The sequence below is a fragment of the Lepidochelys kempii genome, chromosome 3, assembly GCF_965140265.1.
Source record: "Lepidochelys kempii isolate rLepKem1 chromosome 3, rLepKem1.hap2, whole genome shotgun sequence".
NCBI lineage: Eukaryota > Metazoa > Chordata > Testudines > Cheloniidae > Lepidochelys > Lepidochelys kempii.
In genome coordinates, this window is record NC_133258.1 from 2,826,859 (window position 1) to 2,953,088 (window position 126,230).

Sequence of the window (126,230 nt, forward strand, 5' to 3'; positions counted from 1 at the left end):
ACGGCTTCTTGGAGCAGCTGGTCCTGGAACCCACAAGAGGAGAGGCAATTCTTGATTTGGTCCTAAGTGGAGCACAGGATCTAGTCCAAGAAGTGAATATGGCTGAACTGCTCAGTAACAGAAACCATAATATAATTACATTTAACATCCCTGCAGGGGGGGGAATACTAAAGAGACCCATCACAGTAGCATTTAACTTCAAAAAGGGGAACTACACGAAAAGGAGGCGGCTAGTTAAATGGAAATGAAAAGGAACAGTCACAGAATGAAACGCCTGCAAGCTGCATGGACACTTTTTAAAAACAGTAGGATGTTTTTAAACCAGGCATAGTGACAGAGGATGTGGAAAAAGCTGAAGTACTCAATGCTTTTTTTGCTTCGGTCTTCACAGACTAGGCCAGCTCCGAGACTGCTGCACTGGGCAGCACAGTGTGGGGAGGAGGTGACCAGCCCTCAGTGGTGAAAGAACATGTTAAGGACTATTTAGAAAAGCTGGACATGCACAAGTCCATGGGCCCAGATCTAATGCGTCCGAGGGTGCTGAGGGAATTGGCGGATGTGACTGCAGAGTCATTGGCTATTATCTTTGAAAATTTGTGGCGATCGGGGGAAGTCCCGGGTGATTTGAAAAAGGCAAATATTGCACTCATATTTTAAAAAGGGAAGAAAGAACCCAGGGAACTACAGATCAGTCAGCCTCACTCCAGTCCCTGGCAAAATCATGGAGCAGGTCCTCAAGGAATCGATTTTGGAGGAGAGGAAGGTGATCAGGAACAGTCAGCATGGATTCACCCAGGGCAAGTCATGCCTGACCAACCTGATTGCCTTCTAGGATGAGATAACTGGCTCCATGGATATGGGGAAAGCAGCGGATGTGATATAACTTGACTTTAGCAAAGCTTTTGATACGGTCTCCGGCAGTATTCTTGCCAGCAAGTTAAAGAAGTATGGGCTGGATGAATGGACTATAAGGTGGATAGAAAGCTGGCCAGATTGTCAGGCTCAACGGGTAGTGATCAACATCTCGATGTCTAGCTGGCAGCTGGTATCAAGCGGAGTGCCCCAGGGGTCGTGCCCCAGGGGTCGGTCCTGGGGCTGGTTTTGTTCAACATCTTTATTAAAGATCCGGATGATGGGATAGATTGCACCCTCAGCAAGTTCACAGATGACACTAAGCTGCAGGGAGAGGTAGATATGCTGGAGGGTAGGGGTAGGGTCCAGAGTGACCTAGACAAATTGGAGGATTGGGATAAAAGAAATCTGATGAGGTTCAACAAGGACAAGTGCAGAGTCCTGCACTTAGGACGGAAGAATCCCATGCATGGCTACAGACTAGGGACCGAATGGCTTGGCAGCAGTTCTGCAGAAAAGGACCTGGGGGTTACAGTGGACGAGAAGCTGGATATGAGTCAGCAGTGTGCCCTTGTTGCCAAGAAGGCCAATGCCCTATTGGCCTGTATAAGTAGGAGCATTGCCAGCAGATTGAGGGACGTGATCATCCCCCTCTATTGAGCACTGGTGAGGCCTCATCTGGAGTATTGAGTCCAGTTTTGGGTCCCCCACTACAGAAAGGATGTGGACAAATTGGAAAGAGTCCAGCGAAGGGCAACGAAAATTATCAGGGTCTGGGGCACATGATTTATGAGGAGAGGCTGAGGGAACTGGGGATGTTTAGTCTTCAGAAGAGAAGAATGAGGGGGGATTTGATAGCTGCTTTCAACTACCTGAAAGGGAGTTCCAAAGAGGATGGATCTAGACTGTTCTCAGTGGTAGCTGATGACAGAACAAAAGGAGTAATGGTCTCAAGTTGCAGTGGGGGAGGTCTAGGTTGGATATTAGGAAACACTATTTCACTAGGAGGGTGGTGAAGCACTGGAATGGGTTACCTAGGGAGGGGGTGGAATCTCCCTCCTTCGAAGTTTTTAAGGCCCGGCTTCACAAAGCCCTGGCTGGGATGATTTAGTTGGCGATCTGTCCTGCTTTGAGCAGGGGGTGGGACTAGGTGACCTCCTGAGGTCTCTTCCAACCCTGATCTTCTATGCTTCTTTGATGACCAAAAAAATGCCATCGCAGCTAAAGAGAATAAAAGAGGCAGTTCGAGATAAAAAGGCATCTTTTAAAAATTGAAACTCAAATCCTGCCGGGGACACAGAAAGGATAAACTCCGGCAAGCCTCGTGTAAAAGTATAACTAAGGAGGCCAAAAAAGAATTTGAAGCGCACGTAGCAAAAGACAGAAAAACTAACAGCGATTTTTTACAGTACATCAGAAGCAGGAAGCGGCCAGACAACCCGGGGGGCCACTGGATGATGGAGGCGCTAAAGGGGCACCCAGGGAGCCATTGTGGAGAACGCGCTGTGCCTCCGTCCCTGGTTGCCAGGCCAGTGGCAGAGGCTGCTCTGGCTCCTGCACCAAGCCAGGGAGTGTGCCCTGGGCTGGCGGGAGCCCCCGACCCCCTCTCTTCCCCCGGCTAGGGCTCAGTCCCGCGGGCCCGCGCGTCCCCGGTTTGTGACCCCTCAGCCAGCAGGGGCTGGGGTGGGTGTCCCGGTCCGGGTACCAGGCTGGGCTGGCCCAGAGGGCAGAGCTGAGCCTGCAGCAGAGCAAGGAGAGGATTGGAGAGTGCCCAGGCGTGGTGGGGGGGGGACAGGGGCTGGGTTGGGGGGGAGAATCCCCAGACGGGGTGGACCGGGGTGGGTTGGGAAGAGGAGATGGGCAGGGCTGGGGGCTGTGGGGGGGGCGGGTGAGTCCTTGGGCGGGGGCTGGAGGGGCGCGGGGGGGGAATACTCTCGGGGGGGGGACAGGGGCTGTGTTGGGGGGAGAATCCCCAGACGGGGTGGACAGGGTTGGGTTGGGAAGAGGAGATGAGCAGGGCTGGGGGCTGTAGGGGGGGGCGGGGGAGTCCTTGGGCGGGGGCTGGAGGGGTCCGAGGGGGATACCCTCGGGGGGGGACAGGGGCTGTGTTGGGGGGGAGAATCCCCAGATGGGGTGGACAGGGTTGGGTTGGGAAGAGGAGATGGGCAGGGCTGGGGGCTGTACGGGGGGCGGGGGAGTCCTTGGGTGGGGACTGGAGGCTGGAGGGGTGCGGGGGGGCAATACTCTCGGGGGGGGACAGGGGCTGTGCTGGGGGGAGAATCCCCAGACGGGGTGGACAGGGGTGGTTTGGGAAGAGGAGATGGGCAGGGCTGGGGGCTGTAGGGGGGGGGCGGGGGCAGGGGAGTCCTTGGGCAGCGGCTGGAGGGGTTCGAGGGGGATACCCTCGGGGGGGGACAGGGGCTGTGTTGGGGGGAGAATCCCCAGACGGGGTGGACAGGGGTGGGTTGGGAAGAGGAGATGGGCAGGGCTGGGGGTTGTAGGGGGGGGCGGGGGAGTCCTTGGGCGGGGACTGGAGGCTGGAGGGGTGCGGGGGGGCAATACTCTCGGTGGGGGGGACAGGGGCTGTGTTGGGGGGGAGAATCCCCAGACGGGGTGGACAGGGGTGGGTTGGGAAGAGGAGATGGGCAGGGCTGGGGGCTGTAGGGGGGGGCGGGGGAGTCCTTGGGCGGGGACTGGAGGCTGGAGGGGTGCGGGGGGGCAATACTCTCGGTGGGGGGGACAGGGGCTGTGTTGGGGGGGAGAATCCCCAGACGGGGTGGACAGGGGTGGGTTGGGAAGAGGAGATGGGCAGGGCTGGGGGCTGTAGGGGGGGCGGGGGAGTCCTTGGGCAGGGGCTGGAGGCTGGAGGGGTGCGGGGGGGGAATACTCTCGGTGGGGGGGACAGGGGCTGTGTTGGGGGGAGAATCCCCAGACGGGGTGGACAGGGGTGGGTTGGGAAGAGGAGATGGGCAGGGCTGGGGGCTGTAGGGGGGGGCGGGGGAGTCCTTGGGCGGGGACTGGAGGCTGGAGGGGTGCGGGGGGGCAATACTCTCGGGGGGGGGGACAGGGGCTGTGTTGGGGGGGAGAATCCCCAGACGGGGTGGACAGGGGTGGGTTGGGAAGAGGAGATGGGCAGGGCTGGGGGCTGTAGGGGGGGCGGGGGAGTCCTTGGGCAGGGGCTGGAGGCTGGAGGGGTGCGGGGGGGGAATACTCTCGGTGGGGGGGACAGGGGCTGTGTTGGGGGGAGAATCCCCAGACGGGGTGGACAGGGGTGGGTTGGGAAGAGGAGATGGGCAGGGCTGGGGGCTGTGGGGGGGCGGGGGCGGGGGAGTCCTTGGGCGGGGGCTGGAGAGGCGCGGGGGGGGCAGGGGAGTCCTCGGGCTGGGGGCGGAGCCCGGGGGGGATGGGGGGCGGGCCGGGGGGCGGGCCGCTCCCGCTGGGGTTGCAGCCGGAGCCCGGACCCCGCGCGGTGAGGGCGGGAGCCGCGGCCCCGGAGCCCCCCCCCCCCCCGCCGCCCTGGTGCTGATGCTGCGCCCGGCTGGGCTGCTGCCGCCGGCGCCCAGCCCGGCCGCCCCCCGGGGCCCCCGCGCCTGAGCCCGGCCAGGGGCGATGCGGCTGCCGGAGAGCGATGGAGAAACTGGCCGCCGGGCTCGCCCAGGTCAGCTGGAGCTCGGGGGCGCTGCCCCTGGATGTGATCGTCAGCAAGTGCCGCCTGCCCACGCTGGTGCGCCTGGGGCCAGGTGAGGGGCGGGCCGGGGCCCGGGGGCCGGATCGGGGCCAGGCGAGGGGCGGGCCGGGGCTCGGGGGCCGGAGCGGGGCCAGGCGAGGGGCGGGCCGGGGCTCGGGGGCCGGATCGGGGCCAGGCGAGGGGCGGGCCGGGGCTCGGGGGCCGGATCGGGGCCAGGCGAGGGGCGGGCCGGGGCTCGGGGGCCGGAGCGGGGCCAGGCGAGGGGCGGGCCGGGGCTCGGGGGCCGGATCGGGGCCAGGCGAGGGGCGGGCCGGGGCTCGGGGGCCGGATCGGGGCCAGGCGAGGGGCGGGCCGGGGCCCGGGGGCCGGATCGGGGCCAGCGTCGCGGCAAAGTTTCTAGGAGATTTCACTGGGGAAATTTACAAAGAAGAAGAACTCCCCCCGCCCCCTGCCATCTTCTCCCACCCCCCAGCCCTCTCTCCTGACCCCGACCCCCCTGACCGTCCCCGCCCCGCTCCATGGGAAGCGCTGGGGGTCGTTGCTGCGCCCCCCGCCCGGCTCCTGGGGGCCGGGGTGGGGGGCAGCCCGGGCGGGGGCCGTGGCTGGCTGCCCGGCGGGGGTGCTGCGGGCGGGCCGGGAGAAGCGGGCTGTGCCAGCAGCAGGCGCTGCCCTGAATGCTAATGGCAGCGGCCGGTCCTGCCCGTGTGAATGGGGCCGGGGCTCTGCCCGGGGAAGCGAAAGACTCTGGCCCCGGAGCGCAGACACCTCGCCCCCCAGCTTCCCGGGGCCCCGGAGCAGCCGGGCATGGCCGGCCCCAGTCCTGCCTGCAGGGCTCCCCCAGAGCAGCTCGGAGCTCAGAGCACCAGAGGGTGCTCTCCTGGGGGGAGGGGACATCTGGAAACGGGGGGCTCTGGGAACTCCCCTTGTCTGGGCGGAGGGGAGTCCCCATCCCGCCCCCAGCAATGCAGGACCTACAGGGTTATTATTTACTTGCATTGCCCCAGCCACTAGGAGCCCTAGCCCTGGACAGGGCTGGCTGGGTCCCTCGGCTGGCTTGTCCCATGTTCCTCCGCCAAAGAGCCCAAACCCATCCTGTGGCCGCAGCTTTGTAGGCTGTGTGAGTTGCCAGGGTGGCTGCGGGGCTCTGGCGTGGGTGTGTGCCCCCGGCCACGCGTGTGTCCCCGTGTGTTCTGCATGTGTGTCCGTGTACAGAACTAGCCCCAGGACGGTGCAGCTCGGAGGAGCTCGGCTCAGACTGGCTCGTGTAGAGACCTTCGAGAAATGTACGGAGCAGATAAAGTTTCATACAAGGCAGCATCGCTGACAATAATGGGCAGGAGTTTTCCAAGCCCCTTTCTTTGCCAGCCCGGGGAGGGGCTGCTGAGGGGCAGAGCGGGCGGTGGGGCTGTTGGGTTTCTCCTCTGTAGAGCACTTGGCTGCCAGGTTTTCTTTTTCCTTGTGACTGACTTGCCTCTAAAGCCAGCTCCGGATAATGGCTTATGTCCCTTTTGTCTGAGAACCTCGGGAGAGCCTAGGGGGCGGGCACAGATGCCAGTCAGTAATAAACAATCCCCACCAGTCTATGGGGCAGAGGAGGGACGGCCAGCCGGCTCTGAGGGATTGGAGCTAGGAGAATGGAGAAGGAAATAAGCCAAGGGGATTTCAGGCTGGAGCCCAGGAATGATCTCCTATGGAACGGAGTGTCCAGCGACATGGTGCAAGCCCCCTCGCTCCATCACTTAAAGCTTAATTGAGCTGAGCCCTGGAGAAGAGACTCATAGGAGCAATGTGACCTGCTTGAGCGGGAGCCGGATGGGCTGGATGGTCCAGTGGGGCTTTTCCAGCTCCTAAATTCTCAGCGTTAGCCCCCGTCTCCCACTCCCAGGGGACGTCACTTGGCTGGAGCAATGGAAGTTGGAGACAGGTGAATCCAGCATGTCCCTGCTGAGCTTTGAGGCTTGTCTAGGGTTTTCTTCCCTGTGCTCTGGCCCAGGCCCCACCCCCACTGGTCCTAGTTTCACGGCTATACATGTTTTCATCCCAGAGCTCAAGTCTGCATGAGATTTAGTTACAGTGAAAGTCCCTGGGCTGGGATGTTCCTCACTAGGCCCAGTGGCTGCCTGGGATCACAGCTGTGCCGCTGAGCTCTGGGGAATTGTCCTGTCTGGCATAGCATGCTTGAGTGGGAGTTGAGGCAGCTTGCCCTCTTCTCTAGTCCACATAAGGGGAATCCAGTCCCCCGAGGCTTACCAGAACCATGGCTGAACTTAGGCAAACTTTCAGCTGAGCCTCCCCCTCAAAGAGCCGGGATTATAGTGCCCATGTCTCTCGCTGATGAGTTAGACGCCGGGTACCAGAACTCTGTTGTTTGGCTGGAATTTTATTAACTGCCAAATTCAAACTCAGCTGGACAAAAGCCTGGAGTTCTTACATGTGACATGTGCTCCTCTGAAAGTGACCCGGCAACGGTGCTGTGGGGCTGCACGCTTCGTGTCAGACGCGCTCGGGTTACAAGTAAGAAGCTGTGGGTGTTTCTTCCTGGCGCCAGGCCTACAAACCCCACCTGGAATCTGAGACAAGAGCAGGGCTTGTTCCTTCCCGTTTGTAAGTGCCTGTAATAAAGGTTCTGCAAGCAGAGCTGTAGAATCCTAGAAGTGTGGGACTGGAAGGGACCTCGAGAGGTCGTCTAGTCCAGCCCCCGTGCTGAGGCAGGGCCAAGTAAACCTAGACCAGCCCAGACAGGCGTTTGTCCAACCTGTTCTTAAACACCTCCAGTGACGGGGATCCCACAACCTCCCTGGGAAGAGGATGCCAGGGCTTAGCTAACTTTATACTTAGAAAGTTTTTTCTGCTATCTAACGAAAATCTCCCTTGCTTCAGATTAAGCTAATTTCTTCTTGTCCTTCCTTCAGTGGACATGGAGAACAATTGATTGTCATCCTTTTTATATCAGGGGGTAGCCGTGTTAGTCTGTATCCACAAAAACAACGTGGAGTCCAGTGGCACCTTAAAGACTAACAGATTTATTTGGGCATAAGCTTTCATGGATAAAAAAACACTTCGTCAGATGCTTTTTATGACAGCCCTTAACATATCTGAAGACTTATCAGGATCCCCCTTAGACTTCCTTTCTCAGCACTACACATGCCCCATTTTTTAAACCTTTCCTCAGGGGGCAGGTTTTCTAGAGCTTTTGTTAGTTTTGTTTCTCTTCTCCGGACTCGCTCCAATTTGTCCACATCTTTCCTAATGTGCAGGGCCCACAACTGGACATAGGGCTCCAGCTGAGGCCTCCCCAGTGCTGAGTAGAGCAGGACAAATTATCTCCCGTGTCTTACATACGCCACTCCTGATAATACACCCCAGAATGCTATTAGGCTTTATTGCAACTGCATCACATTGCTGGCTCATATTCAATTTGTGATCCACTGTAATCCCCAGATCCTGTTCAGCGGTGTTACTGCCTAGCCAGTTGTTCCCCATTTTGTTTTGATTTTTCCTTCCTAAGTGTAGTACTTTGCATTTGTCTTTATTGAATTTCATCAGGTTGATTTCAGACCAATGGTCCAGTTTGTCGAGGTCATTTCGAATTCTAACCCTGTCCTCCAGAGTGCTTGCATCCCCTCCCAACTTGGCGTCATCTGCAAATTTGATGTGTGTGCTCTGCACTCCATTGTCCAGTCATTAATGAAAATATTGACCAGTGCTGAGCCCAGGACTGACCCCTGTGGAACCCCACTAGATACGATCTCCCAGGTGGACAGGGAACCAAGTGTCCAGGGGCCCGGGCAATTTAAAAGGGCCCGGGGGTCCCCAGCTGCTGCTGCCAGCAGTGCAGTGGGGTTACGGCAGGCTTCTTGTCCGCCCGCGCTCCGTGCCACTCCTGGAAGCGGCTGGCACGTCCTGCGGCCAATGGGAGCTGCAGGGGCAGTGTCTGCAGCCAGCAGCGTGTGGAGACCCTTTGGGCCCCCCGCCTGGGAGCCGCTGCCGGAGGGGTGAGCCAGTCGCTTTCAGGAGCCGCACGAGTTAAGCACCTACCCCCGATCCCCTCCTGCACCCCAAACCCCTGCCCCAGATCTAGAGCCTGCTCCCAAACTCCCTCCCAGAGCCCGACCCCTTACCCCCCGCCCCAGCCTGGGGAAAGTGAGTGAGAGTGAGCAACGGAGGGAAGGGGGATGGCATGAGCAGGGGGCGGGGCCTCAGAGAAGGGGCAGGGGCGTGGTTTCAGGGAAGGGGCAGGGCAATAAGCGAGGCAAGGGTCTTTGGATTTGTGCGATTAGACAGTTGGCACCCTACCGAGCGGGCATGTGGAAGCCCTGGCTGTGCCGGAAGAGCGCGCCCAGCACCGCCCAAATGTCAGCATCTGTGCACGGGGGCCCATTGACTGTTCTGCCCTGGGGCCCAGAATTTCTGTCAACGGGCCTGGAACCAGTGATAACTACTCTTTGAGTCCGGTCAACCAGTTGTGCACCCACCTTACAGTAATATCATCTAGCCCACGTTTCCCTAGTTTGCTCATGAGAATGTCATGTGGGACAGTGTGAAAAGCCTCACTAAAATCAAGATCTATCACATCTACTGCTTCCCCCAGCCACTAGGCCAGTAACCCTGTCAAAGAAGGAAATTAGGTTGATTTGGCATGATTTGTACTTGGCAAATCCATGATGGATGTTCCTTATCACCCAGTTATCGTCCAGGTGCTTACAAACGGATTGTTTAAAATTTGTTCCAGTATCTTTCCAGGTATAGGAGTTAGGCTGCCTGGTCTGTAATTCCCCAGATCCTCTTTGTTCCTGTTTTTAAAGACAGGTCCTGTGTTTGCCCTTCTCCAGTTCTCTGGGACCTCACCCGTCCTTCAGCAGTTCTCAAAGATAATTGCAAATGGTTCCGAGATTGCTTCAGCTACTTTCTTTAGTACCCTGGGATGAATTTCATCAGGCCCTGCTGACTTGAATCCATTGACTGTATCTACATCTCCTTTAACCTGATCTTTCCCTAGTTTAGCTTCCTTCCTTCCCCTCTCACAAATCTTGGGAGACAGGCCAGTCCTTGCCTACAGACAGCCCCCCAACCTGAAGCAAATACTCACCAACAACCACATACCACACAACAGAACCACTAACCCAGGAACCTATCCTTGCAACAAAGCCCGTTGCCAACTGTGCCCACAGATCTATTCAGGGGACACCATCAAAGGGCCTAATAACATCAGCCACACTATCAGAGGCTCGTTCACCTGCACATCCACCAATGTGATATATGCCATCATGTGCCAGCAATGCCCCTCTGCTATGTACATTGGTCAAACTGGACAGTCTCTACGTAAAAGAATAAATGGACACAAATCAGATGTCAAGAATTATAACATTCATAAACCAGTCGGAGAACATTTCAATCTCTCTGGTCACGCAATCACAGACATGAAAGTCACTATCTTAAAACAAAAAAACTTCAAATCCAGACTCCAGCGAGAAACTGCTGAATTGGAATTCATTTGCAAATTGGATACTATTAATTTAGGCTTAAATAGAGACTGGGAGTGGCTAAGTCATTATGCAAGGTAGCCTATTTCCCCTTGTTTTTTCCTACCCCCCCCCCCCCGGGACGTTCTGGTTAAACTTGGATTTATGCTGGAAATGGCCCACCTTGATTATCATACACATTGTAAGGAGAGTGGTCACTTTGGATGAGCTATTACCAGCAGGAGAGTGAGTTTGTGTGTGTGGTTTTTGGGGAAAAAAAAAAAGTGTGGGGGGGTGAGAAAACCTGGATTTGTGCTGGAAATGGCCCACCTTGATTATCATACACATTGTAAAGAGAGTGGTCACTTTGGATGGGCTATTAGCAGGAGAGTGAGTTTGTGTGTGAGGGGGTGGAGGGTGAGAAAACCTGGATTTGTGCTGGAAATGGCCCAACTTGATGATCACTTTAGATAAGCTATTACCAGCAGGAGAGTGGGGTGGGAGGAGGTATTGTTTCATGGTCTCTGTGTATATAATGTCTTCTGCAGTTTCCACGATATGCATCTGATGAAGTGAGCTGTAGCTCATGAAAGCTTATGCTCAAATAAATTGGTTAGTCTCTAAGGTGCCACAAGTCCTCCTCTTCCTTCCCCTTGTCATTAATATTAATTGTGTTGAATATTTGGTCACCATCAACCTTTGAGTGAAGACTAAAGGCATGAAACACCTCGGCCTTCTTGATGTTAGGACCCAGCCTACACTTAACATTTACACTGACATCGCTCCATTGCTGAGGGGTATGTCCTCAGGGACCTGCTTTGCCCCCATTGGCCTCCTGCTCCTTCACACGCTGTGGAACGGGCTAGCCTGCCTCTTTAAGGGCCAGGAGCTCTGGGGCTTGCCAGCTCTGTTTGCTCAGCCCCACCTGGGCCATAATTAGCTTTCTCTCAGCGGGAGAGGCGGAAGCCCCCGAAAAGTGTGCGGGGAGTGCCACGGGTGCCCATGCCCGCACCATGCTGTGCTGCACTGTCCCTCGAGACCCCGCCCCTGCACCGCCCTTTTCCCCAAGACCCCGCCCCACCTCTTCCCACCAAGCCCCTCCCCACTCGTTCCCCTCCTCCCCTCCCTCCATCACTCGCCCTTACGGCCGGCCGGTAAAAAGTGGGAGGGTAAAGCCCCCCCGTTCCAGCGCCCCTGTCTCCCAGCCTAAGGGGGCTGGACTAACTGGGGTCCGGTGGCAGCCTGAAAACTGGGGCCTCCCAAACCGGCTGTGAAGACTCAGGCCATGCGTATGCTACGGGTGTGCCGAGGCTCCGCTGCTCTGGCACCGTTGTGTGGAAGTTTCCGACCGCGCCGGCAGGCTGTTTCCATCCCTGTAAGTAACCCAGCAGCTAAGAGGCAGTAGCTTGATCGGCAGAAGTGTTCGTCCACTGACCAAGCCCTGTCTACCCTGGGGGTGAGGGCGGCATCGCGGGGTGCGGGTTTCATACCCCTGAGCCCTGCAGCCACATCGATCTCCACTGGCAGAGTGGCCCAGGCCTCGGTGTGGGAGGGGCCCGGCGCAGAGCAAGCGGGGCTGGCAGAAGGCGGGCACGCCCAGGAAGTCAGCTGGGAGTCAGCGCTCTGCCCCCAAGTGGGGAGAGTTAAAGGGTGCCCGGGAGGCGGGCTAAAGAGGAGCCCAAGGGGGCAAACAAACTCTTGGTTTGTTTGGACTTCTGTTATCCTGGAAAGGGTTAAATGTTAGTTATTGACTTGGCTGGGGGGGGCTAAGTGCTGGCACAGACTCCACCCTGTGTGGGGAAGCCTGGGGGGGGGAGGGGTCTCCCACCTCAGAGGAGGAAGTTGAGGCAGGGAGGGCCTGCAGCACCATGACAGGGCAGCCCTGTCCCCTTCCCTCTCGACTCCCTGGGCAGCCTGGCTGTCTCTGGAGGGTTTCCACAGGCGCGGCTGACTGGAACTCACTCCAAATGCTGGCCCGCAATCGGGCACGGAGGGGCAAGGCCAGAGTTCCCTTTTTTTGGATCCTTTGGGGGCACTCGGCACTGGGACGGGCTGGGCCCAAAGGGCCTGCTCCGTAGTTCACTGGAAAGCCCCCCATTGAGGCCAGTCAGCTTTTGATCAGGCCCCACGAGGGGGAAGGTAGGTGGGTTTTACAGGGTTCTTGTCCCCAGCACCATTAACCTTTAGATGTAAACCCCGCTGGGGTCATACCCAAGTAACTCGTACGCGGGTGACGGTATTGCCCTCTAGTGGCTGCAGCCCGCAGGCAGGACAAAGGCTGTACCACGGTAGAGCGAGGGGCGTGCGCTCTTTGCAGTAGACCGGGGTGGCCAACCTGCGGCTCCGGAGCCCCATGCGGCTCTTCAGACGTTAACAGGCGGCTCCTTGTACAGGCACCGACTCCGGGGCTGGAGCGACAGGTGCCAACTTCCCAGTGTGCCGGGGGGTGCTCACGGCTGAACCCCCGGCTCTGCCCCAGGCCCTGCCCCCACTCCACCCCTTCCCGGCCCTCCCCTGAGCCGGCCGTGCCCTCGCTCCTCCCCCCTCCCCCCCAGAGCCTCCTGCACACTGCAAAACAGCTGATTAGTTGGTGCAGGGAGGGAGGGGGAGGCGTTGATCAGCGGGGCTGCCGGTGGGCGGGAGGCGCTGGGGGCTGGGGGGGAGGAGCGGATGTGGGGGGGCTGCTGATGTATTACTGGGGCTCTTTGGCAAAGTACATTGGTAAATTCTGGCTCCTTCTCAGGCCCAGGTTGGCCACCCCTGCAGTAGAAGGATGGGGTTGTATCCCTCCCCTTTCCAGGCTGGCTGTCGGCCACTCGACAGGAATTCCTGCGGGCCCCAGGTGCTCAGGGATGAGCTAATTATGGAGGCTCTGCCTGTGCTACAAACTGTCATGTTACCAGTTTATTGCTGGATCGATTTCCACTTCCTCTTGGAAGGCGGGGGCTGGGGCTGCTGCGGTCCAGCTTCTCGGAGCAGCACCAGGGAGGGGAGGTGGCCTGAAGTGTCCCGGCTCCGGAGCTGGGAGCCTGCCTACGGAAAGGCTTCGCACCCAGTAACAGATCAATATCCTTAGATGTACTGAGGAGGCAGCTTTGGGGGATTTGCTTTAAAATCTAGGACTATCTGTAAGGCAGTCCTGGACTAGGAGCAGTGCTGCTTGGGGTCCTGGGTGAACCAGTCTGGACCGAGTAACTCAGCTTCATCCCACTACACCTGCCCCTTTCCCACCTGTGTAGCACCCGAAGTATCCCCCTCGCTCCGGGGTGCTGCACCCTCCAAATACGTGCAGGCTCCTAGCAGGCCACTAAGGTCTCTTCCCCCAATTAGCCATTCTCCCTCCCCAGGACGCAGCCCCTCCAGCCCCGGGTCTTTCCTGTAGCTCTTCCTGGTCTCCCTCAACTTCTCAGGAGCTGTCTGCTTGCAAGGCACCTAGAACGTGAGCCTCGACGTCCCCGTCGCCCCTGGGCTGCGTGTCCTTGAGCGGGCTGGGCCGTGTGAGCCCCGGCACCCACCGCGCACAGCCAGCCAGAGCACACAGTTGCGATGGCTTTCCGTGTGCGATCTCTCTCCCGGCAGCAGCAGCAGCCACACAAAGGGGCTGTCTTTGCGGCCCAGGCCCGCTTGCCAGCAGCTGCCAGAAGGGGCCGGTTGGATTTCAAGTCCTTGGACCTTTGCAGCTTTTCCCTAGTAACTGTTGCTGAGGTTCGCAGAACAACATTCGGGGAGGGCTCCCTGCCGGCCGGCCGCCCCTGGCACAGGCTGCTTGGAGAGCCGCGGCCCTGGCATCCCAGACGCTGGTCCCAACGGGCTCTTTGGGAGGCCATGGACCAGACAGCCAAGGGCTCAGAGCAGAGCAGCGGATGGGAAGGTGGGGAGAAAAGGGGGGTGGGTGGAGCCCTGGGTGAACGACGCTGAGTTCTGCCCCTTTGTTCCCAAATGAGTTGCCTGCTGAGGTTTTAAACCAGACCAGCGTCAGTGCGGGAAAAGGCGACGTGGGGACGAGTCTCCCAGCGTCGATCGCCTCCGGTGTGTCACTCGTGACCGGGGGAAAGACGGATTCCTGACCCCGAGTGTGTCCCAGCCACTCCCCAGAGAGCACAACTCGGGTGTTGGTGCAGTTGGTATATTGAGAGCAGGAAGACAGCAGGCTGGACGGACACACAGACGCTTGAGATGCCTTAGTCCTTCGGGAGAGGAAGACCTATTAGGTCCCATCTAGTCCATCTGCCCCAGGGTCGGGGCAGGGGGATTTTTTGCTTACTGTTAAGGTGCCCCCTCATTCCAGCAGTGGCAGGATGGTCCCAACATCCCTGGTGGGGGGAGGCATGGGCTGTGTTTTCCCAGGCGGGGGGCAGCGGGAGGGCAGGCTCATTCCCAGATGTCTTTGTTAGTAACTGGGTCTCTTCCAGTCAGGGTTACCTGAGCTGCTCCAGAAGTGCAGTGATTAGGGTCTGCACTGAGGACACCAGAGACCTGCTTCAAGTCCCTTCTCTGGCACAGGCTTCCTGTAGGACCTTGGTCACGTCACTTACTCTCCCTGGGCTTCCATTCAGTATCTGCACCACCCTGCTTCACAGGGTGGGAGATAAATATGGTAACGATTGGGAGGTCCTGAGGGGACGGGGCCCAGCTAAGGACCTTGGAGAGGATGGAGAGAAAACTTAGCTCAGCTTTGGGCCCAGTGAATGGGGGTGGCCCTGACAACATTGTATCATGATAGCGGCATTATCTGCACCAACTGCGAGCTGCACAGCGGAGCCTGCATGCTTTTCAAGAGGTGCCGCTGACGTCCCCGGCTTCACCTCGCACTTGCTGTGTGTGTGTTTGTGTGTGTTTGTGTTTGTGCGTACACACAAAGCCGCAGGGACACATTTTCTCAGGCCTGCTTGATTTCTCACCCCTTTTCCGAGCCCCTGCTTCAGGCTGTGGGCTCTTCCACCCAACTGGGCTTGAGATCTGGGTCGCGTCAGCCCTGGGGCTGGACAAACCTGACTCCGCAGAAAATGCCGGCAGTGCGAGTGAGAGTGCAGTCTCCTCTCGGCGTAGATACAGAACCAATGCCCCAGTGCGGAGCGAGGGGGCGCTGTGCTGCAATGGGGGGGATGGCTCAGTAGGGGGCGCTCTCCCCCCGGTGTCGGTGCTGAGCCCCATGCCCCAGTGCGGGGCGAGGGGGCGCTGTGCTGCAATGGGGGGGATGGCTCAGTAGGGGGCGCTCTCCCCCCGGTGTCGGTGCTGAGCCCCATGCCCCAGTGCGGCACGAGGGGGCTCCGCAGGGGGGCGCTCTCCCCAGTACCCCAGCACGGCACACGGGGGCGCTGTGCGGCTGCAGCTGCTCTAACCGAACCAAGCCCGTGACTCCGAGTCGCGCCGTGGGCCGCGCCGTGGGAGTCGGCGGCTCTGCCCCCCCTGGCCCCAGCTCTGCTTTCCCGGCGGAGCTGTGGAAGCGCTCGGCGGCGGGGTTTGGTATCAATAAAGTTGTCGCTCCAGCTGGGCTATTTAATCTGAACAAAGAGGCGTTGCCAGGGCAACTTGCCACTCTTGGCAGCGGAGACCTGCTCATCCGCCGAGATTGGCGGGGGGAATATTCCCCGAAACGGCCTCGCCGAAGGGGCAGGTCCAGGCAGGTCTGCGGGAAGGGAGGACTCGCTCTCCCTGCTCCGGCATCCCCGAATAGCCTGTCACGGAGTCCCTGGGCGATGCTCTGGAACTGCTCCCCATGAAGCCAGTCAGGACTCTGGGGCAGTCGCCTTCCTGTGAGCAGCCTGTCTGCAGGACACACAGCTCACACAGCTTCCACCTTCCTGGGTCTGACCTCGGAGCATTCAGCATCCTCTGCCCCTCCGTCCGCTTCCCCCAGCCAGTCCGCTCAGGCGGGGTTCCTGGGGAAGCCAGAGGGTCCGGCACCCCAACTTCACAGTCAGACGGGACTCTCAGCCAGCCAGTAAAACAGAGGTTTATTAGACAACAGGAACATGGTCTAACACAGAGCTTGCAGGTGCAGAGAACGGGACCCCTCAGCTGGGTCCATTTTGGGGCCAGTGAGCCAGACAACCACGTCTGCCCTTCACTCCATGTCCCAGCCAGCCCCAAAACTGAAACTCCCTCCAGCCCCTCCTCCTCTGGGCTTTGTTCCTTTCCTGGGCCAGGTGGTCACCTGATTCCTTTGTTCTCCAACCCTTCAGCTTTCACCTTGCAGGGGGGGAAGGGCCCAGGCCATCAGTTGCCAGGAAACAGGGTGTCGGCCATTCTCTGTGTCCAGACCCCTGCACACACCTGCCCTCTAGGGCTCTGCAATGATCATACACCCTTACCCCACCCCCTAGATACTTAAGAACTGCATAGGGGAAACTGAGGCACCCCCACAATATTCAGAGGAAACATTAAGAACAGGCCCACTTCGTCACATCTCTCCCCCCTTCGAGATCGAACTGAGCGGGGTCACTTTACCCGGTGACCTGGGGAAGTTCGAAGCCACCAATGTTCCCATGGATGCCCCAGCATCTCTCCCATTCCTTGGTAGGAGTTACACCAGGTCCTTCCAGTTTCACGCCCTCCCTTAGGTCGGGGGTGGTCGATAGCACTAGCAGGCTGCATGTGGGAAGGTTTCTGCAGCCCATGCCCTTTGGCCACCCCAAAACCCCAGGGGGTCAAACTGGGATTGGGTTTTCTCCAAGAGCTCCAGTCTGGAGGGCTGCAATTCGGGCTCTCTTGGTTAAGGGCCCCCATCTTGACCTGGGCCACATACTGTTCACTTACAGAACTAGCATGGAGACATCCCTTTCTCCACAACCTTGGCTCCCCAACAAGCTGGCCAAACACAGCCACTTGGTTATAGGACGGTATACCTTTCTTAACAGCTTTCACTCCATCTGAGACCTTCTCAAAGCTATCCACACTGGATCTTTCAACAGGAAAGTCAGTGGATCCATTCACAACAGAAAATTTCTGGCTGTTAGGAACTGAAACTTTCTTGATTAAATCACTTTCACACCCTTCAGTTGCAGTAAACTGCTTGCAAAGACTCCATGAGGATTCCTTTCCCAAGGGCTTTTCTATGCAACAATTCACCCCTCACAGAAATTCTGCTCTTACCCTCTTTACCTAGGGCTTGCTCTAGGGGAACACTTTCCTGAGCAACAACAGACTCTTTCTGGGTCTCCCTTACATCCAGAATCACCTCTGGCCCATCAGGCGGATTCCTACACAATCCCCTTTCAGGCAAACTTACAGACTTCCTAGATAAAAGGTTAGAAGCATTCTCCTTCCCTTTGCCACACACAAGTTCAGGAATCTTTTCCTCCTTGCTACAGGTTTCCACACCCTCAGTAGGTAACACAATCAAATCACCTTTCTGCTCTCCTTGTGCCCTGGCTAGGATCTCACCCTGATTAGACAGAGTTGCTCCACCCTTTCCAACAACACACTAGCAACAGGCAAAATACAAGCACCAGAATTGTCTGGTCTCTGGGATTTTACATAGACCCTAACTGGATGCGACCTAGTTACAGGGCCATTCTCCCGAGCAGACAGAAACTTAGGACCCTTCCCTTCCTGGGCTTTAGCTGAGTCCAGAACCAGCTCTGAGACAACTGCAGGACCCTCAACCATCACAGGCTGAAAGGCCCCTTCTGTCTGCTCCACAGACCAAGAAGAGCCGGACACACTTTCTCCTTTACCAGACACACAGGTTGGGATCTCATTCCCTTTGTCCCAGCACACAAGGCTGGTCACAGACAACTGCTTGGAGACCAGGGTAGCTCCCTCCATAGGCAAGTCAATACCCCTGACAGACAGAGATCCATTTCCTTCACTGTCCCAATTCTCCACCCAGCTAACAGGTAAGGTCCCGGGACTCTCATCTTCCACTCTCCTCGCCTTCCCACCCTGCTGACTGGACACAGCCATCAGATCACAAGGCTGCCTAGGCTCATCCAAACTTTCCTTACCAAGCACCTTGCCACTCCCCACAGATCCCCTGCCCTGCCTGTGTCTCCCCCCACTCAGCTGGGGTCTCAGCTCAGCACTGCCCTTGCTGTCCCAGTGGGGGCAGGCCACTGCTTTCCTCAATGCATCAGAGCCAGCGAGAGTCCCCACTCTTGTGTGCAAGGGGGCAGGGAGCATCTCTCTGTCCCACCCAGCCCCAGGGGTCTGGTTACAGGCAGGCAGGTAGCCTGAGCCTAACGGCTCCTCCCTGCTGCCAGCCAGGTCATCTGCATTTTCACTGACCATTTCCCTCTCCGCCGATTGGTTCCCTGGATTCAAATTCAAGCCCTTGGCAGTTACAGGAACAGGGCCTGGATCCTGTCCCAAAGAGACACAGTCACCCCACAACAGGGTCTCGCAGCTGGTGTCCTGGGGCACCCCAACGACCAGCCAGCCCCACTCCTCCTGGGTCTGCACAGGGATCTGGGCCATAGGGAAGGCGAGGGGCTTCGTCCCTGGGACCCTCACCCAGCTCACAGCGCCCCTCAGCATCTGAGGCTGCACCACCCAGGGTCTGACACCAGTTCTCTCTGTCCCAGGATCTCGCCACCCCAGGAATGTCTCCCCATTGACCATCACCTTCCGCTCCCACTGGGGGTCCGAGGGGCCTGGCCCCAGGAAACTCCACACAGACATATAGGTTGGGGTCAGGAGTGGGAGCCTGTCCACCTCCCCACCCATCTGGCTGATGGAGTCTGTGGCCTTGGGACCCAGCAAGGGAGCTAGACACCGGGGCTTTTCCGCAGGGTCCCCTTGGTTCAAATCGCCAGCCTGCTCAAAGGCAGTGAGGTGGGCATCCACCCCGCCCCCCTTAACTAGGGGCAGCAATTTAGTCTCGAGGTTCCCTGCGGAACTGGCCCCCCGGGATCTATCCCCACTCACCCCGGGGAGGTCCCCTAGGCCTCTCCGCTCCCCCACCGCCAGTTCATGCTGCTGCTGCTTCTGCAGCTCTTTCTCGGGCTCTCGCTGTCTCTCACAGTCCTCTTGCTCTCTCGGACTCAGCTCCAATCCCGTCCGTCTCGATCCCCCGATGGGGAACCCGATCATGAAGACCCCCGTCTGGTCGGGGACAGGAGTCTTGGCGATGCCTGGCTCCCACTCCAGCTGCTCCCAGATCCTGCTATAGCCCCATTTGGGGTCAGGAATCTGTCCCTTAGAGCGGTCATCCTCCTCCAGCTGCACGGTTAACTCTGCTTTGGTGAACTTTCCAACGCTCAACCCTCTCTTTCTGCACAGGGTTACAATGTCCTTCTTAAGGAGACGGGGACAGGCCGTCACTCCGCTCTTCCCAAGTTGTTGTGGACTCAGAGGCCCGTGTGTTCTCAGCTCCCCACGGTTTCCAGGGAGAACCCCTAGTGTGCCAGCCCTTCTCGAGGTCACCACCTCTTTGCCAGGGTCGAGCTGCAGACTCCTCCGCCCCTTGGACTGGTCGCTGCAATCCCCAGGGGAACCCTGTTACTGCAAAAGTCCTTCTCTCTCCCCGCGCCAAGCTGCAGGCTCCTCCGCCCCTGAGACTGCTCACTGCAGTCCCCAGGGGGACCCCATTACTGCACAGTCCTTCTCGCTGGTCACACACTCCCAGGGGTTAACCGCCCCCCGAAACCGCTCCTCTCTGAGCCTTCAGCAGGCCTGGTCCTCGGCGATCCCCCTTCGTGTTACTGCTCCCCAGTCACTTACTGCAGGAAGCGCCATCCACGGGGTGCAGTACATCCCACCGCTGCCACCAGTTGTCACGGAGTCCCTGGGCGATGCTCTGGAACTGCTCCCCATGAAGCCAGTCAGGACTCTGGGGCAGTCGCCTTTCTGTGAGCAGCCTGTCTTCAGGACACACAGCTCACACAGCTTCCACCTTCCTGGGCCTGACCTCGGAGCATTCAGCATCCTCTGCCCCTCCGTCCGCTTCCCCCAGCCAGTCCGCTCAGGCGGGGCTCCTGAGGAAGCCAGAGGGTCCGGCACCCCAACTTCACAGTCAGACGGGACTCTCAGCCAGCCAGTAAAACAGAAGGTTTGTTAGACGACAGGAACATGGTCTAAAACAGAGCTTGCAGGTGCAGAGAACGGGACCCCTCAGCTGGGTCCATTTTGGGGCCAGTGAGCCAGACAACCACGTCTGCCCTTCACTCCATGTCCCAGCCAGCCCCAAAACTGAAACTCCCTCCAGCCCCTCCTCCTCTGGGCTTTGTTCCTTTCCTGGGCCAGGTGGTCACCTGATTCCTTTGTTCTCCAACCCTTCAGCTTTCACCTTGCAGGGGGGGAAGGGCCCAGGCCATCAGTTGCCAGGAAACAGGGTGTCAGCCATTCTCTGTGTCCAGACCCCTGCACACACCTGCCCTCTAGGGCTGTGCAATGATCATACACCCTTACCCCACCACCTAGATACTTAAGAACTGCATAGGGGAAACTGAGGCACCCCCACAATATTCGGAGGAAACATTAAGAACAGGCCCACTTCGTCACATAGCCCCAGTTCACCTGCGATCGATGGACGGAGAGAGAGGCCCGCGAGCCACGCGCCTGCACCGGTCCCCGGGTGCAACACACGGCCCACGCCGCAGCCGCAATCAGGAGTTACAGGGGTCTGAGCTGAGTGGGAAATTTGTCTGGGCAAAAATGGCTTTTGGGCTGGGTGTTTGAGATCCCGTCTGCCTCCCCTGTTCAGTGTCGGGGAATCATATTTCTCCCTCCCTGGGGAGTGAGTATTTGGGACCAGCCCTGGGGTTTTCACCATCCCGCCTGCCCCCCTTTTAAAGGTGGCATTGGGCTTCTCCTGGCAGCTGACGGAACGATTGCGTTGAAATCACCAGTTCACGCACAACGTTCTGGTTTGAAGAGCAGTGTAAAGGGGACCCCCCATCCCCATCCCCAGGCCCGGCAGCTGGTGACCCAGGGGGCTGCTCGCTTTGCAGTCACCAGGCTGCTCATGCTGTCGTCCATGTGGAAGAGTTTGCAGCCTCCGGCCAGGCTGGTGAAAGTGACAAACTGTAAATAAAAGTGACAATTTTCATAAAAGAGCCGGTGACCAAACAACAATTTAGCTTAAATGAGAAGCAGTAACGCGGCAGAGATCCTGGAAGGCCCAGGCCAGAGAACAGTGCTCAGGCGCAGAGAGGTGATGGGGGGGATCAGGCTGGCCGGGGTGCTCGGGGCTGGCTGCGTAGGAGGCGCAGGGTGCTGGGGGCAGGTGATGGGGGGGATCAGGCTGGCCGGGGTGCTCGGGGCTGGCTGCGTAGGAGGTGCAGGGTGCTGGGGCAGGTGCTGGGGGGGATCAGGCTGGCCGGGGTGCTCGGGGCTGGCTGCGTAGGAGGCGCAGGGTGCTGGGGGAGGTGAGGGGGGGGGGATCAGGCTGGCCGGGGTGCTCGGGGCTGGCTGCGTAGGAGGCGCAGGGTGCTGGGGCAGGTGCTGGGGGGGAGGGATCAGGCTGGCCGGGGTGCTCGGGGCTGGCTGCGTAGGAGGCGCAGGGTGCTGGGGGAGGTGAGGGGGGGGGATCAGGCTGGCCGGGGTGCTCGGGGCTGGCTGCGTAGGAGGTGCAGGGTGCTGGGGGCAGGTGATGGGGGGGGGGGATCAGGCTGGCCGGGGTGCTCGGGGCTGGCTGCGTAGGAGGTGCAGGGTGCTGGGGCAGGTGCTGGGGGGGAGGGATCAGGCTGGCCGGGGTGCTCGGGGCTGGCTGCGTAGGAGGTGCAGGGTGCTGGGGCAGGTGATGGGGGGGATCAGGCTGGCCGGGGTGCTCGGGGCTGGCTGCGTAGGAGGCGCAGGGTGCTGGGGGCAGGTGATGGGGGGGATCAGGCTGGCCGGGGTGCTCGGGGCTGGCTGCGTAGGAGGCGCAGGGTGCTGGGGCAGGTGCTGGGGGGGGGGATCAGGCTGGCCGGGGTGCTCGGGGCTGGCTGCGTAGGAGGTGCAGGGTGCTGGGGCAGGTGCTGGGGGGGAGGGATCAGGCTGGCCGGGGTGCTCAGGGCTGGCTGCGTAGGAGGTGCAGGGTGCTGGGGGAGGTGATGGGGGGGATCAGGCTGGCCGGGGTGCTCGGGGCTGGCTGCGTAGGAGGTGCAGGGTGCTGGGGCAGGTGATGGGGGGGATCAGGCTGGCCGGGGTGCTCGGGGCTGGCTGCGTAGGAGGTGCAGGGTGCTGGGGCAGGTGATGGGGGGGATCAGGCTGGCCGGGGTGCTCGGGGCTGGCTGCGTAGGAGGTGCAGGGTGCTGGGGCAGGTGCTGGGGGGGGGGATCAGGGTGGCCGGGGTGCTCGGGGCTGGCTGCGTAGGAGGTGCAGGGTGCTGGGGGAGGTGATGGGGGGAGGGATCAGGCTGGCCGGGGTGCTCGGGGCTGGCTGCGTAGGAGGTGCAGGGTGCTGGGGGAGGTGAGGGGGGGGATCAGGCTGGCCGGGGTGCTCGGGGCTGGCTGCGTAGGAGGTGCAGGGTGCTGGGGGAGGTGATGGGGGGGATCAGGCTGGCCGGGGTGCTCGGGGCTGGCTGCGTAGGAGGTGCAGGGTGCTGGGGGAGGTGATGGGGGGGATCAGGCTGGCCGGGGTGCTCGGGGCTGGCTGCGTAGGAGGTGCAGGGTGCTGGGGGAGGTGATGGGGGGAGGGATCAGGCTGGCCCGGTGCTCAGGGCTCTCTGTCCCCACTGCAGGAGAGTACGTGGAGGGGGTGAGTGACCAGGACGTGCTCCTCATTCACTCCTGCCGCCAGTGGACCACGGTGACGGCTCACAGCCTGGAGGAGGGGCACTACGTCATCGGGCCCAAGATCGACATCCCGCTGCAGTACCCAGGTACCGGGGCCATCGTGGGGAGGGGCTGGGGCCTCTCTCCCAGGCGGTGTCCGAGCTCCGTGGGGCAGCCCAGAAGACAGTGCTCAGCCAGCCCAGCGCCCCTGCTTCTGTGGGGCAAAGGACCCTGCGGTTTCCCAGAGGCGTGCTGGGGCAGTGCCCAGCCACTGGGGGCGGGGGGAGGTGGCACATGGCATCTGGCTGTTGGGCATGGTGGCGTCTCTGGGGGTCGGGATCGTGGCACCATCTCTAGGAGTTCAGCAGGGGCGCGGCGGCATTGCTGGGAGCTAGGGAGGGACATGCCGGTGACTCCAGGGGCTCAGGTGATGTGTCGGCATCAGGGGCTCAGGGACGTGGCAGTGGCTCCGGGGGCTCAGGGACGTGGCGGTGGCTCCGGGGGCTCAGGGACGTCGCGGTGGCTCCGGGGGCTCAGGGACGTGGTGGTGGCTCCGGGGGCTCAGGGACGTGGTGGTGGCTCTGGGGGCTCAGGGATGTCGCGGTGGCTCCGGGGGCTCCGGGACGTGGTGGTGGCTCCGGGGGCTCACGGACGTGGCGGTGGCTCCAGGGGCTCAGGGACGTGGTGGTGGCTCTGGGGGCTCAGGGACATCGCGGTGGCTCCGGGGGCTCCAGGACGTGGTGGTGGCTCTGGGGGCTCCGGGACGTGGCGGTGGCTCCAGGGGCTCAGGGACGTCACGGTGGCTCCGGGGGCTCCGGGACGTGCTGGTGGCTCTGGGGACTCAGGGACGTCACGGTGGCTCCGGGGGCTCCGGGACGTGCTGGTGGCTCTGGGGACTCAGGGACGTCACGGTGGCTCCGGGGGCTCCAGGACGTGCTGGTGGCTCTGGGGACTCAGGGACGTCACGGTGGCTCCGGGGGCTCCGGGACGTGCTGGTGGCTCTGGGGACTCAGGGACGTCACGGTGGCTCCGGGGGCTCCGGGACGTGGTGGTGGCGGCTCCGGGGGCTCCAGGACATGGCGGTGGCTCTGGGGGCTCAGGGACATGGCAGTGGCTCCGGGGGCTCCGGGACAGGATCTGATGGCATCTCGTTCTCACCACTGCTGGAGGATGACCACAGCTATGTTTGCTCTGGGATCCCTTTAACATCCCACGGCCACATTTCTCTGCCCTCATCTCTCTCTCCTGGCTTCCTCCCTTATGGGGCGCAGCTGGGAACGCTCAGGTTTGACCCCAGCTTGGGGCTCCCGGGCGAGGGTCCCAGCTCAACTGGCCCCTCCATGTCCCTGGGAGTTGCGCTCGAGCAGGTGGGCTTTGGTGTAATGCCCTGGGCACAACCTGGCACATCCCTGGCTGCTGGGATGCTCCCGCACCCCCAGAACAACAGACGTTCTGGTACTCTGGGAACAGCGAGACCCTGCCCCCGCTGGCGTGACCTTGCATGCACCGTACGGGCAGGGTGGGCACTCTTCAAAGTGGGGTCCCCTGCCCCATACTGGACAGAACCATGTCCACTTTTGTCTTGGTACCGGCCAAGCGGAACGGTCGGGCGCACGTGGACAATTGGCCAGCCCAAGGTGCGGCATGACAGAGATGGGGCGGGACCAAGCTAGAGGGGAGCAAGGACTGCTGGGTTCCTGGAGTGATCTTACCCTGTCTTTGCCTCAGTTTGCCCAGCTGTGAGCTGCAGCTGTGAGCTCGCCCGTGAAACCAGGGCAGGGGATTGGGGACCTCCACCCCGCTTGGTTCTTCAGTCTCTTTCTCCCCTTCCATTGTTTCCCTCCTGTGCTGTCCTAGTATTAACCCTGAACGTCCCTTCATCTCCGGGGCAGGCTCCAGGACTAGCTGGACTTGGCTCTCCCGCCTGAGTCCTTCGAGCCGGCTCCCCATTCCAAGCGAGGGGCTGCAGCTCCCTTTCTCCTGCGTGCAGCCTTCCCTGCTTCCGCCGGGGCTGAGTGTGGCCCCTCAGGGAGTGGCAGCACCCCAGGGGCTGAGCCCATCACAAGCCGAGCGGTGGCTGCAGCCCTGGGGGCTTCGCATGGGTCGGTGGAGCCCCGGGACTTCCCAGAGGGGACCTGTGGAGCTCAGAGAGGAACCAGTGGCACCGTGATGGGTGAAGGGGAACCTGGGGGGGAGCCCAGGTGAGTCAGAGGTCAGGGGTCGTACAGGAAAGTCGGCGCCATGCCGGTGCACGGCTCCGCTCCTTGGCCAGATGGTGTGGGGGGGGCATGCTTCGGTGCTGAGATCACTGCAGCCGCCGTGGCGAGCGCCCTAATGCCCGCACTAAGTGCATCCCCCTTGGTAATGAGTCCTGCTGATAAATAAATAATGGGACATGGAGGCGGGGGGCGGGGGTGGGGGAGGGGTAATCACCGGTTCCAGCAGGAGACGTGGGGAGGGGGAGCCCGAGAAACGTGTTAACCGGCTTTACTGGGCTCATTCGTGGGACAACGTCAGCGGCTCCAAACTGGGCCCAGCCGCAGCCCAGGGGCCCGCGGCGCCTCCTGGGGGAGCCCCACGGGGCTGGGCTCCTGCACCCTGCAAAGGCTGATGGGATTGTTTGTCTGGTCAGGTTACGTGTTTGTGACGGTCACTAGCTTGGGCCAGGCCGAGTGGGAGTGGGTGACCCCCCCACCCTGACAGAACTAACGCCCCTCAGTCCCGACCTGCAGCCCCCCAGCTAGCTCAACCCTGGGGTCCCCCCAGCTCTGCTGGTACCCCTCAGTCCCGACCTGCAGCCCCCCAGCTAGCCCAACCCTGGGGTCCACAACAGTTCTGCTGGTGCCCCTCAGTCCCGACCTGCAGCCCCCTGGCTATCCCAGCCCTGGGCTCCCCCCAGCTCTGCCGGTGCCCCTCAGTCCCAACCCAACCTCTCTCCCCACTACCCCAGCCCTGGGCTCCCCCACAGCTCTTCCGGTGCCCCTCAGTCCTAACCCGCAGCCCCTGCTAGCCCAGCCTGGGGTTCCCCGCATCAACTCCCAGCTCAGCTTATGCCCCTCACTGCTGCCTCCTGCTATCCCAATCATGGGCTCCCCCAGGTCTATTTATGCCCCTGATGCACATCCCTCTGCTACTTCCCCAGCCCTCCAGAGGTCAGCCGATGCCCCTCCTGACCCACAGCTTCCCCCCTGCTAGTCCAGTCTTGGGCTGTCCCAATAGCCCTCCCCATAACTGGCTGCATCTCTGCCGTTCCAGTCCTGGACATCCCCCCAACTCTGCTGGCACCCCTTATTTCAAACCTGCAGCCTCCCTCATCACTTCAGTACTAGCCAACCGCCTGCACTGGTCCAGTGCTCCCCAGTCTCCTTCGCCACTCCCCGGGCAGCTAAAATCCCGAGACACGTCACTCTCTGCCTTCCCTCAGTGAACGTAATTACTGCGTGCCAGGCTGTGGCCCCGCCCGTGTCACCGTACCTGGTGAGCTAACAGCGCTGGCGACGGCCACACCCACTGCAGAACTCGGGGAAGTGGGGCAGCGTCACCGACATTAGAGGACACTGCTCTGAGTCTGGGCCCCTGAGGGAGCCTTGGGGACACATGCTGCCCCCCAGGTGCCCCGACCAGGCACGTGGTCCCTGAGCCGATCTCTCCAGGGCTGAGTAAAAGTCGACAGCAAGCGATGCTCCTGGGGCATGGCTGGGGGCGGGAGAGAGCAGCCGTGGGCGGGGCTAGACCCAGATGTGGGAGGAGCCCCCTCACTGTCCCCCTTCACACCTCACCTGAGGCCTCTCCTTTGCCAATGAGGTCTACAGAGCATGGCATGATGGGCGGGGCAGGCAGTGAGCCGAGACCACGACGCCTCCGTCCGGCCCGCGTTGTCCCGCCTTGGTCTGTAACAACTTGTCACTTGTCTTCGCTTGCCAGCGCTTTGCGGGTGGCAACCAGCGTTTTGTCCCATGTCTGTGCAGCGCCCAGTCCTCAGCGGGGGCCACTCAGCACAACTCTGCACCCTGGAGGGTGACACTGATTGACCCCAGCTGCCCAGCTGGTCCTAGGGGGCCAAGCTCCAGGGATGGAGCGGGAGGCTCTGGGGCACCACATGTGCTGGGGTGTTGGCGGGGCCTTGGCCCGTAGGTCTGCAATGCTTCTGCCTGCAGGGCAGCGGGCCCGTTACTCTGCGCCGGTGGGTGGGAGTGGGAAAAAGGAAAAAGGCCGCCCCTTGCTCTCTCCCATTCCCTTGCATGGAGCGTGGCTCGGACCTCGGCAGGCGTCCCCCGGTCCAGGCACTTGGAGCCGCTCTCCTTTGGAAGAGATCTGAGTCTCACACACCCCGGGGCGGGGGTGACACCCAGAGGGCAGGCCATGGTGCCGTTACGGAGCCGACCGCTGATCTCCGCCACTCTGGGGTGAAACTGGAGAGTCCAGGGAGCTCCTGGGTTTATGCCAAACGCAGCGATAGCAGGATCCAGGCTCCAGGGATGCCAGCTCAGCCCCATCAGATGCTGCACGTCTCCGGGAAGCTACGTTACCGAGCCGCACGTGCCGCACAAGAGCAGGGCTGAGGGTTTCAGTCCAGACGCTCTCTCTGCACTGCAATCTTCCCCGAGGCAGCACGCACCGTGGGTGGGACTCTAGGGTGGGTTCCGTTCCACGCCTTGCCGGGAACTCACCGGCTGATGCTGGGCAGGGGTCTGCTCCCCTGTGTGCGAGGTGGGGCCCGGCGAGTCGTGTGCTCTGTAACTGCTGAGAACTCGGGACCCCCAGACTCTTGGATGAACCGTTGCCCTGTGTCACAGGGTCTCCAGGCGATGCTCTGGAACTGCTCCCTACGAAGTCAGTCAGGACTCTGGGAGTGGATGGGTCATTACACAAAGTAAAACTATTTCCCCATGTTTATAACTCCCCCCCCCGCCCAATCATGTGCCAGCATGTGCAGGGCAAACAGCTCACACGGCTTCCGCCTTCCTGGGTCTGACCTCGGAGCATTCAGCCTCCTCTGCCCCTCCGTGCGCTTCCCCCAGCGAGTCCGCCCAGGCGGGGCCCTGGGGAAGCCAGAGGGTCCTGCCCCCAACTCCGCAGTCAGACGGGACTCTCAGCCAGCCAGTAAAACAGAGGTTTATTAGACGACAGGAACATGGTCTAAACCAGAGCTTGTAAATGCAGAGAACAGGACCCCTCAGAAGGGTCCATTTTGGGGGCAGTGAGCCAGACAACCACGTCTGCACTTCACTCCTCATCCCCAGCCAGCCCCAAACAAACTCCCTCCAGCCCCTCCTCCTCTGGGCTTTGTCCCTTTCCTGGGCCAGGAGGTCACCTGATTCCTTTGTTCTCCAACCCTTTAGCTCTCACCTTGCAGGGGGGAAGGGCCCAGGCCATCAGTTGCCAGGAAACGGGGTGTTGGCCATTCTCTGTGTCCAGACCCCTGCACACACCTGCCCTCTAGGGCTCTGCAATGATCATACACCCTCACCCCACCCCCTAGATACTTAAGAACTGCCTAGGGGAAACTGAGGCACTCCACACACTATTCAGAGAGAACATTAAGAACAGTCCCACTTCGTCACACCCTGCCGTGATGGTTTCAGAGAACTATCCCCAATGACTCCAAGATCTCTTTCATGAGTGGTAACAGCTAATTTAGACCCCATCATTTTATATGTATAGTTGAGATTATGTTTTCCAATGTGCGTTACTTTGCATTTATCAACATTGAATTTCGTCTGCCATTTTGTTGCCCAGTCAGTTTTGTGAGATTTTTTTGTGGCTCTTCACAGTCTGCCTGGGACTTAACTATCTTGGGTAGTTTTGTATCATCTGCAAATTTTGCCACCTCACTGTTTACCCCTTTTTCCAGATCATTTGTGAATATGTGGAATAGGACTGGTCCCAGAACAGACCCCTGGGGGACACCACTATTTACCTCTCTCCAGTCTGAAAACTGACCATTTATTCCTACCCTTTGTTTCCTATCTTTGGTTAGTCTCTAAGGTGCCACAAGTCCTCCTTTTCTTTTTGCGAATACAGACTAACACGGCTGTTACTCTGAAACCTATCTTTTAACCAGTTACCAATCCATGAGAAGACCTTCTCTCTTATCCCATGACAGCTTACTTAGAATCATAGAATATCAGGGTTGGAAGGGACCTCAGGAGGTCATCTAGTCCCACCCCCTGCTCAAAGCAGGACCAAGCCCCAATTTTTGCCCTGATCCCAAAGGGCCCCCTCAAGGGTTGAACTCACAACCCTGGGTTTAACAGGCCAATGCTCAAACCACTGAGCTATCCCACTTTGCTTTAGAGCCTTTGGTGAGGGACCTTGTCAGAGGTTTTCTGAAAGTCCAAGTACCCTGTATTCACTGGTGACACATGCACGCACCATCCAGCTGGCCACTTCTGTGCACAGCTCAAGGGGCCAAAGCACAAGGGAACAGGGTTCTTTGCAGGTGTGAAAAGGACACCCCTTGGTGCACCTGGGACCACTCCCATCCCATTGTGCACATGGGACATGCTCGCCTTCCATCTGCACGCACGAGAGCAGGGGTGGGGGCGTTTGTGCTTCCAGCTACGGCCCGGCCTCCAGCCCCTTCTCACTAACGTCCGTCTTTATTGATCTGATTGATTTGCTCAGTGCCTGGGAAGCACTTCTCACAGCCTCGCAGCGTGGGTCTCATCATTCAAACGCATTGACCGGTGCTCGCTGCTGTCAGCCAACGGGAGCGCAGAAAGAGCCGGCGGTCACAGTGCCCGGCCGAGCTGACAGGCTGCACTTGGGGCCTGGCAGATCAAGGCAAGGGGATTCCAGAGAGACGAGTCCCGGCCTGCCCACCCCACAGCAACCCCAGATGTACCCCCAGGTCAGCCCCAGCAATGCTGCTGAGCCCCGCTGTCAGGATGGAACTTGGGCAGAAAAAAGCATTCCCATTGTCACGGAGTGTGGGGGAGTCTAGGCCCTGCACCCCTCTTCCTGGGATTCACTGAGACTCTCAGCCAGCCAGTAAAACAGAAGGTTTATTGGACAACAGGAACACAGTCCACAACAGAGCTTGTGGGTACACCCAGGACCCCTCAATCACGTCCTTCTGGGGGAGCAGGGAGCTTAGACCCCAGCCCTGGGGTTCCCTGCGTTCCTCTCCCCAGCCCCAAACTGAAACTAAACCTACCCAGCAGGTTCCCTGCTGCAGCCTCCGTCCACATTACTGGGTAGAGGTGTCACCTCCCCCTCCCCCTCCTGGCTCAGGTGACAGGCTCTCAGGTCTCCCATCCCCAGGGCACATTCCCAGGTCAACACTCCCCCCTCCCTGCTGAGTCACACCCTCACATCCTTCCCCTGCATTTAAACCACGTGGCTTGCAACCAGGAGGAGGCTGATTAGCCAGTGCGAGGAGACCGAACTGTTACCCCTTTTCAGGGTGCATCGTAGCACAGAGGGGTTTGCCCTCTCCAGCCCCTTCACTGACATGTGGTTCTGGCTCTGTCCCTCGGGAGGCCGGCCAGTCAGTATCATTCCCCCGATTTACAGAAGGAGAAACTGAGGCTGAATTGGAGCCTTGTCCAAGGTCACCCAGCGAGTTGGTGTCAGAGCAGGGATTAGACCTGAGGTGCTTCTGACTGCCCATCCTTTGCCCTTACGAGGGCTCCTCACGTGGGTCAGCAGAAGGGTTTGAACCTGGGACCTTCAGTGCTAAAGGCAGGCCTGTCAACTGCTTGAACTCCAGGGCTGGCTTGGTAGCAGAAGCTTGTCTTCCTGCGTGGTCCAGGTGCTAGAGGAGTAGGTGACGAGGTGCATCAGACCTCGCCGGGCCTTGGAACGTGAACCTCGCCTCTGGAGGGTTCTTCTCTTCAGTCCCTCAGATTCCTTTGGGCTCGTGGTGTTCTCCTCTGTCAGATGTGTAATCTCGACTGCACGTGCTCCTCCAAGTCTGAACGCTCACCCTTTGCTAGTGAACTCAGTCTAGCCAGGTAAAAACCTCACCTGTCCCTCTTCTTCCTTTCAGGACAGAGGAGAAAATCCTGGGGGATCACTGGTCATTTTATAGGCAGATTTGACAGCTCTTTTCTATTGACTTGGGGTTGTGGGCGATACATGAAAGGGGTCTCTTCTCAGAGAAGTTATTGGGGCTTGTAAGGGGGTTGGTGTAACATGGTGTTTGTAGGATTGGGGCAACTTTATAACATTTAGGACAGCTCAGTTTGACCTTTTCTCTTCTCTTCCCCACCCTGTTGTGGGGATTCTTTTCGCGGTGGAGCTCCTGGCGTGACACTCTGCTGCAAAGCATGCTGGGAAAGCAACAACAATGAAAACGTTCGCTAATCAAATGCATCCCAGAGGGGCTTGGTTTGTAGGCAAAGGAGAGTAAAGCAGCCGGAGGAGCTCGTCAATAATTCATCATTCCTCAAACGTGCAAATCCAGCGCCTGAGTTTCTGAGCGCTTTCCACCCTTGGCTATGAGGAAAATGCCGGTGTTCCTTCCCATAGGTGGCCGCTCCCACTCCCCAAAAGGCCCCACCCACTTATTTTGACTCCTCCCACCTAGGCGCATCTTGCTGTCGCAGTGAAAGTTCATGGCAGCGCAGAGTGCAACATAGCAAAATAATTTGCAGACGATAAAAAACTTGTCAAGATAGTTAAATCCCAGGCAGACTGCGAAGAGCTACAAAGGGATCTCACTGAACCGGGTCACTGGGCAAAAAAGTGGCAGATGAAATTCAGTGTTGATCAATGCAAAGTAATGCACATTGGAAAACGTAATCCCAACTCTACATATAAAATGATGGGGTCGAAACTAGCTGTTACCACTCAAGAGAGAGATCTTGGAGTCACTGTGCAGAGTTCTCTGAAACTAGGGTGACCATATTTCCCTATGCTGAATACAGGACACCTGGTAAAATTACTCATATGCAAGTGAGTTCAACAGCAACCAATCAGACTAGGCAGGACAAATGTTCAAATTAACATCAAGTTGACTGAGCCCCTGTTAAAAAGAAACCCTGTGTAGTTGGATTCTTTTTATTTACCTTCTTATCTTTAAGGCTTTAGGGTTCACACAGGGAGGGGTGATACCCCTCCTCCCCCCCACACACAGGGAGAGGTGACATACACACACACTCCCATACACCTCTCTTACACTGGGGGTAATCGACTGATCCAACACTCCCTGCCTGGCGCTCTTCACCCTCCATGCCTGACTGGGAACGTTGGGAATCATTAAGAAAGCAATAGATAAGACAGCAGAAAATATCATATTGCCTCTAAATAAATCCATAGTACGCCCACAGCTTGAATACTGCGTGCAGATGTGGTCGCCCCTTCTCAAAAAAGAGATATTGGAATTGGAAAAGGTTCAGAAAAGGGCAACAAAAATGATTAGGGCCCTGGAACGGCTTCCGTATGAGGAGAGATTAATAAGACTGGGACATTTCAGCTTGGAAAAGAGACAATTTAGGGAAGATATGATAGAGGTCTATAAAATCATGACTGGTGTGGAGAAAGTGAATAAGAAAGTGTTATTTACCCCTTCTCATAACACAAGAACTAGGGGTCACCCAATTGAATTACTAGGCAGCAGGTTGAAAACAAACAAAAGGAAGTATTTCTTCACACAACACACAGTCAACCTGTGGAACTCCTTGCCAGAGGATGTTGTGAAGGCCAAGACTATAACAGGGGTCAAAAAAGAACTAGATAAATTCATGGAGGGTTGGTCCATCAATGGCTATTAGCCAGGCTGGGCAGGGATGGTGTCCCTAGCCTCTGTTTGCCAGAAGGTGGGAATGGGTGACAGGGGGTGGATCACTGGATGATTCCCTGTTCTGTTCATTCCCTCTGGGGCACCTGGCACTGGCCCCTGTCGGAAGACAGGACACTGGGCTACATGGATCTGTGGTCTGACCCAGTCTGGCCGTTCTGATGTTCTTGTGTGTTATGTTCCTGATCGCGCCATGCCCAGAGCAGCCCCTCCTGCGGAGATCTCATTGCTCCCATGGCAGAGCCAGCCCTTGCTTTCCCATTAGTGACGGGGCAGGTGCATGTGACTCCTGGCAATCCGGCGGGGGGCATCCTCGCAAACAGGGCCAGTGGCCTGCGGGTTTTGTTTCGCGGCTTCTGTGTGGGACTGACCCTGGGGGCAGGCTGTGACACATGACCTAGGAGCGGATGGCGCAGCTGTTACCTTGGCCTGGGGCGAGCCGGGTTTGCTCCGGGTTATGGGGTTTCCGATCTGCCCAATGGCGCATCACAGAGCCAGGTGCTCGCCCTAGCTGTGGTGCTGGGGCCAGGCAGGGTCACTCAGCCTTAGCTTAACTGGTCACTGAGAACTATGGGCCTTTTACTCTTGACTTCAGTGGGAGCAGGGCTAGGCCGATGCAGAGTGCCTTTGACCCCCGCTCCTCCCAAGTGATGTCTGCAACCACATTAGCCCCATGCAGCATCTCCCTGGAGATACGGCAGCTCCACGCCCGCAGCATTCACTAGGGCAAGGCGTTGCCCAGGCCCCTGAGTGGGGAGGGGTCAGCGGGTAACGCAAGCTGGGAGGGTCTGTGACTCCCCAGCTCCCCGGCCAGCCGCTCACTCCCGCAGGCCACCTGCCTCACCTGCCTGGGCCCTGTCCCTCTGGGTTGGTGGTGCATGCAGCAGCTGTTGCAGTCCTGGGCAGGGCGGGAGGTGAGGGGCCGCAGCCAGCCCAGAATCTTTGCCGGATCCCCACGGACGCCAGTTGTTTACATTTTGCATTTCACTTCTCCTGGGGCAGTGACGCTGGGCTGGTCAGTTTCACGCCGGGTTTATCCTCCCTGTGACTTGCTGGTACCATGGCCTGATGCTGCTCTTGTGTTTTGGGTCTCCAGGGGGACGGGTTAAGCTCAGATCCCTGCAAACCTTTCTGCCTCTCTGGCTCAGTCGTGTCTCTTAGAGACCAAAGCTGAATCCACATATAGAAAAGTTTTTAATTGCAAGGCAATTTAGCCCTCAACACCCTCCCCCTCTTCCTCCCTTTAATCCTGAGGGAAACCCCCCTTCCTCCGCTGCGCATGGAGGTTGTTTTCTGTGCCCACGAGGGAGGACCCATTTTAAAACAAGGCCTTGCTCTTTGCCAGCTGGCTGGTAATTGGTTCCAGCCAATGGACGGACATTGGCTGTGATTGCATGAGAATCATTAATAACCGGTCTCCCCCCGGCTCTGGTGCTAATGGAGGTGACGGGGCTGGGCCGGGGCCTGCAGCACTTCGGGGGAGGCAGGAGTTTACCCCAAAAAATAGATCCCTGAGGAGTTTGATTACTTTATTTCAGAAAACAGTTTGATGCCTCTAGCAGGCGTGCCTGGTGCTGGGGAGCTGATGCCGTGGGCCGGTGGCCCAGACCCACATGTGCGAGTCAGGACTCCTCTGTGTACCCACATTCACTGAGACCAGCAAACTCATTCCACGTGTGACTAAACCGGGATTTGAACCCAGCCCCCTGGCAGAGAAAGGCTGGGACCATCAGCCAGACATTAACCTTCCCAGCCCTGGGGATGTTCCAGCTTAGCTGGGCCAGGCTGGGACCTCTGAATCTGTGCAAGGTGGGTGGGCTGCAACTCAGCCAGGGCTTGGAGCTCGTCAGTAACCAGCAGAGCCCGGCAGGAGAGGGTCAGAACCCGGGGGTGGGGATCAGTCTCTCCCCTCGGCCAGTATGGTCCGCACATCCCAGCAGGAGCTCAGCCCCAGCTGTCACCCTCCACCCCGTCCCCACCGTCCATCCCCGGCATGCGAGCCCTGCTCCCCCAGCACAGTTCGTTCCTGACCCTCTACGGGAAACCCAGCACCCGTGTGTTTATGTGCGTTCCCCCTACGGGTGGGGAAGGCCGATCTGTGGATCTCTGGGATCCTGGCCTGGACACCAGAGGGGACCAGACCCGGGTGGTGATGCTGGCTGCTTCCCCTGGGAGGTGGATCATGGACTCAGGAGTGGGTGTGAAGATGAGGGCGGGGCGGGCAGGGAGGGAGGCCCCCTTCTGGTGGCTCCAGCCCCCCAGCCGCGATCCCCCCATACGCACGCCGGACGAGGGGCGGTTGCTCTCGCGCGTGGCTGGCAGCGGTGCTGGGTGGCCGGTGGCTGTCGGGCTCAGGGGCAATGCGGTGCCAGAGGGGGCTCTGCCCGTCAGCCACCCCCGGGGCCGGGGCTCTGGGCTCTGTTAGAGGGGGCAGCGTGGGGAGGGAGCGGAGCAGGCCGAGGCAGGGCACAGGGACCCCCCCACGCAGCCCGTCGGGGTGCTGCGCCGGGGGTGGCGGGCTTGGGAACGGAGCCGCATGCAAGCGGTTTCCATGGCAATGGGATGTTGGAAACCGCCAGGGAGGGAAGCCGAGGGTGTCTGGGAGCGGGAGCTAACGCTGCTGCCTTGGTGGGGGAAGGACCCCCCCCCCGTGTGCCCCCCCCACAGTGTGCCCATTCCTGTCTCTGCCGGGAGCAGACAGCCCCAGGCCTCGCCAAGGTTGCAAACCAAAGAGACCCCTGGGAAGCCCTTCAGGTGCTGGGGGGAGGTGAGGTCTGTCTGTCCGTCCTCCCACTGAACCAGCGTGTTAGGGGCTGGGGCGCAGATCTCGGCTGTCCAGGGTCAGGAAAAAACGGTCTCGACTCGGGGCTGGTTGCCGGGCAGTGAAGGTTCCCAGATGGCACGGCTCGGCCTGCTGCCCGCCTGGGAGCCTCCCCCCTCTGGGCAGTGCATTTCCTGCCAGTCACCCGCTGCTGAGCCATGCAGAGCGAGTGGGTGAGGGAGCCCTGTCGTGGGAGACCGGGAACCAGTTGGCATTTGGCATTTCATCCTGGGAGCGGCAGAAGTTGCGGGGCTTGGGCTGGGCTACGTGACCACACTCTGGAGGGGGCTGGAGGGCGAGGGTGATGGCAGAGGAGATGCTGAAGTGGAGGGAGGGAGTCAGAGAAACCCCAAGCTTTCTGGGCCCAATCCTGAAGGGCACGGATCCCCTTTGTAGCACTTCTGCACTGACCCATAGGGTCAGCCCTCCCTCGTCTTGATCTCCCTCCGGCCTGCACAGACCCCGTCTCTGCCTCCATGGGACCCACCCTACCCCCAGCTGCTTCCCCTCCATCCGTGTCATCACAGTGGGCAGTAGAGAGCCAGGAGCTGCCGTGTGGCCGGGTTGCCTGTTCCCCTGTTGGCTCTCCTCTAGGCTGGGGGGCTGTGGGCATGGGCTCTCCTTGGGTTCACATGAACTCCAGGAGGTCCCAGCCCAGGACACAGAGGTGGGGCAGCCCTAGCAGAGGCCTGGTGCTGGTGTGTGATGCCCAACATTGCCCAAGAATATTCCTCCCTGGGTTAGAGCCCTGCTTCCTCTTTGCTCCCCAGGCGCGACTGAGCTTAACTGGCCCAAGAAGCCACGCGAAGCGAACACTAAGGCTGCAGGGTCGTGGGGAACCCAGATTATCCACCTGTATGTGTTGTCGGCAGCGTTGCTGCAGCCGTGTCAGTCCCAGGATGTGAGCGAGACACGGTGGGTGAGGTGATATCTTTTACTGGACCAACTTCTCCTGGTAGAAGGGACATGCTTTTGACCTCCACAGGGTCTTCTTCAGAGTGTCTGAGCTAAACACAAGGTGGGACAGACTGTTAAGCACAAGTGGTGCACTCGTGCCGCAGGAGACCACTTAAAATGAAGTGGGCAAATGTGGGTTAGCAGGCAGCAGGGTGTGTAAGCAGCCTCGAAACCAGTGTTTCTGCTAAGTCTGTGGTGTTTAGTGTCCAGCAGCTATGAGTTTAAGCTCCCAGGCTCATCTTTGGAAGGTGTTGTGCAGGTGTCCTTTGAGGATGAGCACTGAGAGGTCAGATATGGAGCGATCGCTTTGTGGAAAGTTCGCCCACAGGTGGTGGGGTGTTGTTGTCTTTTGTCATTTTTCTGCATGAGTTCACTTGAAAACGTAATGTTTCTCTGGTTTCACTCAGAGAGTTGTTGTTGGGACATTTGATGCACTGGTTGTGATACACCACGTATTGTGATGGGCATGCGTACGGCCCATGGATCTTGAAAGGTGTGTTACAGGGGATGTTGATCATTGTATCCATGATGATATGTCTGCAGGATTTGCATTTGTTGTTCTGGCAGGGTCTGGTGCTGCTTTGAGTTGGTGGGTCCTGGTCTGTGGGGAGCTTGCTTGGAAGGATGAGTTTGGCGAGGTTGAGGGGTTGTTTGAAGGCCAAAGAAGGGGCTCAGGAAAGATTTCTTTCAGGCTGTAGTCCCCATTGAGTATGGGTTGTAACTGTATGATGATATCCCGTTTGGGTTCTAGTGTGCAGTGGTAGGTGACGACTAGAGGTGTGTAGTCACAGGGGGGTTTATTTCAAAACTGAAGCAAATTCCCTCAACGTATTTGGATGGCCCATTCCATGATCCGATCTACTTCTCTGGTGGAGTGTCCTTGTTTGGAGAAGGCTGTTTTGGTTGCCTTAAGATGTGTAGCCTGGACTTTCTCCTCGGAGCATGTTCTTTGGTATCTGAGTGCCTGGCTGTAGATAGCAGATTCCTTGGTGTGTTTGGGGAGGCTACTGGATCTGTGGAGGTAAGTGTGGTGATCCAGGGGTTTCTTGTATACAGTCATTTGTAGGGGTCCATTGCTGAAGCTGATTGTGGTGCCCAAGCACTTGATGCTGGTGCGGGAGTGTTCTAGGAAGAGTCTGATGGAGGGGTGGTGGTTGCTGAAGTTGTGGTGGAAGCCTGTGAGGGAGTGTGGGTCGTCTGTCCAGAGGATGAAAAGACCATTGATGTATCTCAGGTACATTGTTGGTTTTGTTGTGCATTTTTACAGAACTTCTTCCTCAAGGTGGCCCATGAAGAGGATGGAATATTGAGGAGCCATCCCTGTACCCATGGTTTGGAGAAAGTGTTTGTTGTTAAATGTGACACTTTTGTGGGTGAGGATGAAATGAGTGAGTTTGGCGATGGGTGTGGGATGGATTTCCGAGCTTTGTCCATTGTCTTGCAGATATTTGAGGCAGGCAGCAATGAAGGATGTCGGTGTATAGGGAGGTGATATCCATGGTGGCGAGGAGGTGTTCTGAGGGAGTTTGTTAATGTTTTAGAGTTTCTGGAGGAAGTTGGTTGTGTTCTGGAGGAAGTTGGCTCTCTGTGTGGTGAGTAGTTTGAGGATGGTTTCTCAGAGTCCTGTTCAGTAAGAATGCCATGGCCAGATATGATGGGTCTGCTGGGGTTCCCTTGCGTATGTATCTTGGAGGGTCCCTGGGGTGGCTTCATGGAGGATGAGGTTGTAGTTTTTCTTGGAGTTGTCTGGAGAAGGATTTGACGGTAATTCTAAATTCCTGTGTGAATTGTGATGTGGGGTCTTCTGTGAGTTCTTTATAGCAGGGGGTGTCACAGAGTTCTCTGCTAGCTTCGTTGATGTAGTCATCATGAGTAAGGGCTACGATGGATCCCCCATGTCTCTAACTTGTATGTGTAACACACTGGTAAAGTGAGTGCTGTATCTGCCCTCTAGTGGCTGCTCCACAACAAGGGTAACAGCCCACTACTGCTGCCAGCTGAGGGAGTTACTCTGCTGAGCTTCAATGCTGAGGATAACAGCCTACTACTGCTGCCAGTTAATGGCATTACTGCATCATGTACAGCTGCCAGCTAAGGAAGTTAGTGCCTCGGTACCGAGAGTAACAGCCTACTACTGCTGCCAGAGAAGCAAGCTACTCAGCTGTGCTTTGGTGTGGTATGTGTGTATGTTACACACACACACACACACAAGTATATATGCTGGAAGTTCTTGCACACTTGTCCAATCAGGAAAGGGAAACCATCCTCTGTGGTTTATTTGACCAGTCATGAAGAAGTAACAGGGCTTAATTTTTTGCCATCAGTGCACAAAGAGCTCTGGGCCAAATGAACCCCACAAGAAACCAGCTTATGGAGCCAGTAGGTGCCCAGGGATATTCGCAGAGGGTGAGAGGGGCAAAGGGGCCTATACCAGGCCGAGGTGAAGTCCCACGTCCGCCCAGAGGCCTGGCAAACTCTGGGCCCAGATGAATTCCGATTGGCTCGGAGGGGTTGAGAGCCAGCTGCCGGGCTGGCAGCAGAGGTCATGCTGGAGAGCAGCGGATCCGCTGGGACTGTCAGCTTCCCTCGGCGCTGCTCCGGGTTGTGGTCAGCACGGAGGCATGTGCTGGGCCTGGGGGGCTGCGTCACACGGATCGGTTCTGTCTAGCCAGCCAGGCGGATTGGAAGTGTGCGTGTGGGGAACACGCCATCGTCCCTTACTTAGTGCCGTCACCAGAGCTGCAAGTGCCCCTCTGCTCCGGCACAGGCCCCGGGCTGCCCCTAACTCCTGGATCTCAGCGGCTCTCCTGGAGGACGGGTGTTAACTCATTAGAAAGTGTCTCAGCTAATCAGAGGAACAACTTTAGCGCCCCCCCGCACCCCCTGATCATGTGGCACTGGGGGGCACGGGGGCCTGGGAAGCACATGGGCACTGAGGGGTTAAGGGGGCTGGAGCGGTGTCCCATTGCCCCCTGTTGGCAATGGCTGTGTATTACCGTGCCTGCCTGCGGGAGGGGGCTGACCTCAGGTCTGCGCTCAGCGAGCCCCCGGGACGTTGCCCGCTCTGCAGCCTTTGCTGAGCAGGAAGTGCTTGGCCGTGGCCCATTGATCCAGCCAGCCCTCCCTCTGCTCGGGGATTTCCTGCTCTCTCCCCACGCCATGCCGGGGGGCGGGGAGGTGGCTTTCCCGTAAGCCAGCTGGCCTCTTCTCTGTCTGCCCCCTTCCCTATGGCCAGGAGGGTCCCTGGGAGGAGAGGGAAAGGGCTGGGCAGGAGTCAATGGGCTTCGCTGGGGTAGGGATATAAATCATGGGCCAAATTTGGGTCAGTGGAGCTACCCGAGGGATGGGTTTGGCCCCATGGCCCTGCCCTGCCCCATAGGCCCTGTTAGCCTGGGACCTTCTGTCACGGAGTGTGGGGGAGTCCAGGCCCTGCACCCCTCTTCCAGGGATTCACTGAGACTCTCAGCCAGCCAGTAAAACAGGAGGTTTATTGGACAACAGGAACACAGTCCACAACAGAGTTTGTGGGTGCACCCAGGACCCCTCAGTCAAGTCCTTCGGGGGAGCAGGGAGCTTAGACCCCAGCCCTGGGGTTCCCTGTGTTCCTCCACCCAGCCCCAAACTGAAAACTAAACCCCCCCAGCAGGCTCCCACCTGCAGCCTCCGTCCACATTCCCGGGTAGAGGTGTCACCTCCCCCTCCCCCTCCTGGCTCAGGTGACAGGCTCTCAGGTCTCCCATCCCCAGGGCACATTCCCAGGTCAACACTCCCCCCTCCCTGCTGTGTCACATCCTCACACCTTCACCCACCTCCCAGCTGTGGGTGTTCACCTGGTGCCTGCTGACGGGGGGCTGGACCGTTCCTCTTCTCCCGTCATCTCTCTGCAGCTCTGGACAAGCTGTGTCGTGTCCTCCCAGCCCAGGGCTGTACCAGCAGGGGGGATCGTGCGAGGGCCGGCCCGGGCTGGCCCGGGAGCGTGCTCCCAAAGGGCACTTCCCCATCAGTGAATGCACCCGCCTTGCATCTTCCCGGCCACCCTCTGCGCCGCTCTTGCAGTGAGCGTGGGTCCTGCAGATCCCGAGGGCACCAGCCGTTGAGCCCTGGTGGGGTGTTGGGCCCCCTCCGAATGACGACACCCTGCTTTACTGGCCTCTGTACCCCTGCAGCCTGAGGAGGGAGGGAGACCTGGGGCGACCCCGTGAATAAAGCCTGGGGCAGGAACCCCCAATATTTGCACTGAGGGAACCCCTCCTGGGAAGGTGGTGGGTGCAGGGGTGCTCAGTGCTGCCTGCTGGTGTTTCTCATGGACGGGGCTCCTTGGCCACCCCCGGGACCCCTCTGGGGCTGGCTTCGCATGGACGCCCTGGGCTTGCATTGTCCGTGTGCAGACATGAGCTCCCCAGGCGGCGATCCGAGCGGCAGGTGATGCTCCCGCGCTGCCTGGTGGCCACTGGGTCAGACCCACGCAGTGGTGGAGCTGGGACCCAGGGAGGGGGCTAGGGCTTGCCGGGCTGCATGGGGCTGGGTCTCTTTCCATTAACTGGGGCTTTGGGCTGGGCTGTTGCAGGGAAGTTTAAGCTGCTGGACCAAGACCGGGACGTGCGCGAACCCGTTCAGTATTTCAACAGCGTGGAGGAGGTGGCCAGCAGCTTCCCGGACCGCGTCTTCGTCATGGAGGCCATCACCTTCAGCGTGAAGGTCAGCGCCATGCCAGTGCTGGGCCCACTGCCCGCCAGCAGGCCCCCGGCGCTGGGCTGGCTGGGAGCAGGTCCCTGGGATCCGCCCAGGGCCCAGGCAGCCAGCAGGCTCTGGTCGGGGCCAGGTGCGCAGGAGGCCTGCAGGGAGCAGCGCTGGGATCCTGGCACCGGGGAGCCGCGGCCTTGGCCCGCTCTGCTCAAGGCAGGCGCCTGGTCCGGCGCAGATGACTGGAGAGTCCTGGGCATTTGGTGTCCTGTCCCATGGGACCCAAAACGCTCGTCTGAGCCACAGACATGGCTGGTCCCTTCTTGGGCCCCTGCAGCCCCATTCACCCTCTGGGGCCCGTGCGCTTCCCAGCCCTGTGGCCCCCCTCACGGCCCGCAGTACCAGCCACTTCTCTGGCCCCATTCACCCCCCAGGGCCCAAGTGCTTCCCAGCCTCCATGTCCCCCGGTGCCAGCCACTTCTCTGGCCCCATTCACCCCCCAGGGCCCAAGTGCTTCCCAGCCTCCATGTCCCCCGGTGCCAGCCACTTCTCTGGCCCCATTCACCCCCCAGGGCCCAAGTGCTTCCCAGCCTCCATGTCCCCTGGTGCCAGCCACTTCTCTGGCCCCATTCACCCCCCAGGGCCCAAGTGCTTCCCAGCCTCCATGTCCCCCGGTGCCAGCCACCTCGCTGGCCCCACTAACCCTTTGGTGCCCCTGTGCTTCCCAGTTCTCATGCCCCCACTTCCGGCCCTGTTAACCCCGGTGCCCATGTGCCCCCCCGCCAGGTGGTGTCCGGGGAGTTCAGCGAGGACAGCGAGGTCCACAACTTCACGCTGCAGGCGGGCGACGAGCTGACGCTGATGGGCCAGGCCGAGGTCCTGTGTGCCAAGGCGGCGAAGGAGAAGTGGCATCTCCCCACCCTCCTGCGCAAGCTGGGCAAGGGGAGCCCGCTGGGCAGCAAGCCGGCGAAGGGCAAGGTGCCCTGCCTGATCTGCGTGAACCACCGCACCAACGAGAGCCTCAGCCTGCCCTTCCAGTGCAAGGGGTGCTTCAGCACCCGCAGCCCGCTGGAGCTGCAGATGCGGGAGGGCGAGCACACCATCCGCAGCATCATCGAGAAGGTGCGGCTGCCCGTCAACGTGGCGGTGCCCGGCCGGCCCTCGCGCAACCCCTACGACCTGCACGCCATCCGCGAGGGCCACTGCTACAAGCTGCTCAGCATCATCTCCAAGACGGTGGTGCTCTGCTGCATCCTGCGCCAGGAGGCCATGGTGCCCTTCCACTTCCTGCTGCTGAGCGACATGCCCCGCTTCGCCCTGCCCCAGGGGCTGCTCTGGGGCGACCCCCAGCTGGAGAAGCTGCTGCGGGACAGCGCCGCCCTCTGCCAGGAGCGCTTCGACCCCGACGAGTACTCCAAAGCCGTGCGGGAGGCCAAGCCCGACCTGCCGGAGGAGTGCGCCAGCCCCCGGCGCATCCGCCTCTGCCTGCAGGGCTGTGCCCACGAGGAGCTGGCTCCGGCCTTCCAGCGCCTCTCGCTCTGCATCTACAGCGGGGGCTCGGCCCACGCCCCCGAGGACCCCCTGGCGGTGCCGGGCGGGCAGGCCCCGCAGCTGCTCCTGCCCCGCCATGAGCGCTCGGCCCCGTCTGAGCTCCCCGACTCGGAGCGGGAGTACGTGACGCCCGACTGGGCCGAGCCCGAGTTCAGGACTCAGGAGCTGGTGGAGATCCCCTACGAGGAGCTCTGGGCCAACCAGAACCCGGATGACTTCTCGGAGCCCAGCGGCAACCCGCCGGGGCTGGGCAGCGCCAACAAAGGGCAGCGCGACCTCATGTCCTTCGCCGCCTCCTCTCCACTGGGCTCCCCCCACCGCCCCGCCCTGCGCGGGGAGGAGCCCGTGGGCGAGACGCCGCCTCCCGTCCCACCCAAATCCGAAGCGGTAAGCGATCCCTTTGGCTGTCGGAGTTCTGCCACCTCCATGAGCAGATAACGGCCTTCGGCCCCAGTACCTGGGTCTCTGGGCGCCCCCAACACCCCATGGGAAGGGCCCCCTCAGCACCCACACCCACGATCCCCGCACTAGACACAGAACCGGGTTGTGCAGCTCAGCCAGGCTCCCCCAGCAAGGCAGCGGCAGAGCCAGGGAGGGACCCGGGAGCCCTGCCCAGCCTCAGGTGCCCTAGGTTGGGTGAAATTGTCCGTCAGTCTGTGCATCTTCCCTGCACCCAGTCGCTGACTCCAGACACGAGCCTCGGCCTAATGAGCTGTCAGCCAAGCGGACCCGGGGCCAGGCAGCCGCACATGACTTCTGCCAGCAGGGCGCGCACCCATGGTGATATCCTGCTAGGTCAGAACAGTCCCCGCGCTGGGGAGAAGTGGGGTGGGAGCAATGAGATCCTGTGGATAGGTACAAGGGGGGAGCAGGGGCTCAAAGGCTGTCACAGCAGACGTGTGTTTTAAGGACGGGGGAGAGGGTGAAGGCCTGGCTGGCCTCGTGCCTTGCGTAGGCCAATGTGCCCTCACTTCTGCCAGCCGCGGGTTTGCTCCCTTGGCCTCCAGACTCAGGGCAGAGCAGCCCAGGGGTGGTGGCTGTGACTCATGGCTGGGAACGCCCTGGCACCGCTAGCTGGTGGCAGGGGCCTGTGCCTGACTCTGGGTTCGTGCTCTCCGCCGAGCCCCGGGGACCTCTGCTCCCGTCCCTGCGAGCTGGGGAGAAGCCAGCTGGGCTGGGCGTGGGGGGGCCCGTGGGGCTGGGCTCCGCACTCAGAGCCCGGGGCTCTAAAGGACTCAATGCCCGGCGGACTGAGCTCTTCTGGGCATCCCGGACACTCAAGCCGGCACAGCTGGGCTGGGAAGTGCTTGGCTCTGGCTCTCTCTCCATCACTGCCTCGGCTGAGCCTGCTCCCGCTCCCAGGCCCTTGGCTGGTGGCTCTTTGGTAGGGGGGGATTCATTGCAGTGATGGTAGCACCCCCAGCCCAGGCCGCTGCTGGCACACACTGCGAATGAACTGAGGCTCTGGGGGGCTGCGGTGAGATTGGCTTGGCTGCCGGTCCCCAGGGGAGCAGACAGGCTGGGGGAGAGCAGCCACATTTCCCAGGGCCAGCAAGCAGAGGATCGTCTTAGATTGTAATCTCTTTGGGGCAGGGCCTGGGTCTGTACAGCTCCGAGTGCGCTGGGGTCCTGGGCCCGGATTGGGGTAATAAGCTGGTGGGGTTCTAAGGCTATTGCCCAGGTGCTAAGAGATGCTGGAGGAATGACCCCCTTCCTGGATTGTCAGCAGGGTTTGAATCCAGGACCTCCATCACCTCCGCCAGTTGGGGGAAAAGAATAAATCCGACAGCTGGTAGCAGTAGTAGGCTGCTATCCTGCAGTGGACCAGCCCCTGGGGGACGCCAAGATACCGCCCCTATTGCCAGTAGGTTACTCTGACCTCCCCTGTTTCTATGATTACTGGCCGTGTGCAGGGGCCGAGTGTCACGGAGTCCCTGGGCGATGCTCTGGAACTGATCCCCATGAAGCCAGGCAGGACTCTGGGGCAGTCGCCTTTCTATGAGCAGCCTGTCTGCAGGACACACAGCTCCCACCTTCCTGGGTCTGACCTCGGAGCAGTCAGCATCCTCTGCCCCTCCGTGTGCTTCCCACAGCGAGTCTGCCCAGGCGGGGTCCTGGGGAAGCCAGAGGGTCCTGCCCCCCAACTCCGCAGTCAGACGTGGCTCTCCGCCAGCCAGTAAAACAGGGGTTTATTAGACGACAGGAACATGGTCTAAAACAGAGTTTGCAGGTGCAGAGAACAGGACCCCTCAGCTGGGTCCATTTTGGGGGGCAGTGAGCCAGACAACCACGTCTGCCCTTCACTCCATGTCCCGGCCAGCCCCAAACTGAAACTCCCTCCAGCCCCTCCTCCTCTGGGCTTTGTCCCTTTCCCCGGGCCAGGAGGTCACCTGATTCCTTTGTTCTCCAACCCTTTAGCTCTCACCTTGCAGGGGGGAAGGGCCCAGGCCATCAGTTGCCAGGAAACAGGGTGTCGGCCATTCTCTGTGTCCAGATTCCTGCACACACCTGCCCTCTAGGGCTCTGCAACGACCATACACCCTTACCCCACCCCCTAGAGACTTAAGAACTGCCTAGGGGAAACTGAGGCACCCCCACACTATTCAGAGGAAATATTAAGAACAGTCCTGCTTCGTCACACCGAGGCTGGATGTGTGATTGGCTGGGGCACGGGGGGTGTCTTTGGGGTGAGATGGGAACCCAGAGCCTGGCTCTCTTGTGGCCGTGGGGCCCAGTTTTTCAGTCTTGGGGCAGGATCTGGCCTATCGTGCGTCTCCATCTCCCTGGTCCCAGTGAAGGGAACCCAGGGGCTGCTCCAGCTCAGCCGCACTCCCGGGGGGGCTCCTCGCGCTGGGAAGAACCCGCTCCGCGGACAGGCTCCCGAAGGGAGAGGCAGGGCCCTGCTGTTATGCCGGGGTGTCAGGCGGGCTGAGCCCGTGCCGTCCCCGCACATCCACTGCCCCCGCCCCGCCTGTGGGCGCTTTGCCACAGCTGGGGACGCCGCAGGAAAAGGGCCGTGCCCAGACCTGAGCCGAGAAGCCCAGAGAAAGTTCCTGCCCTCTCCCTCCCTGCGGCCCGTGGGCTGGAAGGATGCAGGAGCAGGACCAGTCCGGAAGGCACCATCACTTCCCAAAGCCCGGCTATCCCCCGGGGGGATTCCTTCCTGGTGCCGGTATCTTAGCGGTAACAAACCTGGCAGCCTGGCACCAAGAAGCCAAGCAAGGCAGGGCCCTGGGGGACGTTCTACTGTTGCATGGCGGGGGGGCATTCAGGGCAGGGGTCCGAGCACTAACGGGCGCCCAGGGCTCGGGCGGAAGAGTCCATGCTGCTCTCTGCTCTCTCTAGCCCCAGCTCCTCGTGTTTTCCAGGTGAAGGAGGAATGCCGCCTGCTGAACGCCCCCCCCGTCCCGCCCCGGGGCAGCCGGCCCCACGCCACCTCCAGCCCACCCGTCCCCCTGCGCTTCCCAAAGCTCCAGCCGGCGCACTCGCCCAGTCCCAGCGTCTCGTACTACTCAGCCGGGCTCCACGACGCGTGAGTGGGGGCTGCGCCGGGGGAGGTAGTCCCCGGGGCGGGACGGGAGGCGGCGAGGCAGCGCCCAGGGCGGTGACTGTGGCTGGAAGTGGCGGCTTTCTCGAGGCCTGGTCAGCGACGCCCTTGGCCCTTTTCACAGGGGCATCAGAGCCCGTGTCCTGGCCACATTCCAGCCTGGGTCGCCCCCGCCTACATCTCCCCTCTACTGCCCCAGCTCTGAGCCTCCTGCTGCCGCCTTCCAGCCCAGCGGTGGCTGCGTGTCCGTGACGGGGACAGGAGCACCGCCTGGAATTGGGGAAGGGCTTTGGGAAAGGCGGGTGGGAGGGGGAGGCAGGCCCAAGTAACATACAAGCATGAGATGCTCTTGATCGAGGGGGAGGGGTTACCTTCTCCTATAGCCCCACCCTCACCCCAGGAGGCCCCGCCCATGCGTGGGGAAGCCAATCACATGAAAGCAGGACCATAGACTCTGATAAATGAGGCATCGACTGGACCTCCCAGGTGCCATCCTGTTTCCACCCCGGCGCTCCATCCAGTCCAGCTGTGACCCTCTCTGGGCCTGGGGGGCTCTTATCCCTACCCGGGGAGATGCCCCCACAGCCCCCTAGATCTTGCTGGGCCTGGCCCTTCTCTCAATCCCTGCAGCCTCAGCAACCTGCAACGTCTAGGGGACGTGGGGCTGGCCTTAGCCCTTTCCTGGATCTGTAGCCGAGCTGGAGAGATTCGGCTTACCCAGCCCCCACCGTCAGTCCGTCCATCCAGGCCCCGGGGCAGTTTGCCGGCAACGCTGTGCTGTCTCCCTCGCGCCCTGCCAAGGGGACGGTGGCGGATGCCCCAGCCGTGAGGTAGCCCAGTCGATTTCCACCCAGCCAGGTGGCTAGGACGGGTCGGGACCCGATCCAGGCTGTGGACCCAACGCTCTGGGGGTGCAGATCCGGGCGCTGTGTTAGGCCCGTTGTAGCTGGAGCAGCCCCCGGCTGTGCCCTGCCTGACGCTCTCTCTCTTCCCGGCAGCTCAGGGACGCGGAGCGGGAGCTGCTCGCCCTCCCCGGACTCCTACTCCCTCTATTGCTACCCCTGCACCTGGGGTGACTGCAAGGCCGGGGACTCTGCCGGCCGCCAGCTGCCGGGGACCGTGCCGCCCAGCACCCAGCCCAGCCAGACGTCCTGGTCGGACCCCTGGGCCTACGCCGACACGGGCCCCAGCGTGGCCAGCGGGCGCTCCACGCCCCTCCTGGGGGGCGACGCCCCCATCAAGACCTACCACGGCTGCCCCCGCCTCAAGGCCCCCCACCCCCAGAAACGCTTTGCCCCTTTCGGGGCCCTGAACCCCTTCGCCAACCCCGCCTACTCGCCCAGCCCCTCCTCCTCCCCTGAGTGGCTGGAGGCCCTGGACTGGCAGAAGCCCCCCTCTGCGCCCACACCAGAGACCTTCGACCCCTTCGAGAGCGCCCCCCCCGAGTCGGAGCGCTGCTACAGCCAGCCAGGTGCCTGCCCCGCCCCCCCGCCCCGGCCCCCCAAGAGCCTGGAGGCGGAGGGCCTTGTGATCCGCAGCACGGCACCGCTCCCGCCCACCATCGTGCGCGGGGCCGAGGGGGGCGTCACCCGCGTCTACCTCACGCAGGGCGTCATCGAGGTGCCGCCGGCGTCGGCCCCGCGCAGCGGCCCGGGCGAGAACGCCAGCCACGTGCCCGGCGCGCCCCGGCTGAACGGCGGCGGCTCGGCCTGGCAGCCCCCCGCCGACCTGGCGGCGCTCTCCGTGGAGGAGGTGTCCCGATGCCTGCGCTTCATCGGCCTCTCCGAGGACGCGGTGAGCTTCTTCGCCCGCGAGCGCATCGACGGCAGCATCTTCGTCCAGCTCCCCGAGGAGATCCTCGCCGACGACTTCCGCCTCACCAAGCTGCAGGTCAAGAAGATCATGCAGTTCATCAAGGGCTGGCGACCCAAGATCTAGCGCGAGGCCTGGCTCGTGGCACGTGGACATGGGGCCCGGCTCGTGGCACGTGGACGTGGCACCCGGCTGGTGGGCTCGGCCCGTGGACGTGGGACCCGGCTGGTGGGCTCGGCCCGTGGACTTGGGGCCCTGCTCGTGGGCCTGGGCCGTGGACATGGGGCCCAGCTCGTAAGCCTGGCCCGTGGTCGTGGGGCCTGGCTGGTGGATGCAGTCTGTGGGGTTGGGGTGGGCCCCCACACAATGACCCATTGCCTAGGATGGGCTCTGTGGCTAGACCTGGCTCGTCGGGGTGGGGCCCTGCACAATGACCCAGTCCATGGGGTCCAGGCCCACGTGTACAGATGTGGGGCCTCCAGTGTGCACAGCCCTGCCGAGGGGCCTGGGAGCAGCCCACTGGCACTGGGGCCCCGAGCACCCAGACCTGTCATGGGACAGGGCCCCCAGCTCTGGACCACGAGGAGCTTTGCTTTCAGCTGCAGCTGGCCTGGTTCCCCTGGGGCCTCGTTCCCTTCCACCCCATTGCTTGATCCACACACCCCATTACCCCTATGCTCGGGGGGGGGGGTGGATCCCAGGGCCTCCTCCCTCCACCCCACCCTGATATCATGCTGCCATCTTCCCTCTCTGCCCTGAGCCTCCCTCTAGTCAGCATGTGCCATGACAGCCTCCTGGGGGCGCTGCATCCCCTAAATCCCCCCCACCCCCAGATTCAGTGTCACCCCCTGGGTGCCCAGTAGGGCCTTGAGGCAGTGGGTGCTGGGCCTTAGTGGGTGGCTACCCCCCACCCCCCCCCGGAGGAGCGGAGTGCGAGTGGGCAGCAGGGCTGGGCAAGGCGTCAGCCTGGAGGGGGGCCCGGGAGCAATGACGGGTCTGGCTGTGGGCACAGAAGGCTGGGTGCAGTGCTGGGAGCTGGCTGGCTGGGGGACTGGGGCACACTGCACCCCAGAAGGGCTAACACAGCCCTAGCCAGGACCTGCCCTGTCTGCGTGCAGGGCTGGGGTTTGGAGTGCTAGGCTGTATATGCCGGCTCACCCCCTCCCGGCCCCGAGCACGGGGCCCAGCCCAGACGCAGCGGCGGGGCCAAGCCTTGCCCTGGACAGCTGAACAGAGACGCATGCCCGAGCCCCAGGCCTGCCTGCATTTAACAGCGGGGCCTCCCTGCTGCCTTAGCAGAGTTCGCTGCAATTCATTTCCTTGTGTGTTTGGTGGGCTGCCTGTCCCCCTTGTCCCCCCCAGGGGCAGGGGCCTGCCTGTGCTCCTGCTTGGCTGCAGGAAGCTCCCTGAGTGGCTGGGTTACTGCCCGTTCATTGCCCCCAAGGACCGGTATGCAGCCCAGCCCCCCCGGGCTCCATGGCAAGGGGCAGGCCGTGCCCACGGGCAGCACTGCAGGCTGGGCTGGGGCGTTTCAGTCCGAGTTTTTCACTCTGCCCCCTGCCGGCTGGCACCGCAGCCCCGGCCCTTGCTCAGGCAGGAGGAGGGGTGCTTGGCCCTGCAGAGCGCGGCAGCCAAGAGCCATGCCCCAGCTACTGCCCAGGGACCTCAGAGCACGAGGGGCAGGAGAGATTCCCATCTCGGGGGGACGTACAGGACACATGGCAGGGCCCCCGCCCCAGCAGCCGCCTGGCAGCTATCGGGGTGCCCGGAGATACCGCTAGCGCCTTCTGCTCGGGGCAAGCCCTCAGCACGTGGCTGCAAACCAGCGTGGCCTTTTGGACAGCGTCCGAGCCCGGCGCCCGCATCCGAGCCGCGTCTCTAGCCTGCCACCCACCCCAGCATTGAACTAAGAGGACACGGCCCGCCCCGCCCTCAGCCCCGGTGCAGGGCCTGCCGCTTGCTCGTCAGCAGCTGCTGCTGGGCGCTGCCGTTACCTGCCGGGGGGGTTAACTCGCCTGCCACAGGGGCTGGGGTAATTAGCGGCCTGCGGCTGCTCGCCCCCCCGGCCCGCTCAAGGAGCTTGGCTCCGGCTGGCTCAGTTCAGGGGCTCGGACGCTCGCCCCTCGTTGGGGTTAACACCGGCTAGCGCCGCGCTCTCAGCCCCACCGGGCGGGGCCGGGCTTGGGTTTGGTTCTGCTGGTTTAACTTAATCCTTGTGGATTAGTGAAATAAAGATTTTAAAAGGCAGCCCTGGCCCACGGGAACGGCTGTTTGCAGGGGCGGGAGGGCCTGGGAGCTGGGATGGATGAAAGAAGCTGGTTGGGGGGCAGCTGCATGCCCGCTGCCCCCTCCAGAGGAGGGAGGATGGCGCTGCTGCTTCCAGCCTTCACCCAGGGCCAGTAGGGCCTGATCCCTGCCCCACTGCACAGGAGGGGCTGGGGCCGGATCCCCGCGCCCCTCCGCACGGGCCCTACGCTCGCAGCTGGGGATGCGCCCTTCCAGCAACCCAGCCCTGTTCTTCCTTTTCAGCTCTCGTGAGCTGTGCCCTGTGGAGGCCGAGGCGGGTTCTGCTAGCACAGGTGGGTCAAGGCAGCCACTGGCTGGATGCTACTGGAGTGACTGGTCCCACGCCTCTGGGGTGAGATCTGCACAGCGCAGAGGGGAGCCTATAGCCCCATGGCCTATGGATCTAGGCCAGGGGTTGGCCCCCTTTCTGAAGCGGTGTGCCGAGTCTTCATTTATTCACTCTAATTTAGGGTTTTGCATGCCAGTAATGAGAATCCATGTGACCCATACTAAGCTGCACCCCTCACTGCCCCAGGCTGCAGGCAGAGGGCCATAGCTGGGGGCAGCTGCAGAGGCCCAGACCGGTGGCCGGGACTGGGAACCGGGCTGGTGGCCAGTACCCCAGGCCAGCAGCAGGGCCTCCCGGACCAGTGGCCACGAGCCAGGGCTGGCAGCGGGCTGAGCAGGGCCAGCGGCCAGGACCCCGGCTAGCAGATGGCAAGCAGCCGGTACCCCAAGCCAGCAGCAGAGTCCCCTGGACCAGTGGCTGGGACTGGTAGTGGGTGAGCAGATAGAAGCCCAGACTGGCACCGGAGCCCCCCAGACCGGTGGCCGGGACCTGGCCCAGCAACAGGCTGAACAGGGTCGGTGGCCGGGACCCCAGCTGGCCGGGGGCCAGTATGCCAGGCCAGTAGTGGAGCCCCGTGACCGGTGGCCGCGAGCCGGACGGTGTGAGTGCCACCGAAAATGAGCTCACGGGCCATAGGTTGCCTAGGCTCCCACATGAGCTGGCTCCAGGCTGGCAGCTGTGAGCAACACAGGCCGCACCCGAGACCTGTTTAACAGGCTGCCTAGGCAGAGCCAAGCCCCTGGCCATGGTGCTGGAACAGCTTGGAGCTGCTGGAACAAGGCAGGCAGCTGGAGAGGAGAGCCCCTGGCCCCTGCATGGGCAGAGCTAGGACATACAGCGGAGTCCCATGGAAATCCAAGAGGGCCGCCCCTGCCTGGGCAAGGGAAACACTGTCTGGAGCTGGGCAGCACCTGCCAGGCCTGGAGCAGGGGCTCGAACTAGGGCAGGTGCCCAGACCTGAACTGAGGAAACTTTTAGAGCAAGAGGAAACATTTTCTTAAAGGGCAGGTAGGAGGCTCCAGGGGACACAAGGAGCAGCAGGGTGAGGGCTGGGTAGCTCCAGGGGGGCTCCCAGCTTCCTGTTTTCACCCCCATACCTGATCAGAGCCAGAGGCACAAGAGTCACCTGCTGGGGGGGTGGGGGCGGCCATCCAAACCGCCACACTGAGGACGGAGGTAGCTGCAGCAGGCAAAGGAAGTCCAAGCACCACATGCTGCTGGGGCTAATCTATGTGGGCGGGGGGGGGGGGGCGGCTATCAGTGACAGGTGCACAGAGATTTAAAGCCTTTTAGTTTAAATTAGTTCTGCCCATGGCAGCCTTCCTGGCCTTCAGGGGATGGATTTGCAATTACAGGAGCCTCCAGCTGCCACTCTAACACTAGTGGGTCAGGGCAGCTGGGAGCTGGAGGCTCTGAACTATTGACTGACACCCCCCCATACCCCCCCCCCATCTCCATTAACACCAGTTTCGCACAGCTCAGCAGAGCACTGGAGAAAGCAGGTTGCCCCAGACAGGCGGACAAGCTGGAGCAGTCACCGAGTGCTTTATTTCCCTCAACCCCGTGAGGCTCCACCCCTCTGCATGTGAGGGCCTGAGACAGGATTAAGCAGGCAGAGGCCAGAAACAAGAGACCGGTGGTTTATTGTTAAACATTTGCCATGAACCGTGGTGGGGAGCAGCTGTCCTGGGCACGGCCATGGGGCTAACGCCTGCTGGACGGAGGCTCTGGAGGGCATTGGGTTGACTGAACACAAAAACCCTTCTTCCATCTTCAAACGGGAGGTGCAACACCCAACCAGCCAGGGATGGGTGGGAGAGTGCCTGAGAAGCTGCTAAGGCACTTAAAGGGCTACAAACCTCCACAGTTCACTGCCCCCCAGCCCCGGTGCTTAGAGAGGAACGGACAGAATAGAGCTTTGGCTGGAGCAGGCTCTCCCCAGGCTCTAGCTGCGAGTGCGTCTATGGCTGGAGGCCCGTGGACACGTTCAGTGGTGGAATTTCTTGCTCGGGTCGTTGGCGTGATCCAGAAGCAGCTGGCATGGTGTGAACTGGTTTCCGTAGACGGCCTCATACTTCCGCAGCTTGTCCACCAGCTGCTTGGCTCCAACGGAGTCTGCGTATCTGAAAGGGCCTGCACAGAACACGGGGCTAAGTCAGTAGGGGGGATTGTGCGAGAGGGCACCACTCGAGAGCCTGCAGGAGAGCTGTGCCCAACCCGGGAGACAGGCAAACACACTGGACTCAAGCCTCCTGTCTGTGTGCAGAGGAAACACCCCTGGATTTCAGGCTGAGCTCTGCTGTGTATAGGGGAGCAGGCTCCCCAAGTACAGGCCAGGAGAGAATTCAGGCCTTGCTCTGGCTCAGCACAGCAATCCTGCCCACACAGAGCACAGTGAGGTTGGCTGAGTGGCTGGCGAGGGGCTAGGCAGCAGCAGGGGAAGGCAAGCCCCTGCATCCTGCGCTGCCTGGCTGACTAGGCAGTTCCAGGGGTGGTGGTGTGGGCCCCCCCTCAGACGATTATGTGCAATGGTGCCAGCAGAAATGGATGTAAAAGCTGCTGCCACTGTTACTTTTAGGACAATCCCAGCTGTGCTCAGGGGCCTTTTAATGTTTGCAATCAAGGCCAAGGACACTTTCAAGGAGCAAACTGCTGCACACTGGAGCCAACTGTCCAGCTGTGCTCAGCCGTGACACCCAGCTGGAAGGGAAGCAAAGACACCTGCTGCCAGCACTTGACCCCACTGACAGGGAGGGTCTTCGCTGTGTGCAGAGCAGACCTGGACTCTCACGCCCAGCTACATCAGCCACCTCACCGCTGAGCTGCGGGGGCCCCCCAAGGCCAGGGGACGTACCCTAGGATTTAATGGGTGGGGTAGTGTTTGAACCGCATGAGCCAGGGGGAATAGCTAGACTGGGCCATAGGCTGTGGGCCAAGCCCAGCTGTGTCTGGAATTCCATATTAACAGCAGCTGCAGGCTCACCCCCAGACACGCCCTGTGTTTACAGGCGACAGCATGGGACTGCAGAGCTTGGCCCTCGGGGCAGTTTAAGCGATATGACTGAAGTCCCTTGAATCTGCAGCCGTGACCGAGAACCTGAGCTCTGGTTTCAGGAGCCCACTGCCCAGCCCCAGCCCCAGCATGCTTCGGGAGGTGCAGCGTGATGGTATTCTAGCCAACTATGCTGAGCCGGCGAGCCACGCTGCCCCACGCCCTGCACACGCCGCATCCATGGCGACTTCTCGGAAGACTAGTTCAGTGCTCAAGCGAGGGGCTTGTAGACCACACGCTCCATGCACAGCTTCGCTCTCAAGAGTGCCGGACTCCGCTCCCCGGAGGGTGAATGCAGACGGGTACCACGTTCAACTCACTCGTGACTCGGGTCCTGGCTACACTTGAGTCTTGGCTGGCGTAGCTATGCTGGCAGAGCCCCCTAGTGGAGACCGCGGAGGAGTTCTCTGGCCAGTATAGCTACGCCACCTCCCTGAAGGGCACTAAGCGGCCAAACACTCTTCCGTGGGCAGCTGCCTCCAGATCAAGCTTTACTGCCAGCCCAGCTTAGTCCCGTTCCCTGCTCCGTCAGGCAGCCTCTTCCGTACGGCCGGGGGAAGCCACTCACCTCCCAGACAGGGCGGGAAGCCCAGGCCAAACACAGCTCCAATGTCTCCTTCCACTGGGTCGCTCAGGATCCCTTCCTGCAGGCACATGGCCGCCTCGTTCACAAACCGCGTCACCAAGCGCAGCTGGACGTCCTCGTCGGAGCAGCTGGAACAGAGCGATGTTGCTCAGACCACAGAGCAGCCACTGGGCAAAGCGGGAGGGGCAGCCTGGGGCCCAGGCCGCGAGAACCAGCCAGGAGCACCCAGGGGGTGGGGACAGGGCCAGAGGCAGCCACGGCTTGTTGAGTGGCATTAGGACCTGCCCTCTGACTGGAGGAGGCAGCAGGACCAGTCTGATGCTCAGCCTGGGTCCCCAACGATAAGGCAGTGATCTGTCAGGCCCCACACTGGGGCAGCGAAAGGAGACAGGTCAGGCCATACGACGGATCCGATTTCAGAGTGTAGCTGATCCTAGCTGGAGGGCCAGGGGACCATACGGATCCCCCCCTTGACTCGCACCAACTTCTAGGGGGGCTCTCCCCCAAGGTGCAGTACCAGTGTCGACTGTCACACAACCCCCTCCCCCCCCGAGGCAGTTGGCATTCCAAAGGAAGACCCCCAGTGTTCTGTGCTACCAGCAGCCGCCAGTGACCCCCCCAGCACCCCAGAGGTGAGGGATGGCCAATTAAACTGGAGATCAGCCAGTCTCAGAGGGACCAGTGCCAGATCCCGGGGCTGCTCTGCTTGGAGGCCCAGCACAGCCCTTGTGACAGTGCCCCCAGAGGGGCTGTCCGCAGCAGGTGACAGAAGACTTGGCAGCGCTGGGAGAGGCTGGGGTGCCCAGAGCCACCCCCCACTGCCCTCCCCACCCAACCCTTTTGGGTTCAGACACCATCTACTTACACCTCGAGCCTGGAGGGCACCTTGAACTGCGCCAAGATCTCATCCATGCCGGAGTTCACGCTCCTGTTCTTCACGCCTTGTTGGTACACGTAGAAACCCTTTCCTGCCTTGCGGCCTGCCGGGGAGGGGGAATGTCAGTCACTGGCTGAGCTGCCCCTCAACTGCCACTGATCCCCTGGCTTGCATACGGACTGCTAACCTGGTACATGCTTCTCTGCCGGCACAAGCAGCAGGTACCTGTGGGATGAGAGGCTACCCCCAAGCTCAAATGGCACCTGGGAACAGCTTCCCGGTACTGCAGTGAAGGGAGGCGGCCATCTGGCTCTCAGCCCCCTGGAGTCAGGGGAACAGTTCATGTACAGAGGGAAGGGGAAGGCGATAGAGGAGGGGTGGTCAGACAGATCTGCTTGGCCTTGCCAAGAAGCAGCCAGGGCTGCCAGTCTCCACTGGTCTGAGTCTTGGAGATGTTTTGGGGCAGAGGAGAGGTGGGGCGACTGGCTTCCACGGCTCTCCCAACAGCAGATCCTGCCCAGAGTTTGCATCTCATCAATGCTTAAGAGCATGGGCCTGCTGGGGTCAGGAGACGTCCCAAAATTAAGACCAGAGTGACCCAATCGCAGCCCATATCTACAATGCAGCTGTCTTCATCCTTAATACAAAGATGTAGCCCACACGGACTACAGGTCCCAGCATGCAACACTCCTTCGTGGGCTGAGCAGCCTGCAGGGAACAGGCACCCCTGGGGCACGTCTCTGAGGAACAGTGGCCTCTAGTGGCCAGCAATGGCTTTGTCACAGTTGCATCTCGTGCGGCTCTAGGTCGCTCTACCATGTGAGTGGGGTGGCTGGAGCTGCAGCCCCATCTGCCCCTGCCCAGGAGCAGCCGATCAATAACTGGTCTCATCAGGCCAGGGCTTGGAAGGGCTCAAGCGCCATTCAGCAGGGAACGCTGCATCCCAGGGAACAGCTTCTGTGGGCTCGAGCACAAGCGCGAGGCGCTTGCCGGGAGCCCAGCCCAGGGACCAAGAGGGGAGGGGCTGGCACCAGACAGCCCAGCTCAAGCATTCTGGGGCCACTCACCTAAGAAGCCTTTCTCTACCATGCACTTGAACAGCTCGACATTCCCGCCCCCAAAGCGCGGGCCAAAGGCCTTGCCGAGATCCTCTGCCACGTGTGCAGCCACGTCCACGCCCACTTCGTCGATCAGGGTGGCGGCACCCACGGGAAAACCGAACCCTGTGGAAAGGGCATCCACTTTCTTGGGGTCAGCGCCTTCCTGCAGGGACGGAGGGGGGAAGCCCTATGAGCACCCTGGCCTGTGGATATGCAGAGCCCTGCCACACACGGGCCGCAGTGACAGTGCAGGCCTAGACCCTGCTGGTACATCACAGCTGCTGGCCATTGGCTTAAACACCCTGCAAGGGAGCTGGGCAAATGGTGTAAGGAACCAGGAACAGCACAAGCCAAGGAGGTTTGTCAATAGCTGGGGACGGCCAGCCGCAAGGCTGCTCTCAATGGCAGCCAGGCAGAAGATTCCTTTGGGAGGGGCCTCCAGGTGTCACCCAATAGCCCGGGTGGCACAGCACTGTACTTTCCTGGATCAATGGAGCACCGAGGAGCCTGTGTCCTGAACTCTGCCCCCATTGTGCTAAGATGTCTGTCCCAGCCCCAAAGAACTTATGGCCCAAGTGTAGGCTCCTAAACCTTCATAAAGACCTTTGCACTTTTGTTCCATCCAGTGATCTCCAGGCTTCACACAGATCGGCAAGCATCCCCCTATTACACCAATGGGGAAACCGAGGCAAAAGATAAACAGCTTGCCAAGGCCATCTATCAAGGCAGTGATAGAGATGAGATTAGAACCTGTTACTCTCCCAACTCAAACCCTTGCTCCATTCAGAAGCCATTTCTGCCACTCCATTCCTCCTGCCTGTGCTAAGGACAATTCTGCCCCCTTGCTGTATAACACTATCCTTCACTAAGCTCTTCCAGCCAATGAGTTCAAAGTGCTTTGCGAGGTCTGCATTAACTCTCAACCCCACCCTGAGCGGCAGCTGTCCCTTTCTGATAGGTGGGGAAGCAGCTAAGTGACTTGCTCTTTCACGTGTGAAGTTTAACAGCAGACAACACCACCGGGTCAAGGCTCAGAGGGGCTGCGGGTGGGGAAGTTCCACCACTTCTTTTCCAGGCAAATCCCTGGTTAACGTACTGGGGGGACAGCAGCTTGGGAGTTACCAAACATTCTACACAAGTTCAACTACCGTGTGGCACCACCTGAGCTGCCTGTGGGCTCTAGGACACGGCTGAGCTCTGGGCCAGCCTGACTTTGTAGGGAGAAGCAGGAGAATCTCATCTACTTTAACATTTGGCAGCTTCTCTGCACCCTGGGGCTTTCCGGCAGCATACTCGATTCCAATACACACCTGGAGAACTCTGACCACTTCGGCCAGCATTGGCCCCAGACATCTGGTGGTGTAGAAACCTGGTCCATCCTGGGAGAGGCAAACGGGACAGCAAGGTAGGTTAGCGTCAGAAGCCCTGCAAGACCAAGGACTCCCTGCCTACTTAAACTGCAAGAACTGCTTCCCGAGCTAGATTTCAGAGCCCTAGAATGCAGACACTGCATTGTCCAGGATTTTCAGTGCTCTATAATCAACTCCTAGAATGGTTTGTTTTGGCCTGAGTGGAAGACACAGGAATGTGGGAAGCTCCTCACACATCTGCTTCCTGCTAAGTTCCAGAGACGCCCTGGACCTGGCTGAGTCACGGGCCCAGCTCCACAGCGCTCAACAGGGGTAGAATTCACAGGTCTGGGCCGGGGGCAGGGGTGTGACCTAGCACATTAGCTGCCCCAGCCGCAGCAGGCAGGGGAAGAAGATTAACACTCACTCAGCGAAAAGGTGGAGTGTTCTGCAGAGACTAATGATCAAGGCAGAGCATTACTTCTAAATGCAGAGAGGTCCCAGCACTGCAGGGAGTCTGAGTAGAGGGCTGGGACTCTGAGCCAAATGGACGTGGGAGTGACAAGGCCCAGGGTTTGACAAATGTATCCAACTCTTGCTAGTCCCAGACTAAGCCTACTACCCAGGTCACACCCTAGGAAAGCCACCCCTGTAATTCAAAGGAACAAGAGCGGTATTTGGATTCGAGGGCACGGTCAGTCATTTAGGAATCCCTCACCAGGTTGCCCGGGTTGGTGCTGGCACACTCCGTCTCTGGCTTCACTGCCCTCTCCCAACAGGTCATGGCACGGTTTCCTCTTCTGTGCAACTCATCCCCATCTCTCTGGCACTGCGCCGGGCTCTACCTCACCTCCTTTAGTCCAGATCTACTCCCACTTTCCTCAGCCTTGCGGCCAGGGACGTTTTTGTCCTAAGAAGCTAGAGCAGGGCCTTGCTGCCCATGGTAACCTCCTGACAGAAGTGAGCCCATCCTGCCTGCAGCTCTTGGGGGGAAGAGCGGCAGCGAGATTTTGACCCAGGCACCGGTCCCTGCTCAGGGTCCCACTTTTGGTAGCAGCCTCCAGAGAGGCATTTGATACATCTGAAGGCCCTAGCCCTCCAAGAGCAGGAAAAATGGAACACTCTTCCCCAACCTACCCAGACTGTCATGGCTGCCGCAAAGGGGGTGGCTGGGAGGGTGTGCGCCCCTCCTGTACTCTAGTTCACCCCACCCTCCACACTTGGGTTCTCCACACTAGTGAACAGCTCCAGTGCATCTCAGACCTGCTGCTTTAATACCAGCCTAGTCCAGTTCCTGAGAGCCTTGACCTTTAGAAGTGGAGAAACTCAAACCTCTCCCGCACCTAGAAGCCCAAAAGACTTTCAACGCTCCTGTTTAACCTCTTGGTTCATCCACCTGCCATCTCGGGCAGTGTCAGTGGTTTCAGGACCTGCCAGGATCTCGAGCAAGAGTACTTTACCTTGACTACAATGATGATCTTCCCTTGCTTGAGGCCGACAGCTACAGCAGAGGCAACTGTGTCCTGGGAGGTCTTGTCCGTGGTGATAATTTCTAGCAGCTGCATCTTGTCCACTGGGGAGAAGTAGTGCATGCCGATCACCTGCCGGGAAGGGCATAAGGGCTTAGCATACAGAAAGCAAGGTACAGACTGGGCTTTTCAGCTCTTTGGACACAGCTCGATGGCTGACAGACACTTTTGGCATCAGGCAGACGCTCAGAGGGGTCTCCTACCTGACAGCAAGCCTGTTAACAGCTCTGAAGGGGGAATCACAAGCAGGTCTGTACTAGGGAACTGAACCAGAAGCCATTGATGGACCTAACCTCTGTACTCTAATCTCAGCTCAGCCATTGGGCAAGTTACATGACCTCTCTGCTACCTTCCCCTCTGCAAAGCAAGGCTATGTACATACCTACCTTCTCACTGGGGGAGACAGGTGAGGGGACTAATGTCTGTTCAGTGCTTTGGAAAAAGCACGACAGCAGTGGTTATAAAGAACCACCAGATGTTGAGTGAACTCCCTGTGCTGTAGACACTGTTTTCTGTAGTTGCTACAGTGATGATCTGAATTTAAAATACAAAATGGGTTCCTTTCCAGACGCCAATTAGAGGTAAGTACAACCCTCCCACAGGAACATGGTTTAAGTTTAGATAATTCTGTTCTGAGGCCTATTTGACTAATGCAGTCATGTAATCAAGATGTCACCTTCATGCCCACTGGAAGCTACACTTAGCACCAACATCTGCCTAAGACAGAGGCATCTTATACGAAAGCTGCAGACTGCAACACTAATTACAGTGTGTTAATTAGTGAACTGATTTCCTATTGGTTCTCCATAAAGCATCATTACATGGGCAATTTATCCAGCAAGAGGAAGGGGGCGGAAGCTCATTTGCAAGTTTGAAGGAACAATCTGCATTTCAGATGAGCTGTTACTGTGGTAAGTATAAAGAAAAGGAGGACTTGTGGCACCTTAGAGACTAACCAATTTATTTGAGCATGAGCTTTCGTGAGCTACAGCTCACTTCATCGGATGCATGCCGTGGAAACTGCAGCAGACTTTATTTATACACAGAGAATATGAAAAAATACCTCCTCCCACCCCACTGTCCTGCTGGTAATAGCTTATCTAAAGTGATCATCAGGTGGGCCATTTCCAGCACAAATCCAGGTTTTCTCACCCTCCACCCCCCCACACAAATTCACTCTCCTGCTGGTAATAGCCCATCCAAAGTGACAACTCTCTTCACAATGTGTATGATAATCAAGGTGGGCCATTTCCTGCACAAATCCAGGTTCTCTCTCCCCCTCACCCCCCTCCAAAAACCACACACACAAACTCACTCTCCTGCTGGTAATAACTTATCCAAAGTGACCACTGGTCACTTTGGATAAGCCATTACCAGCAGGAGAGTGAGTTTGTGTGTGTGTGTGGGGGGGGGGGGGGGCGCGGAGGGTGAGAAAACCTGGATTTGTGCTGGAAATGGCCCAACTTGATGATCACTTTAGATAAGCTATTACCAGCAGGACAGTGGGGTGGGAGGAGGTATTGTTTCATGATCTCTGTGTGTATATAAAGTCTGCTGCAGTTTCCACGGTATGCATCCGATGAAGTGAGCTGTAGCTCACGAAAGCTCATGCTCAAATAAATTGGTTAGTCTCTAAGGTGCCACAAGTACTCCTTTTCTTTTTGCAAAAGGAAGTGCTTCTTCATGCAACCCACAGTCAACCTGTGGAACTCATTGCCCAGGATGTTGTGAATGTCAAAAGTGTAACTGAATTCAAAAAAGAACTCGATAAGTTCCTGGAGGATAGGTCCATCAATTAGCCAAGATGGTCAGGGATGCAACCCCATGCTCCAGGTGTCCCTAAGCCTCTGATTGCCAGAAGCTGGGACTGACAACAGGGGATGGATCACTCAATTACCCTGTTCTGTTCATTCCCCCTGAAGCACCTGGCATTGGTCACTGTCAGAAGACAGGATACTGGGCTAGGTGCACCTTTGGTCTGGCTCAGTGTGGCTCTTTTTATATTATGTTCTTAAATGGCCCTTTAGTATCTGGTATTTTCTCTCTGTGAGGGTACTTACACACTAAGCAAGTCACCACAGTCTTACAGTCAATCCATTTAGCTTATCAAAGTCACATTAAGGCATTTTTCCCCACCCTCAAATCAGTTTTGTGGCTCTTTTTAAACCCCTCTCTGACTTTCCAACATAGTTTTTCAAGTGTTGACACCAGAACTGGATGCAGCATTCCAGTACCTGCCTAACCAACGCACAAAAAGTCAGCTCCCCACTCCTCCCTCGCCAGTATCCCACAGGCTGGCAAAAAAAGGTAACGCAAAGCACTGCCCTTGGGAGCTCACGGTGCGTTGTTCCATATTCCAAACGTGGAATGAGCCGTCCCGCCTGCTTTCCATGACTGCCTGTCTCCAGCAGCAAACCCAGACCAGAAGACACATCCCACGGGCAGTCACAGCTCTGTCCCAAGCCGCTACCTTTGAACTGCTGGAGGGACTCTGGTACTCACCTTTTCTGGCCTTTTGCTAGCAGCAGCAATTTGACCGATTGGGAGAGCAGATGTGTTACTGGCAAAGATACAGTGAGGAGGGACCACCTAGGGAAACAAGAATAGGCCCCATAAACAACGTGTACAAGCATCACAAGCAACACTCTGTGGCAGGTAGTTTGGACTCGAGGTTTCAGCCGTCTTTTCAGGACTCCTAGTACCACTGTGCATTTCTAGCACCCTTCCCCAAAGGATCTGAAAGCTCTTTAAGACGACAGTGAATGGAGCCTCACAACACCCCATTTGATAGGATAGTTTTACAGATATGGAAACTGAAGCCAGAGATGGTCAGCAACTCCAAGTCATTGGCAAAGCCAGATCTCACTTCCAGCCCTGAGCCAGGACTGCCAACACCAGACTTCCTTCTCCAAATGCATTGCGCCTGCAATTCAATGAAACTATTCCAGTCCTGGGCCCGCAAGGCTCTGCCAACACACCCCAATCAGGTGATCAGATGCCACTGCAATGGCATCATGCAGGAACAGAGACCAGTTCCTTTAACACAAATAGAGTAATTCGCTGAAGCCCACTAGTCTGGTGCCAATGAACAAGAAGTGGGGAAGCAGCAAGTTTGTATGAGGTGGTAAACAAGGGATGAAGGAGCAATGGGGTAGTTGAGATGCCCCATTTGCACTTCAAACCCCCAAGAAAGAGTTAAGAGACTTTTCAGCAACTCCCAGAAGGAGGTGGGAAGCCAGACAACAGCAGGCACAATCCTGCCAAGAGAACTGGTGAGACAGGACAGGGAGACTGTTCCCTGCAGCACTCCCCTGCACAGAGGTTAGATAGTTAAGAGTAACCTCCTCCAGGCAGCATGAATGGCGTCGTACAGAGCAGCCTTGGTAGGAATATGAAGAGGGTGGAGCAGGCTCTGCCGTACACGTACCACAGGCTGGTTGGAAGCTGTTTGGAGATGGGAAAACTCACCGCTTCCACCTCCTTCAGCACTTTGTGCTTGATGCTGAGGTCCTCAAACACAGCTTCAATCACCATGTCGGCCTTGTTGAAGTCCTTGTAATCCAGCTGCCCTGTCATATTACTGAGAATCATGTCCCTTTCAAAAGGGGTCAGGCTCTTTTTCTTCACTTTGTCATTCAGCCTGGAGGAGGAGGAGCTTGGTCAGAGCAGGGCCAGCGGCCCGAGCACAAGCACAGCATACCCTGGTCATCAATCCCTCCCTCCCAGCCAGCGGGGGGCCCTTTCACACCTGCATCAAATCCAGCCCAGGACCATTGGCCTGTCTATTGGCTGTTAGAGGGATGCTGAGGGGCTGGCAAGTGCCCCCCTGATGCAAACAGCGGTGCTTGGGGGCAAACCTAATGCTTGCGTCCTCATCCTAATGCTTGGGAGGGTGAGCATTATGTCTGTAGCCTCCAGGGGCACGTGGGAAGAGGAGGAGGAACCAGAAACAAGGCTTTATAGCCCCTCACTCCTTAACAAGCTGGGCAGCCCAGATTTGCTCCAGGGAATAGCTGAGCTCTCCCTAGCTGCACAAAGCGAAACCTCCCCTGGCAGCAGTGGGAGGGGGCTTTGGGGGCAGTGACTCAGAACAAGTACCTGCTAACTAACTCCCTCCAGAAGGCAACAGGCCTGTGGGTCACAGGGAAAGCTGATGGGGACAAGGGGACTAAGGGGGACAAGTCCATACTCCTCCCCTGCCAGTGGAGGCACATGGCGCAGCCCATATTCGGCAAAGCGCCCTGTTGGGGTAGGTCAGTCTCACCCACGGTTCTCTCTGCCCCCACCTGAGAAGCCCCACCAGGGTCCTGCTACTGGCCTCTACATAGTTGTTTACATTCAGTGCTACAGCCTAGAGCCCGGGCCAGGCACAAGGAACATGTCTGGGGAAGCACGAATGCCAAGGCATGATCAGGACAGCATGTATGATGCTCGAGCAAAGCAGCCTTTTAACTCCTTTGTCCAGTCACACCCCCAGAAATAGCAGTGTTCTTGCACCACGTGGGGTAGTTTACAGAAGCAAACACCCCACTCTGCCACAGTGACAGAAGATTCCCCTTCACACATGGCAGGCTCCCAGGGAGTGGATGTGCCAATCATCCCTACTCAGTTTGCAAAGACAGAAGTACTTGGCACACAGGACAGGTTTCAGGGGCAGCCGTGTTAGTCTGTATCAGCAAAAAAAAATGAGGAATCCTTGTGGCCGCTTAGAGACTAACACATTTATTTGGGCACAAGCTTTCGTGGGCTTGAACCCATTTCATCAGATGCATGGAGTAAAAGATACAGGAGCCATTCTTCAACCAAAAAAAACTTCAAAAACAGACTCCAGCGTGAAGCTGCAGAACTGGAATTAATTTGCAAACTAGATACCATCAGATTAGGCCTGAATAAAGACTGGGAGTGGTTGGGTCATTACAAAACCTAAACTTAATTTCCCCCATACTAATTTCCCCCTACTGTTACTCACACCTTCTTGTCAAGTGTCTGTAATGGGCCACTCTCTTACCACTTCAAAAGTTATTTCTCCTCCCTTGGTATCCTACTGTTAATTGATTTATCTCATTAGACTGATCTAACCCTTGGTTAAGTAACCCGCATCCTTTCATGTATTTATACCTGCTCCTGTATCTTTTACTTCATACATCTGATGAAGTGGCTTCTAGCCCATGAAAGCTTATGCCCAAATAAATTTGTTAGTCTCTAAGGTACCACAAGGTCTCCTTGGTTTTTTTTTGGCACAAAGGAGGCACCATCCAATCCAGCCCTGCTTCTTTGTAGCTAACATACCCTTTGAAGACCTGCTGCTGTCCCCTGCCTAGTCCTTGCAGCGTTGTGTCCTTCAGAATGGTCATCAGCCCCTTATCCACAGACACCTGGGCAATCCCAGCTCCCATTAGCCCTGCTCCCAGCACAGCAAGGTTCCTGCAGCGAAAGGGGAAAACACATTAGCAATCTGCGCTTATTTGTTAGACGCATGACAAAAAATTAACCCCCAGAGGTAAATCCTACGCTTGAGTATTGCCTGACTGGGGAGCACGCATATCGCAAGGATCTGCCTAATGCTGATGGGGTTTCTTGTCAGAAGCCGTTCCAGGTGCAGGGAACAAGCACTGCTCTGCTATTCTACACAAGAGAGAATTACCTGCAGTCTTGATTTTCTCTCCCTAAGCAAAGACACCCCCAAAAACCTCCCTGCAGAGTAATAGGAGGAAGCCTTGCAGTGATTGCTCTGAGGGCTGCTGTCCATTCAGCATCCTCCTAGTGACTGGAAGGCCCTTTGGCATTCAGCTCTCCTAAGCTGTGTATGCCAGACCGCTGCACATTTGTCCCTGCAAATTCTTTAGATGATGCCACAGTCAGTCATGTCCTCACTGTAACTACTGCCCGATACATGCCATAAGCTAAAGACACCTAGCAATCCTCACAACAATCCAGAATGAGAAAGAGAGAGTGGCTCTTAAAAGAGACAAATGCCTCAGGGCTGCAGCTCCTGCAGTTATGTTACCAGCTGATTTGAGGGCTGCTCAGCAAGAGATCACTCATTCCTTCCAGCTGGGTCACGCCTTAGTGTGCAAGAATCAAACTCTTGTTTTTAAGGTCACATGGTGTATTTAATTGGTCCAACCTCCCCAGGCAACATGTCTATGCAAGATGCAGCCAGCACCCCTGGTATATTCATCCTGCGTATGACCCTTGTGGACCACGGTCCCCCACACAATTACACAATACTCCGTCACGATGCCCAACATGCCTGTGCAAAACAGAGTCTTCTCTAGCCACCATTAACGATGGCTTCTTGGAGCAGCTGGTCCTGGAACCCCAAGGGGAGAGGCAATTCTTGATTTAATTCTAAGTGGAGCACAGGATCTGACCCAAGGGGTGAATATTGCTGGACCGCTTGGTAACAGCTACCATAATGTAATTAAATTTAACACCCATGGCGGGGGGTGGGAGAAAAATACCAAAGAAACTCTCCACAATAGCAATTAACTTCAAGAAGGGGAACCATACAAAGATGAGGGTTATTACATGGAAACAAGAAGGAACAATCACAAGAATGAAATGCCTGCAAGCTGCATGGAAACGACTTAAACACGCCGTAACAGGCTCAAACTAAATGTATACCCCAAATTGGAAAAAAACCCAACACCAGAGGACCAAAAAAATGCCACCATGGCTAAACAGAGCAGTTAGAGGCAAAAACACTCCCTTTAACAATTGGAAGTCAAATCCTACTGAGGAAAATAAAAGGGAACAAACTCCGGCAAGTCAAGTGGAAAAGTATAATTAGGCAGGCCAAAAAACCAAAAAAACCCCCTACCAACCAACAAAAATACTGAAGTACATCAGAAGCAGGAAGCCTGCCAAACATCAATGGGGCCACTGGCTAATGAAAGTGCTAAAGGAGCACTCAGGGAAACGACCTGCAAACTGCATGGGAGTGTGAGGCTGGCAGCCAAGGTACCAGCTCATGCCAAGGCCCCCAGGCCTCACTGAACACTGACAAGTGCATCGGTGGGAACCAGTTTGGCAGAGTCTGTGCAGGACTTTTAAAATCCTTCTCCCGCTATTATGGCAGCAGGTCCTATGCGATCCCAGTGCGGCTGCTGGACTCTACGCTAGTCCCAGGCGGGGCTCTACAGTCTGGCTCACCTGCGCTAGTATTGTTAAAAATACAGAGTTATAAGAATGTGTTTAGACTTCATGGAATGGTAATACATGCATTCTACCAATCCCATTTCCATCTGTATCCCATGTGATAAGATAATGTCTAAATTTTGCTCCATACTATAAAAATGGTTGGGGGGGAATTGACAGTCTTAACAGGGGAGAAGCATTACCAAGCAGTTTACTACAAGAGGCGTTATCCTCTCCCCCTCCAAAAAAAGGTCTACAGACACTAGACAAGCCATTGTGGACAGAGAACTTTGTTGATTGCTTCTCCCACACCACTGAGGAGGTAACCAGCACGAGCCCACATCCCATCTCAAACACTGGGGGAAGGGAATAAAAATGTCTATTAAGGAGAAATTGGTCTCTTTATGCTGTCTGGACTCTGAAGGGCAATGATTCCTCCATACGAGCAAGAGATCCCCAATCCGCTTGGCTTGGGTTAGCCCTAAAGGACATTATAGCTTGCGTATTATAGAAGCTTCTTCTACCTTTTGAACTTAAGATTGGACCTCATTCATGTGTGTATGTTTACCTGCTTTAACCTTGTAAATAACTTTCTTTTTCCTAGCTAATAAACCTTTAGTTTGTTACAGGACTGGCTGCAAGCATTGTCTTGGTTTGAGATCAGAGTACAAGTGACCTGGGGTAAGTGACTGGTCCTTTGGGCTTGGGAGTAACCTGTGAATATTGCTGTGATTTCTGGTCTAAGGGACCATCTATCACCAAGTCAAGCTTGCCTGGGTGGCAAGACAGACCGGAATATTCAAGGGGACTGTCTGTGGCTTGCTATTAAGGCCGTTCTAGCGTCTGAGATGTTCACATTTGTTACTCAGTTGGTGAAATCTAAGTACACAACACAACCAGTTTGGGGTCCATGCCCTGTTTCTTGAGACTGCCTTGAGACTGGCACTCACCGTTGTAAGCCACTCCAGACAACGTGACAGACAGCATCACCCCAAGGATCCTCCTCAATCCCAGAGTCTAGGGCAGGGGGTCAGCCTAAAGTTGACCCAATAGGCAGCCGGAGGCACACATTAAACAAAAGCAAGTTACAAGAATCTGTGTGCGAATTTCGTTATCTTTGTCAGAGTCAACGCAATTCAAGCAGCAGACAATCCCTGGGAAGACAAAGTTCCTAGTAGGAATGCTGGTTAACCTCGAGGCAGATCACCAGTCTGAACACATTTCTATCTGACAGCAGTAACCCAGCCAAGGCTCACCTAGAAAAAGGTATCATCAAGTGGGGAGACTATGTGCTGGTGCGAAGTCAGACCTTCCATAGGACACTGGAATTGCTTTTTTGCCACACAGCTGAACAGAACCGGCTTGCATGTCAGACCCTAATGGCTAGATGCATATGAATAGGTCTAAGATTCTCTTTACAGCTCTGACTACTATCTTTTAACCAGTCTGTGTTTAACTTACTTGACCTCTTGTTTTGGTGCCCCAAACTTGTTCTTCTTGCACTGCACCTGCCCATGGTAGAGGCCCGTCAATGCCTTGGATTCTGCAGTCATTGCAAGTTCACCGAATTTCTGAATGAAGTGGGAAAGGAAGTCAGATGTTTTGGCCTCTGGATTTAACCGTTCCAGCATTTTTAGCATGTACAACAGGGCAAAAAAATATGCTTACATTCCAGAACAGTGCAGACATTCTAGAGCTGTGCAAGCAGGCAGAGTATTGCCACCCACAGGGAGAGTACAGAATAGCCAAACCTCCAGAGGGAGAAAGGAGCAAGGGATTTCTGTGACCTCCTGAGAGCCACAGAACACTAGAGCCTCTGTGGTGACCCATCAAGTTCCAGTGGCCTCCCCCTACTTGGGGCTGCCAAAAGAACAAGCAGAAGACTGCTCTTTCAATGATATGATTTCCTGTAGTTAGCATTATCTATGGCTTCTGAAGAACCCGTCCTCCACCCCTTGGCACAATGTTCAGAGATTATACAGCCAAAAGGAGCCACTGATAGTTTAATCTGGCCTTTTGCAGACCACAGAACTTCTCTCATTCTCATCTTTTGGCTGACAGTGCCTCCTTTGTGATGAATGAGGGTGCCTGCTGGGGACTTGATTTCAGTCTGTTTCCTCTCCTGCTTTACTCCTCCCATGTCTTCAGTTGTTGCTTTCTGCTCACTTTGTAATTCTTCCTCCATTCCCTGCACACTGCTCACAGAGGGGCATCTGCTTGTGGCTCACATACACTCGGGCTGTGTAGCCAAGTGCCAGGAGAGCAGTCCACAGGTTGCTGCCTGAGCTACTCCTGTGGCCAGCTGCATTAGGAGCTGCTCTGCCACTGGGGGATGGTATATGCTCATGGAAGGGCAGGCTCCGAATCATACTCCCTGTGGATCAGGCTCCTTCCTGCTCCCTGTGGTTCCTGGAGTAACTGGAGGATCATCCTGGGAAACACCACAATAAGGATCCTACTCTCAAAGGCTTTATGCACTTGAAGCAACAATTTACATCCCTTTGTAAACCAGTTTCTACTCTTATCTAGCAGCCTGTGTCTGCTCTGAAGTCAGTGGTTTGGAGAAGCTGGTTAGCCAGCTCCCCAGGCTTTGGTCGGAATAACCTCTCAGGAGTTGTTATTTAATGAAACAAGGAAGCAGGAGGACAAGAAATGTCAGTCTGGTTAAACAGCAAAGCTCCTGGTGTTACTCAAGCGGAAATCCACCTCCAGGGAAATCAACACAGTGCACAATGTGGCAATGTGTAAAATTCACTGTGAAGGGCAAAAAGCCAGAGAAAAAAAAAACAACTTTAAGCATATTAGAAACAGGAAGCCAGTAAGAGAATCTGCAAGTCTACCTACTCCTAGGGGGCAAAGAGGAGTAATCAAATATAAAGCTATTGCTGATAAGCGGAGTGATTTCCTCACACCACTCTTCAGAGGATGTTGGGACAATCTACCCTGGACTGCTTTTTCAGTTAAGGAACTGTCAGATCAAAGCACAAGAAGAGTTTGTTCCAGCACCATCTCACATTTAGGAGGGCTGTGTCACCAGGAACAGAAAGGTACACCCAGGAGTCCTGCGGGAAGAGAAACCTTCCAGAACAGCTACTGTGTCAGAGGACTGGAGGGTCAAAAAAGGCACAGGGGCTCCTGGGATTTAGGATATGAGCCATACTTCAGTACCAGGTACCCAGGTTGAAGTGATTACAAAAAAACACCCCCAGGTAAACAGGATATGGGACTATCCAGCACGACTTCTACAAAGGAAACCCGGGTCTCACTAATCTATTAGCAAAAAGAACAGGAGTACTTGTGGTACCTTAGAGACTAAAATTTATTTGAGCACAAGCTTTCGTGAGCTAAAACCCACTTCATCGGATGCATGGAGTGGATTATATAGCTCATCTTAACTGATCACTCTCGTTATAGTGGGTATGGCAACACCCATTTCTTCATGTTGTGTGTGTTATATATCTATATCTTCCTACTGTATTTTCCACTGCATGCATCCGATGAAGTGGGTTTCAGCCCACGAAAGCTTATGCTCAAACAAATGTGTTAGTCTCTAAGATGCCACAAATCCTCCTCGTTCTTTTTGCTGATACAGACTAACACGGCTACCACTCTGAAACTAATCTATTAAGATTTGTTGAGCATGTCCACAAAACAGAGAACTGAATAATTTGGACTTTCAAAGAGACTTTGATAGAGCCCCTCCTGAAGCTATTAAGAAAACCAAGTAGCCATGGGAAAGTGCAGGGTAAAGTTCTGACCCAGAGCGAAAACTGGCTGAGACAAAGAGCAGAAGTGGCCAGTTTTCATTATGGCAAATGGGATACCCCAAGGGTCTGTACTAGGGCACATGTTAAATATTCATGACCTGGAAAATGGGATTAACAGCGAGATGGAAAAACATGCAGATGACAAATTAAGTGGGTTAGTCAAGAATAAAGAATGACGGATGTACCCAACCTAGGTGAATGGACAACATGGCAGAGGAAATTCAGCACTGACAAGGTACAAGGGAACATTTGTTGGAAGGAATAATTTGAATTGCTCATTCATGTTATTGAGTTCTGGAACTATTCAGGGAAAAGATCTGGGTATCACTGTGGACAGCTCTATAAAACCGCCTGCCCAATGCAAAGCAGCAATCAAAAAAGGAAACAGTGTTAGGATGTAGAAGGAACGGAACAGAAAATAACGAAATTATAAAGCCATTATACAAGTGAATACTATCCCATTGCCCAGAACACTGTGCTTCGTTCAGGTTAGCCTGTTACAAAACACAGTAACAGAAATAGAGGGTTTCAGAGTAACAGCCGTGTTAGTCTGTATTCGCAAAAAGAAAAGGAGTACTTGTGGCACCTTAGAGACTAACCAATTTATTTGAGCATAAGCTTTCGTGAGCTACAGCTCACTACAGCTACAGCATCTGATGAAGTGAGCTGTAGCTCACGAAAGCTTATGCTCAAATAAATTGGTTAGTCTCTAAGGTGCCACAAGTACTCCTTTTCTTTTTGAGAAATAGAGGGATCAGAGACAGGTGGGGAAAGACTTCCACATGAGACTAAGATTCAAATCGTTTAGAAAAGGACCAAGGAGACATGCTAGAGGAATACAAAACAAACGGTGCTGAGTAGATACGTGCTGTGCTTATTTATAGTTTCTCATACTCCAAGAATTAGGGGACAGTCAGTGAAAGTGAAATGACAATGTTAAAACGTCAAAGAAAATACTTCACATGATACACAAACAACCAGTGGAACCCACTGCCACGTGGCAGAGGCCAAAAGCATCACAGAGTACTAAATAGGATTAGACATTTGTATTAGCTAAGACAGCCTAAGGGAGGTAAGCCCTTCTGCCACAAGGCAGGAGCCAACCCCTGACAGGGACTAGGAAGAAGCTTATTTATGGGAAGTTATTCTATAAATGCCCACTGGGGGTTTCTTGCGATCTCCTTTGAAGCATCTGGTACTGGCCACTGTCAGACAGATACTGGACAAGACAGACCACTGCCCTGATCTGGTATGGCAGTTCCTGTGTTTCATGCCCCCACTTCTGGCTCTGATCTCATTATGAAGCACTTGCCTACTTTACTATCAGACCAGAGTCTTTATGACCCAGGAATAGGGGACACTTTGTCCAGACTTATGAATATTTGACTACATTATCTCACTGGTTTAAAACATGCACATATGTGAGGAGATGAAGATACAGACCCAATTCCACACAGAACAGCAGCACAGGGTCACAGGATGGGTGCCCAACACTACCCCCTCCTGGGCTGTCCCTTTAAGAGCATTCCCTTGTGCAAGGCTGAAAGCAAGTTTGAGGCAAATATGCAGCTTAAGAATAAAACAAGAGTTCCACAGTATGCTTACCTGGGATTCAGCGAGGTAGCCGGCTTCATTCCCCTGCTCCAGGCCAGTCTTTACAACCTACATGCAGAAGAGACACAGTGAAAATGGGCCATTTCATACATAATGTTCTCTTTTCACGAACAATATATTTAGCAACAGGAAGAGCCCTTCCCGGCCAGTTCCAGTCATGAGATTCTCTTAGAATAATATGGAACAGATGCGCAAGAGTTCAAAACAAGCTCACAGCAACATAGTCATAGGGTAGATATCAACGGTGGGGACACTCAAGTTGCCATCAGTTTAATTCGCGCACTGAGAGCCTAGAATCTGGAATTACTTCAGTAGGGTTGTGCACAACATGGGATAGGCAAACTGACGCTCATGAGTAAACAGGAGCAGCTTAAAGCGGCTCCCCGAAAGAGGTCTCAGCTACAGAAAGCTTTAAAATAAGAGGACATTGTAGGCAAAGTTTTCAGTTGCATCTAAGTGATTTAGGAGCCTAAACACAATTGGTTCAATGGGATTTAGGTGCCTAAATCACTTAGGCACTTGAGATTTTTACTGTGCGCTTGGTCTTGTACAAACATACTATCAATGCTCCAAAGGATCTATAATCAAGTTATCTAGCTAGAGATGGGGTGAGAATGGTAAAAGGGCTGCAGTTGAAGGTTTCATGGAGGAAGCGTATTCTCTTTTATCTATCCTCCTTCCCTTTACTGTGGTTCTGGCGTCCGTCCCCCCCACCAGAATATTGGCAAGCTTGTATTTGAACAGGGATGTGTTTCCTTTTGGAAACACTTGTGAATTCCACTGAATCTGATGCACAAGCTGCTCATGCCACTAAATGGACAGACACTTGAGTGTCACGTAGCCAAATCCTCACAGCGATTTATGGCTTGATTAAGAGCAAGGGGAAGAAAAATCTCTCTCTGCGTAAGGCATTTGTATTATTCTAGCCCCCAGGAGCACCAGTCGTGAACCAGGACCCTGTTGTGCAAGGTGCTGTACAAACAATCCTTGCCCCAGTGAGCTCACTGATCTCACCCAGATGCAACATTCGTGTCATGTGACTCAGGGTGGGGGTTACCTCAATGATTTTCAGGGGAGAAGGGTAGAGTCCTTTTGTCTGCTGCTGCACCCTTTTCTCCACTGTTTTGTAGATCTGCTGCCTCACAAAGGGAACAGACAGGGCATAGTCTGTCAGTTCTGCAAGAGGACACAAGGCAACACTTCAGTGATCTGGCATATGCCCAAGTCCAGCCCTTACATGGACACTAGCTAGTCAGCTACAGTGACCAGTGTGGATGCTACAGCTCTGACTCGCTAACTTTCTATGGAAGGAGGAGAAGAGAGGTGCTCACCTTAAATCCTGTTACTAAATATGGCTAGCACAGATCTGATTAGAGGGCAGACCATTTAGACAGTGGAACTTTCTTACCATCCATTCCAAGGTGATAAATTCCACGGAGAGCCGAAGGCTGCTCCTATGGAAATCAAAGGCAAGAACTCCAATTGACTTCAGTGGAGCAGGACTTTATAGCGAGATGTAGTGGCTTCCTCAAACTCCATTAAATAAGGATTATAACCATTACCCACTTGTGAAAGTGCTTTTCTAAAGGGGATCAAAGCCGCATTCAGTGCACAAGTTGGGATGCAAAACGTGGCACTTACCCCAGTCTAGCCAGTGGACACTGTGGGCAACTACAGCAGAAGTTCCATCAATGTACCTTGGTCCCAACTCCCCACTTCCTACTACTCCCGTCAGGGGCCCTTCCACACAGCTCTGCCAATGCACCTTCGTTCTGATGTGCAGCCCGCTTTGCTCCTAATCGGAGACCAGCAATCCTGCCAGTTCAGGGGTTGCCACAGTATGGCTACTGCTGTCTAAAACTAGGCCAATTTAATTCATGAGGGATTTCTTGAGGATTTCAAAATCATGTCTCTAGAGGCAGAATTGAATTAACCCACTAAGAAGCCTTTAAGTTAAGCTTTGTTGCCTGTATCACATGCACTTACTCTGGACCAGTCCTTTTTCCCTTTTGGGGGACACTGTCTTATCGGCTAGTCCTCTGGCAAAGCCAATCGCTACCTCCTCCAGGTACTCAATTGTTCGTTCTTCTGGACTTTTGGTGCCTGGTCCTAGGAACACAGAAAGGATGGGTCAGAGAGGGGGAATGCAGCCTGCAGGATTACATGATGGGGAGGTATTTTGTTAGAAACAGCTCTCTCTGTAAAGATCAGGCCAAAGTGGACGCACCTCTGCTGATCTCTATAGCTCCACCCCAGACCACAGAACTGTTTTATCTGATAGAGAAATCAAGTACCAAAGAGTTAAGCAAACAGCTTTTAAGGAAGGCACAAAGCTGTAATTTAGCTTCAACATTATGGCATTTTCTGAGTAACGCCAGTGCGGGTGGGCTAACAACCTCACAGGACTAGGCAGTGAGTATATTAGCCATTGCTGGATGCAGCTTTGTAGCCGGACTGGTCCCAGGATATTGGAGACCCAAGGTGGGTGAGGTAATATATTTCGTTGGATCTTCAAGCTCCACAGAGCTCTTCTTCAGGTCTGGGAAAGGTAACCAGAGTGCCACAGCTAAATACGAGATAGAACAAACTGTTCAGCATAAGTAGTTAACACATTGTACCATGGAGGTCATCTCCCTAGACACCAACATCCCTCACAGTGACAGCATCGTCGTCTGCCTCGAATAGCTACAAGACAATGGGCAACACTCAGATCTCCACCCCAAACCTTTTCAACTAATACATGTCAGCCTCACCTATCATAATTTTACATTCAACAACAAAACACTTTGTCCAAACCCTGGGAACAACCTTGAGTACCAGGATGGCTTCCCAATATGTACACCTCTGCATAGAATTGAATAGAATAATAGAATATCAGGGTTTGAAGGGACCTCAGGAGGTCATCTAGTCCAACCCCCAGCATGGGGGTGCATGGGTCACCTTGAGGAAGAATTTCTGGAAAAAAAATACATCACAAAACCAATGATGTACCTGAGATACATTGATGATATTTTCATCCTCTGGACAGATTACCTAACCTCCCTCGTAGATTTCTATCACAACTTCAACAACCACCACCCATCCATCCATCAAATTCTCTGGAACACTCCCAAACCAGCATCAACTTCCTAGACACCATGATCAGCTTCAGCAATGGAACCCTACAGACAACTACATTCAAGAAACCCAGTGATTACCAGACTTACCTTCACTGATCCAGTAGCACCCCAGACACCCCAAGAAATCAGTTATTTACAGCCAGGCACTGAGATACCACAGAATAAGCTCCAAGGAGAAAGTCTGGAATATGCACCTTAACAAGCTCAAAACCACCTTCAAACAAGGACACTCCACCTGAGAAGTAGACTACACCATGGAACAGGCCACCCAGATACCCCAAGAGAACCTGCTTCAATATGTGGGGGGGAGGGGGGGAACCCTTCTGACCACCTCTCCCCCTCCAACTCTGGAACCCATAGGAGGTATCATTAAGTTATTACAAACCAGACTCTATGGGGACCACATCCTGAAAGAAATCTATCCCAAACCCTCTCTTAAAAAAAACCCTAACCTCACCATCAGAAGCAAGCTCTCCACAGACCAGGGCACCCCAGCTCAAAGCAGCACAAGACCCTACCATAAGAATTGCCAAACTTGTAGGCATTATAATGATCAATACTCAAGCTCAACAACTTTCAGGATCCATGGGTCTTACTTACACAGGCCTATCACAACATGCGATGTACCTCATCCAGTGCACTAGATGCCCAACAGCAGCTACGTGGGTGAAACCAGACAATCACTATGCTCCTGAATGAACTCACACAAAACACAAGGACAAGCACTCCTCATCACCCAAGGGTGAACACTTTTTACAAAGTGATCACTCCATATCTGACCTCTCCATCTTCATCCTCAAAGGAAACCTGCACAACACCTTCAAAAGATGAGCCTGGAAGTTTACATTCAAAACTTTGCGAGACACTGAAAATCGTGGATTTAGGTCTGTCGTGTAGACCTGGCCTATGTCGGTATAACCACGTCGCTTGAGGTGCGAAAAATCCACACGCCTGAGCGACAGCCATGTCGACGTTAACCTCCCATGTCGACAGCACTATGTCAACGCGACAGCTTCTCTCGTTGACCTAGCGATCATCTCTCGTGGAGGTGGAGCGACTACGCTGGCAGGAGAAGCTCTCGCCTGTTAGCGTCGGAGCATCTTCACTCAAGCGCTACAGTGGCGCAGCTATGCCAATGCAGCACGTTCAGTGTAGACCTGCCCTTAAAGGCACTGGATTGATGGCTTATTACATCCATCTGTAACCCACTATTTACCCTACGACTGCAGAGGCATTAACTGCCCACTTCACCCCGAATAGTCCCTTTCAATGGGGGTTAACTACTTATGCTAAACAATCCATCCTATCCTCTCCTACCTTGCATTTAGCGGGGACATTCGGAGGGCTTGTCCACACTTGAAATGCTACAATGGCACCACGGTCGTGCTTCCGCATAGACACTACTGACACCAAGAGGAGAGAGTCTCCTGTTGACGTAGGTAATCCACCTCCCCCAGAGGCAGCAGCTAGGTCTATGGAAGAATTCTTCCGCTGCTCTTGTGCTGTCAACACTGGGGATCAGGTTGGCTTAACTATGTTGCTCAAAATTCATGGCACCTTCATAATAAGCCAAGATGATTTGAAGGTACAGCAAGGAATATTTGCCCCTTTTTGAAGTGCAGCGCGATGCTGGGTAAGTGACCATAAAGGGTTTACATCAAACTCACCGACATGCTGGGGCACTTCTAAATGTCAATTTACCGAATTAGAAGAAAGCTGACCGTGTTAATCCAGACAAGATGGAGAGATGCAAGATACAGAAGCAAGGGACCTTATCCATTGCACTTGTGGAGGACAGGAAGACAGCATTTTCAGTTGAGAGTTTAAAAGGCCTACACACTTCCTTCACCAGGTGTTGGCCCAAGGAAACAAGCACAATAATTGACTATTATGGCAGGATCAGCTGCCAGAATTTAATAGTGCACAATAATTTCCATTCTAAGCCCCATTTTCAGATGCTTAAAGCTTTCTTGAGTTTTCACTTTTTGGGCTAAAGCTTCCCCACTCCAATAAGCCACTGGCCAATAAAGGTCCCTCAGTGCAGGAATAGCAGGGATCAACAGATTTAGCACTTCAGATCATGACTGCAATTGGCAAGGCATTTTCCCCTTCTAACTGAAAGTGAATTAGCAATTTTGAGTGCCCAAAGCTCTGGGGTTCTCCCATCACTGGAGAAACAGCAGATCACCTATCATTATGCAGAGCACAGATACTGCCCTGAAATCCAGGTCTTGGGATATCCATTACCTTTAATAAGAACAGCCATACTGGGTCAAACCAAAGGTCCATCTAGCCCAGTGTCCTGTCTTCTGACAGTGGCCAGTGCCAGGTGCCCCAGAGGGAATGAACAGAACAGGGAATCATCAAGTGATCCATCCCCTATCGCCCATTCCCAGCTTCTGGCAAACAGAGGCTCAGAACATCATCCCTGCCCATCCTGGCTAATAGCCATTGATGGACCGGTCCTCCATGAACTTATCTAGTGCTTTTTTGAACCCTGTTATAGTTGGGGCCTTCACAACATCCTCTGGCAGAGTGTTCCACAGGTTGACTCTGCATTGTGTGAAGAAATACAGCCTTATGTTTGTTTTAAATCTGCTGCCTATTAATTTCATTTGGTGACCCCTAGGTTCTTGTGTTATGAGAAGGAGTAAACACCATGTTCTTAGTTACTTTCTCCACACTAGTCATGATTTTATAGACTTCTACCATATCCCCGCCCCTTAGTAGTCTCTTTTTCAAGCTGCAAAGTCCCAATTTTATTAATATCTCCTCATACAGAAGCTGTTCCATACCCTTAATCATTTTTGTTGCCCTTTTCTGAACATTTCCAATATATCTTTTTTGAGATCAGGCGACCACATCTGCATGTAATATTCAAGATGTGGGTGTACCATGGATTTATCACTTGATGTGCTCAATTAGTAAGACATGATCAATGAAGAATGCAGGTCCTATCCAAATTTATCTGCTCACAAAAAGGGAAACAGATCCACTCTGAATTCTAACCTTGACAAATTCGTTTAGCTTATGTAAAACATATGCTCTGCACCCTGAATACCCTGCACTGTGATTCCTGTTCCCTCCCCAAAAGCTGAGATTCTGGAAACGAGCACCCAGCCCAGATGATAAACTCTATATCCCATTAGATGAATGACCGCATCAAAGACTTCTCTACCCATTTAATCAAATTGGAGGAATTAATCCAAAGGGCAACAGATTAGTCCCTTAAGTAGTTTTAAGACAATTCTTGAGTCTTAGCCACTGACCTAGTGGATCAACCAATTGGTCAACCAGCCCCATCCTCTTTGCTCTGTCAGCACGGATGTTCTTCCCTGTCAGCATCATGTCAAAGGCAGCAGGAAGTCCCACCTGGAAGACAGACAGAGGGCGTCAGACCTGGAGATAGCGATGTGAAGGAAAGGAACTGCGCATCCTCTTAACTTACCATCTTTGGCAGCCTCTGAGTACCCCCTGCACCTGGCAGTAGACCCAGTAACACCTCGGGTGTGCCCAATACTGTCTTCTTGTCCTTGGTAGCTATTCTGTATTGGCAGGAGACAGCAACCTTGGAGGAGACAAAAATATATCCAATAGAATAGTTTGCACTTCCAGAACATCTCACTGCGGAAAATGCCAGGGCCCATCAATACACCCCATGGCCACCCTCTACGTGAGCAGAACTGCCTGGGACTCCCTCTTTGTCTCCGCCAGCTCTGGAGATGGACATTGGGTCCTATGTGGTCACAGATCCCAGCTGCACCCCAATCAGGGTCCTTTAAAAAGCATCTGGTTCTAACTGGCTAATCTCATTAAGTGCAATCAGAGCATAATCTTATTTACAGATTAACCCTGTGGCTCTGAAGATGGCATTTACCCCCATGCTGACACCAAGCCCAGACTCTTCACGAGATCGGTGAGGTCTAGATAGCACAGAGACAGGCCGAGGGACGCAACACACGAGCCTTGAGATTTCATTCCTAGCAATAACAATCTTGCATTTGAACAATGCCTTTCATCCAGAGACACCAGAAGAGCCTTGCAGTTTACAACTTTCAGGCTAACCACTTATTGCCTACCACGCTCTGAGACAAGATCCTCTCACCTTCCTATCCTCACTAGGGGCATGCAGTAGCTATTTGATAGCGCATAACACTAAACAGTTCAGACTAGGAAGTAACACTGTACCCATCTGAAATTACAAGGGGACTGTAGATAGGATGGGTACAATTACTCAAGGTGGGATCTGGCCAAGACACCCATTTTACACCCCCACTCTAACAAGGGCCTATAAAGGAACACAAGTGGTCAGGACCTGAACTGTCTCTCTCAACTGCAGTAACACACCCCCTAGCACAGCGCTAAGGTAGCGGATCAACACGGGGACAGAGGGACATCTGTCAAGACACCAATGTCTCTTGCGGCAGCTCTAGTATTCTCCCTGCAGGCCTCCCATCCAAATACTGGCCTGGTCCATCCCTGCACTTAGATCACAATGTCTCACAAGCTAAGCAGAAGGATGACTATGCCAGAGACCTCAAATGCAACAAAACAGGTCATTTACCATAAACAGAATTCAGCAGGTTTGCCGGCTGCCATGAGGCCTGAAATCCCATTTCTGTACTCTTAGGAATGGAGCTGAATTCTCCCAAGTAGCCCAGAGACCTCTGCAGCATCTGCCCTGCAGCCCTGAAACTCCCTACAGTACCTCTAGTCCTCCTCCCAGGCAGGAGCCGCTGATGGCAGCAACTATGGGCTTTGGAGATTTTTCAAGTTTCTCAAACATCTTCTGTCCTTCCTGAGAAAGCTGCGTCACTTCCTGAATGGTCTTGCAGGATTCGATCATACTGCAGCAGGGTAGAAAGACGGATCAGATGTGCATAGCAGTGCGGAGACAGCATCAGTGAAGTGGGGAGTGCTTCAGGCACGGCTTCCTACCCCCCACAGCTTTATTAAGAGAGATGCAGGATCAGTATAACCCCCTAGCCCTAGGGTGCCAAGCAATGCAGGAAGTCTGCTAAGACTGGTGGGCTGAACCACTGCATTAGAGTGCGTCTGCAGATCAAATGCAGGGGGGAAAGAGCTCACACAAAAGGCTTTGCAAACACTTGCCTCTTCGGGAGGGTGGAGGAGAGTAGGATAATTTGTAAAGCAGCACTCTGATCTCACACACTCAGCCAATTTGAAATGGCTAGCCGGTTAGTGTCCTTTGGAACCAGCCAGCAAGGGCCAGGAGAGCAGGATCTTCATGCTGAGGCCAAAGGAAGCCTTTGAATTCAACCTGTCTTTTTTCAAAAAATAAAAATAAAATACTCGCTCTGGCTGGTCTCCTCCTCCTCCAAGGCACATTTTATAGAGAATCTCTTCCCTTCCCGGGGTGGGCAAGGAAAACAGTGAGCTGTTGAAGGGCACAGAGATTACAGCTGCCCCCTGGCCAAGTAGCTGCTTGTGACGTTATTGACATGAACTGGGACTGTATAGATCATTGTTGCAACCAAGGTCCTGTAGTGGCACCAAATCTTGTACAAAGGGGGTCAAATAAGGTGTCTCAGACAAGGTGATGGTTGGCTGGTTAGGATTATGCTGTCTCTGGGCATGTACCATTTTTGTATTTAAAGTTATAAGTATTGGCTCTAGACTGTCTGTAGTTCAAACTTGTGCTCTGCTTCTGGGTGACCCAGACAAGTTGGTGTCAGCTCTGCCTAGCCTGCTGGATGGCCCGTTAAGGACCATCAGCTGTACAGCTGAGCCACTGAGAAAAGGCAGATACGCCTTGTGACTCAGCAAGGTCTGCAGGGACCTGCCTATGGACAGAACTCGGAGGGCATGGCTACACTTGCAGATGTAGAGCGCTTTGAGTTAAACCAGCCTTCATAGAGCACAGTAGGGAAAGCGTTGCAGCCTGTCCACACTGACAGCTACAAGCGCACGGGTGTGGCCACATTAGCAGCTCTTGCAACAGCCACGGAGAGCAGTGCATCGTGGTCGCTATCCCAGCATGCAAGTGGCTACAACGTGCTTTTCAAATGGGGGGTGTGGTGGAGTGGAGTGTGACAGGGAGTGTGTTGTGTGTATGTGGGGGGAGAGAGAGTAGCTTTTTGGGGGGCCTGAGAGCATGTCAGCATACTGTCTTGTAAGTTCAGACAGTCCCCCCCTCCCTCAAGGGCATTCCACAGTAATGGTTCCTTTGTCTCGGAGCAGATAAGCAGCCCGCTGTCAGAACTGGAGCTTTCAAAAGGCATATCCGCATTCCTACAGCGAGTTCAAAACAAGGAGAAGAGCGGCTACTTGACTTAAGGGGATTATGGGATGTTTCCGGAGGCTGATCAGAGTGCAGTAATGCAACACCTCATTCACACTGATGCCCGGTCATTTCAGTCAAGGCGCAACATGCATTAAGTTATCCAGCACACGGCATGAAAAAAACCTTCTCACCGAGGTGGAGTACCAGGAGTGCTCTAGCCATGGAGTCAGAGTGTGCTACGTGCCTTGCCAGTGTGGACGGGGAGTGAGCTAGGGTGCCCGGGGCTGCTTTAATGCGCTCTAACTCGCAAGTGTAGCCAAGCCCTAAGGTTTTTTTCATGCCATGTGCTGGATAACTTGTCTTTGGAACAAAGAAAGAGAGGCCACATAGCAAGAGACTATAAAAGGTTGCTGCAGCACCTTCACCTTGCCTTCAATCCTGCTTCTTACCTCTGGAGGGACTTTGCTACAAACTGAAGCTCTGAACAAAAGACTGAATGACCCATCCCAGCTGTGGATGTACTCCAGAGACTTGATCTGAACCTGCAGTTTATTCCATCACTGCTGCAAGCCTGAACCAAGAACTTTGCCATTACTGTATGTAATTGATTCCATTTAACCAATTCTAGCTCTCATCTTTTCCTTTTATGAATAAACTTTTAGATTCTAAAGGATTGGCAACAGCGTGATTTGTGGGTAAGATCTGACTTGTATATTGACCTGGGTCTGGGGATTGGTCCTTTGGGATTGAGAGAACCTTTTCTCTTTTACTGGGGTATTGGTTTTCATAACCATTCGTCCCCATAATGAGTGGCGCTGGTGGGGATACTGGGAAGCTGGAGTGTCTGAGGGAATTGCTTGTGTGACTTATGGTTAGCCAGTGGGGTGAGACCAAAGTCCTCTCTGTCTGGCTGGTTCCGTTTGCCTTAATAGAAAAAAAAAACAAAAAAACCCAGCTGTAACTGCCCTGCTCTAAGTAATTTGTCCTGAATTGATACTCTGAGAAGTGTCCCACCACAGGCAGCATTGTTACACTGCTATTTCCAGAGAACCCACAATATGAAACCTTGGGTATGGAAAGAAGTCTCCCACGTCACCCTGAAGTCTAGATGTGCTAACAACTGAGCAGACGGAGTTTAGCAGAGAGCAAACCAGAGTTCACTGTTAACCCTCAGACCAGCAAGACAGTGTGCAGTTTGTGTTTAAACATCCCAACAGCAGGGAAGTCCAAAACGCTGCGTATCCAAAAGGCAGCAACTTGCCAATGCAAGGAACCTGAGGCCTACAGCACATACCTTCCTTTGATGCGTGGCTCATATCCCAGCATACAATGCTCAAGCTAGCTAGGCTGTTTAGCTCATGGTAATCAGTTGGGAAACTGTTTTTCCACCACCATGAACGCACCTCTGCATTCATGGAAGTGCTGGCAATGTGTTAGAGTTTAGTGGGCCGCACTGACCAGCCATGATCCATAAATTCCAAGGCCAGAAGGGACCATCGTGATCACCTAGTCTGACCTCCTGCATAGCACAGGCCAGAGAACTTCCCCTAAATAATTCCTAGAACAGATCTTCTAGAAAGACATCCAAAAAATTGTCAGTGATGGGGAATCCACCATTCCAAGCTATCTCAGCTCCAGGTCCTGGTAAGCAAACCTCTGTCAAGATACACAGGGATAGATCTGGTGATCAGACTGCTGTCTCACTATTGAGGAAGCACAGATAGCAAGCTCATGTCACACAGGATCCCAGATCATAAGAGAATAGTCCTGTCCGCTAACAAAGACAATGTGGACAAAGCACCAGTCAGCAGGTGGCTTTTACTCCCCAATACTTACTTGATATCAGCCCCAGCAATGAAGCAGCCTGGCTTTGCAGAGATTAGGACAGCACTTTTGACCGCCTCATTGGCCCAGATTTCGTTCATTACCTCTGTGAACTCTGATTGCAGTTGTTTGGACAAAGTGTTGACCTGCAGACAACAAATGAACACTGTAAATACAGAATAAAGACAGAGGCAGAGTTCAGCCCCTCATGGAGCGCATGCCTTTGTTTCCCCACTTTAAAAAAAAAGACTTCAAGGGAAAAGAAAGAACCGCTATAAAAAGCCAAAGCTTAGTGGCAGGCAGGAATGGAAAAGTCCACTTCCCCTCCTTCAAATTCCCCAGAGCAAGTAACTCCCTCTTGTTCGACACCTTCGTATACTTGTTTCATGCAGGGCAGAGGATACATAGCTTGGGAATTTCCCGGGACAGCAGGGAAAGCCTATCGCCTGGTACAATTATAATGCTGTATTCAGCCAAATTACTCAGGGCAGAGTTCTGCTATAAAGTCTGATACCTTGAGTCTGTGCCACAGGAACACAGGAATTGCACAGCAGACTGCAGTGATTCATCTAGTTCAGGGGCCTGTCCTTGACCCTTGCCAGTACCAGGTGCCTCAAAGATGAAACCTCACAACGTGCTATTATGAAATAACCTGCCCATAGGGGAAGTTCCCTCCTAAAACTCGTCAGACAGTGATTGGTTTGTGATCTAGAGCATCAGGATTTATGACCCCTTTAAACGGTTAAGTTCTATATACTATAGCTATGAATGTTCTTCATTATACATAAAAATGGATCATCTGTTTTGAAACCTAGTAAGCTCTTGGACTCAATGAGATCTTGTGGCAATGAATTCCACTGGTTAGTTTACTGTGTACAGAAATTTCCCTTGGTTAGCTTTAAATGCATTTCCCTTCAATTTCAGCAGATACCCCCTTACTCTTGTAGAAAAGAGTAAAAGGAGCACCTGACATACCTTCTCATTTGTTACAGCTTGTTATAGATTGTGTCCCCTCCAATCTAAACCATGTATCCTCTAATAATTTTCAATGCCTTCTCTGAACTATTACTTCTGTTCTCACTTTATCCTTTTTGAAAAAGGAATGTCTAGTAATCATAGGGGATTAAAGCAATACCTTTGAATCTGGCGAGTTGAAACGTACAACTGCAACATCTCCTTTGACATCATAGTTAACATGAGTTCTAGCTGTAAACAAGAGGCAAAATATCTCTCAGAATTATGTTCTTACTGGATTTTCACAGAAAAGGTCACAAACCATAGTCAGTCTCTTTACACTTACCTTGACGAGAAGAGGAGCTGGCAACATTCCGGCAGGCGTAACCTAAGGAAGAGAAGTTCACAGGAGTTACAGGCTTTCCCAAAAAACTAGTGCAGCCACATTTAAGTTATATTGTCCTCAAGGCAGCCACTGAGTGAGATTTTTAGTTCCTCCCCCACCCACATATCAAATAGTCAATAGCTTCTACAAAGATTCTTCAGTAAGAGCATAGAAGTCATGCAGGCCACTGTTTGTGTGACCTTCGTGCCACAGACCTCGTACTGGTGACTTTCCAGCATCATGAATACCAACACAAGAGGCCTATAGAGCTCGGTATTAACCATGGATGCTGCAAGTGGAACGGAGTGTTGAACTATGCATGATGACCGCAAAGGCAAACACCTGTTTGTTCATGTGTAGCAAGCTGAAGAGCCATCTCAGACTACAGAGATTCCAGGACATGGTGCATTCTGGAGAGTTCCAAGCCCAGAAATCAGACATTAGAAATTTCTCCTCAGCTATGGCAGACCTGCCCTAGCAGAATGAATTCTCCAGCACAGTCCTAAATATCATATGGACGAAGGCTTCCCCTACTTCCCTGGGGGGATTGGTCTAATCTACAAGGAATGCGTGACAAGCTACATAGGACGCTCCCACAAATACATGTTTCTTCTCTCCCCCTGCTCTCAATGCTAACAAAATAGCTCAGTCACTACCCCTGACCATTGCATGTGCCAGTCTTTAGATAAACTTGCCCTCTTCGAGTGCAGTCAGAGGGCCCCACAAGTCAGAATAAGTGAAAAGGGACATTTAAGCTTTGACCTTCAGAACCTCAGCAAGAGAACCCCCTTTCCTGCCCCCTGAAGCTAGCATCTTACATTTTTGCCTCCAGTTATCCCTATTGTTACTCTAAAATCCCTCGCACTTCTGTTCAAGTGACCTTCACCTTGGACAAAAGCTTCTTCCAATGCAACACTGGGCTGCCCCTAGCTATGGCAGGGAACAACTGTTTTTCCCATGTCTGTGGGAGCCACTATTGAGAGTCAAACCACCAAAAATGCTGCTCTTCAAACCGGTACGTTGGCAGCAACCAGCCATTAGATTACAGAATACCACACTGGTTTATTTCCAGGGTGCCAACCCAGGAGGCAGACTATCCCTATCCCAAAGGCAAAACAACCTGGGAAATCCAGGAAAGGGAATAAGTATGGTGTGATGAATCTCCAACCAGCCAGTGGGGTCAGACAATGATTAATCAGCCATCCAGCACTTTGCTTCGCAAACAAGTACTTATCCCCTCCCCCACAGCCATGTCATCTTGGCTCGGAGCTGCTCCATGCACTTTCCCCCACATTTCTAAATGGTCTCCTCCTCTGAAGGGAGGGAGTGACCTTTATCCTAAATTTCATCATGCCCAGGCTCAAGGTAAACTGCTGTGGGAGAATGGAAAAAGTGCATCACATTTCTATTCCTTTCTGAAATGGTGGGAGTGATGTATTCTCGGCAACATCTTATTAAGAAATTAGTCTCCTGGTTTTGATTTCAAGACTATTTTTAAGAGGATTTTTGACCAAGTCTGAGGCCCAGATTACAAACCCTGTGTGAAATCTTTGATAGCCTTAAGATTCTAGCCTCGGGAGTGCCTAGGCTTCGGTAATTGAAAGGCCAGCCAGCCAAATGTAGCGCTCACATTGCCCGCGTCTTTGTAACGGATGCAGCAACTTGAGACTAGAGGCCCCAGCACAAAATGATCCATCTTGTCATTTGGAGTAAAACGTAGCATTTCATAGTGTGGCTTTTGCAGGCCACAGTCCGGTGATAAAGGGCAGTAGTGTGCTGCTTTGTAGAACTTGCTCAATTTAGCCCCTGGGTTGCACCACACTATCCAGGGCAGCAAAAGGGAGAAATGAGATGAACAATGGAGACTAAATTACAAGAACAGGACTGGTAGCTTCCCCAACCCCTTCCTCCCACCCCCAAGAGTCTGCACTAGAGTCATAGCCAGATCGAAAAGTCTGGGGAGCGTGACATGGGTCACTAACAGATGTATTTTTATATATAGAGTAAGGGTTTGCAATTGGATATGTTGACAGTGTCCTAGACTTCACCTAATAGGTCTACCTTTTTAAAGATAGAGAATCTCTTATTTCATGAAGTTATGCAAGTAACTGATTGGCTGAATTAGCCCCCTCCCATTTCCATGGTCTAACATGCCTTTGCTTCTTCTCTTAAGTTCCCCTTAAACACTTTCCGGGAAGCTCTCTACAACCATTTTTAAGGAGTTTCAGCAAAACATACTAAACGTACACAAAGCTAAAAAGATACCAAGAATCTGGAACAAAACATGCTAAACTTTACTATATCCACTCCCCCTTCCTCCGCCACATTGTCTATTTAGACTGCACGCTCTCTGTGGCAGGGACCTTGTCACTATCATTATCGCAAGACAGCTAAAAATTTTGGTGACCTAGTAATAGTTATGCAAAAGCAGTGAAATACTTTTGATATCTGTTATCCTGGAAAATGTGTCTTTATAAAGTTGCAGAGGCCAGAACGCTCGTGGAAAGCAATAACCAGGCTTAAAACTCAACCACAGTAAAATGTGGCTTAGAGGCAGTTTACAGTAACAGCATTGTTACTTTAAACTGCAAATCATTTACAACTAGCAGCATGAATAGATAAAATCCTCTTGCACTTTCTAAAGGAACACCAGCAGGCCTCTAGCTTTTTTTAAATTCCTTATATAATTGTCAAAATTATACTGGAACTGAAAGACTTAAGTCTAGATGTTGTATTCTTCACCCTGCTTGGACAATGAAAAGAGATTAGTCAGTTTCATTTCTGTTGACCATTTCTAGTCAATTCCATCTTTTACTAGATTTCCAACACTGCAGGAAAAGAAAGGTTTGTTAAGAACTGCTTCAATGCCAAAAAGAATTTAGTAAAAAAAACTTCCAACACTGTTTGGTTTTGCAATAGCTTTTTTTTTTAAACCACAAAAAACAAACTGTGGAGGGGAATTGATTTCTACCTCCGTAAAACTCTGCACTCTCCATTATAGGATATCAAAAGTTTTACAGAGATTAATGAATTTCAGCTTCACAAAGGGGATGCACACGAGTCACTGAAGGCAGAATTTGACCAAGACTCACTCCTGGTGAGAATGAATAAGGAGGAAAATATCCAGCTGGACTTAGGCACTTTGATACCAGAAGAAACACCAATTTACTTGCAAAATGATCGATGCACAACTATGTAGTGCTATTATTTTGCAGAACATAACTGGATTTTTATAGATAGGGATACTGAGGCAGAGAAATTACCCACCTTGTAAACCACTAGACAGAGAGGACTATAAGGGCAAAGTAGTGTTAGGACAGTGCTGAGCTCACCAGAACTTTTATTTAGGGGAGTGTCTCCCACTGTTTGGTGGAGTATCCCTTTCCCTTGCGATGAATTGGAATATGGATGATACCCCCTCACACCATTTGCTGCCTCATTTTCTCCTAACCATTTTATTTACTTTGATCTCTTTTCCTGTACTCCCCTCCCTACCCCCCGACTCACCAGGAGATTGCATGCTGCTTGAGGTGGGGACAACAGCGTCCACAGGTGGCTCCATAGGGCCAGGCCTCTTGTGATCTGGAACTAGGCTGAGCATCAAGGGAGCAGAAAGAGAGACGCTTGGGATGGCGGGCTGTTGCCCACATTTCCACCCTACACCTGTGAGCTGAACTAGGTGCCACACGAGATGCAAGATAGAAGACTTTCAATGAGCTGCCTGTTTTACTAGCAGCTGTGGGAATCTGTCTGCAATAGCGGCGGCTCCAAGATCATGTAACTTTCCTCATGTGCTGCTCTTGTGCTCAGTCTTTGCCCTGTCAGTGGAAGTCCTGCCCTCCCCCTCCCGCCGCAGTTTGGCGAACACCGATTTAGGGTATGTGAAGAACACAAGGCTATTCCAGGCAGATTGCTTTCAACTATGATGAATAGGGGAGTCCAAACACCACCTATTTTTAAGGGAGGAGATTATCAGCCACAGCGAGAATCCTGAAAACAAGAAACTAAAAAGACAGAGAGAGGCCTCTAGCAATTAAAAGTGCCATGTCCTTTTTTAGCTCTCCCCCTCCATGGCTTGTATGATCATGTATCATTTTGACAAAGTTACAATCCTAAACTCATATGGGAACCCAGCTCCCTTCAGACTATCTGTGTATTTACAGAAGGAAACCCTGCCTCCAATGACCCTCCACCCTAACATGGAGAAAGCCCCTCCAGGAATAGGTGTAGATCAGTGTCTTGGGCACCTCTGCTGAGAGTAACAGGAAGAGAACAAACGAATAACAACTGGGGTGATGGATTCTAATGTAAAGACTGGCTCACCGGATTAAGAACCCACTGAATTTCACAAACCAGCAAACTATGATCAGAATAATTAGTTCCTGTGACTTGATTTAGGCAAGTTATGCATCAGAGACTAAGCTAGCGTAAATCAGTAGCCACCCCAATTAACTGAGATCCAATTGTAGTTTGCTTGTTTGTGCGAAATTCAGTGGGCTCTTAATCCAGGGGACAGGTTTTATATTGGAATCCCAGTTCCCTGAGACAGCCACACTCCTGAATAGAGCCCATTAACTTTAATTTATCTTAAACCAAATTAATCTATTCATTAAAACCTATCACCACCCAAATCCCCAGTGTGAAGAAGACCATTGGGAAAAAGAACAGTGGAGGTGTATTATAACTTCAGAGTCCCCCAAGCTGCAGATTTAAAACTCAGTAAGGTCCAGATATTGAGGAGTGCGACACTTCTAGAGTGGCTGGAAGGTGCCGGAGAGGATCCCAAGACCTGTCAGTTGGGAACGCTCAGGCCTACCCCCCTGCTCCCCCTTTTCTGGGCAGGACTGGTCAGTGCCAGGCCCCAGGCAGCCCCATGGGGTCAACAGATGCTGCCTGGCCCCTACAGCAGCAGGATTCGAACAAGCAATGCGGACCAAGCCCCACACTCCACATTAAACAGCACCCTACCCTTCCCTCCCGCAGGGCAGCACTGACTCCTCGCCCAGACACTGCAGCCAGCGGCCTCCCCGTGGGCACAGGGAACCTGGGGGTAGGCAGCGGGGGCCCCACCACGTGCCGGGGACGCGCCGGGGGAGGCAGAGCCCCCACCACAGAGAGCAGGCCTTGCCCCACCATAACCCCACCCAGACAGAGGTGTGGGCCCAACCCTGCCCCCCCAGAGACCAAGCCTTGCCCCCCCGGCAAAGGCACAGCCCCAGCTCCCCCCCGGCAAAGGCACAGCCCCAGCTCCCCCCCTCCACCCCCGAGAGCGGGACTATCCCCCCCGGCAGAGGCACAGCCCCAGCCCCCCCCTCCCCCGCCCCCGAGAGCGGGACTTGCCGCCCCCTCCCCGGCAGAGGCGCAGCCCCAGCCCCCCCCTCCCTCCCCCGCCCCCGAGAGCGGGACTTGCCGCCCCCTCCCCGGCAGAGGTGCAGCCCCAGCCCCCCCCCTCCCCCGCCCCCGAGAGCGGGACTTGCCTCCCCCCCCCTGGCAGAGGTGCAGCCCCAGCCCCAGCTCCCCCCCTCCGCCCCCGAGAGCGGGACTATCCCCCCCCGGCAGAGGTGCAGCCCCAGCCCCCCCCCTCCGCCCCCGAGAGCGGGACTATCCCCCCCGGCAGAGGTGCAGCCCCAGCCCCCCCCCTCCGCCCCCGAGAGCGGGACTATCCCCCCCGGCAGAGGTGCAGCCCCAGCCCCCAGCCCCGAGAGCGGGACTATCCCCCCCGGCAGAGGTGCAGCCCCAGCCCCCAGCCCCGAGAGCGGGACTATCCCCCCCGGCAGAGGTGCAGCCCCAGCCCCCAGCCCCGAGAGCGGGACTATCCCCCCCGGCAGAGGTGCAGCCCCAGCCCCCCCCCTCCGCCCCCGAGAGCGGGACTATCCCCCCCGGCAGAGGTGCAGCCCCAGCCCCCAGCCCCGAGAGCGGGACTATCCCCCCCGGCAGAGGTGCAGCCCCAGCCCCCAGCCCCGAGAGCGGGACTAGCCCCCCCGGCAGAGGTGCAGCCCCAGCCCCCAGCCCCGAGAGCGGGACTAGCCCCCCCGGCAGAGGTGCAGCCCCAGCTCCCCCCCTCCGCCCCCGAGAGCGGGACTTATCCCCCCCGGCAGAGGCACAGCCCCAGCCCCCAGCCCCGAGAGCGGGACTAGCCCCCCCCCGGGAAACGCGGCTGCCCCCGGGCGGCCCCTCACCTGGGAGGCCGGCGCGGCGGGGCGGACAGTACTTGGCAGCAGCCGTGAAGCGCGTCAGGCTCCCGATCGCCCGCACCGCGGCCGCCATCTTGCTCAGGGAGGTCGAATGAGAGAAGCGGCGCCAGGACCCGCCCGCGGGTGGAGCGGGGGCTTTTCATACGCCGGTCCTTCGGGGCTGCCCTTGGCGTCGCCTGATTCACTCACCCCCAAGCCGAGCCCGAACCCTGGCCCGCCCCCCTCACTAGGCACCCAAACCTTCCCTCTGCCCGTTACATCGGAGGCGAGGGGGTCAGACAGACGGGGGGAGGAGTGGGCTCCCATCAGGCAGTGCCGCGGGTAGCTATGGGGGGGCAGGAGGGGTCTTTCCTGAGCCGGGGCGCGGCCGGGAGAGACGGGGCGGCCCTCGGGAGAAGGGAGTTGCCGGCGCGGCAGGAGCGGTGGCGCCCCAGCCCTGAGGTGGGACCCGCTGGGCGCGGGGGAGCTCCGGGATCCCCGGTGACAGCAGCTTGGGAGGCCTGTGGCGGGGGCTCGGGGGCGGGAAGGGGGGGACAATGACAGGAGCTTGGGAGGCCTGTGGCGGGGGGTTGGGCTCGGGGGCGGGAAGGGGGGGGCAATGACAGGAGCTTGGGAGGCCTGTGGCGGGGGGTTGGGCTCGGGGGCGGGAAGGGGGGGGCAATGACAGGAGCTTGGGAGGCCTGTGGCGGGGGGTTGGGCTCGGGGGTGGGGGCGGGAAGGGGGGGCAATGACAGGAGCTTGGGAGGCCTGTGGCGGGGGGTTGGGCTCGGGGGTGGGAAGGGGGGGCAATGACAGGAGCTTGGGAGGCCTGTGGCGGGGGGTTGGGGGCGGGGGGCGGGAAGGGGGGGCGGTGAGAGCAGCTTGGGAGGCCTGTGGCGGGGGGGTGGGCTCGGGGGTGGGAAGGGGGGGCAATGACAGGAGCTTGGGAGGCCTGTGGCGGGGGGTTGGGGGCGGGGGGCGGGAAGGGGGGGCGGTGAGAGCAGCTTGGGAGGCCTGTGGCGGGGGGTTGGGCTCGGGGGTGGGAAGGGGGGGCAATGACAGGAGCTTGGGAGGCCTGTGGCGGGGGGGTGGGGTGGGGGGTGGGAAGGGGAGGCAATGACAGCAGCTTGGGAGGCCTGTGGCGGGGGGTTGGGCTGGGCTCAGCTCGGGGAGGGGGTGGCTGTGGGGGGGGGCGGGGCTCGCTGAAGGAGGCGGTGGGCCTGGCTGGAAGAGGCTGCAGGGAGGGAGGGCGGCGGGCTGCGAGGGGTGGGGGCCGGCGGCAGAGCTGGGTTCTCTGGCCGGGGGAAGCTGCGGGCAGGGGTTGGGCAGCACGGGTGGCCTGTGCTCCTGCCCTGGAGCTGATCCCCAGGACGGGTGCAGGGAGCTGAGCTCAGGGGGCAGCGGCCCCAGCTCGTCCTGCCTGGCCCGGGCATCTGCACCGATCGGATTCCGGGAGGAGGCGCCGCACGGGCGGGGGTTGTTTGTGACTAATCCGGGAAGGGATGAAGTGCCTGGATGAGCAAACCAACAGCAAGAGGGGGTGGGGGGGCATTTTAAAGTGGGTCTGCCCAGAACACCGTGCAACATACTGAACCGCCCTGATCTTAGAAGAGGCATGTTTATGATTAACTTGTATTGCAATCGCACCTAAAGCTCCAGTGTTAGGCACAGTACAAACCCACCACAACAAGACAGTCCCTCCCCCACTGGACACTAGGTTGACCTTGATGGATCTTCTGTATCTCCATTTTCTTTGGCTGTGTGTGAAGGGGGTAGCTTGCCCATCCTGAAACTTCTGAACAAACTAACTGTTTGTTTCCCCTCCTCTGCTGCTTTAGATTTCAAAATGACTTCCATATTGAGCCATGCTATCAGAAGCGTCCCTGCTACCTCCACATGGGCTGTCAGATTCTGTAAGTGTTCTTCCCGTTATTAAAAAATTAAGTTGATGCCATGTAAAAGGACACTGCCAATTTAGCTGTTTTTAAAAAGTGGTTAAAAGTAGATTCAGGTGTGCCAACTGCACCCAAGTCTCCTTGACACTGTGATTTTTTTACAGCCACTTTTCCTATTTTTAAAGTGTTTTTCTCTCCTGTTGCTGTGAAAAACCCACAAACTGGTTGTACACAATGTACACAAAATTTTTCTCTAAATGTGCAGTTACCATAGATTACTTGTCTAAATTTTTCCTACTATTATAGCACATTTTAAAGTATTATAGGTAATTTTTTTTGTTAGTAATTGTTTTGCTTCTGTCTTTTGTGTTTCAGCTGCAAGATCCTTCAGCTGCTCCCCTCTGTCACATGCCGCAGGTAAAGAGCTAAAAATCTCACTGCTGAAAGATTAAATTTGCAAGGTGCCTCCCCATCCCTGCACCTATCGCAGACAGATACAGAAACAGTGTAATCTTTTTTTTTCAGAGTACATTTCTAAAACTATGAACATAGGAATATGTTGCCAAAATATTTTTCCAGTACATCAAAGCTGGTCTGTGAAAAGAACAAATCTACTAAATATCTGATTTTTCTCTTCTACGTAAGCATATTTCAGAAAGCAAGGGTGCTCATCTTATATTGCCTTATTAAAGAGAATCTAATCTTTTTGCAATGAGGTTGCTTTGTAAAGAATTGTTCCCTGACTTTCCTTTTTTTAATAACAAAACTCCAATCCTTCAGACTGTAGGACTTCCTTATTTTTAGACTGGATAAAAATTCCTTTTCTGTCAGTCCCTTTCTTATGAGGACAAACAAAACTAATGTCTCTGATTTGTGTACTTATTCCTTTAATTCTATGGCTATTCGATATGGCTTCCGATTCCCAACATATAGCAAATGTCAGTGTTTAAAATAGTCTTAAAAACTAACACCTTGCATCTCACATGTTTCTAATGTGTCAGAGATGAGTCCCAATTTTTGTTGAGAAGATATGGAGTGCAAATCCTACCATTGGCTGCAGACTATCAGAGTTGGTAGCAGGCAGCTATAAAATGGCATGACACACCTTGATATCTGATACATCCTAATGTTTGGTAGAGTTTATATATGCTACTATGTCAAGATAGTCCATATCCTATTGATATGGAATGTGGAAAATGTGAAAAAAAGTGAGGGGAGAAGAACTCAATGTGCATAATTCAAGAGAGGAGGTCAGTTAATATTTGGTTCATTTTATAAAATCTAAGACCAATGGAAATATATTGGGACTTTAAAACAAAGCTTTCTCTGGAGTTTTTGCAACTCCATTGCAGCATTGGGAACCTGACAGCGAAACTGACTTTTAATGGGTTTTCCTCATCTAACCAGAGGGAAATTCAGAAAGTGAGAGACATCCTTCCTTAGGGTCGGGAACTGATGGAGCTTGTCTGGCTCTGGTACTGGGAGGTAGGATGGTCTTTGTGTAGGCAGCCCTATGGACCCTAAGAATCCCACTAGGTTGTTAGTGACAGCTGCAGAAAAGCAATAGAAAAGACTCACCATAGCCCAGAAGAAGACCTGAACCAAAGCTCAGACCATAATAGATGAGATGGTGTCCTAGCTTGGAGGACCCATACAAAAAGGGGATAAACTGTAATGGCCTAGGCTTGGTAGGCCCTCCTGCCTACCAAGAGATGTCCCTGGCCAGAAAAGGCTTGTGGTATTGGGTATAAGGTCCAGTTGGTGGCACAGAGTAAGGGGCTTAGGCTTTAATGTGAGTATATGCAGTTAGATACTAAAAATGGCTGCTGGGGTTCTCAAGTGCTGCTTCATTTAGCTGTTGATTGTTTTAATCCTCAGTGTCTCTGGTTCCCTGAACCATTTTGGGCCTAGTGACTCTGATTTGGGAAATAGCCCATGCTTGCCCTTGGCTTTACTCAAATAATCCACTTATAATAACACAAGTACTAGGCAGAATCTTCATACTTGCACTTTCACTTGCTTAAGCTCTCATGCTTAGCTGGATTTAAGCAGCTTTTACATCCCATGGCCCTTCTCGGTCTTCTAAATGCAGCCACTTCATATTGTTGTTTTAACAAATCATGAGACTCTTAAGCCCTGATTGCACTAGAAATGTGACCCATTGCGTCTTTTTATTAGTTGTATATTTCTAGAACCAAGTCCAGAATGCCCCCTGGCAGTGATCAGTCAGATGTTACTGTATTGCAGTATATTACTTTATCTTACTCTAAGGGATGGGAGGTAAAGGGTGAATTTGGTGTTCAAATAGGTCTCTTTTGTTTCTAATTACTGTGATCCAGCATTTCAAAGGCACCCTGTTGCCACAGTATCCTAGTGCTAACTGGGAATGGGAGTCAGGAATTGGATGTCTTGTTCCCAACTCTGCTGTTGGCTCACTGCATGCTCTTCAATGAATCACTTTACAGATGAGGGAACTGGGATACAGCAAAGTAAAGTGACTTGCCCAGGATCAGGCTGCATGCCATGGGGAGACAAGAATTCAATCCAGGATTCCTAATTACTTGATGTAGGACTTAACCACCGAAGAACATTACCCGATCTTTCTAGTAGTATTTATTTTTTAAATAAAATCTTGCTGCAGACTTGTTCAGATTCTAGCCAACAGCTGTTTAAATATTTTCTTCAAACAGTCCAGCCCAAGAGTAAGAAAACTTTAGCCAAAAATGGTGTGAAGAATATTGTTGTGGTCGATGGGGTCCGCATTCCATTTTTACAGTCTGGCACCTCGTAAGTATGAAAAGAAAATACCTCTTTGCTTTGGTTAATCGTATAGAAAGAGTCAGGGAGAATCAGAAAGGAAAACTTGGTATACTTGTACTGCTCTAACTGCTTTCACTTCATTCAGTGCCTGATGTTGGCTTGCTCAGTGTTCAGACATTTGTAGCTACTCTTACTCCTAATAGGAAAGAGTAATGAATGTAATACCTGCAAGGAGTTTAACAACTTGTTTTTCTGATCTTTACTGGTTTGATCATCTTGGTGGTTTGTTTTGGTCCCTTCCTTCTTGTATTGTGTTTTTAATCTTGACAAGGTCACTGGTTGCTGTTATACAGGTGAAACTATATGTGAGCCCTGCTACATATTACAAACTTGAAGGGATTGGGCATTCCAAAGTTATCTGATTTTCCCCAAGAGTTAGAATACAGATCTTGAAACTCCACTGTTCCTTGACAGGGATTAGCACCAGCTAAAAGATTGCAATCAACTAAGGCTGTAGCTGCAACCATGTGGTCCTTATGTTAGGCAGAGGTGATCTAGTGGTTCCTCTCTTCTTTATAATAACTGTAAGGAAACTGGCATAGTCAGTGTGACAGTCTGGCTCGGGAAAGGAGAGAGTACATTCTGATGAGAACTGAGGATGAATTACTAAATAATACAAAGAAAACCCTGTGTATATTGGGATGTGTAAGGGCTGGGTTGGGATGTTTGGTTCTCTAGGCTTGACATATGACCACTGTTCACAGTCAGTAACGTTCAGCCCAACGGATCTGTCCATTCACGTGACTGCACCTATGATTGAAAACTGTTTCCAGGACCCAGGCATAGTCCAGTAGCAGCAGCAGGAGTGAAAAACTACATCAGATGATTGTTAGAAACCTGTTACTTAATGCCATTAACTTCGTAGCTGAATCAGGGCCATTACTAACGCTTCCCTACGGTAAACAGGGGATGGAGTTTCGACTTTTGCTGTTGCTATATCTTGTTTCAGGATTTTCCTTAATACAGCAGTTGTACGTTGATTTTTCACATATAGACACCTTTGTCTCCACAAACCAAGGCTGTGAAATGGCCATTTTTAAGTGAAGAGGCTCCGTGATTGCTCATCTGTTGCCATACTGTGTCTGGTCTATTAATATATACTCTGAATGGTATGATAAAATAACTTCAGGGATTATTTTGTAAATCTATCTGTCTTAACTTCCAGATATGCAGATCTGATGCCGCATGACTTGGCCAGAGCCTCGCTGCAGTGAGTAAACAAGAATTGAGTGGAAGAGGAGCTCAGAAAGCTAGCTGGCCCTGGGGTTTTGTGCTGGGAGGTTAATTTAGTGCTGATAATAATGCTGGGAACCAGGGTTCCTAGGTTGTATTCCCTGCTTTGTCACTCAACTATGTGACCAAGGACAAGTCATTTCACCGCTGTACCTCAGGTTACTTATGTGCAAAATGGTGATACTACTGAGAAGGAAGGCACTGTCTAAGTGCATGGTAGGGGGACGTTGTGTCATCCTCCTGGCCAGCTCTGCTTCAAATGATCTACTATTGAATGTGCTTGACGCTGTATAATACGAAAAATGAACGGTGAGCAAATTGGGACAGTGACTGAGACCCAGGGAAAGCTACCTTAGTAGTGTGTGTGTGTTTCTCCTCTCTCATTTCATCCCTCTTCTCTCTGATGCCTTCTCCAGTCTACAGTTTGACAGTGTTTGCGTGTCCTGTGGGAAAGGAGGGTCACTAGGAGGGATTTGAATGAGGGAAGATGGGGTTCTGGCACCTTGGGAGGTCATTCCTTACTTACCTCTGGGGGCAGTGTGGAAGAAGGTGTGAAGGCAGGAATTTGGGGCATGGGGGGAGGAGTTTGTCAAGGCTGGCATTGTTGATGGGCAGTGGGAACATGCTGCCGAAAGAGTTGAGGTCTGAGATGAAGGCTAGGTTGGAGTCATGCCAAGCCTTGGCTGTGAGGTTGATGCAGTAGCCAAGGGGGAGCCAGAGGAGAGATTCATAGAGTATTAGGGTTGGAAGAGTCCTCCGGAGGTCATCTAGTCCAATCCCCTGCTTAAAGCAGGACCAACACCAACTAAATCATCCCAGCCAGGGCTTTGTCGAGCCAGGCCTTAAAAACCTCTAAGGATGGAGATTCCATCACCTCCCTAGGTAGCCCATTCCAGTGCTTCACCACCCTCCTAGTGAAATAGTGTTTCCTATTATCCAATCAAGACCTCCCGCACTGCAACTTGAGACCATGGCTCCTTGTTCTCAGTGGTGGCAGATGACCGAACAGCCTAGCTCCATCCTCTTTGGAACCCCCATTCAGATAGTCAGTCTGATTGACTGGCGGCGTGCAAACAGTGCACTTTATATTCACGGACTGCAGGCTGATGTTAAGTGGTGTGCGCTGGGCACTTGGATTTGGTAGTAGCATTAGTAAGTTGCCATAGGGACCCCTACCTGCATCATGTTTACTCTTACCTTTTACATGATGGTTTGAGGAAGTCAGAATTCAAATTTGTGTTTATTTTAGTTTTATATATATATCCCTGCAATGGGGTACAGAGGTGTATAGGCTTGTTTGTACGGATATCCTGGAGCATTTGTACACAGTATTTTCTATGGAAATATGAAAAAATTGCTGCTTGTCTTCTGTGTATCCCTGTAGAAGCAGTAGGTGTTCAGACACTGAGGGGTAGGCTGGCTTGACATCTGACTCCCTCTTCTCTCCCCAAGTTTTGACTTGAGGCTGCCCCAAGCTGAGAAAGAGAGGTAGTAACCACTTGAGCATTGGGGGAGGGGGGGTGGGGACGACTGTTATTGCAGAAGAAGTGGAGTTTCCCTGTTTTATTTTGAGTCCATTTCCACTTGATGATCACAGCTCTTTCTGTGGGCAGCTAAATATTCAACCTCGTCTCTGAATTAGGGAAGCATGCTCGCTGTTGTCCCTATTTTGCAGGCTAGCTTTTGAAATTGAGTGCCTGGGGACCTTGGCAAAGTTACCACTTTATTCGTTGGTGCAGATTTTCTTGTCTGACTTCTTCTCTCAGAGGGTTGCTGAACCGGACCAACGTCCCGAAGGAAGTTGTTGATTACATTGTTTATGGCACAGTTATCCAGGAGGTGAAAACAAGCAATGTTGCTAGAGAGGTGGGTTAAATGAAGCAGGTATTCTGTAAAGCTGGTTTAAACAGCTAACCTGAGTGAACTAACTCCTATGAAAGAATCAGTTCATCGCTGCTCCTTGTGGATTGGGAAAATAAGCCCGTTGTGCTTCAAGTAATTAAATGGCACTCCCATCCTTAGTTAGTTAAAACCCTTAGTTAAAATCATAAATCTACCCTGTCATTTCTAATAGTGTGCACTGTGAAATCCCTCCTTGGGGATTACCAGAAAAGCAGGACCCTGGTAAGGGATGATTAATCATTCTGCTTGAACTGTCCACTTGGGAACAAGCTCTGGTTTGCCAGAAATACTTGATAACACTACAATATTGTTTGAAAAATAAAGCTGGTCGAACCAAGATGCAGCATTTGAGTGCTCTGGAGAGTGCCAGCTTAGCTGCTTTTCCTGGTGGCAGATGTAAAGAGAGAAGTGACTATATATAATACAGGGAAAAGAGTGTAGAGATCTGGTACTGTAAAGCCATCTCCATAACATTAGACATGATTCTGCTCTAATCAGCCTAGCTTCTGAAACCTCAGCTGGTGTTCTGCGCAGCAGTCAGTGCCATTCCACCAAAAAGGATCCCACCTAAAACTTGTTACATAATTTCTCCTAACTGCGCTTGTTATTACCAGTGCTGCTCAGATTCAATCAGCAGTTTATTTTTGTATGTGCAAGTGTTTTCTTTGACCTCCTGTCAGTCAACTGAGACTGGTTTAATTTTAACTTCCAGAGAAGGTTTGAACTTTAAACTAGTTGGCCATGTGTCAATTAAGGTGTGTCGTCTTATGGCAACACGTATTCCAGAATAGTTATTCTTTTGTGACACAGGCCTCCACTCCCTGCTCTGTTAAAGCTTGTTGTCATTCCCATTATACATCCTTACTTTCAGGAAAGCTTGGTCTGCTGCAAACATTTAATGTTCAGTTGTATGTAAATTACAGCTTGTATTCTATTGCAGTGTATTCAAGTTCTCAAACAAAAATACATTTATTTTCTTGCATCTATAAATAATAGATGACAGGGTGAAGCAAAAGTTTTCAGAAATACAGTGCTGCGTTGTATAAGAGGAATTTGTCTGTTCATTTAGGGTCTGCCGATGGTTGTCCGTGTAGTTTGATAAAGAGCTTTGAGAGGCAGGCAGCAGACCAGCTCTCTGCTTGCAATAGAAGGAAGATTCCTCATAGTGAACGCATGCAGAATGCCTTACCTCAGCTGTGTAGGTGGAAACTTGACACGTTTGCAGCTTAAATTCTGCAAAGATGTCTGGCATTTAATGCTTCAAGAAGCAAGCACTGCGAGGTCGAGCTGGTGGGGTTTTTTAATCATTATTTTGTGTTGCCCATAGGCTGCTTTGGGAGCTGGCTTCTCGGATAAAACTCCAGCCCACACAGTCACTATGGCTTGCATCTCTTCAAACCAAGCTATGACCACAGGTATGTTGGCTGAAAGAACAGGTAGTAGATTAGAAGATGGCATTAGCAGCCTCTCTTCTCTTCCCCTGTCCTACCTGCACATCTTAATGAACACAGTTAAGTGTCTGGAGGAGGCTTAGATGGAGGGCCTCTATTGAACCACTGGTTCAGTAAAATTTAGCAGAGATTTTTGAAGTACGTGTTCCAGGCCTTCAGGAGCTCTTGATCATCAGTTTCATTCCGGAGCAGTCTCCACTCAGATTCAAAATTGTCCATTAAAACTGAAAGGTAAAGACTTGAACTTGACAAAGTTGTAGCCTTTTATGCTAACATCACCTTCAGCGTAGCCCAAATTGAGCAAAAATTGAAGATCCAGGTTTCTACCCCAAATTGTTTGAGGGATATTGTTGCCTCAATTTCTTGCATGAAAATAGTGGGAAGTAGAAGCAAAATTATAGAACACAGGAGAATATTTGGAATATTGTTAATTTTGTCAAAATCAGAAAAAAAAAGTTTTGAATTTATAGAAATGAAACATTTCAATAGACCTGAAACAAAGGTTTTTTGGAGTTTCATTTTGTGAAAAACTTTGATTAGAGATGTTGGTTGCATCTACTCCTGAGAAATCCTTGATTAGTTGTTGCTTCTCTTCAGTAAGTGAAAGTATTTCAGCTTCTTTTAAAGAAGTCCGCCCATGCTTCTGATGATCTTCTCCATCGCTTCCTGTAGGTGTCGGTCTGATTGCATCTGGCCAGTGTGATGTGGTGGTAGCTGGTGGTGTGGAGTTAATGTCAGATGTTCCAATTCGTCACAGCAGGAAGATGAGGAAGACTTTGCTCTCCCTTAACAGGGCCAAGACCTTGGGCCAGAGACTGGCACTGGTTGTTAAAATCCGTCCTGATTACTTTGCCCCAGAGGTAAATCTCCTCCTTTCCATCTCTCAGTATGTGTCTAGGGTTCTCAATTCTGTCCTCCTTTGCAGTTTGCCATTTGATAGCCACTTGTAAAATAACACACACTCTAGGGGAAAGGAATATAATTTTGCCCCTTTGGAGAATTCAACATGGTGACGGTTAATTGGGGGTGTAGACTATGGTTCTTCTGCATCATGCCACCTGCCTAGGTGTAGGCTGAGATTTCAATGAATTAGCATAGCTCCTAAAATTCTTTGAGGAACCACAGGTTTCGGAGTAGCAGCCGTGTTAGTCTGTATTCGCAAAAAGAACAGGAGGACTTGTGGCACCTTAGAGCCTAATCAATTTATTTGAGCATAAGCTTATGCTCAAATAAATTGGTTAGTCTCTAAGGTGCCACAAGTCCTCCTTTTCTTTTTGAGGAACTACGTATGGCTTTTGCCTACATGGTTCCCGGACAGTCAGGCTAGCACTTAGTGAGCTTCACCAATTTAAACTTCAAAATACCTCTTTTCCCAACTCGTTGAACTCGTAGCATAGAAGGTTTACTGAAGACATTAAAATGTGTAACGGTGACACTTACCTTACCAGCCTAAATACCGTGCCATTCGTCGCGACCTTCTGAAACTCTTAGAGCCTGGAGTTTGAGGGACGAAATGAATTGCTCTTCAAGCAAGTAATGACACATTGCGTGCATTTTCAACACACTGAATACAGAGGAAAGCATTCCCCTCCCACTATTAATGGGATTGTGCATCTGACTGACACCTCTTAAATACAAAATCCATTTATTCTCCAGGGCCCAATCCTGCAGGATACTGAATGCTTTCATAATAATAGGTGAGAAAGGACAGCCTGCCCATTTAGATAGTGTTCTCTCCACTTTGTGATGTAAAGGGAGCCCCCCCACCTGCTCTCATGGTCGGAGAAAAGGTGACTTGTAAAGTGGTGGAAAAGGGTTTTATTCACAGTGAATGATCTGAAGGCTCCTGGAGTTCTGTCCTCACCAGAGAGGCTATTTTTGTGCACATACTATTAATAGAGAATCCTTTATCTTCATTTAGTACAAGTGCAGAGACTCAAAGTGCAGTTGAGAGATAAGAGACCCAGATTTGAATTCTGCAGACTCCCAGAACGGGAAAATAGCTAAGCCCTTTCGTTTGCAGTTTAAACCAATTTTTACTGAAAAATTCTCTGATTTTACAAAAAACATTATTCAATTTTTTTCTGATTTTTTTTCACCCTACTTTTGTATCATTCAAATAGATAAAAATAACTTTTTATTAGGAAAATACAATACATGGCATGAGATATATGTATTATGATAATACATTAGTCTGTGTATATATGCAAAGCTGCCTGTTGAAGTAAGGCTCTGTATTAGTCTAGAAGATACACAATAAACAAGCAGGCACGCACGCAAGCTCTGAAGTGCATGTGCGTCTGAACGTACTGATGAATCTGACACCACCATGTATGCATTTCAAGCTGTTAGCAGATAACGGTTTAAAGATTTGACCCACTAAAATGAGAAGAAAACAAAAATCGGTCTCAAAATACGTTTCCGAACACAGGGAAGTATTTGAAAGTTTTTAAAAAAACAAAAACAGGAGAAAAGGATGAAGTTGAGTAAATGCACTGCAAATGGTGTGACTCAATTATTAAATGTAAATATTTACAGGCTAATAACTCTAAGTCTACAACAGTAAACTGTTTATTCAGATGAAAAGTTTTATTTGGGGATTAGAGATGTATTGTTTTCTTAACTCTGAGGTGGCGTGTTTTGAGTGCTGTTTTAGTTCTGCAGCAAACCACGTTGAACGAAATTCAAAGCATTAATCCACTGAATACTTTCTTCCCCGTCTTTCCGTCCACCAAAACAAACCCCGATATTTACCCAAAAAAATTATTAATTGTTTTTTGCACTGATTTTTCCCCTGTTTGTGGTGTTGTGGTAATAAACTTTGATAAATTCCTGGGAAAAATTAAAATAAAAACTGAAAATGAAGGGCCCTAAAAATAGCACATCCAGCAGCGTGGGAGTCTTGGTTCACGTGTGTGGATGAAGCTGTCATCCATTCTCTCAGGATGGAGGAGGACTAAATCCTAAATAAGGGATGACTTGAATTTGGCCCACTTGTGTAGCATACTACTTCCTATGGAGGTGTGGGCCATGGAGGCTGCAGGCCCCAGCATGCATTGCTCCGAGCAGCCTGGCCTCGCTTCATTTTGGGGCCTGTAGTCTCTCTGGTCTGCAGCTCCATATTAAATACAAGGCCAGCTGCTACCTTCCTCATTGTATGCAACTTGGGACCAGTCCTCGAGCCCCTGGCAAGTGGCCAGCATGGCCTTTACTCGGTCAAAGTTTGGGCATTCCTGTGGTTCAGAAGTGGGGATTCCTCTAGTTTAGTTGATCTTAGTAGGATAATGTGCATTATTTGTGTAAAGTTAATCGCTCTGTTTTATGAATGGAGGACTTCAGGGATTTACATGTGTGAAACGTAACCAAGTATTAAATTCCAGTGGTATAGTATAGTTTGGTGCCCACAACCACCATTGGAACAGATGGTATTTACATATGCTTACCTTGTGCTTCCTTTTCTTCTAGCTCCCAGCGGTAGCAGAGTTTTCCACCAGTGAGACCATGGGACACTCAGCAGACCGGTTGGCTGCTGCCTTTGCCATCTCCCGTGTAGAACAAGATGAGTACGCCCTCCGTTCCCACACTTTGGCCAGGAAAGCCCAGGATGAGGGGCTGCTCACTGATGTGATACCCTTCAAAGTGCCAGGTAAAAGCCGTGTGTTCTAATGCTGACCCAAAATTGTGCCACTCCCTTTATAAGGGACAGTGGCCAGGGCCCAAGTCATGGAGTTCTGTATCTCTCGGCACACTTTCACTCCTCAGCAGTGTCAAGTCTATTTAAAACCTTTAATTTACAACCTGTCCCTGCACAACAAAGTAGTGATCCAGGAGCATGTGTCCTTGCTGAGTCTGTGATCTAAATCTTGAAGCACCCTACTCCATATCCCTGCTGATTTGGTGATCATTGCCTTAGTACGGGGCAGATCACAGGTGAGGAATCCTCCTGCTCTTTGTATCAAAGACTTAACAAGCAACAAGGTACACCACAAGGAAGCGTGTTTTTGCAAGGAATCACAAGTCCAGTTTAAAAACAAGCCTAGTAAAAGTGCCAGTGTGATGAAGCACATGCCAGCTGTGCTCCTTAGAAAGCTTATTTCAGAAAATCATCAATTTGAAAGAAGCAGAATTTTTTCAATACTCAAGACTGTTCCCTTTTACACTAAACTGTTTTGGCAAGAAATCAAATAAAATGAATGACACCTCCCTTCTTTCCTTGCATTCCTTTTCCCATGGAAAATAGAACTTTCTCTCGCTCTTACTCGCTCTCTCTCGAGTTCTTTTCTGCAAAGTGGGGTATGATACCCACTTCCTTCTAGAAAGAAAAGGAGGACTTGTGGCTTCCTTCTGAAGTTAATGCTGTGTTTTAACAGGCAAAGATACAGTCATCAGAGATAATGGAGTCCGTCCTTCTTCAATGGAGCAGATGGGTAAACTGAAAGCTGCTTTTGTCAAACCTTATGGGACTGTCACAGCTGCCAACTCCTCCTTCCTGGTAACGTACACCGCCATCCATTTGGGTAGCAATATGTGAGACTGGTCTATTTTTCTACCTACTGCAGCTACCTAGACTATATTTCTGTGACGTTAATGCTACTATGACTTCGTTGGCTTTTCCATAATGTCATCCACTTTAAGTTGCAAAGTGACACTTGCATTTTCTCTTAAACAACTTTTAATTTAGCAAACCCCCGAAATAAAAACAAAAGGTTCGTTGTAAACACTTGAGGCTGTTTTACCTGTTGGCTTTGTTATAATTGCCCTCAGAAGAGGACAAGGGAAGATTTCCCAAGGCACAAATGGGAGTTACACACCCAATTCCCAGTGACTTAGGCACCCGACTTCATTCAAACTGCCCTTTATGCCTTTGAAAGTCTCCCCCAGAATGCACAAGGTATGTGTCCTGTCCCCAAGTGCAGCACAGAGGAGGTGCTTTCGTGTTTAGATCCTGTTCACGTTTTGCAATAACGGCTCCTTTCTTTGTGCTACAAGTAACGCTGGGGCTTCACAAGTAACAACAGCGTTTTCTGCCTGGAGTTCCCGGGAACTTGCTGGGGTCTGATAGTACTTTAGGACTGACCCTGCTTGAAATATTGGCATGTAAGGGATACTGCATACAGCAGAGCTGAGGGTTAACTTGGGAACACATTCTCCTGTTGAGACCGCATACAATCGATACATCAAGGACACTGTGCTGTAAAATATTAGTATTTAGTTTTGCAAACATGAACCAATTACAGTGCTGTGAAACTCAGACTATGCAAGCACTGTAGTTGCCAAAATGGCACCCACGCGTAAAATTCACCAGCCATCATTCTGCCAAAAACGAATTTACTAAAGAGCCGCATCTGTGTATGCTATGGCTATCACAGCAGCCGTACTGGTTTGGCCAGCCCACTCATGGGTTGTCTTATCCATCTGCCTCAACCAGTGCTCCCTACGGTGTATTTTACCTAGTTCTTTATCCTAAGTGTTGGGGCTTTTGCCAGTTTTCTTGGGAGCTTGTCCGTTCCACAGCCTAATGGATTAGAAGCAGACACGTGTGACCTGTAATGTAACTTTCTGGTGGATAGTTACAGATAAGTTTATAGAGCAGCGTTTGTATTTACGCTCTTGTGTATTTTGTTTGTTTGTACTCCGATAGTGTCTGCTACAGCAACCGGGGCCCTGTACAAAAACTTAGAGACTTGCCACCTTTGCATGGTGTGGGTGCTCTGTGAGTAATTGCCTAACTGAGTTTGTCTGGCTGTTTCAGACGGATGGTGCTTCGGCAGTTCTGATAATGTCTGAGGAGAAGGCTCTGGCGATGGGATATAAACCAAAGGCCTACCTAAGGTAGAAGGAACCGTTCCATCTGGCTTCTGAAAGCTGGTCTTGCTTTTGTTTTCTCTTCTGGGACTAATGGTGCTTTTCTTGTGCAGGGATTTTGTGTACGTCTCCCAGGATCCAAAGGACCAGCTCCTGCTGGGGTAGGTCATGGCTTATGGACAGCACAGTCAAACACTTAGCATTGCTGGACATTATCAGTTACTATCACTAAATGCTTCGCTTCCTGTAGAATGTGTGAGCGTTTAGTTAGGCGCGTCACAGCCAGACAAAGATCTGGGCCCTGCCTCAAAGCACTGAGAAAAGTCTGAGTACACGACATGATGCAACAAATGGAGGTGACTAAGAATAGGGAAGAGCTGAGGCGGGGATTATAGTAATACAGTTATATGGGTACTCAGGCATGTGCATGGCACGGTGTTGCCGCAGGTTATTGATACATGTGGCAGTATTAAGCTGCCATAGCCATCCAAGAAACAAGTCACAAGACTTTGCACTGGAATAAATTGCCCAGGGAGGTTGTGGAATCTCCATCACAGATTTTTAAAGCAGGTTTGACAAACACCTGTCAGGGATGATCTAATACTTAGTGTTGATGTTAGCATACATCTCAAGATGTGGAAAATTTGATGTGATTAAAATCCAGCTAATTGGATTTGATGTCTGGACTTGCCAGACTTGCACACGAAACCAGAAGAGGTCAATTAACTTTAGAAATGGGGTGAAATGCTCATCTTCACCTGCCTAACGCATCTCTGTATGGGGTGGTAGTGACTTTTGGGTTGTACATCAGTTTAAGTGGGAGAGGCTGAAAGCTTCGTGAGCGCTTACTTGTTTGGCATCTTAAACGCTGCAGCTCCATTTTGAGAGCGAGGAGGATGTAATAGGGATCGTAGTGAAGGAATGGGGGAGGAGTCCATGGAACACATGCATTAATGTCACTTGCTTTTCTGACTCTTTAGGCCAACGTATGGTACTCCCAAGGTGTTGGAGAGGGCTGGTCTAACAATGGCCGATATTGATGTGTTTGAATTTCACGAAGCTTTCGCTGTAAGTATCTGCACAGGAACATGCATGGATGAGGTAACACACCAATGTGTCTTGGGTTGCAGATCTGGGTTCTCCTGCGTAAGATCTATAGCAAGGATATTTCCTCTGGTTTTATGTCAAGAGTGGAAAGAGCTCTGTTACTCGGTTCCCTTCATCGGGTGGAGGGTTTTCTATGGGCACGCTATGAGCTTGCACATGAACAGTTAGTCTGTGCTGAGGTGCTCTGTGCAGACAGTTTATTCAGCTAATCAGAGGCAACATTTTTCTCTAAGGTGTCATCTGGCTGGGACAAGGCTCATGCAAATGATGCTCCTTTGAGCCCTTTGTGTACAGCCAGCTGTGTTGATCCTTCTTGACACTGACTAGTTTTAGGAAACTAAGATACTCCTAACTTGTTCGTACTCCACCATACACAGTAAAAGCTTTTCTATCTGGCATGTTGGAATAGTTGGGAATGGGGGGTTCCGGTAAGTGAAAAATGCTACTTTAACTAAGAGGGAAGGAGTTTGGGTGCAGGAGGGGGCTCAAGGCAGGGGGTTGGGGTTTCAGGGTGCCGGATCCAGGGGCGGGGAGGGCACTCACCTTGGGCAGCTCCCCACAATCAGCGACCTGTCCCTGCCACTCCTAGTCGGAGGTGCGGCAGGCGGCGCTGCCCCTGCCCCGAACGCTGGCTCTGCAGCTCCCATTGGCTGGGAACCACGGCCAATAGGAGTTGTGGGGGTGGCACCTGTGGGCGGAGGCAGTGCGCAGAGCCGCCTGCTGAGCCTCTATCTAGGAGCAGCAGGGACATGTTGCCGCTTCTGGGGAGCCATGTGGAGCCAGGCAGGCGCCAGCTAAACTATAAACTGGACTTTCTATGAAGATTAGAAATGCCGGTTTATAGAACTTTCCAGTTGGTACCAGGCTGGATAACACAGCTTTTACTGTACTTCATTCTGTGTCTGCTGTAGTCCTTGAGTCTTTCCCCTCTCCCTTCTAGGGGCAGATTTTGGCTAACTTCAAAGCTATGGATTCGGATTGGTTTGCACAAAACTACATGGGCAGAAAGTCTAAGGTAAGGACATAATGAGGATGCAGGTTTTAAGGTCAGTGTTGCTTTTGTAATTCTAATTCCTTGCTGTTAAAACATATCAGAACGGCATAGCAGTTCTAAGGCCTGTATTGTGTTTATAAAAGGGAGAAATACTCAGTTTCCTAAAAATCAATAATTTGGTTCAGTTCTTCCTAGTTTGAGGAGCTGTCGCTACTCTGACGTGACCTCTGGCACTTCAGCACAAAGAGAAGGCAAAGACCCTAGAGCTGTGCGGCTAACGTTTCTCAGTAGAAATGATAGGTGAGATGAAACCACTGTCCTCTCACAGCTAACTGGCTGTAGATGGCGTCCTATCACCATAAAGCCTCGCATTTGCTTACACTGCAGTGAAACACAAATGTAAACTCTAGGGAGTGCGCCAGCAGCAGAGACTAGCTGGCCTAGTAGGACTCTTCAGATGACCCAACATGGAGATCAGGGACTGATCATCTGCGGCAGGAAGGACTCGGAGGGAGCGGGACAGGCTCCTTGGAGGCAGAGGTTGGCAAACCTGTTGCTTTGGTTTGTTCTTGCAGGTTGGAGCCCCGCCTCTGGAGAAGTTCAATAAGTGGGGTGGCTCCCTGTCTCTGGGGCACCCTTTTGGTGCCACTGGCTGCCGGTTAGTAATGACTGTGGCTCACAGGCTGAAGAAGGAAGGAGGGCAGTACGGTGTGGTAGCTGCCTGCGCTGCGGGAGGACAGGTAACGCTGCATAGGCTTGCTAGCATTGTGACCTCTGCTGGGAAGGCAGGAATTCCTCTCTTCCTCTTGGTACCAAGAAGTCCTGTCCTGTGTACGTCGGACATCAGTGCAGCTTTGAAGTTTGTTACCATCAGGTGGCCTTAATACTGTCCAGGCAGCTGGGCTAAGGAGTCAGCCAGGCTTGCTTTTGCAGCATTTCAGTGCTGTCTGAGAGTGACCCTGATTTGGTGGCCAGTGCTCCATGTCCCTGTTGATATAGTATGAAAGGGAGGAATGATTCAAAGACCCTTCTTTACTCTGCTGTGGTTTTGGCGGTGGTGGTTTTCACTATCTCATGAACCCTGAGGATCTTACTGAAGTCTGGCTTGTTAGGTTCCATCTCCCCGTGTAAGGAACAAGAACCCCTGTGTGAAAAAGCCAGATACCACCTGCTTTCCAGTGGTACTTGGAAAGCTCTAGAGAAGTATTACACCTATTGTTGTTAGGCAGTTGTGATTAGCAGCAGTAGATTGGGTTACTCAGTAACTTGAGAGGTCACAGCCAGACCAGTCCTATCCTCAGTAAACCAATCTAAAGAGGGCTAGCTGAGCCTCTCTGTGGAAGCTGCGTAATCATTCTAATTTGGGCGAGGAGGACACTCCTGAGTAGCCTGCAGCATACTTTCTAATCCCATCCCCTGAAAGGAAAGTATTGCTTCGTTCAGTGCTTCAGGAACGGCACCAGATAATCCAACCGATGTCTGTGGCGTGCTGCCACTGAGTAAAAGCCTGCTATTAATCTCTTCCAGTTCCTACAATATGACTAACATCCTTTGGAAATGAAGCTCTTCTGGTGGCTTGTATGTTTACTCCAGACAGTGCCTTTCAGACTAAAGTAACCATGCTTTGCTTCTCCATTTCAGGGCCATGCAATGATTGTGGAACTTTACCCGCAGTAAGAGGACAAGGAACTGCTGAATGGAATTGGACCTGTCCTGTGCCAGGCAATGCCATTTCAATGCACTAACAATATATCTGTGATCCTTCTCGAAAAGGATTTCTGGTGGCCTTTGTAAATATCTTCTCGTTACCCCGTCAGTGATCTGGAACAAATTAACGCTCTGTTGAATACACCACCAAACAGTTAGTGTGGCTCTTAGGCCTGTCAGGGGTCCTGTAGTTAACCAAAACTTCACGGTAACTCTTTATAAACAGGGTTTGTCTTATGGAAGAAATGAGTAATGCAGTCTGGGAATGTGAAGAGCTGTTTTAAAACAGAATTGCCAAGTATTTAGTGTGTCCATCTACAGCCTCTTAGGCTCAACTGCCCAGTTAGGGATGTGGCTTATTAAAGAGGAGATGCAATCTGAGTTGGATGAGGTGGTGTTTCTAAAGAATGGTGCAGAGTCCAAACCGCATTGGGAAGTCACTATAACTGCTTGAGATACTTGTCAGCCTTAATAAACCAGAGAAGAAGTTGAAGACTGGGCAGGTTTTTTTTGTCTTCCCTTGATTTATTTACACTGACACTGATGGTTTCAAGCACTATGTACTCTGAGGCTTGTCTGCTTGGAGCCATCACCAGGCTATTCTGGGCTCTTGAAAATAAGAGTAAAGGGCTCCACGCAATTTGCCCCAGAATCCACACTGTGCTGCGGAATTGTGCTCCAGAATCAAACGCTAAGAAAGAAACTGAATATGTTTATATGAAACTGTCCCTATCCAGCTTCCCCCAGGGCAGCCTAGTTCCATGTTTTAATACAGTCTGCAGTACATTGAACCATGAAGGAAAAAAATAGGAGCAGTGTAAGAATTTGAAATCAGTATCAAATTGTTTCTCGGTTACATTGTCTGCTGTCAGCCATGCAGATGAGCTGCGCTCTCCAAACCAGGATTATGGGAGGATTCATCTCACATCAGTCTATTTCTGTTGGTAAGAGAGACAAGCTTTCAGCCCCACAGAGCTCGTCTTCAGACAATAATCTGTTCCACTCTGCATTTTGCTGGGCCGCTGGGAGTACCTTTCCCAGACCTGTGTGGCTCTAAAGCTTGTCACTCTCAGCAGCAACCAATGTCGGTCCAATAAAAGGTCTGGTCTCCCCCACCGTGTCTCTCCAATATGCTGGGACTGACATGGCTACAACTACGCTGCATATGTCACATCAACCTGTAACTTTGGGCTTGGTTTTTTCTGTCTTTAAACAGAACAGGGCTTGTTCCGTTTGCAACTGTGAGGGCACAGACTTTTCCAAGACAGTTTTGACTAAACAGTGACATTTTCCCTAGTTTCCTTGTATAAAGGAAAGGGGCGGGGCAGGTCTTACTTTGAATACATAATGCATGGGATTACTGGAGGCGGAAACTGAGGTTCAGGGCAGAGTTTACCAGTGGGTATTAAAATACTAGTCACAAAATGGCCGTAGTTTTGGCTCACCTTTACGCATCAGACATGAATAATGCTGCTGCTTCACAAGCACTGGGAAGGCTGCAGCCGAGGGCGACCAAGACTGTGTACAAAGGAGCAGTGTCCATGTGCTGGGGAGCCGAGGTCTGTTCCCTACGCTGCTTGTCTGAAATTTATCATGAGTGTCCGTTACATTTTATGGTTAACTTACTTATGGAAGTGGTGGGCAGGTAACCTGCTGTGTTAAGCTAATTGCTGGTAAATTATTAACCAAACTGTCCCCTCCCACTGTGATAGGAGGATGCCAGGTGCAGCGTCAGGCCCTAGCTCGCCTGGCCACGTTAGACATTGCACCATGGATGCTTAGAGGGGATGCCCAACTCCAGTGGGAGCGTAGCGTGGCTGAAACATGGGCTACGTATTCAGCTCCCTGAATCTGGATTTAGACACAGAGGGTTAAACCAGCAGAACTGCCCCAGCCAGAACGTGCAATTTCAGCTCTAGTATAAACCCCCCGTTAGCTGCGTTCTCTAGGGGGAGGGGATGTAGCCCCAGAGCCTCATGAAAACATCACCCAATGTTTGAACTCTTATACTGAATCTTGGGTTAGGGTATAGGAGTATGTACTATAGAATCATAGAATATCAGGGTTGGAAGGGACCCCAGAAGGTCATCTAGTCCAACCCCCTGCTCGAAGCAGGACCAATTCCCAGTTAAATCATCCCAGCCAGGGCTTTGTCAAGCCTGACCTTAAAAACCTCTAAGGAAGGAGATTCTACCACCTCCCTAGGTAACGCATTCCAGTGTTTCACCACCTTCTTAGTGAAAAAGTTTTTCCTAATATCCAATCTAAACCTCCCCCACTGCAACTTGAGACCATTACTCCTCGTTCTCTCATCTGCTACCATTGAGAACAGTCTAGAGCCATCCTCTTTGGAACCCCCTTCCAGGTAGTTGAAAGCAGCTATCAAATCCCCCCTCATTCTTCTCTTCCGCAGGCTAAACAATCCCAGTTCCCTCAGCCTCTCCTCATAAGTCATGTGTTCTAGACCCCTAATCATTTTTGTTGCCCTTCGCTGGACTCTCTCCAATTTATCCACATCCTTCTTGAAGTGTGGGGCCCAAAACTGGACACAGTACTCCAGATGAGGCCTCACCAATGTCGAATAGAGGGGAACGATCACGTCCCTCGATCTGCTCGCTATGCCCCTACTTATACATCCCAAAATGCCATTGGCCTTCTTGGCAACAAGGGCACACTGCTGACTCATATCCAGCTTCTCGTCCACTGTCACCCCTAGGTCCTTTTCCGCAGAACTGCTGCCTAGCCATTCGGTCCCTAGTCTGTAGCTGTGCATTGGGTTCTTCCATCCTAAGTGCAGGACCCTGCACTTATTCTTATTGAACCTCATCAGATTTCTTTTGGCCCAATCCTCCAATTTGTCTAGGTCCTTCTGTATCCTATCCCTCCCCTCCAGCGTATCTACCACTCCTCCCAGTTTAGTATCATCTGCAAATTTGCTGAGAGTGCAATCCACACCATCCTCCAGATCATTTATGAAGATATTGAACAAAACCGGCCCCAGGACCGACCCCTGGGGCACTCCACTCGATACCGGCTGCCAACTAGACATGGAGCCATTGATCACCACCCGTTGAGCCCGACAATCTAGCCAGCTTTCTACCCACCTTGTAGTGCATTCATCCAGCCCATACTTCTTTAACTTGCTGACAAGAATACTTGGGAGACCGTGTCAAAAGCTTTGCTAAAGTCAAGAAACAATACATCCACTGCTTTCCCTTCATCCACAGAACCACTAATCTCATCATAAAAGGCGATTAGATTAGTCAGGCATGACCTTCCCTTGGTGAATCCATGCTGGCTGTTCCTGATCACTTTCCTCTCATGCAAGTGCTTCAGGATTGATTCTTTGAGGACCTGCTCCATGATTTTTCGAGGGACTGAGGTGAGGCTGACTGGCCTGTAGTTCCCAGGATCCTCCTTCTTCCCTTTTTTAAAGATTGGCACTACATTAGCCTTTTTCCAGTCATCCGGGACTTCCCCGGTTCGCCACGAGTTTTCAAAGATAATGGCCAGTGGCTCTGCAATCACAGCCGCCAATTCCTTCAGCACTCTCGGATGCAACTCGTCCGGCCCCATGGACTTGTGCACGTCCAGCTTTTCTAAATAGTCCCTAACCACCTCTATCTCCACAGAGGGCTGGCCATCTCTTCCCCATTTTGTGATGCCCAGTGCAGCAGTCTGGGAGCTGACCTTGTTAGTGAAAACAGAGGCAAAAAAAGCATTGAGTACATTAGCTTTTTCCACATCCTCTGTCACTAGGTTGCCTCCCTCATTCAGTAAGGGGCCCACACTTTCCTTGGCTTTCTTCTTGTTGCCAACATACCTGAAGAAACCCTTCTTGTTACTCTTGACATCTCTGGCTAGCTGCAGCTCCAGGTGCGATTTGGCCCTCCTGATAACATTCCTACATGCCCGAGCAATATTTTTTTACTCTTCCCTGGTCATATGTCCAACCTTCCACTTCTTGTAAGCTTCTTTTTTATGTTTAAGATCCGCTAGGATTTCACCATTAAGCCAAGCTGGTCGCCTGCCATATTTACTATTCTCGCTCCTTGGTGTCCTTCTGGATGAATGAATTTAGGGGGCTCCAAAACCAGTTCAACAGTGACATCGCTAACCAAAAGGGGAGGGTCATTCACAGGAACCAGCTGTGATTAAAATAGGAACCTCTGCAAGCTGTAAATGCTGGGAGGCTACGTATCCATCTGTGTTTTCAGTCAAGGGATTTCTCCTCTCTCTGCTAAAAAGCTGGTATTAAAACCTCCTAGTTGGCGTTAGTCAAGTTAACTCTGGCTGTAAGCTGGCACAACTTTGTTAAAGACCAGGGAAGAGTCCCCCAGCTTTCTCCATAGAGCTGGCAATTGCTGCGCTGGAGAGGCAGTGTTGTCCAGGACACAGGGCTTGGGTGATCGGGTGGTTTTCCCAGCTCTGCTGCTGAATTGCTGGGTGACCTTTGGCAAGTCGCTCTCCTCTTACTCCTACACTTTCTCTGTTCATCAGAGCAGGTGCATGTTACTTGTCCACTGTTCAACGCTGTGGATGAACAGCACTGAGTACTTTTGACTATCTGCTCTCACAGTGGCTACCCTTCCTAAACAGTTCTTGATTAGATTTGTGTTACAGTAATACCTAGAGGCCCAAATACAAGTGGGCCCCCATTCTGCCAGTCTCTGTACAAACACTGTAAGAGCGTGGTTGGTCCTGCTCCCAAAGGGCGTATGAACTAAATAGACAAGACAGAGTGCCTGGAGAGGGGACTTGATCAACGTTGCACAGCCGGTCGGTCACAGAACCAGGATTAGAAACTAGCTCTGGTGCCCTATTATCCACTGGAGCATGCTGCTGCTAACCTCTGCTCCTTGAGCATCTTGAGCTGTTGTACTGGTCTCAGGAATACTTGTATTTGTTCCACCTGTGTCCTCTCAAAACTTAACTTTTAATGTCATTCTTCACCTTGACATTTAACAGGCAGAAGCTGGTATTTATAGCCTCGTATTTAAACTACATGCTCTTTATCAGCTATTCTCCTCCGCCAGCACACACGAGCTGCTACACCACTTCAATATTTTATGAGTATCCTCTTTTTATGATACACATTCAAATATGGACAGGAATTCGCTCCTTTGCTGAAGTTTTATTTTGGCTTTTTGCTGACGGCTGCCGTTCTTCATGGTGTCCTCGCTGCAGCAGGTTGCATATATTTAAAACGTAAAACATCTTTGCAACTTCAGTTTAGAATTGATTTTTTTTAAGGGACTAAAACATGGTAAAAAAATGAAGCTACAGATCTCGTCTCCCCACCCCTGCCCCACAGCAGCAGAAGCTGTAAATGCTTTTATGATGCAGAAAAGAAGAGAAACATATGGAAGAATCTCATTCAGTTGAAAGCCGCTTTTGTCTTCAAAAACCTGCCAAGTAGAAAAATATTTAGAAAAGCGATAATTAGAAGCTGTTTTTAAAAGATTAAAGCCATTTTATTAATAAGGCAGCTGATGTTTATCAAACTACATAATCAGCAACGTGCTGCAGGCCGCTTACACGCACAAGCTACGCTTTCAACATGGAGGTCGGGTAAGCGGGTTGTGAAACAAGAAAAATGGCTTTAAAAATTACTGCATAACAGGGTCCCCTGTTGTAGTAGAATGTGTCAAAGTTTTTTAATTACCCTAAAAGAGACAACTACACACACAGTGAACTACTCTTCCCAAAAGCGTTCGCTTCTGTAAAGTAACAGGAGACGGATGCATGACAACTCCCTATTAATGTTAATTCTCTCAGTAGCTTTGGTATAAGTTTTTCCAATGTATACATCAGCGGAAGCCTCCTCTGGGTGGTACTTTTACCAGGCATGCTACTGGGGACTGACTGGATATCATTGTATAGAGAGATACCCTGGACTGGCTTCTCCAAACCCTTTCTTGTCCCCTTAAAAATCCTTGAACTGCTCATGTCTCCACAAAATCAGCACACAGATCTGTGCAGTGAGCGCTGTTTGCTCTGCCGGCTCTGCAGGGCTGAACTAACCAGGTCTGACTTGAAGACGCTGAGAGAATGCGGGTTATTTGGTCCCCTGTTCTCTGAGCTGCTGCAAGGTCTGCACTTAACAGCTACAATGAGGGACACTGCAAGCATGGAGAACTAAGGGTCCAGTATTTCCTAGTGTAGACAGCACCCAAAAGAAAGGGACAGGAGCACAGCCAGGAATCCCTTTCCTGCCTGTAACCATCCATCAGTACATACTCAAGTACTCAGCGCTGACTGCTGGCAAACAGGAATGACTTTTGTACCATGGCTGAGTAGTTGAGGGTCTCAAACCAGGCATTGCCTTTATGTAACAGGAATGAATCATTCCCATAATGCTGGATTCTTTAATGTGGTGGGGGCATTCACTTGGCAATTTGGGGAGCGGGCCCCAATCCTCCCAGCCAATGATGGTGTTTTGCCGATATAGTTTGCTGCCTTTCAGCCACGGATCTCAGCGCACCTTGCACATATGAATCACTTCTCTCAGTGCCCCCTGCGAGGAAGGTTTTGTGATATCTGGTGTGCAGATGGGGGGTGTACAGACTCTAGGGGGTGTAACGTGGCCCAGGTCATGCGCCAAGTCAGATGGGGCTTTGCTAATGGGCTAAATGTTGGAGGCTGGCAGGGGAGCAGAATGAGCTTTTTGACGGTTCATGCTCTTACCACTTGGTTGCATGATGTGCAGTGCTTGGAGATCCTCAGAGGAAAGGGGCTGCATGAAAGCCCTTGGCACTCTATGCGTCATGCACCTGAGGGATTTCACATCCCTGCCTCGCTATTGCGGGAGATGCCATCTCCCGGGAAGCTGGAGTTGTGATTCCCAGTCTGGTGGAAGCCCAGGCGCTGGCTGTGAGTGGGCTAGAGTGCTAACGGAAGCGGTGTGGCCAGGGCGGCTTGAGCGAGCCGTCCAAGCACAAGCCTAGGCTCTCGGGTGGGGTTGTACCAGGGTGGCTAAGCCGAGCCCCCACCTAGGCGGCCACACTGCTATTTTTAGTGCGCTAGCTTGATCAGAGCGACCACTGTCTGAGCTGGGCCTAGCCGCAGGACGCACAGACCCACAGTCAGCCGGATGCAGGGCAGCTCTGGGTGCAACCGGGTGCAGGCCAGGGCACTTCAGCAGTGGTATTCCCTCCAGGCTGCATGGCTTATTAGATCAGCTGCCTGTGCACTAGGTTCTCTCCTTCCTGCACCTGCTGCCCTGGTTGTTTCCCCCCTCCCTCGGCGTGGCCGGGAACCGATGAGTTGGGTGGTGGCGGCCAGCATTGTGTGTCAGGCGCTGGTTGGAATCCTAGACTAGAATCCAGACCTAGAAGGGATTGCAAAGGCCATCTAGTCCAACCCCCTGCCAAGCTGCAGCCTTTGTTGTGTCTACACCACCCCAGACAGCTGGCTTGTGTTTGTTCTGGTCACTGCACACACGCCCTGCGAGCGGTTTGAGCAAATGAACCCTGGCATCCCCCACCTCCCTTTCCAAACCCTGCTCTGCTTTGTAGGACGGATGGGGGGGCCCCCAGCCCAGGCAGACGAAGGCAGGCACGTGGCTGCTCTTGCAACACTTGTTCCAGGCTGCCTGCCGACTCCCAGTGCGGGAGGGAAACGCACAGTGCTGCATCGGGTTACAGGGGGGAAGGTTTTCCTCCTCCAACAGGCCAGAAATACTATGGGGCTGTAAGGAAGTGCTGGGTACGACCCTGCAGCATGGGACAGCTCAGTCCAAGCCCAGGGAGCTCCCAAGCAGACACATACTCACATGCACAGGCCTCAGGCTGCTTTATTCGCTTGGCTTTGGCTCCAAACTTTCCCTTGTTCTCTGTGAGCAAAGAGAGGAAGATCCGTCAGGCTCACATCACGTCTGCGCAGCCGAAAGCACGGTCTGGCCAAGAGCCAGCTGCTCACAGGAGCCTGGCGCTTCCATGCAAGCAGGCAGGGCTCTTGTGTGGAGCCTGGGAACTTGGTCGCTAAACTTTAAGCTCACTGGCACCTGTTGATGGCCAAAACGCAGCTGTCTCATGCCCCTTCCTCCTGCCCTGCGGGGGTCAGTCCCATTTGATACATCAGCCTGGTGCCTCACTCGCTGGGTCACCAAAGGCAGGAGGCCAGGCCCCAGAGGAGGGAAGAAGAAAATCTGAACCCCCACCCCAGCCAGAGCTCAGAGCAGCCGTGATGGCATCTGGAGGGCACAGCAGTAAGCCCCGGCTCAGTGGGAGAGAGGCCATGATGCAGGGCTTGTGGGCATGGGGGGAAGGTGGGGGAGGCTTTCAAAGGGGAGTAATGGGAAATACAGGGGGACCCCAACCCAGATAAAAATCCAGCTGTCAGAAGGCGTCAGCCCTTCCTAAAGCACAACGAATAAGGGCAGGAAGGACAGGTCTGTGCCAGCAGCAAGCTGGACTGCTGGGGACTCCCATGCAGAGCGAGCGCTAGTCTGACAGAGACCGGACGGTGGAACCATGGAGCTACAAAGCCCTGTCCAACCCCAGAGAGGAGCGACGGCAACCAGGGGAGAGCCTGAGAGAGAGACTTCCCATGCTGATGTCCACAATGCGGAGTGACAGATTTCCTCCAGAGGCCAGGTCTGATCAACTACTCCCTATCGGCCTTGGAGGGGGAAAACCTGCACAGCCCCGGGACACAGGACAGAGATGACCTTACGTTACTGAGCAGCCTTCACTGCAGCAGCAACAGACCCTGCTGCCATGGACCCAGGAGGAAACCCAGCCGAGCTGGATGCCCCAGCCAGGGGACTGAGTTCCCCTCCCATGGCTCCTGGCCCTGGGACAGGGCTCGGGCCGGGGACCCGGGGCAGCTTGCCTGTGGTGCTGGGGAGCGGTGGCTGGCAGTGTCCGGTGGTCCAGCGGAGACAGCTGCCGGGGGAGAGGAGGAGGGCCCCGCAGGCAGCATCCTGGCCGCAGAGGACGCTGTTCCACTCGTAGCCTGGCAGAGAGGAGACCGCGAGGACGGGCTGGGAGCCTGCTCGGCTCTGTGCCCGCTCTGAGGTCTCCCCGGGGGCCGCCGAGCCAGCCAGAGGCTTTCGGGAGCACTCCAGAGACCCCTCTGCTGCTGCTGCCAACCATGGGGCGTCCTGCGGGGCTGCCAGCCGGGCCCATGTACACTCGGGAGACCCCCCTCCTCCAGGAGACTTGGCTCTGGCTGAGGGCTTGGAGCAGGCAGTCGAGCGTCAGCAGGGGATGGGTGCAGGTCAGGCCGTGGGGAGTTGGGGGGGCAGATGGAAACGGGTCCGGTGGCCTGGGGGGATGGCCGGGGGTCAGATGTTCCGGGGGGAGGGGAGGATGCCAGTCAGGTGCTGGTGGGGCGGGATGGACATGCCTCCCCCAGTCTGTGGGGGATGGACACACGCGGGCCAGGTGGTCTGGGGGGATTGATGCGGGTCAGGCAGTTTGGGGGGCAGGGGTTAGAGAGAGGTGCTGGGTGTGTGGGTTGAGAGGGGCCTTGCCCATCACTGGGGACCCGTGTGCCACTCACCAGTGCTGACGCCTAGGGCCGTGATGTTGCCCGCAGAGGCCGCGAGTGGCCTGGGCAGCGTCCATCGTCCCTGGGGTGAGTGGCACCAGCGTTATGTAGGCAGCGCTGCTGAGCAGGCCTGAAACACCAGAGCGAACCTGTCTGGGCAGGGGCCTGGGGCTGCCCCGAGGCCTCTGTTCCCCCCCACGGCGCGCGGGATGCCCGGCGGCGCCCGGTTTTCCCCACCCCAGCCCTGGTGCGCTGTCACACGGCACCGGCCCTGTGGAGCAAGGATACCCTGGCCTGGGCATGGGACCTCAGCCCCCCGTGGGGCTTGCAGCGTGTAGCAGACGGCCTGGGGCACAGGATCGGGTGGCCCAGCTGTTAGCACATTAACCAGGGACATAGCAAAGCCAGGGCACTTCCTGTCTCTGCCAGATGCCCTGAGCGAGTCCCCCAGCACCTGCCTCCCTGGAGAAATACACGAAAGACCAGACACCAGGCCATGCAGGGGCCATAGACACACTCTAGACAGACCTCCCCCCTTCTTGGATCTTGAGTAGGGCGCAACCTAAGCAGATGCACCCTGTATCCTCCCTGATGCTGCCCCGCCGGGCGTGGTCTGGGAAGGCTCTGTGCCGACGGGCCATTGGCCCAGGTGCCCGCCCAGCATGCCACTGCTGCAGCTGTGTGTCGGAGGACGGAGGGTGCACGTGTGGGCACGGTGATTCGGCACCGTGTGTGTGTCACGTGGACGTTGCAAACCAGGTGCACGCGGCTCGTGATCCTACTGCGTGGGTGCGGCACGTGGCTATACGGGGTCTGAGTGTGCAGCGTGTAGGCAGAGGCATCAACTTCCCAGGGGGTCCTCAGTCCCGGCTCCACCCCTGGCCTCCCCACCATTCCCCTCCTCCCCCCAAGTCCCCACCTCGCCTCTTCCTGCCCCTGCTCCTCCACGGTCCTGTAAGCACCCCCTGAGCAGCTGATCGCGGCAGGCGGGAGGTGCTGGGGGGAGGGGGAGGAGCCGATCCGCAGGGCTGCTGGTGGGTGCTGAGCACCCACTCATTTTTCCCATGGGTGCTCCAGCTGTAAGTACAGTGCATGCGGCTGTCAGGGAGTGTGGGGGAGTCCGGGCCCTGCACCCCCCTTCCTGGGATTCACTGAGACTCTCAGCCAGCCAGTAAAACAGAAGGTTTATTAGCCAACAGGAACACAGCCCAAAACAGAACTTGTGGGGTACACCCAGGACCCCTCAGTCAAGTCCTTCTGGGGGAGCAGGGAGCTTAGACCCCAGCCCTGGGGTTCCCTGCGTTCCTCCACCCAGCCCCAAACTGAAACTAACCCCCCCCCCCCCCCCCAGTAGGTTCCTTGCTGCAGCCTCTGTCCACATTCCTGGGCAGAGGTGTTACCTCCCCCTCCCCCTCCTGGCTCAGGTGACAGGCTCTCAGGTCTCCCATCCCCAGGGCCCATTCCCAGGTCAACACTCCCCCCTCCCTGCTGCTTCACAGCGGCACAGGGCCAGGGGAGGCAAGATCAGGTGATCCTGATGCAGCTTCTGTGCATGGCCCATGCTGCTGGCTGGCAGAAGAATGGAGGGACCTGGCTGGCAGGAGATTGGAGCGGATCTGGGCCCAGCAACCCCCACGTGAGGCCAATGGCCCGTCAGCACAGATCCTTCCCAGACCACGCTCGGCGCCAGGCTGGCTCTGTCTCCTGAGGACACAGCGTCCAAGCTGTGCAAACCCTAGGGAGCAAACAACCTTTCCTTGATCGTTTCCATGTGTCAGTTCCAGCTGCCGGGAGGGTGAGGACCTCATCTGCTTGGGAAACTCGGTCCCTGGCGAAACCCAGGGCACCTGGGTTTAAAGGGACAGGCCTGGGCTAGCCCCAAGGTGCCAGGCATTTCCAAGCCGGTCCTGATGGAAGCAGCTTCTGCTCCATCCGGTACCTGAGGCCTCTCTCACATCATCCAGCCTGTCCCAACATAGAGGAAACCAAAAATGCGCCAGGGGAAGTAACCAGGATTCCTCTGTGAAAAGCACCCCAGGTATGGGACTGGGAGCCAGGAGTTCCTATGCTCTGACCCCGATGTGGCACCTGCCTCAGTTTCCCTTCTGTGAAACGAGGCTTTTCCAGTGGGGACAGAAGTGAGCGCCCTGACCTCCCCGGGCACAGGCCTCCGCATGCCCAGCCGACGGGACCGAGTTGTAGCCCCTCGACTAGATGTGAACTGGTGACCCGGAGGCAACAGGCTCCCTCGCTCCCTCGCCCTGTTGGGGCAAAGACCAAGACTGGCAAAGGCACCCTCAGGGCTGTTGGGGGCCATCCCAGCCTTCCCATCACCCCCTGCCCTCTGAGGGTGCCTTTGCCAGTCTCAGCCCAGGGCTCAGTGCGCGGTGGCGTGCTGCATCTTCCCCACTTCTCCAAAGGGCAGAGCACACGGCACTTTTCTAGATGTTTAAATACTGATTGCTAGTCAGGCGCGCCCCCTGCCCCCCAGCCAGCTTCTCTGTCTGCTGTGGTCTATGGATGGGCCCGATTCCTGGGGAGGGAGAGGATCCTGGAGCTCAGAAGAAAGGCGGAACTCACCGCGGCTGGAGCGTCTCCGAGGTTTTCCTGCGTGTGGAGCTGGAGGCTGGGGCCCAGGACCAGAAGGCAGGGCAGCGGGATGCCAGAGCAGCCCATCGTGAGTCTGTGGTGGGGCTCCCCTGGCAGAATGGCCTCTGGGGAGCTGGGGCCGAGGCGTCTGGCTCAGAAGTGCAAATTTCCTTGGGGCGAGTTCCAAGATAAAAACAGGATATGCCGCAGGGGCCGGTTTACACAGAGATCGGGGTGAGCTGCTGTTGGGAATCAGGGGTTAATCATCTCTTCCTCTGTGGGACTGGGGGGCCAGGTCTGGCCTGGGGCCAGCCAGGCCTGGTCATTAACCAGGTACAGCTGATGCGGGCAGGTGTTCCCTTCCCTGTACATCAGGTGTGCAGAGCTCAGAGGAGAGCAGGGAGGGGTCCCGGGAGACGCCTGTGAACCCAGAAAGACCTGGGAGCCTGTCAACCCCTAGGAAAGGGCCAGCGAAGCCTGGAAAGAACAGCCCACAGGGATCTGTATGTCCTGTGGGTTGGGTGCATAAGGGCCATTTACATTGTGTGGGACACCAAACCAGTCCCAGGGAGGGGTGAGATTGGCCATTAATGAATGTGAGCTGGAGTCTTTTAAAGCACCGGAGAGGGGAAACTGAGGCAAGCGGCCCAGCCGTGCTGTGGTGCTGCCATCAGGGGGTGCCCCATCCAAGGTTGCCCCAGCTCAGATTCCAAGCCCCACTGAGACTGTAACATGAAAGCAGCTGCCCACGTTAGCAGCACAAAGAACTTCCCAGGCGAATCAGGATTCGTGGGAGTCTGTTCATTACTGGTAACTGGTTGAGGGGGTGGGGGAACGAGGGGCTGAGAGGGGTGCGGGGAGAGGAGCTGTGGGGCTGTCAGGGGGAGAGGGACACGGAGCAAGGGGCTGTGTGGGAAGTGAGCGAGGGGCGGTGGGGCTGTCGGGGGTGGGGGAATGAGGGGCTGTTGGGGGTTGGGGGAGAAGGATGTGGGAGCGAGGGACTTGGGGCTGTCGGGCAGGGGTGAGGGGAGAGGGACACGGAGCGGGTGAACAAGGGGCGGTGGGGCTGTGGGGCTGTCAGGGAGCGAGGGGGAGTGAGCGAGGGACGTGGGGCTGTCGCGGGGTGGGGAGAGAGGTTTGGAGAGTGAGGGGCTGTGAAGGGGGGTGAGCAAGGGGTGGTGGGGCTGTCGGGGGCCATTGGAGGCGGGGGGCTGGATGGATTTGAGGGCTCAGGGTTGCACCGTACCCACGCGGGGCAGAGCAGGCTGGGAGGAGCAGCGCCAAGAGGGCTGATTTCCCCTCCAGGATCCGCGTTGCATGCTCTGCCTGAGGAGCTCTGCCCCCTGCCCCGGTCTCTGGGCACCCCCCAGGTACGACCAGGCTGAGGAAGGCGCCTGGGGCCCCCCCGTGCCACTCCCTGCGGGTGGGTGGGGCTCTGCTGGGGCCCTGCTGGCTGTAACAGGGAAGCAGCAGTGGGGGGTGGGCTCCAAGGGGGCAGAGCCCTGGGGCTGGGCTGCTGCAGAGTGCACGTGGGGGAGGGGGGGGACTGGAGGGCTGTACAGCTGTGGGGGGGGCCCACTGGGCACCCAGCATGGCCCTGCTGCCTGCCCCCAGAGCAGGAGCCCCTGGCCCAGCTGGGCGTCCTGTCTGGGCCTGCTGGGGTGGGGCAGGGAGGGCCGGGGGAGGTGGTGGCGAGCCAGGGAGCTGATGTCATTTCCCAGGTGTGTTCAGACACTGCACAGGGCCCAGGAGAGCTGGGGCATGGGGGCCTCTCCTGGGGCAGAGCCTTGGCAGGGCAGAGCCCGGGTAATGCCCAGCCCCTGAGCAAAGTGCGGCCAGCCGGCCGGGACAGCCCACCCCGGGGCGTGCACCTTGGCGGCTCCCTCACTCCCCGCTGGCCTGCAAACCGGACAGGTGAGCAGCTCCTTCCAGCGGTGTCCTCCCCACTCCTGGCAGCATGCCCGCCCGGTGCCACGCAGCGGGTGAGGGCTGCTTTGATTGCTGATTGCTGGCCCAGCAAGGGCGAGACACGGCCCAGCCTGCTGTGGGATCGGCCGGCCTGCTCCGTGCCCCAGCCGGACAGGGCTCTGCCAGCAAGGTCCTTACCCAGCCCCTGCCTGCCAGCCAGCTCTCTGTCTGTCTGGGCACCTGTGCCAGGCTCATGGGGGGGGGGGGCGATCCCAGCTCCCTGACATGAAGGAAATGTGGAGGGCCTTGATCCCTCACTCCCGGGCTCAGCTCTTACATCCAGGTGGGCAGGGGGGCCAGGGCGAGGGGAAATCTTGCCCCCCTGCTACCCAGGGACGCCAGTCTGGCACCTCCTACTGGCATGGCACAGCCATGCTCTCCCATCCCAGCGACCGGCAGGACAGAGGGTGATGGGCTGCTCGGTCATGCCCCAGCGTCCCCACATCTGGTCCCCACGCGGTTGTGCCAGGGTGATGCGGTGCCAAGGCATGCCCTGCCTGGGGGCTCGTGCCAACGGGGGGCTCTGGCAATGTGGTGCCAGGTTGCTGAGCTGCAGTGCTGTTATGCCAGGGCGCATCAGCACCAGGGCGGGAGCCCCACAGGCGTGGCCTGTCATTTCCCTGAGGGCTGGTGCTGCATCTGGAAGTGGCCCTGAAAAGTGGGCTGAATATCAGACCAGCCAGTTCCTCTGATGGGGGGTCGCTGGCAGCTCCGAGGGAGGGACCTGCTGGCAGCTCTTGGCCAGGAGTCCTGCTGCGGGGTGGGGTCCTGCCAGTGGCTCGGGGTGGGGGGTCTGGCTGGCAGCCCTTATGGGGGTCTGGCTGGCGACCCAGAGCCTCCCCAGTTAACTGGCTGGCATGTTTCAGGTCTGGCCAGAAGTGGCCCCGTCTCCGCTGCCCCACATGGAGAGCTGGGCCCACAATGGCACAGAGGTGAAGCCCGTGGGTTCCCCCTTCACTGAGATCGTGAGTCGGGGGGGGGGAGTTTAGAGGCCCTTGATGGGCTCCCCCCATGTGGAGGGCAGCAGGGCAGAGCCAGGGCAGTTGACTTCTCCCAGGGCATCACGGGCAGAGGCCTGGTGAGCAGGGGTCCCTGGCCAGAGACCCATGGACAGGCTGGCACAAGGGAGCCCCCTCCAGCCCTTGGGGGAATGGGAACAGGGCCCAGCCGCTGGAGGGCAAGGGAGATTCTGGGGAGGAGGGGTTGGGAGATTCCAGAGGGGGCCAGCTGGGGGGTAGGATTGTGGGGCTGCACGCTGGGGCTGGGTCGGGTGGGTAGCCTGGGGACACCGGGGTTGGCTGTGGGGGAGGGAAGAGTCACAGGAGGGCCAGATCGGGGGTGGGGTGAGAGATCTGGGGCCGGCTCAGGCCATGGAGGGTAAAGGGACGGGGCTGGGGCTGAAGGGACAGGGCTGGGGGGTGTCCTCGGGGAGCGGAGCCTGTGGGGTGTGGTGCCCAATCCCCCTCCGCATGTGGAGGTCACGGCCCGCAGGCCCTGTCCCTGCCCACGGCACTCACCCCCTCCCTGGTGCTTTGCAGGACGCAGAGGGGGCCCGAGCGGCTGGGCCACGGGCTGGCCGGGGGCAGGAAGCCGGGGGCCCAGTGGACGGTGCCTGAGGTGTGCGCCTGGCTGAGCAGCGGGGCGTTGGGGGCGCAGGGCCCACTGGTGCAGGTGGCCCGCAGCCACGCCATCTCGGGGAGGGTGCTGCTGAGTGGACGGAGGGGGCGCTGCCCAGGGTGGGAGTTGCGCCCGGGCGCCTGCGCCGGCGGCTCCTGCAGGAGGCGCTGCAGCTGAGCATACAGCAGGAGGGTGCAGGAGCTCCTGGACATCGCTGATGGTGAGGGGCTCCCCTCGCGGGGGGTCCGCCCTGCAGGGAGTGGGGGTCTCAGCCCCAGCACTGACGGGAGGGGCTCCCCCTGCAGGAGACGGGGGGCTCTGAGCCCCAGCACTGCTGAGAGGGGCTCCCCTGCGGGGGGATTCTGAGCCCCAGCACTGCTGAGAGGGGCTCCCCTGCGGGGGGCTCTGAGCCCCAGCACTGTTGGGAGGGGCTCCCCTGTGGGGTAGGAGGGCTGAGCCCCAGCACTGATGGGAGGGGCTCCCCTGTGGGGTAGGAGGGCTGAGCCCCAGCACTGATGGGAGGGGCTCCCCCTGCAGGAGACGGGGGGCTCTGAGCCCCAGCACTGATGGGAGGGGCTCCCCTGTGGGGTAGGAGGGCTGAGCCCCAGCACTGATGGGAGGGGCTCCCCTGCGGGGGGCTCTGAGCCCCAGCACTGATGGGAGGGGCTCCCCTGTGGGGTAGGAGGGCTGAGCCCCAGCACTGATGGGAGGGGCTCCCCTGCAGGAGGTGGAGGGCTGAGCCCCAGCACTGATGGGAGGGGCTCCCCTGTGGGGTAGGAGGGCTGAGCCCCAGCACTGATGGGAGGGGCTCCCCTGCGGGGGGCTCTGAGCCCCAGCACTGCTGAGAGGGGCTCCCCTGCGGGGGGGCTCTGAGCCCCAGCACTATGGAGGGGTCCCCCTGTGGAGGAGGGGGGGCTGAGCCCGGCCCTCGGGGTCAGGGGCCGTGGGTGAGGGGAAGCAGGCCCCCCAGAGCCTGGAAAGGCCCCAGCGAGATGAGACCTCTCACACAGTCCCCATCCCTGCCCCCGCCATGGAGGCCTAGCTCCGTAGCGGTGCGCAGGGGACGCTGGCAGAGCCGGCTGTGCCCAGCTCCTGGCAGGCCCGTCTCAGGATAAACCCTGATAGCCCTGAGCTGGGGAGGTGCCAGGGCTGGCTGGCCTGCGCCCGGGGTGCCCTGCTCTCAGCCCCACTGCAGGTTCTCCCCGAGGCCCCTCCTCAGCCCCAGTGGTTACAGCCCGGGTGGCGTTGCAGCAGGATTTGTTCTCCCCAGAGTGACGAGCCGAGTCTGCGGCCCCGTGGGCACAGGAGCCGGGCCGCGGCGGAGCAGGACAGGAGCAGCGGCTCGGTGCGTGGCCTGGCACTGGGGTGGTGTCATGTCCCCAGGACGGGGGGCTCAGCTGGGCTGAGAAAGGACCATGAGGCAGCTGGGATCAGAGCCCGGGCTGTTGTCCGTTAGCAATGGCAGGAGCGCTGGAGGGGACTCAGACTCTGCCTGCATTAGGTGCCCTTTGCTCTCCGGCCGTACACGCTCCAGGGCTGCAGA

At 54.7% G+C, this 126,230-nt stretch overlaps 3 protein-coding genes across 5 annotated transcripts; 2 read left to right on the plus strand and 1 right to left on the minus strand.

The window, feature by feature from the left end:
• Positions 1 to 4,447: 4,447 nt before the first annotated feature.
• GAREM2 (GRB2 associated regulator of MAPK1 subtype 2) lies at positions 4,448 to 49,998 on the plus strand. The gene is made up of 6 exons (XM_073335492.1): positions 4,448 to 4,592; positions 22,607 to 22,747; positions 40,731 to 40,861; positions 41,633 to 42,784; positions 45,766 to 45,929; positions 46,943 to 49,998. Exons 1-6 carry the CDS (start codon positions 4,481 to 4,483, stop codon positions 47,880 to 47,882), a joined length of 2,640 nt encoding a protein of 879 aa, XP_073191593.1. The 5' UTR covers positions 4,448 to 4,480; the 3' UTR covers positions 47,883 to 49,998.
• A 2,017-nt stretch (positions 49,999 to 52,015) lies between these two features.
• HADHA (hydroxyacyl-CoA dehydrogenase trifunctional multienzyme complex subunit alpha) lies at positions 52,016 to 90,283 on the minus strand. 2 transcript variants are annotated; one of them, XM_073335494.1, is made up of 21 exons: positions 90,111 to 90,283; positions 87,439 to 87,524; positions 83,893 to 83,934; positions 83,728 to 83,798; positions 82,605 to 82,738; positions 79,233 to 79,371; positions 77,973 to 78,092; positions 77,794 to 77,896; positions 73,392 to 73,514; positions 72,463 to 72,581; positions 71,397 to 71,453; positions 67,486 to 67,595; positions 64,174 to 64,308; positions 62,353 to 62,524; positions 61,387 to 61,473; positions 58,816 to 58,956; positions 57,317 to 57,385; positions 55,974 to 56,169; positions 54,895 to 55,009; positions 54,012 to 54,157; positions 52,016 to 52,524 (listed from the first exon to the last, which is right to left on the minus strand). In XM_073335494.1, the coding sequence occupies exons 1-21, from the start codon at positions 90,266 to 90,268 to the stop codon at positions 52,379 to 52,381; spliced, it is 2,469 nt and encodes an 822-aa protein (XP_073191595.1). In that variant the 5' UTR covers positions 90,269 to 90,283; the 3' UTR covers positions 52,016 to 52,378. The 2 variants fall into 2 exon arrangements, with proteins under 2 accessions (XP_073191595.1, XP_073191594.1); XM_073335493.1 differs by lacking the exon at positions 87,439 to 87,524 and having other exon boundaries at positions 90,111 to 90,241.
• A 175-nt stretch (positions 90,284 to 90,458) lies between these two features.
• HADHB (hydroxyacyl-CoA dehydrogenase trifunctional multienzyme complex subunit beta) lies at positions 90,459 to 109,511 on the plus strand. Of its 2 annotated transcripts, none has more exons than XM_073335495.1 (16): positions 90,459 to 90,566; positions 91,943 to 92,017; positions 92,375 to 92,416; positions 94,690 to 94,786; positions 95,985 to 96,029; positions 97,819 to 97,918; positions 99,282 to 99,369; positions 100,078 to 100,265; positions 102,871 to 103,051; positions 103,776 to 103,897; positions 105,158 to 105,237; positions 105,324 to 105,371; positions 106,191 to 106,278; positions 107,258 to 107,332; positions 107,887 to 108,051; positions 108,953 to 109,511. In XM_073335495.1, exons 2-16 carry the CDS (start codon positions 91,951 to 91,953, stop codon positions 108,986 to 108,988), a joined length of 1,422 nt encoding a protein of 473 aa, XP_073191596.1. In that variant the 5' UTR covers positions 90,459 to 90,566; positions 91,943 to 91,950; the 3' UTR covers positions 108,989 to 109,511. The 2 variants fall into 2 exon arrangements, with proteins under 2 accessions (XP_073191596.1, XP_073191597.1); XM_073335496.1 differs by having other exon boundaries at positions 90,491 to 90,605.
• Positions 109,512 to 126,230: the final 16,719 nt, after the last annotated feature.

Bases quoted from the DNA above. Each gene is read 5' to 3' on its own strand.
- GAREM2 (XM_073335492.1), top strand. From the start codon at position 4,481: ATGGAGAAACTGGCCGCCGGGCTCGCCCAGGTCAGCTGGAGCTCGGGG. The intron at 4,593-22,606 runs GTGAGGGGCGGG...TCCCCACTGCAG, and splicing joins GCTGGTGCGCCTGGGGCCAG to GAGAGTACGTGGAGGGGGTG. The intron at 40,862-41,632 runs GTCAGCGCCATG...CCCCCCCGCCAG, and splicing joins CCATCACCTTCAGCGTGAAG to GTGGTGTCCGGGGAGTTCAG.
- HADHA (XM_073335494.1), bottom strand. From the start codon at position 90,268: ATGAAAAGCCCCCGCTCCACCCGCGGGCGGGTCCTGGCGCCGCTTCTC. The intron at 78,093-79,232 runs GTACTGTAGGGA...GTCTCCTCCAAG, and splicing joins GCCTGGGAGGAGGACTAGAG to GTTGCTGTCTCCTGCCAATA. The intron at 73,515-77,793 runs GTCAGTGGCTAA...CTGTGTTCCTAG, and splicing joins CCAATTGGTTGATCCACTAG to GACCAGGCACCAAAAGTCCA.
- HADHB (XM_073335495.1), top strand. From the start codon at position 91,951: ATGACTTCCATATTGAGCCATGCTATCAGAAGCGTCCCTGCTACCTCC. The intron at 105,372-106,190 runs GTAGGTCATGGC...CTGACTCTTTAG, and splicing joins AAGGACCAGCTCCTGCTGGG to GCCAACGTATGGTACTCCCA. The intron at 106,279-107,257 runs GTAAGTATCTGC...TCTCCCTTCTAG, and splicing joins AATTTCACGAAGCTTTCGCT to GGGCAGATTTTGGCTAACTT.